Raw genomic sequence first — 144,179 nt, 5'->3', positions numbered from 1 at the left:
GAAAAAGGACTTTATCCAACAGCAGTGGTAATAGAGGCAGCAAACTATGTTATTGATAGAAAAAAAATAATAAATTAGAGCATCAGCAAAAAAGTATGGAATCCATTACTCAACTCTTTTTCGTTACATAAATAAAGTAAAAAAAGCTATTAATATAAGAATGCCGCTACCTATTCCTGGTTTAAAAAGTCACGCCAAGTTTTCAATTTAGAATAAGAAAAAGCTATTGCTTCATATATATCAACAGCTTCTGATATTTATTTTGGATTATCACCTTATGAAGCACGAAAACTTGCATTTGAATGTTTTGTAAAGTATAACCTTAATTTTCCAAAATCTTGGTTAAAACTTTCAAAGGCTGGTCCTGACTGGATGAGAAGGTTTTTAAATCGAAATTCAGGATTGTCTATCAGAACTCCAGAAGCAACAAGTCTTGCACGAGCAACTAGTTTTAATCGTGCTAATGCAGGTGTATTTTTTCAAAAATTATCAGATGTTTTAGATCGAAATTATTTTTTTGCATCTAATATTTACAATGTTGATGAGACTGGTATCACCACTGTGCCAAAACCAAACAAGGTAATTGCTCGAAAAGGTATTAAGCAAGTTGGAGCATTAACATCTCAAGAACGGGGGACACTAGTGACAATGGTGTTAGCTGTAAATGCATGTGGCAATAGTGTGCCTCCAATGTTTCTATTTCCGAGAAAGAAATGTTTTGATCACTTTATTCGTGATGGACCAAATGAATGCATTGGTGCTTCGAATGGGTCAGGGTGGATGAATGAAGAGTGCTTTGTTACTTACTTAAACCACTTTATTCGGCATGTCAAGCCCACAAAAGAAAGTCCTGTGCTATTACTTTTAGACAACTATCAGTCTCATTTAACTGTTCGATTAATAACATTGTGTAAAGATAATGGTATAATTTTGCTTTCCTTCCCTCCTCATTGCTCACATAAGTTTCAACCTCTAGATAAATCTGTATTCGGACCATTCAAAAAATGCGTACCTAATGCACAAGACTCATGGATGAAGCAATGGCCAGGAAAAACAATGAGTATATATAATTTGCCAGGAATTGCAAAAATAGCGTTACAGCATTCTCTTACACAACAAAACATAACATCTGGTTTTAGAGTGGCAGGAATATTCCCATATAATAAGGATATATTTTCAGATGCAGATTTTGCTCCATCATTTGTTACTGATCGTCCAGCAACTCAATCTAAAGCAGGTATTGATATTAGTATATCAACTTCAATCTCAGATGCAATTCCATCTCTGGCATCAATAGAATTTACCCCAGAATGTAAGACCTCTGCCAAAAGCACAACCTAGGAAAGAAATACTCACTAGATCAAAGAGAAAGTATGCGGAAATTTTTACAAATACTCCAGTAAAACAACGACTTATGGCTGAAAAAAAGTTAGTTCTAAAAAGAGAAAGAACTTCCACATCAACAATCAAAAAGAAAAACATTAAAGGTGAACTAAAATGGAATTAATGTAATTTTTTGCATTTAAAAAAAATGTTTTTTAAACAAAATGTTATTGTGTTTTTTATATCCTAAAAACAGAAAAAAACAGAACTTAAATATCCTAAATACTCCTCTTGTCTTTTTCTAAACTTAATTGTTGTTTATTTGACCAAGAGAACTTTTTTTTTCAAAAACAGTTTTTAGTTTACTAAACAAGTCAGGTATATGTGAAGTCTAGCATAATAAATGTATTGCAACTCAAGGTAAATACTACTTTCTTATATTGTAATTATAAAATTTTTGTTGCCAAATAGAAATTACAGATTGACTAGTAATTTTTTTGTGAACTCTACAAGGCTTATTATTTTAAAGTAATGTGTTGCAACTTGCTCTGTTTACTGTTGCAACTTGCCCCGATGCCGGGTAAGTTGCAACATTTTTTTTTTCATTTTTGTTTCACTTATTGCGGAATAACTAAGTTTTATATTATATTTATCAATGTTGGATTAACATGTCACTAAGATCTATTTTATAACCCTGAAAAAAAATTTAAAAAATATTAAAGTTTAATTTAATAAATGCAGTTTTTTTAATTTTGTTGCAACTAGCCCCGGTCTCCCCAACTATTCCGCTGTGATTAGAATTTAAATTTTAAGAATTTTGTCATGTCACACTGTGGCTAACTACCCCCTCTCCCATGTGATATTTGGTGACACTTTCAAACACCTCCACCCTATATAAGAATGTCACGTATTATTTGAATAGCCCCTATATAGTTTTGCTACATTTTTAAATATAGCAACAACAACAAAAAAATAACTGTGAGTAAATTTAAGGCTTTAAAAAAGAAACATTCACTGTTTGGTCACGTTGCCCTGTGCGTCTTAATAAAAAAATAATTAGTAATACTAACTACTTCCTTTATACAAATAGTTATAAAATATTTGTCTTAAATTTTGGGTAAAATTTTGCGTAAGTTTTTGCTAAGTTTTGCGTAACTCGTGCGCAACCTTAACTTTACGCAAATGCACAGTGGGCCAGGTGGTAGACAAAACCTCAAAAAAAAAATTTCGAAATACTTCCAACTACTTAGTACATTATATTTATAAGAGCATAATGTATGGTTTAAAACATTATTTGTAGTTTAATTGTACATCATAAATGTACAGTTATTATTTACAATTGAATATAATGATGAATTAATTTTTTTTTTTTTTTTAATATACCATAACAACATAACTATAACAACAAATAACTTTTAAATTATTTAACATATGCGAAATTAATTGACATATTATTAAAATTTAATTTGATAGCTTTTCAAAAAATACCATAACAAATTCCAAGGTCTTGTATTAAAGTCACAGTTTTATTTTGAAATATAAAGGTAAGATTCTTGTTTATAGTATAAAAATATTATGTTAAAAGTGGCTCATATAGTTTAGAACCTGCTGGAACAGCATATTAATGTTAGAATAAGTTAATACAATATATGTACAGCCTGTTGGTGCTGTTTTATTCTGCTCATAGCTGCCCCTTTAGGTTTGGTAAACATTTAAAAAATATATATTGTTGTAAAATGCTATTCGCGACAAACCTATTTTTTGGTTTGTTGTCATTATTAGGTGTTGTGCTTATTGTACTGGCCTAATTAAATATATCTGAAATAAAAATAATGGCCATATTCATGTTATATTAGTTTATAGTGGTTGCACTAATAATTTTAAATTAATTTTTTTGTAGTTGATATGAAGATAAGTGATGTCCATAACCGTATACGGCATGACCAACTAAATCCGAGTGATAAATCATTTTCTTTGTCTGTAGAAGCTATTTTAGTCTCTATGAATTTGGGTTCTACTGGGTGTGCTGCATTTTTAAAAGTTTATCAAAAGAAATGGAAGGATGCAAACCGAGGAAACATAAAGTTTGAGAGTAAAAATAAAAATTGGTTGACTCAGGACTTTAAATCTACATACAGTAATAATATATCTAAGCCTGATAATTCTAGTCAATTACATAAGATTGGTGGAAGACCAAGTTGTTCCTTTAAAGTTGCTTCTGACAAAACCAAAAGGAGAAGACTTAATGATATTATAAATAATTTTTCTAGTGATGAGTTGCTCCACTCAGCAAGGCTTAAATTAAGAAATGAGTATAATTATGAGGCTGCCAAGCAAGTTGCTGAGATATCAGAACCTTCTAGTCAATTTAAAAAGTATACACCTGATGAAGGTCTGGCATTAATTATAGATGGTGGCATGTCAAAATCAACCTACCAACTTATGAGAAATGGAGCTGAAGAACGTGACTGCCATATATATCCTTCATACAACAACATAAGATTGTCCAAAGCTAAGTGCTATCCAGAGAACATCTTTGTTGATGATTATTCAGCACATGTACCACTACAAGAATTATTAAAACATACAGTAAAAAGACTTTGTGAGGTGCAAGCTCCTGTGATCAGCACAATGCTAGATGGTTTGACCCGGTTGACTTTGCGTTGCAAGGCTGGGTTTGATGGGGCTACTGGGCAAAGCATGTACAAGCAAATTAGTAGTGAGGAAGCTGGAGATCGTAACTTAAAAAAAGAAGAATCTCTGTTCATTACCTGCTTAGCACCACTAGAACTCAGTGGGTTCTGTAATAACAAAAAAGTACTATTATGGCGAAATGAAAAGCCATCATCTACTGCATATTGTCGTCCAATAAGATTTTCTTTTCAAAATGAAAGCAAAGCAGTTGTTATAGAAAAAGCAAAATATTTAGAATCTGAAATCAAAAAATGTGGTGTTTTTAATTTTACTTTTAATGGAAAGGAACTGGTTGTCAAAAGTATTATTGAACTGACCATGATTGATGGCAAAATTCAAACTATTCTGTCTCATGTGACTAACTCAACTCAATGTTGCTCTGTGTGTGGTGTGTCTCCAAAAAACATGAATAACTTAGAAATGGTGCTGAAATTGGACAATTCTAATAATTTAGAATTGAAATATGGTCTTTCTAGCCTGCATGCCTGGATTAGGTTTTTTGAGATGGTATTGCATATTGGATATAAACTAGAAACTCAAAAGTGGCAGTCTAGAGCTATAGAAGATAAAGAAAATGTTATGCAAGTGAAGAAACGTATACAGACAGAATTTATGAACCAAATGCGACTAGTTGTGGATTTCCCAAAAAGTGGAGGATCTGGTAAGTGAAATTACATAAATACTTTTATATAAATCATCAGGTTAACTATCACATATATACAATTTGTAGGTACCGGTAATGATGGTAACACTGCCCGACGAGCCTTTGCAAACTATCAATCAACTGCCAACATTTTGAAAGTAGATGAAACTATTTTATTTTATTTTTACATCATACTAGTCACTTTATCATCTGGATTTGAAATTGACACTGTCAAATTTAAAGAGTTCTGTATTACTGCTCTTAAACTTTACATATCTAAGTATTCCTGGTATTACATGGCACAATCAGTACACAAAATTTTAGTTCATGGCCATGCCATCATTGCTAGACAGTACTTGCCAATTGGACTGATGTCAGAGGAGGCCCAAGAGGCCTGTAACAAGGATTTTAAAAAGTTTAGGGAAGATTTCAGTAGAAAGACTTCCAGAATTGACACAAATCGTGACCTAGTTAACAGGCTACTTGTATCTAGTGATCCTGTCATAACATCATTAAGAAAGTGTCATAAAAAAAAAATGGTAAGAGTTTAAAAAAATACCCCAGTGAAGTTTTGGCTTTGCTGAGGGAATCAGCTCCACCTTCTTCTTTTTCTTTGTAGCTAAACACAATTTGTTGTTTGACTTTTAAAAAAGGTTGATATTGAAAAAAATATTTTTTTACTACCTAAGCCAATTAAATGTCTTTTATTTTATAAAAAATTAAAATATTCTTGTTAAAAATAAATATTATTTCATATATAATGATTATTTATATATCTAAATAGGTTTGTGGACCAATTGGGTAATAATTAGGTTTTGTCCACCACTTCCCTTATACCTGGCCCACTGTGAAATGCTGCGAAAAAGTTGTGAATACCAAATAGTAACGCAAAAAATATTTTGCGTAAGTTTTTCGTAACTTTTGCTCAGCCACGCAAGAGTTACGCAAAAGTTGTGAATCCGCACCCAGGTTGTCTACTTATTTAACGCGATACCGGCAACAACGACGTTTTTAGGTGTTCGAAAAACCACAAATTTGCCACCTTATTTTCCTATTCTATGTTGTAACGCAAGAAATTTTCAAAAAATTTCAAATTCCTAACTTCCCTAGGGGTTTAAATTAGGAATGGCACTTTTACTTATTTTGATGTAAAAACGCGAATTACTTTTAAGCGTAAATTACTTTACATAACTCATATAAAAATATACAATTTATTTACGTTTAAAAGTAATTCGTTTTTTTTAACATAAACTATATATCGTGTAAAACTTAATTACTTAAGTTAAGTTTTTTAAATGAGTAACTTTTACTTGAAAAGTAATTTACTTTTACAAGTAAAAGTTATTTGCATTGTTACTTTTATTTGTAAATGTAACTTACTTTTACGGTAAGTTGTAAAAAGTAAATTACTTTGAAAAGTAATTTTTGTTATAATTATGTAAAAAATTTACATCGAAATGTGATTTACTTTTTAAATGTAAAAAAAGTTGTTTATGAAGTAAACTTACGTAAATATAATATTTAAAAAACATAGAGTAAAACCGGGTCAAACCGCACACCATATCATCCTGCACACTGATCGAAATTCTCGAATAAAAACTAAACGGATTGGCTATGAAAAAAAAAAAAAAAAAGATTCAAATACAGAACTATCTCCTCTATTCGAATTAATAAAATTATATGCCGATTTAACTCCATTTTTTTCTTTTTTATACAACTTTAACAGGGAGTCAAAATTTTTTTAAAAATTTTTTTATCGTTGCAAACAAAATGGCGCTTGAACCGAAACTGATACAAAAATAAATTTAGCACTATCTTGTTGAAAATTTAATTTTAGTTCTGTTAATTTTTATGCAGCTTGAACAACAAGTTAAATAAAAAGTAAAAAAACTCTTTTTTTTGATAAAACCGCACACACGATTAATTACTTAGTTTAGTTTTTCGCAAGTGACTAAGCGCCTATCAATATCTAATTAACTTAGCGTTAATTCCGGTTTAATTAAAAATGAACTATATTATATTATAACTATGATTATATTTACAAATAACAATGTTATCTGTTATTATAATCATATACACCAAGTATTCAATTTCAAAATCAGGTTGGATGAAGCACTGTACGTTTATTGAATGGCTGAAAGAAATATTTATACCCGAAACTGAGCAAATTGGTGGTAATCATATTTTAGTAATAGATGGACATACAACTCACATAACTTTGGAAGCGGTATTGCTGTGCAAAAAACACAATATAATCTTGGTTTGTCTACCAGAGAATTCTTCACATATTCTACAACTATTGGATAGAGGTGTCTATTGTCATGTCAAACAAGCATGAAAAGAAATACTTACAAAGTATTACAAAAACTCAAAATGTAAGAATTTAGATATACAAAATTTTCCACCGTTTCTCAAATTGCTGTACGAGAGTGGTAAATGTTTTACACGCTTGCATGCAAGCGCTGGTTTCCAGTACACTGGCTTATTTCCACTTAATAAAAACAACATAAAGTATAAGGCATTAGCAATCACACAAACGTATAATCCATCTTCATCAACTTTAGGAGCCTCTACACCACCTACACCATCTTGCTCAGACACATCTTCATCATCTTCAACAGCCGCCGCGGCACCTACTCCAGCTACACACCAATTACCATCTTTCTCAACTACATTAGCTTCAAGTTTTGATAGGTATCAAGCATGTGTTGAGCGTTGCAAAAACAGTATCAAGATAGAGTTGAAGTAACCATGAGCGAGATCTCGTCTCGTTCTCGTTTCTCGTAAGAAATGGGATTTCTCGTGAAAAACGAGAAATAGAAAATTCTCGCGAGAAGTAGAACGAGACTTAAATATTATATTGATTTCCAAATTAAAAATTATTGTAATTTACAAAATGCTTAACAATTTGTTTTTTTAATTAATTAATATTTTGACTCCGTGATTTTAGTAAATCTAATTAAAAATTTAATTAAAAAATTTAATTAAAAAATTTTAATTAGATTTTAAAAAATTTTAATTAGATTTTAAATATTTTTAATTAGATTTTAAATACAAAAACTTTTTGTATAAAATGCTGAACTTTCGACTTAATTTCATTAGTTTACCAGTGGAATTCAACTTGACACATATTGTTCATATTAAAAAGAAATATTCTTGCCTCATTTCAACGAAAAAAAATGTCACCAAGAAAAAACAAAATCTGGAGATATTTTCAAAAAACAAGTGACGGTGCTGAATGCAAGGCGTGCAAAAAGTCTTTGAAAACAAAAGATGGAAACACAAGCGGACTTCATCGTCACCTCGAAAAAAAAGCAGCCAAGATTACGTTGAGTATTCTGAAAAAACTGACAACTCTCTTCTTCCTCCTCCTAAGAAGAAACAACGAACCATGGTCGAAAGGCTTGAAACAAAGTCCAAATATGACAAAGACAATTCCATTCAAAAACAGTTTGACTCTGCAATGCTGGATTACTTTTGCACTGATCTGGTATCTTTTTTAGCAGTCGAAGGAAGAGGTTTCAAGAAATTGTTTGACATTTCAAACCCTAAACTGAGCCTTCATCACAGAACAACATATTCAAGAAAGCTTTCAATTCGGTTAAGAGAAGTTCAAGCTGGAATGTAGAGCATAGTAGCGGAGATTACGCCAAATCTAAAAAGTGCTGCATTTACTTCTGACCTTTGGACTTCTAGAGCTCAGGACAGCTACATCTCTTGGACTTTTCATGCTATTGACGAAAATTGGAGACTACATCACTGGACACCCCATGTCCAACAGTTCCCAGGCAGACACACAGGTATCTTAATTGAAGGAAAGCTGGATTCTTTCTTAGAAGAACTAAATTTGCCTGCTGATTTGCCAATGTACTGCGGGAACGACCAGGCAAGAAACATGAAACTTGCAGTCAAATTGTCAAAGCGCCTTGACCAATACTTGTGCAACAATCATATTTTGCAATGTGCAGTTCGAGACTCATTTGGAATGACTGCTGGAATGGATGATGCGTTGCAAACATGCAAAGATTTGGCTTCTTTAACTCACCAGTCAACACTTGCAGCTGAGTTGCTTGAATCAGAATCAGACGCTCAAGGAATCAATTTTAGACAGTTACGCCAATCTGTTGACACAAGATGGAATAGTGAACTGGATTGCATGACTTCTGTCCTACGTCTAAAGAGTGCAATTATCAGCTTATGTGCAAATGAAGATATTTTTTCTTCAAAGACCATCAGTGCATCACAGTGGAAATCAATCGAGGGAGAAGTAAAAATATTGGCACCACTTAAAGAAGCTACAGAAACGTGGTCGGCTGATTCTGTTCCAACAATTAACACTGTCGCCGATTCTCTTTATTTAATCCATAACAAAATTGATCAATTTATTGAGACGGATGGAAAAAATGACTACGGTGTCTTGTATGCAAAAAACTTGAAAAGCTGCATTGAGAAAAGATTTCCTCTTGGTCATAATGGAAACTTATTGAGTGCTGCAGCAAACTACTTAAATCCTGCTTTAAAGGGACTTCACTTGGAGCTCTTCAAAAAATTTCAAACAACAAAAGAATGGTTAGCCTAACAGATTAAGGATAATGTTGAGTGCCAACCTGTTGCCAGAGTCAGAAGCGCAAGTTAAACGTCAGAACTGAAACACAAGAGCCAACATCTGAACTGAATCCTATTTTGAGCGAAATGTGCCAGTATGAATATCTCCCTGATGCCAAAAAAGACTTACCGATTCTTGATTGGTGGAAATTGCATTCAAATACATTGCCAGAACTCTCTTCATTAGCTAGACAAATTTTAGCTATTCCAGCAAGTTAGCAACTAAATCAGAGAGAGTTTTTAACTCAGGTGGAAATATCGTCCAATCATCCAGACACAACTTACACCCAGAAAAATTAGAACAAATCATCTTAATCAACAAATCATCAGAGAAAACATTGTCTTGTTGGAAAAGTTTGGCAAAAAAATTCTGAATTAATATTTGAAAAAGTTGTTTTCATTTGACAAATGTCATTTGTGTCTATTTGTCAAAACCATGTTTACATTTTTTTTTACTTGGATTTTACTAAATTTGTTTTCAAAAATTGTTAAATTTCTCGTCTCGTCTCGTTCTCGGTCTCACGAGAAGTACTAACTTCTCGTCTCGGTCTCGTCTCGGTTTGAAAAAACCTTGTCTCGCTCATGGTTACTGCAGACATTTTCAACATCAAATGGAGAATCTAGCAGTAGTAAATGACAGGACTGAACGCCACATCAAACTTGAGCAAGATTTTTTGGCTGAAATTCATGACGAAGGTCTTCTACAGGATACCATGCAAGTTGTGCAAAAAACCCGAAAAGACGAAAAAAAGTGGTGAAAATTGAAAAGTCATGATAAAAAGTGATTTAGTGTAAATTTTATGTGATTTTTGACTTTATTTAACTTTAAATGACCTATGTGTATTAGTAGTAACTGTTAAATAAAAGATTTTTTTTTTTCAGAACAAAAATAACTGAAAAATGGACAATTTTCTACTGATCAATCTTAGATTAGGGGTACCAAGAAGAAGGGGGGAGGGCAAAAAATTCAATGCAACCATGCATATAAAAATATCTTGTACTGGAAGTCCTTGATTTGGAGACATAAAATTTTTTTTTGGTGTGTTTTGGAACCAAATAAGGATAACTGAGAGGGTGAGAGGGTGCATTCAAAAATTTTTTGGTCAGGTTCAAAGTGGGACACCCTAATAGTTAGGAGCAAATATAGTCAACATGTGGGTATACCAGTAGTGTAGAGACAGGCTCCCTGTCGCATCAGTGCTAATAGGGGCTGCTAAATAAACATTGATTTTTTTTTTTTTTTTTGTTGAGCAGAAATAAGTGAGTGGCCATAATGAATCTTTGTCGGGGGAGGAAAGGAGAGGGGCATAATTTTTAGGCTATGGGTAATTCATGCATGTGTAAACTTTGACTAAGTCACTGTTCGCTAGAGCGCGCTTTTTCTCCAGTTTTTTTTCTTTTTATTTGCCTTTTCAATCAAGTATTTTGTTATGGTAATATGACGCAATATAACATTTTTGGTATCCACAAGAACATCGACTGCTAAAGCAGTTTTCAAAAAATTCATTTAAATTACCTGATATAATTTATATGATTAAAGGAGTGTTTATCAGTATAATCTTTTATTGCGTTTTATCATACATAATCTATTTGAAAAAAGATGGTAAGGAAAGCTGTTCAATCTTCTACTATAGGTTGTAGGCACCCTAGTAACCTCCTTTTTGTGTTTATAACTTTTTAGAAAGTTATTTTGCAAGAAAGCTTTGAAAAGGCATTTTTTTGATTTATTTGTTTTGGTATTAATTTATTTGTCGGGAAGAAATAAGTTAGTGGCTCTGATAAAAATTTAAGGTAAGGAGCCGGGCATATTTGTAGCTATGCTGCTGCTTTTCGCTTCTCTTGATCAGCTTGGTTGTTGTTATGGCTGTTTTGAAGAGGTCTCTCGTTTGGGGGTCGTATGTGTTTTTTACCAACTAGCGACACACACACATAAAAAAAAGGTTCTTGATTTTTGACATTTGCAAACTGTAACGGGTGATGCGGAAGTTATCAGACAAAATAAAAACGTCAATAACTTATTTATAAATAAAAAAACAAACTACTATTATATTTTTTTTAAATAAAGCATTTACCTTTTAATAAAAATATATTATTTTTTATATGAAAAAACACCACCATCTGCAATTGATCTCAATTTTGCTCTGACGCCTTTCATATGCGACTGTAAAAAGTTTAAATCAATTTTTTGTAGTTTTAGTTTAATGCGATCAATCAAAACTTGCTCTGTTGAAGCTTGCCAATCTCCCTCATAAACCTTCTGTGCCAAATGTCCCCAAAAATTTTCAATTGGTCGTGCTTGAGGCACATTTGGGGGAGTGGATTCTTTATCAACGTAATAGACATATTGGTCCATCCAATTTAAAGAATCTTTAGAATAATGAGAACTTGCTAAATCTGGCCAAAATAAATAGTTAAAGTCTCCATGATACTTGTGAATAAATGGAAGAAGTCGTTTTTCTAAACATTCATTAATATAGATTGATGAATTGATCGCTAGAGCCTTGGAAGTGCGAAACAATGGCTCGGACATACCACGGTCAGATATGGCTATCCACATTAATAATTTTTTTTAATTATGATAATACTACAATAAAAATTAATTATATTATCATAGACTAAATAATTATAACTAATATAATGAATACAAAAACTATATTATAAAAAAATAATTAATATAATAAAAAATATTATTTCACATTTCTTATGCCAGTTTTTTTTGAGAATATAAAAAGTTCCGAAAGACGAGATATTTTGGCACGTAACTTTCACGGTACTTTCACGTAAAATAGTAACCTGGACGAAGTCACCTAAAATACACGTGATTGAAACGTGAATAAAACGTTGCGTGCCTACTGGGAAGGTAGTACAAACACGTGGTTGGAGGTGGCTACAAAAAGCACGATCCAAAAACAATCGAAAAAGCAATTTCTGACATACAGAATGGATTAAGCCTTAGAAAGTCTGCTGAAAAACATGGTTTGCATTATAGTGTTCTTTATCGACACTTGAAAAGAGGTCCAAATTTGAAGAAACATGGTGGTCAGACAGCATTATCTCTTGAAGAAGAACAGCTGTTTGTTGATAGGCTTAAGATATGTGGCGAATGGGGTTATCCCATTGACACTACAACTCTACGACTTCTTGTAAAAGACTCTTTAGACCGGAGAGGGAAAGAAGTTAAGAGGTTTAAAGATAACCTCCCCGGCCGTGACTTTGTGGAATCATTTATAAAACGTCATAAGGAACTGGCCGTGAGAATGTGTCAGAATATTAAACGCTCGAGGGCTGGTGTAACACCAGAAACAATTAACAACTATTTTGATGAACTGACAAATAAATTAAAGGATGTGCCTTTATCTAATATCGTAAACTACGATGAGACGAATCTAAGTGATGACCCTGGTAAGCGAAAGGTCATTATACGTAGAGGGAAAAATATCCAGAAAGAGTCATAAACTCATCAAAGTCATCTACGTCTGTAATGTTTGCAGCCGCTGCTGATGGCACTATTTTACCACCTTACGTTGTGTATAAGGCTATGCACTTGTACCAAAGCTGGACAGAAGGTGGGCCAAAAAACGCCAGGTACAATCGAACAAAGTCTGGCTGATTCGATTCCTTTTGCTTTGAAGATTGGGTACTGACAGTTGCTCTTCCGTACCTGAAAAACAAAACGGGTCGAAAAATTCTGATTGGGGACAATTTGTCTTCCCACTTATCAAGGGAATCTGTGAAGTTGTGTAAAGACAATGATATCAGTTTTATCTTTTTCCCCAGCTAACTCCACCCATCTCACACAACCTCTAGACGTAGCCTTTTTTCGCCCATTGAAATCAACATGGCGGCAGATTCTCGAAGAGTGGACAAATGGCCCAGGAAGAGCAGAAGCAACTGTTCCTAAGGACAAATTTCCGCGTTATTGAAAAAGTTGTGTGATTCATCGAAGGAAGAAAATGTGATCAGCGGTTTTAAAAAGTGCGGTATAGCGCCTCTAAACAGGAACAAAGTGCTGTCTATGCTTCCAAAAATCATTGATGATGAGGAAAATCAGAATCCAGAAAACATTCAAAAGAACACTGAAGCTGTTGACAGGAGTTTCCAAGAGCTCCTTCAGAGTCTGCGTCATGATTAGAATACTAAGTTAAGGCAAAAAAGGACCAAAGTAAATGTGAAACCTGGCAAAAGTATCAGTGTTGAGGACTTCGTCGTGGACGATGAGATTCCCCAAACTTTACGTTCTACTGGCCAAAACCCAGGTACCTTGGGTACTAAACAGGTTCAGCCAAAGAAAAGCCGAAAGCGTGTGGAGATATCATCAGAAGATGAAGAGGACTATTCCAATTTGTTTTCTTACCGTAGGGCACATTTTATGTAACTTCTTTTGTTTATGTACTCAATTAAAGCATTATGTTGAGAAATAAATTTATTTGTATTCATTTATTGACCAAAAATCCATATTTGTCTGTTTCAATTCACCCTAAATTTGTTTCAATAGAAAAACACATGAAATTGAAGTACTGTTTCTATTCACCCCCATCTGCGGGGTGAATAGAAACACCATGTTTTTATTTGTTTTCATTAAAATGAAATAAGATAAAAAAAATGGAAATACCATAAAAAAACAGGTTTAACAGAGACCTGTATTTGGGGAAAAAATGGTGTACCTAAAACAACAACTAATATGCAAAATTTTAAACCAAAGTTGAAAATTGTTTCTATTCACCCCGTTTTACGGTAATTGTGTTTCAAATAATAAAGTTTATATTTTATGGAACGTTTATGCCTACGCATAAAACCACAAAAACTAATTATTATGCTCAAATAATGAAAGTAGGATTTGTCCGATAACTTCCGCATCACTTGTTACTTCAAAACTTGCCAACTAAATTGCTAAATGTACAAATCTGCTAACTCAAATGCATATATACAGCTTGGACGTTGGGGGATACCCCTTCACCCGGCCCTGTTCGTTACAACCACTCTAACAGAAATGAAAACTAATTTTTTTTTTTTAATTTTATTTATAAATAGCTATTCACAAAACTGATGTTATTTCATCAGATGAAATAACATCAAGTTCTTTTATTTTTCAGTAAACTTTTGTTACTTTTTTTACTTTAAATTTTCAAAAAATTAAAGTAAAAAAGTTAACAAAAGTGCAAATCACAATATTTAAACAACCAGATTCAAATCACATATTTAAAATCAGGCCCGTAGCAAGCTTTTTATTTTTGATTGAGAACTTTATGTAACCACATGGTTACAACGCCAAACATTTTTATATTCATGTTTGTGTAAAGCTTTTCAAAAGTATTGCGATAATCGGAGTCTCTTAAGGTTACCAACTTAAGAGACTACCGTCAACCTTTAAACCTAAATCCTAGAATTTTGTATAAAAAATCCCAATTTTTGGCTGCAATATAAAAAACCTTACAAAACTAAGGAATTTAAATTTAAATTTTCAAATTCGGTATTGGAAGACTGTTATTTGGTCCGCGGGACCAAAAAAGGGCATTTACGCTGCGATAAATAACTCAAGAACCATTAAAGATAAAGTTCTGGATTTTTTTGTACATCATCTAATAAGGAAGTTGAATTGGCTGAATTAAGGAAAAAAAATATTATTAAAAAGTTTTTGTTTAAATGATAATTCAAAATGGTAGCAAAATTTTGACCCAAAATACAGATTTTGAGCCCAATTAACTAAAGAACCAAAAAAGTTAAAATAATTTTTTTTAATTCAGCTAATAGATTATATATAAAAGAATCAATGTACCAAATTTCAGGTTCATAGCATTTAATTGAGAAAAGTTATTTATCGCACCGTTTCAAAAAACCTTATTTTGAGAAAAACAGAAAAGAAAAAGAAAATCCAACTCTTTTAGTCTAATTTAAGCCAAAAACTCACAAATTGCATTAACAAAGGATTATTTTTGAAAAACAAACTGTTTCAAATCATTATTGGCTTTAGAAATGTTTTTTTAAGACTTCAATGTTTAAAAACCACTTTAAAAGCAAGAAAAGAATAAAAATACATAAAGCAATAAATTAGTAAATTGTAAATTAGTAAAATGCTATATATAATAATGTAGAAAAAATTGTATAATAACGTAGAAAAAAATAATTTAAAAAAGACTAGTCTCATATACTATTCCTTCCATTTCTTCAATGGCATCTGCAAATCCTTCCCGCTGAGCTCCTTTTTTTTTCCGTTTAAGCTTGACTTTCGGAGTAGACTTAAGATTCATATTAGCGACTCTTACAAAATCTTTATTTGTGCAAAACTCTTGCGTAAATTTTCCATTATACATATTTAGCATAGCAAATACATTTAAAACTTCATTTATTCCCTCATTAAAATTTATGATTGCAGATGAGACACCAATTTCTAATGTGTCTCTAGCAACAAAAATATCCTTCGGACATCTTTTCCAAATAATTCCATTTAACGATTCATTGTTGTTTTGTGTTTGCCCATGCAAACACTTACTTAGTAAATCATCATCACTTAAACTAAGAAAAATTGGTTTTATTATGTCTCTTACAACAATGGGTAGTCCTGATTTTTCTTTATACAGGGCTGTACCATTTATTTTATCAGACTGGTATTTACACCAACTTTCAGGGGTTCTTGGACACATTTGGTGGCGACTATCTAATGTAAGTGCATCTGAGCAATGGTGAAGTACTGCACCAATTGCTTTTTTTAACTGGTAAACTGTTCCACCATTACATTGACGTACTGCAATTCCAAAATAATTTTGAAGTTTATTAATTTCTTTTTCGGTAAGACGATTTTTTCCACCAAGTGGTTTCTCATCAGACAATTTTAGTTTATAAGTGGCTTTAAATTTATGAAGTTTGCTACCAACTCTTTTTTGTATATGTCCAACACATTCTAACTTTTGGACAATAAGATTTTTGTATGGATTACATTTAGCAACTTCTAGATAAGATTTTGAGTCACCGTCACCAATATAATAAGCATAATGTAAATTTCTGTCTGACTCCGATGATGTAAAACATTCAACAATTTCAGCTGCCTCCATTGCGCCTGATGAGCCCTTATGGTTAATGCTACATTCATGTGTACTAAGAAACTCATCATATTCATCAGTGCCTTTTTTTTTCCCATTTATCACATTGATGGCATACTTTAGATTTAATGCGGTAGTCAATGCATTTTCCAATACCGCTTGAAATTATAGTTACAACACCATTTAAAGAAGAGAATCCTCGCTTTTGCCAGGTGCCATCACATGAAACTGTAATATCTGTCTTGTTCTCACCAAGACCTTGCTTAATCTCAACAGCTGCTTTATTCATAAAGTTTAGAATAACTTGCTTGTAAGCAACTAATATATTCCTTTGAATATTATGAAACGTTTTTTTATGCATTGGTGGAGGTAAATTCATAAAACCACAAAAGGTTGTTAAAGCAGCATGCCCCTTTCCTATTTCCCTCATAGCAATAATGGATCTCATATTTACATCCGATTGATATTACCCACGAGATTCATCATCAATTTCTTGGCTAGTGTAAACCCTTTTACTCCATGAGCAGACTGAGGCTGTACATGTAAACTCTAATAAAACAGACAGTCCTTTCTTTCTTGATAAATCTGTAGAAAGTTCAATACTCCTCGATTGACATTCAGGGCACATAGCAATTTCATCTACTTTTTAAAACAAACCTATCCAATATGATGTAACAGTGTGGAAAATTCGATTTGTTATTAGGTAATGAAGTTCATTTGTTGATACTGTTGTTGCTTTATGATTTAATAATGTAAGTTTCTTTGATGAAGTTGAAGCATTTAAATTACTTGTTGAAGATATGTTATTAACAAGACTATTTTCCGAGTCAATGTTGGGTTCAGGAGCTTTAAAAAAACTTTTGCCATGAAAACGTCGTTTTTTGAAAATTCTTGATCCTCCTGCCTTTCGTCTTTTTCCAGCATCAAGTTTTTTATTTTCCATACTTATTATTTTTTTCTGAATCTAATATATACATATTATATATATATATATATATATATATATATATATATATATATATATATATATATATATATATATATATATATATATATATATATATATATAAATAAGTAAGTTTAATTTTGCTGTGAGCATACATTCAGCAAGAGTGCTCGATGAATGATATGAGAGCTATATAATTGATTATTTGACGAGATTAAATACAAATAACTATCAGGTAACCAAAAAAGTTCGTGCGGTTTTTCCGTATATAACAAAAACACACAAAACGACAAAAGTAAGTACATTTATTCATCAAAATAGTCACCATTAGCATCTAAAACCTTTTCCCAACGTAAAACAAGCTTATTTATTCCACTTCTAAAAAATTCTCGGTCCTTTGAGTCTATAAAAGCTTTCAACTCCATTTCAACCGCGTCCTGGTCTCGGAACTGCTGTCCTTTTAAATGATTTCCCAGGGAAAGGAAAAAATGGAAATCAGTAGGGGAGAGGTCTGGCGAGTATGGTGGATGAGGCAAACTCTCCCAACCAAGGCTTTGGAGCTTGTCCTGAGTCACGCGAGCGGTGTGCGGTCTCGCGTTGTCGTGGAGAAGCAGAACTCCTCTCCTGTGCACCAGTGCAGGCTGCTTTACAAGCATCAGGTCGTGAACTCGTTGCAGCTGTGCTGAGTAGACCAGTCCAGTAATGGTTTGGCCTGTTGGGAGCAGCTCGTAATGCACCACACCAGTTGTAGTCCACCAAATGCAGAGCAAAACCTTCCGCTCGTGGAGATTGGGCTTGGGTGTCTTTGGGATGGGGTCATCGGGGGACAACCAATGGTAGCAACGCTTGGTATTGTTGTACACAATCCATTTTTCGTCGCATGTCAATAAACGATCAAGAAAAGGCTCAACATTGTGGCGTGATAAGAGTGATGTGCAGATCGTAAGCCGTTGCTTCTTGTTGTCGATCGACAATTTGTGCGGAACCCACCGACTCAGCTTCCACGCTTTCCCAATCGCATGCAGATGCAGGCGGATGGTTTCAACACTCACAGCAAACCTCACTGCAAGTTCTTGGCAAGTTTGGCTGGAGTCAGACTCGACAGCGTCCTTCAGTTCATCCTCATCAACCAACAATGGGCGTCCAGAACGCGGCAGGTCTTCGATGGACTCATCTCCCGAAGAGAATCGCTGAAACCACTTCTGTGCTGTGCGTTCACTTACTGTACCTTCTCCAAATGCTGTGCAGATGTTTTTAGCCGCTTGTGTTGCATTCCTTCCAAGTTTGAACTCGTAAAGTAAGCAAGATCGAATAATCGTTGGTTGGGTTGCCATCCTTTCTTTACACAAAACCTTTCCTGTAAGCTCGTTACAAGCCTACACTATATATGCAGCAACTGCGCGTGACACACGCGTTCTATTACGCAACAAAGCTACTTGCCTTGTGCGATGTGGGTGTTGTAAAAAATGCTAAAAACAATTCAATTACCAAAAACCGCACGAACTTTTTTGGTTACCTAATACATGATTTTTACTAAAAGTTTCATGCGTTTAGCAATCATTAGGTAAAAAATACATTGTTTTTTTCGTTAAAAAATATGCTCAATAAACATCGTGGCGTTCAAAACAATTATAAAACAATAACTATTTGCGAGCGTGGTTTGGTTTTTTAATCTTTGGGCTTGTGGGTGTTAAGCAAGAGAGAGGGACAAATCTAAAATTGAAGTTTCAAGTTTTCCACTTGGATAAGACAATATGTTTCGTATTTTTTCAATCTTGTCAATTTTTTTAAATTCAATAACATGAATACAAAAAATCAAAACAAAACAGTTTAAGCAAAAAAGACTTTAATGAAGTATTTATTAGACAAGATAGACTTTTATGAAGTATTTATTAGAATGGTTTTCTTATATTACACACGATCCTGTATAAAACTTTATATAAGTGGATTTTTTACATTTGCATGTAACATATTTGTTTATTATTTTTATTTAATTTTGCCGTAGAAAGTTACAATTTTTAAAATAACATAAATAATAAAAGAAATGGCCGAAGCAAAAAGAAGTTTATATTATCATTGTTATATTATGTTATATTAGATGCAGTAAAGCAGCCCTTATTTAGAGCCGCTTTAAAAGTGTTGATTAATTGCAATCTGTATAAGAGTTTATAAAATGGTTTGTTTTTCAAATGCAAGCATAAATTCTTTACTTTTCTTTACTTTTTTACTTTACTTTTTAAAATTTTTTCTTTATTAAGTTTCAGATCATAACTTTTTTTAGACTATTTAATTACCTTAGTACATTAATAACATAAGTATCTTTATCGTGACATATGCGCAACAAATTTCTCCTTGTGTTGTGATGTTTTTAAAAAGTTTTATCTCCATTTTGTTTGTTATAGTATATAAAATCTTTATATATTTTATGTATATAGTATCTATAAAACTTCAAATATTTAAAAATTGTTTAAAAAATAAAAGGTGCCAGCGATAGGATTTGAACCACGGCGCTATGCTTCAGAAACTCGATGTGGCCTAAGTGGTTAACTGGCTCGAGGTAAAACTTCAAAACTTCAAAAGTATTTTATTTTGTATTTTAAAAAATCGCCTAACACTGTTTAATAAACAAAAAACTTTTATAACGGCAAATAAAATCTAAAAATCGAAACTGCTTTTCTTTACTTTTAAGGAGATGTTACCGAAATGCAGTTTTCTAGTAAAAGTAAAACTGTAAAATTTGATATATGTTTGCATTGCATAATTTGAAGTTTACATAAGTTAGATATTTGAATACGCATTTGTTCACACTTTCTTATTAAAAAAAGTGCTGCGAATCTTTCTCGCTATTACCGCGGTTGCAATGGCTGCCAAGAGTTCCGAACCAAACACGCTCGATTGGCTCGAATGAAACTAGTAAACAAATATCATTTAAATTTTCTTTTTTTTTTAAATGAAGTAAATATATTTTAAATATAAATATTATTTATGTAAAAGTGTAAAGAGGAAAATAGAATATTTGCAAAATAATAATTTATGTTTTCTAAATTTATTTCCGATTAAAAAGGGATTAAAGTTTTGAATAGAAAAGTGAAACGACACACGCTTTTGAAGCATTTTTATGAATTATAATACCTTTTAATAAACCAAGACTCATAAAAACTTTTATAAATATTTTATTATTATTAAAACGTGTTTTTGAATTATCTTTAATTCATTGGGAACTTTTGATGCTCTTAACTTGCATTTTTAACTTTTTTTCCCACACATCGGCTTCACCTTTTGCCCTTTTTACAAATGGCAGACTATATTTGAAGAGTAGGGGAGATGGGGGCGCATTGATCGCCGTAGCAGTGTTTTGAAAATTGCGCAGAACCTGAAAGAGATGTAAAAACTTATTAACTACGAAACACATGTAGAACTATCTGGCTTTTGGAATATATAAATATTTTGATTTAAAAAAATGATAAACATGAATAATTTTAACTTTTAAACAACCCTCTCAAAAGATCAATGTACCCCAAACTATGGGGTACTATGATCTCCGACTTGGGGCACATTGATCTTATATGCGTAATATTATCTAAACGTTTAACACTTCTATAACTAAATCTTGTAAATATTTTAGTCAAAGGGTAATATTGTATAACATATAATACATCTAAATTTTTTAATTATTTTTTAAATATAGCAGTTAAACCCACTAGTCTAATTTTTAATTAAAAAATGTATAAATCACAGCAGCTATAAGCTACCCGCTTTATATACGTTTAAAACTTTACAACAACTTGAAATTTATAAGAACTGAAATATAAAGACTGAAATAAGAATACAACTTTTAAGTTTACAAAACTTGTTAAAAGTACAATATTTTGATTAAGAATATTTCATCATTTGTGAAAGTCAAGTTGTGAAGCAGCTTTTGGTTTACATTGTTTTTTATTCCTAAGCAAGTAATTCTTAGTTTCTTTCTTATCTTTTGTGGAGACTTTTTGTTGATTTTTGGTTTGCTTCAAAATTTTCTTTTCTTTTGACAAACGAATTTCATTTCTGACAGGAGTATCAGTCAAGATCCTTGTTTTTAACTGCCTACTTTTAACATTTTTTTTTCTGGCAGATGCTTTTGGGTAAGGTTTTAAAACCTCAGGTGAGATTATAGAAGCAACACTTGTTGACACTTTGTTTAAAATACTTGTTTCAATATTTACTATAGTTATTTCAGACTCTATGTGATTAACATGTGCTGGTATCATTTCAGATTCCATGTTGTTGACAGGAGTGATAGTAACTGTATCTGGAGCAGCTCTATCTGTAACTGATGATGGTAAATATTCGTCATCTTTGAAAATTTCAGAATTGAATGGCTCAATGCCAGCTACTCTAAATCCTGTCTGTATATTAGATGGTGAGAAAGCTTTTGTATACGATTCTCGAACTATTGAAACAATATCATAAATGGTAATTGGTCTTGGGTTTGAAACCATCCAATTATCACATGCAGAATTGTAAAACCTTTTCAATGGTCCAAAAACAGTTCTATCTAATGGCTGCAATTTATGGCTGCAATGGGGAGGAAAACTTATCATTGTAATTCCGTGTTGAATTGCAAGCTCCAAGCCTTTAACAGAAATATGACTTTCATGACTGTCGAGAAGTAAGAAAACTGGAGATTCCTGAGAACAGTTTGAATATTTAACAAAATGTTTAATCCATTCTATGAAAATTTCTGAGTTCATCCAACCAGAAGGATTTGCAAATCCCACACATCCAGGAGGTCCTTCCTTAATCATGTAATCATGAAACTTTACCCTAGGAAAAATAAATAATGGAAGAATGGAATTTCCAATAGCATTAGAGGCACAACATGCAGTTACCAATGTTCCTCGTTCTGCAGATGTGATTCTTCCAACTTGTTTGCTTCCTCTACCAGCTAAAACCTTTACCGGCTTTTGAACGGTTGTTAAACCAGTTTCATCAACATTATATATACAGTTAGGATTATATTTATATCGATTTCTTACCGTTTTAAGATTTTGAAAAAACTCTCTTACAGTGTGTTTGTTAAAAGCTGTTGATCGAGCGAAGCTCGTTGCTTCAGGTGTTCGTAGAGACAACTCTGGTTGTCTTTTCATAAAACCTTGCAACCAATCAATGCCTGCAATTTTATTTTTGATCCATGATGATGGGCATATCTTATTGTTTTTTAAAGCAAATTCATATGCCAATAATCGCGTTGACCTAGTTGAAAGGCCATAGTTCATTTTTGATGCAATTAGTAAATAACTTGATAAACTTTTTTCATCTTCTGCTGTAAAAACTTGTCTATTGTTGTAGTTAGGCTTAAAAGCTTCATTTGGATTAAGCCTCTTTTTACGACAATGTCTTTTTAAAGTCATTCTATCTATGTTAAACTGACGTGCTACAACATTCAGTTGTGTTCCTTCTAAAACTTTATTAACAGCTACTTTCATTGTTTCACTTGGTATAGCAACTTTATTTGTTTTTTTAATTCTATTTCTAACCATTTTAAGATCTGTAAAAAAATATATCAATAAAAACATATGTTTTTAATAAATGCTAATATTTAACATAATAATATTATGTTAAATATTTTTTAATTATTATGTTAAATATTATTCTTTTGATATTGTAAAATAATAGTATTATTATTACTAGCTTATAACATAAGTAGATTTAAAAAATGAAATGCTAAAAGCTATTGTTTGTTTATATATAGTTTTTTTTTTAATTATAAATACAATTCCATTCGTTTAACTGTATTGCTTATAAACAAAAACATGGGGCACTTCGTCTTCTATGGGGCACTTTGATCCTCCGATCAATGGGCCCCGCATAGTCAAAGATCAATGTACCCCAATAGGTATAGGTAACATATTGATAGCAATATCTACTGTATAAATTGCAGCCAAATAAAAATTATATATTATATTATACACCTAACACTTACAAACTTAAAATAAAATTGTTGTTAACCCATACAGACATCTAAATAAAAATATATTTGAATTATAGTACGATTTAAAAAAATCACTTTTTATGACGAAAAACAATATTTTCTTTATTTTTTTTGACGCTGATAACCTTATGAAAAAATATTACGAATAATCAATTAGGGAAGCATAATGGTTAATTAAATTGCAACCTCACTTCTAGTAAGGCAAAAATGAACGAGTAAAAGCCAAAAGATCATACTGCCCCGGCGATCAATGCGCCCCCATCTCCCCTACACGGAAAAAAACGGCATAGTCACATTTAAAAAGTTTTGAGAAAGTATTTATGCATCATTTATAAAAGTCTTTGTATAAAGTTAGGAAAAAAAATTTTTTAATAAAAGTTACAAATATTTTATTAAAAATGTAAAATTCAGAAAAATTAATCAAGAAATAATTTTTTCTAATTTAATTCTATGCTTTATATGAAAACTTTTATAAATGAATAATATATACTTTCTCAAAACTTTTTAAATGTGACTATGTCGTTTTTTCCCATGTACTCTTCATTTGTAAACAAAAAAAACGGTTTTAAAAAATCTATTTTATATAATGTATCATTGTTGTAAACACAAAAAAAAAAAAAATCTAAAAATGAAAAAAAAAACTATCGCAAAAAATCCTAATCAAATTAAATCTTCAAATATTTGTTATAAACACAGATAAAATTTATAAATACATAAAAAGCGAAGAAATATAAACATACTGTTAATAACAATTATTTTTATTTGTATGTACATGAACTAAATTTTTAATACAGCAAATCATATAAAAACGTGTTTATGCGTATGCAAATGCCATGTTTATTTAACATTGGCTTCTTGGATTTATTTTTACTGCTTATAAATATGAAATCTTCGTAAAAATTAACTCAAAAACTTCAATACAAAATTTCAATACAAACTTTATATATCAAAAAATATTAGCGATACACCTATAACTGTCAGAATAAATATACCCTTTTGAATTTTCTGAGTATTTCTTTCTTCAAACTTTATGAATCAAATAGCGTACATTACAGGATGAAAATGACTTAACAACATAATATGTGTTAAAAAGACCAAAAACTGTTGTCTCCATCCAATTTAATTGATTGTCGTCAGGATATCGTACAAATTATTATATTTCGTCAAACTTTGAAAAATATATAGAAGACAATATTTAATGTCTTTCACATATTGAAAAAACATTTTCTGCTTTGTTACAAGTAAATAACATAACAATAAAAAAATTTATTATAATAACATTTAGGATTTTTAATACAGTTAAAAACCATACTTCTTGAAACCCTGAACCCTAGGACCTTTCTTGACCCTTTTTTTCAAAGTTATTATGCACACAAATATATATATATATATATATTTATATATATATATATATATATATATATATATATATATATATATATATATATATATATATGTATATATATATATTTATATGACAATGCTCAATACAAAAGTAGAGCAATTATATATTAACATATAAACATCAAAAGTTTTGGGTATCACTGGTATAAACAAACCCTTAAACCACAAACACTAAACCACTTTAACCACTACTTGAATAAATAAATATATGAATATATTCTATAAAATTAAATTATAAAATTAGTCAAAAATGAATACCCCGGCACCAAAAAAATTGCAATGTATATATATCATATGAGGAGCTCATCTGCAAAACGCACTAAGTCACACACACAAAAAAAAAATTCTGAGTTAATACCATTTACACATTCTATATGCTGAAATCTATACCTATAACACCCTACCTATAACATGTTATTATTGAATTTAATGATGCCGTTACTCGTGTTTAGCACGGAACTGATGGCAGCCACTACATCCGAGTTAGAACCACAGCATTTTTTTTTTATATGAAAATACGAACGAAAGTGTATACTAATATCTAACTTATGTAAACTTCAAATTAAGTAATGTTAAAAATTATTAAGACGCTGCTGTACAGATAAAAAAAAAAAAGCTGCGGAAAGCAAACCTCTAAAATTTTATTTTAACAATTGAAAGTCTTTTTTGCCATATTTATTTTTTTGCTATAATTGTATATGGCTAGATCTAAAAAATTAAAATTGTATTGTGTAAAAGGGCAAATTTGAACCCTCCCAAAACAACACCGGTGGCAGGGCACTAAACCACTTAGCTATTGAAATTATGCATGTAAGAGAAAAACAAATTATTTTATAAATCTCTCATAAGTACTACGTATGCGGAAAAGGCGGGTATGTTAATTTTTGTTGCTCATAAAGTAATTTCTTCTACCGTTGACAAAAAATAGAAGTAAATAAGAAATACGTATTGAAATGATCGATTTGGAATAGATAAGTATAGAAATGGTTGGTTTAATGAAGAACCGTATTTTACGGGTTTGAATAGAATATATAAATCAGCTAGAATATATAAATAAGAAAAAAGTTTAGAAAAGGTCGGTGTGAAATAGATTTACAAAGACCCGTATTTTTAAAGGTCCAGTCACCTATCTACATAAATATAAGACCAATTTAAAAATTTTTTATCTTAAAAGAGACAAAGAAAATATCAATTTTTGTTGATGCGCAACTAAGAGTAGTTAAGGTTTTCGTCGTTTTCTCAAAATCAATTTACTCGGACTTAACGCGTTATGTAAATGGGCTCCAAAAATATACAATATCATTCATATACATACATACATTTGTTAGACTAAGCATGTTTGTTTGCAGTTACTTTATTTTACTTTTATTTTCTAGTTACTAAATTTTTACACATTTTTGCTTGTATTGTAACCTAGGTTGGGTAGAAGGGCTGAGCACTAAGTAAGGGCTGGTAGCACCCCCTGAAAATATTTTTCTTAAAAGAGAATTTTTTTAGTACAATGCTGTTTTAATAATATCATTATTTAGTTTATAAATTAAAAATAGTCTTATTTATAATATAATGTATAATACATGAAAAAGATTTACCTAACCTTTTTTTATTATAGAAACATTAAAATATTGTTGTTGTTTTTTATTCAAAAAAAAACCTTCATTAACAAAAAAGTCAATTTAAAATCATATTTTCCCAAACACGCATGCGCATACGCAAGCATCAAACAAGTTTTCAACTTAGTCTAACAAGGATAAAATCCACTTCTTTCGCATTTCCAATCTAATATTTTTAAAAGTGATTCTTTATTATTAGCTACTATACTAGTTGCATAATCGGTTAACATAAAATTTCCCAATGCGATAGCGTAATCACTCCTACAACATTCATCGTTACGATAATTCGAGATAGCAAGAGCTTTCTCGTAAAACTTTACAGATAGCTCGTAATTTCCCTAAAAAATTAAATATATTACTAATTATTTAAACAAGTTAGTACTAGCTAGTTAAAACTTTAGTTATTTATTTGCCCGTGGCACCCAAGAGGGGTAAGTATAAGAAGATAACGAACATTAAAAAATTACTCACTTTCGTTACGCTGCGCTAAAAGTTATACTCACTTTTACTGGAAAGGTCCCCCCCCCCCCCTCATCATCCCCATGCAAAACATGTTCAAAAAAATTTTGTAACTTAGTCGCCAGCTCATTTCCTACCTTATTTGATTTAAAGTGTATTTATTATTTTTAATGGAAAGTACACGAAAGAATCCTCTTTATACTAATAAATGACAAATAAGCTTTAGTTTTAATGTAAAAAAGACCACATTAAAAATTTACCTCTGAATTATAAAGAGCTGCAATTTGTTGGCATGTATTAAAAACACAGCAATCGTCATGAGACCTTTCTGCTTCATCTAGCAACCTTTTGAAAAACTCTAAAGCTTTTTCTATATTAGCAGCACTAAAATAAAAATATTTATGTAACATTTGAAATATTTATACATCTATTACAAAAAAATTTACTTTAAGAAATATTTAAATACAATTATTTATAATATACTAATTCGAAATAAAGTCATTATTTTAGTTTATTTTTGTATTTTAGATATTTTGTAAACCATATAAAAAATAATTTTTTGTATTTCATATATTTAGTAATATTTTGTAAACCATATAAAAATAATTTTTGTATTTTATATGTTTAGTAATATTTTGTAAACCGTATAAAAATAGTTTTTATAATCTTGGATCTCACTTTGAAGCTTTTTTGTTTACATTTTCACCTCTGTATTCACCCTAAACATTTTTTCTGCTCAAACCAAAATATAGTTGTGTAAGAGAAACGACACCTGAATTACAAAAAAAGTGTTCTGTGCACTACTGCACAGTTATTAGTTAGGCTAAAAAGTAATGAGCACTTGAATGAGCATTTGAATGTATATAAAGTGTGTGTATGTATATAACAACCTTTCAGACCAATTAAAACTTTTGCATTGTAACTTCAATATATTAAAATAAGGACAAGGTTAAAGACCATCATTAAGCCCGTTTTATGAGTTTTAATTGAATCATACAGCAGCCAAACCACATGCAATATTTTCAGTTGGATAAGTCAGAGTTTGGTGTCTGAGGCAACAGCAAAGTGCTTATGTAATGTAGTATTGCAAGATCAACCTAGATCCGGCAGTCCAATCAAATTGCATTTAGAGCATATACAGCAGGTAATTCAAAGTCACCTGAGATTAACTACACACTGCAGTGTGTAGTTAATCTCAGATGATTAAGCAGTGCACTGCTTAACAACAACAAGCTTCAAGTGAAACTCTTGCAAACACTGCACAACAAAGTTCCAGTATTTTTAAGAGTTTCACTTTTTTTTTTTAATTTCTATAATTTCTATTTGTATAGAGACAAACAATTCCTTGTCTCAACATATATCTTTAAAAATAACTCTTGCTCAAAAGAGGCCTAACACATTAGAACATTAATACATTAGAACATTAATACATTAGAAAAAAACCTATTACATCGGAATGCAATACATTAAAATAATAACCTATTTCTAAATCTCTCTCTGGCACGACTAAATGATTTTCACATTAAAAAAAAATGATAACCTCATACTAAGCATAATAAAAAAAATTTAACATCAAGTCCTGAAGCGTTTTAACCAAAATGATTTAAAAAAAAGAGAACATGAATACTTATATGTGTTCTGCTTAAAACTTAAATGTATTATTTTCATTGTTTTTTGCTTTAATATTGTTTAAATGATTAACTGATTTGCACATAACGCAAAAAACATACAAGTAAAAATAACATACAAGTAAAAATAACATACAAGTAAAAATAACATACAAGTAAAAATAACATACAAGTAAAAATAACATACAAGTAAAAATAACATACAAGTAAAAATAACATACAAGTAAAAATAACATACAAGTAAAAATAACATACAAGTAAAAATAACATACAAGTAAAAATAACATACAAGTAAAAATAACATACAAGTAAAAATAACATACAAGTAAAAATAACATACAAGTAAAAATAACATACAAGTAAAAATAACATACAAGTAAAAATAACATACAAGTAAAAATAACATACAAGTAAAAATAACATACAAGTAAAAATAACATACAAGTAAAAATAACATACAAGTAAAAATAACATACAAGTAAAAATAACATACAAGTAAAAATAACATACAAGTAAAAATAACATACAAGTAAAAATAACATACAAGTAAAAATAACATACAAGTAAAAATAACATACAAGTAAAAATAACATACAAGTAAAAATAACATACAAGTAAAAATAACATACAAGTAAAAATAACATACAAGTAAAAATAACATACAAGTAAAAATAACATAAAAGTAAAATAACATACAAGTAAAAATAACATACAAGTAAAAATAACATACAAGTAAAAATAACATACAAGTAAAAATAACATACAAGTAAAAATAACATACAAGTAAAAATAACATACAAGTAAAAATAACATATAAGTAAAAATAACATACAAGTAAGGAACAAATAAAAATAAGAAGTAAAATAAATTATAATTAAAATCAATTACATGGCAAAATTATTTTATAAAAAATAGCAACCTTCTAACTAATTTTAAAGTAAGAAAAAAAAAAGTCTTAATTAGCCCATTTAGCGATAGAAAAAAGCTATTTTCTAAAAATCTTTATTGGTTATTAATACTGTTAAATGCAATGAAGAAGTTTACATAAGAGTTTACATATAAGTTTGCATAAAAGTTTACATATAATTTATCCAAATTTATACCCCAACTGGATTTTCATTAGATATTCGGCATTTTATATACCATAAAATGGGGGTGAGAAGGAACACTTTTGAAATGTAGATTTAAAATTTTCCAATGCAAAATAAGTAACAAACTCAAATCATAACCCAAAACTCGGGCCTTCAGGTATCAGGTATATTTTATTATACTTTTGTTACATTTCTTCAAAAAACAAAAGAATGCAACTATTTTTATTTTGGGCATTTACAAGGGTGAATGCCTATATAGTGTTTTTTATTTTTGTCAACCTTAAAACCAAAAGTCTTACATTACAAAAAACAGATCAAAAGTATATATCTATTTTCATGCAACAAATATTGGAAAACACTTGAGTAACATGACTTAGAGTAAATAGACTTGAGCAAGTCTAAAGTAATGTTCCTAGGGTGAATTTCTTACATTATCATTATCAAAAGACATCATTAACATAGGGTGAATTTCTGATATAAAATTTTTTAAATTTTGGCTAATTTTTTAAATCCCTCTCACCTTAAGAAACAATGTGAGAATATACACTTTCTTTTTCTTACTTGAAAAAATATGATTTCTATTATATGTTTTCTAATATATAAAAAATACCTTTGATAAGTTCTTGCAAGTGCTTGATAAGCTTTTTGAATTCCTTTATTGTCTCCATTAATTTTGCTTATTTCAAAGTATTCATTGTAGTATCGAATAGCATCCTTTAATTCTCCGAAGCTACAATGAATTTCACCAGTAACATAAATAACTTCACGAAGAGATTCAGAGCTACCACCTAAATACTTGAAAATTTAATAACTTGTAAATTTATAAATATTCATCTTTTTTATATTTGTTAACCTTAAAGCCAAAAGTCAACATTACAAAAATTAGATCATAAGAAGATAAGATATGATTATATATAAGAGATTATATGTGCTTAAAATAATGGTATTTATATGGTATTATTACTACAAACTAATTTTATCTGCTTACAGTGCTATGTAACTTTTTTTACTAAAACATTTACATTAGGAAAATATAAGCGATATAAATACAAAATGGCTACATCTATATTTTAAATGATACTATTTTAGCACCTTTTTATCACACTCCTCCATTTTTTTATCACACTCCTTCATTTCTTTTATCACGCTCCTTCTCTTTAGAACTGCTCTCATTTTAACACTTTTTCTGAAAAAATTGATCAGACTCTTTACCTTTATCTAATTCCCATTTTTCCATGGAGTTTCTTTACTAGACTTCCGTCATTTCCATGGAGTATCCTTACTAGACTTCTGTCATTTCTCCACTTTTTTTAGAGTGCCTTAGGATTTCACATTTCTATGTTAAAAATATCTTAGAAAATGTTACATCACCAACCAATTGGGGTTTTTTTGTTTGTTTGTTATAAATCAAAGATTCTCTATCTTTAAACATAATTTAAAGCCATTATAAACTGAGCATGAAGCTTGACTATCATGATGCATCACATTTTAGTAGTAATCATAATAACCATAACAACAATAACCATAACAACAATAAAGCAACTAGAAATAAACAACTGCCATACCTTCTTTAGCTGTTAAATAAGCCATGTTCAAAATATCAAGAATTTTCACTTTCTCTGTATCGTGATCCAACTAAATAAAAAAATAGTTCAGTTTTTATAATAATATTTGTAGACAAATGAATTGTTTATTTATGATAACTTAAAAATAATTTATTAACTTAATGTGAATATACAGATTTATAAAGACTTATATTATAGTATTAGCCACTTTCATATGACAGGATTTAACTTAGCGAATATTGCCTGTAGGGACAAAATTCTAGCCAATCAGATATGGTTTTTGGATTATGCGACATTTAACAGTTCTTTCTCAATTAAATTACTAAGGAAATAGTACTGTTTGACATCATCAAGTTAAAAAATATATTAAAATCAAAACAAATGTTTTCCATAGTTTTTAATAAAAATGGCTTCAAACTAAAACAATCCTGAGAGGTTTCTAGATAAGTATTTTTCAATTGATAAAAGTACAAAACTGGCTACATGTAAGATTACAGAAAAAATAAATGATAAAGTGATTTTTAAAGTTTACAATATGAAACGGCATTTGGAAAGATCACATCTATCAAAGTATAAAATTGTTGAACCTGATATAAGCCTTATTTCACACAAAATTTCAACACTAAAAAAAATAAACAGTCTACCTAAGATTCTTTTGCTATCACTAGTAGTAGAACAATAAATCAAGTTAGCGCTAAAACTTTTAAAATGGGAATTATTAAAGTAGTAGTGAAAAACAGAGTTTTATTGAAAACATTTGCAGATGAAAGATTTCAGTTGATTACAGGCCAATTAGGTAAAACTTTTGGGTTCAGTACGGGACACGATTCTGTATGCAATTTGATTAACAAATTTGCTGAAAAAAAGAAAGCTGTAATAAGGGAGATATTGTTACAGAAATTTATTTATGTGAAGATAGCTGCAGCCAATCTATACCAAATAAATAACTCGACACCAAATAAATATTTAATATTATTATGTGGGAAAAAGTCAAGTTAAAACTTTGGCACTGGTAGATACAAAAAGACAGCATAACTCTGCTGCTATCAAAAAATGGTGGAAGATACTCAATAAATATTTGGCATCAGCAAAGATCAAATAATATGTGCAAGTGCAGACAATGCAGCCAGTATGATTAGAGCAATCACACTTTTAAACGAATATTCAGGTGATGAAAATTTTCAAAATAAAGCTTTGCAGGAAGAAAAAGAGGAGTTTTTACAACAGAAAACAAATGAGGAAGAAAGTGCAGCAGCTTGGGAAGAAAATCTTTCCTCCCAGAATGGTGTTAACAATTGTTTATCGGCATTAAGATGATGCGCTGTGTTATTCACACTTTGTAGCTAGCTATTTGTGATGCTTTATTAAAAAAAAAATTACCCATTTTTGGCAAAAGTCTGTTATGTTGTGAAGAAACTAAAAACCTCTCATACAATATGTTTAGCAAGGAAGCAATACAAGGTCATTCCAATTTTGCATAGTGAGACACACCGGGATTCTACATTCCGAATGATTGAACGATTACAACTTTTACGTCCACTGAGTAAGTAATTTGCTGCAGTTGATCAGATATTCTTTCTATGCCCTGAAATATGGAATGAGTTGAGTCATCTTCGCGATTTTTTAAAAAAACCATATGATGTGACAGTTAAACTTCAAGGAATCGACATCACTCCAGGAGAGTTCAAGGAATGGTTGAAATTGAAATCTGACCTAGAGAATAATCAAGGACTAATTGCGGAAAACATTTCTAAATCAATGCAGAAACAAGAAGAAAAACTTTTCAATAATGATACATTTCTAACTGCAGTTTATGTTGATGCTAGATATAGAATTATGTTTGAAGAAAACCAGTTAATATGAGCAAAACAAGGCTTAAAAACAGTAGCAGAAAAAATTTATAAAAGAAATGCCAAAATATAATAGAAAGTCAAGAAATAACAAATACTGCTAAGCCATCTTTCAGTTTTAAGTGAATCTAATTCCGATGACGAAAAGGAGTTTGAAAGAAAGAGAAAAAAAGAGCTTGATAAAAAAGAAAAAAGGAAAAGTGTGACCAAAATTAATTTTAATGATAAAAATTTAATACAAGTTTTATAGACGACTGTAGGGTAATAGAAAAATGTTTAAAAGTGAAATCAGATGGAATTGAAGAATACCCAAAAAGAATACAAGAAGCATGCAGAGTAGTCACTTGTATGTCTGTCTCACAAGCAAGCGTAGAGAGGCTACTTCTGCACTTAAGTTTATATTGATCGATCTGCTTTCTTCACTAAAACCAGATATTTTAGATATTTTATTTTTAAGGATGAATCAAGATTTTGATTAATAAATTATTAATAGTACTTAAGTTACTGTCATAAAACAACAACAATTTTCCAATGCAAAATATGCAATTTTCCAATGCTCCATTAGAATTTTTTTTAAATTCTAATGGAGCCTGATGCCAGAGCCAATTTTTAAACCTCAGCTCCAAAGCCCTGCATGTCATACTTATTATATGGTTCAAAAAAATAGAGTAAAATATGGTTTATAACAACACAATAAAAACTTTTTTAAAACTTATCGTTAAAGACTAAAAAAATTAAGATTAAAAGAGGAAAAAATTTGAAATTTTCAGACATTTTCATATTTAAATTTTTATATTTAAATATTCACTTAAAAATTTAAAAAAGTAAACACAGCATTTTACCTTTTTTTTTTGGTTTGTAAACAGATATTTATTTAAACTTACAATGAAAATTGCTCTTATTTTTAACACATATTTAATTATTATTGTAAAAAGCAGAATAAAACAACATATAAAAAGTTATTATATGTTGTTTTAATATATTGCTATATTATTGTTTTATACAGTTTTTAAAATTAAAAATACAATAGATGGTAAATAAAACGTGTCAGTATGAACTTTTAAAAATCAGAAGAAACCAAGATTAAGTATTCCTAATCCAAAAGTAGCAAATAGTTTTTCTTTTCAATTAAATTATTTTAAAAACATGTAAACTTTATTAATGCCTACAAAACTTTTTATTATAAGCATTATTCTAGTTAATTTATAATAATTGTATATTTAAACATAATCTATTTAAATAAAATCAGTAATAAACATATTTGGTTACTTTGAAACTTCACTTAAAACATGAGCAGTATTTTGGTTACTTTGAAACTTCACTTAAAACATGAACAGTATTTTGGTTATTTTGTAACTTCACTGAAAACATGTAAAACAAATAAGAAATTAAAAAAAAATGCTCACTTTTTATCAACTAATGAAAATAAAACTCACTTTATTTTGCAATAAAACAATATTAACAGTAAATCTTACACAAATTGTAATTAAATGCTAGGATATTATTGAATGCAAATAAGGCTAAATAATTGTTTTTTTGTTGACAGTTTTTGCAAATATTAAAAGCTTGTAGTAAAATATCTTTTCTCAATTTGATAATTCTTTAAGATGTTTGTTGTTCTTTCTAATGAACATTCTTTTGAATGTCTAATTCAAATTTAATGTCTAATGTCTAATTTACCAATATACATATGGCGACAAACATCAACTTGTTTAAAAAAATTTTAATTGGTATTACATATAGAACTTTTTAAGTTCGGTATGTAATATCAATTTTACCAGTATTGAAAAAGTAATTTTGGTGTTACTGCTATACTGAAAAACTTGGTATTTTGTCACACTTACAAGTACGATTACAAGTATTATTCTTTATATATTCTTTGTTATATTATTATTATTACTTGTAAATTTTTTGTCATACATACAAGTATACAAACTTTAATATTTTTAATCTTATACAAAGTAAAATTTATTATAAATGTTTACCTTATGCACGCTTTTAATATAAATTCTTTGGAGACATTCACAAGCAAGTTTAAAAAACAGAACACCTTCTTGATACCAATCACACCCTTTAGTTATGGACTTCAGCTGCTCAAAATGCTTTTGTGCCATAAAATAATCTTGTTCAAGCTCTTTAAACTTACCTAAGTAATAAACTGTTTCTGCTTCCTTCTTTCTGTTGTCACTTTTAATTCTACAACTTGATTGGTATGAATTTTCATAATACAAATTGGCAAGTGAATTATAATCCTTTTCTTGAAAATATTTTGCTAACAATAGCTGTGACTCACACAATGTTTCAAAATCACCTGAAATTAATCTATATATATATATATATATATATATATATATATATATATATATATATATATATATATATATATATATATACATATATATACATATATATATATATATATACATATATATATATATATATATATATGTATATATATATATATTTATATATATATATATATCTCAAAGAAAAAACAAAACAAAAAAAAGATTTAGTAACTCTTCCTGATGATCCAGCAATGGTGAAACTTCAAGTTGAAGAAAAAAGTTAGATAAGTGTTTTTTATTATTGCTCTGTTCTTTAAGAACATTGAGCACTCTATTTGTAAAATACACTAACATAATTTACATATATATATATATATATATATATATATATATATATATATATATATATATATATATATATATATATATAATATATATATATATATATATATATATATATATATGTATATATATATATATATATATATATATGTATATATATATATATATATATATATATATATATATATATATATATATATGTATATATATATCTATACATATATATATACATATATATATATATATATACATATATATATATATGTATATATATATATATATATATATATATATATATATATATATATATATATATATATATTTTAAAGATATATACATGTTAGTGATGTGCCGGGCACCTGGTTCGGACCCGGTAATTTGGCTGTTTTCCTGGGTACCCAAAATCAGCCATTTTGATGCAGTACCCAGCACCGGGTATCTTAAAAGAAATAAACAATAACCTTAAGTGCTATAACCATTTTAATAAAAAATCTTATGTGCAACTATTTGTTTAGACGGTACTTTAAATTGTGTAGAAACATTATTTACAGGATTGCTTTCAGTTCAACCAATAAACTTCTTGATATAAGTTTAAGAGTGTTATGGAGTCAATAACCACAAAGCCCTATTTACTCAATGTAGATGTGTCTCACTTGAAATATTTTTTTAAATATATTTTTGCAAAATGATCAAAATATATTGCAAAAAGGAAATTGATTTATACAGATATTTGAATAGTTTCTTTTTATTGTGTGGCAAGTTATTCTAAATATTAACAACCCTGAAGGAGAAAGAATATTTACTGACATCGAGTTTACACTTAAGTTTACGTAATTTGAATTTGTGACTTCAAGTTGTTTATTAAAAAGAAACTTAATATATTTAGGCAAACTTAATTAGCACAAATTAATCAGCATTATTTTGTAAAAACAATTCAGCGCAAGAGATTTCATAAGCTTTTATTCCAACTTTTTAAAATAGACTTGGTGCCAGGTACCCAGACTCAGACTTTTTTTTTCCAGGTACCTGGAATCAGGGCATGTCATAGTTCCAGCACATCTCTAATATATATATATATAAAATATAAATATATATATACAAGTAAAATATAAATAAAATAAGTAAAATAAATACAAAATAAAATAAATAAAATATAAATATATATATACAAGTCAGGTCAGGTGTATGATCTTCATGATCACCCTGATACTGGTAACATGCAACCCAGTGCAACCTGTTCCATGTCCTGCTGCCTTGTGGGATTCGCTTTCTAAGCAAAGGCTGGAAAGAGTTTGCTTCTTGTCATCAGTACTGTTCAATATTGGTCATGCCTATAGTAATATATACATATATATTTATATATACATATATATATATATATATATTTTTAATTTTTTTTGTGTGTGTCTTTTATCTAGTTAGAGGTGTCTTAGTTACTGTTTTAGCTCACCTTTAATCTACTTTATATGTATGTTTGTGTTCTGTCTAAACCTCTGGCGCAGTTGACTTACCTGTAAGTTGCTATCCGCATATTTATGTTCTGTCTAAACCTCTGGCACGTAACCACTCATCCGTAAGTTACTCTATGTGTAATTGTGTTCTGTTTGAACCTCTAGCGTGGTGTTTACTCACCCATAAGTCACTTTATGTTTGTGTTCTGTTTAAATGTTTAAATCTGTTTTGATGCAGTGTGAGCTCATTACTTCAACTTTAAACCTACGCTTTCCTAAATCTCTAGTATTTGTTTAGATGTAATATTTTTCCTAATGCATTTCCAATATATCATGCTTAATGTTTTAAGGTAGTGGTCTCTTGATAAAAATATCAGCTGGATGCAGTTAACATCAGGCAGATGTTAACTGCATCCAGCTAAAACTCCTCTGCCTTAAGGCTCCTGGTTGAGTAAAGACTAGATGGTGTCTTTATAAAAATACTCATCTTAGGCAGATGTTAACTGCATCCAGCTACTGTCTTGTAGAAGGCCTTCCAGACAAAGATTCTAGGGGTAAGCAAAATAATTTTGCTAACCGGCTTTAAACCCCTTCTTCATTTATTAGGCTAACATAGATGTAAATTTGTGTTACATTGTTTCCTGCCTAGAATGATAAATAGAATGGTTCTCTTTAAATGTAAATCATGAAAAAAGTAACCCAAAATATTAAACATAGAAAACCATCTCCACCACCTATATTTATATATATCTTTTACAAATATTTGAGGTCTGTGAAGCAACTTTCTATCAGTTGAATTGTACCTCTTGCAATCTTCACCAGACTTGCTTGCTCTTGATAAGACTAATTTAAATTCCACTATCTTTATTCTTTATCGTTCTCCTTCTTCCCAAGACTGCACTCTTTAAAATGTAATTTCTGATCAAATTGACCATGCTCTCTCTCTTAACCCCTCTGCCAATATTGTTGTTATTGGTGACTTTAATGCTCATCACACTTGCACTAACGCCATTGACCCTGGTGGCACTAAAGTCTATAACTTCTGCATTTCTCAATCTCTTACTCAAATAATTAACTTTGTGACTCATTTTCCTGACAACCCTAATCATTTACCTTAACTTCTTGATTTATGTCCTATCTCTGATTCTAGCTTGTGTTCAGTTTCTCCTTTTTCTCCCTTAGATGGTTCTGACCATGCAGCGATCTCTTTAAATTTTTTATCTTGTACTTCTTTTTCAGACTCACCCTATCATCGTACTACTTACTACTACCCTAAAGCTAACTGGGATTCTTTTTGTACTTTACTTTGTGAGAGAGTAAAGATATCAGTCCTTGGACTAATATCTTTACTCTCTCAGCTGATAAATGGGCCTCTTACATAATCTCCTGGATTCAGGCAGGAATGGATGCTTTTATTCCTTTTTGTCAGTTCCAAGTCAAGACTTATTCTATTCCATGGTTCTCACATTTTTGTGCAGCTGCTATATCTAATTGTAATCATTTTAAAATCTTTTTTCAATAGAACAACTCTCTAGAGAACAAACAGCTATTTATTGATGCAAGAAATCGATGTAAAAAGATGTTGTTTGATGCTAAGCTCCATTATTCAAAGTTCACTAAATCTTGTATCTTATCTCAGAAGTTAGGCACTAGAGACTTCTGGAAAATCTTCAACAGTGTCATTAACAAAGCTAGGTCTAACATTTTATCTCTGATTACTGGGACTGATCATATAATATCTCTCAAGGATTAGGCAGAACTATTTGCAAAAAACTTTTCTTCTAATTGGACTTTTGAATCTTACGGCCATTCTTTTCCTTCAATTCCAATTAAATAGGTTAATCCATTGTTAGACATTCAAATCACTCTAGCTGCCGTTGCTAAAGTCATATCTCATTCTATTATTAGTAAGGTCTTTGAGTCTTTGATCAACAAATTTCTCATGTTCCATCTTAAGTCAAACAACTTACTATCAGACAATCAATAAGACTTTCGATCCTCTCGCTCTATGGCTGACTTGCTAACTGCTGTGACTGAAAGATTTTATTGTGCATTAGATGGAGGCAGAGAGGCTAGAGCTATTGCTTTTGACATATCTAAAAGTTGTGAGATTATCAAACCGTTTCTTTCCAATCGCTTTATTAAAGTCATCCTCGAAGGCCAACACTCTTCTTCATTTCCAGTAACTTCTGGGGTACCTAAAGGTTCTATCCTTGGACCTGTTTTGTTCTTACCTACATTAATGATCTTCCTGACAACCTTACATCTAAAGTAGCTACTTTTGACACAACACAATAAACTTTTGTTTTGACAAAAAATCTTCTCTTTTTGATTGCTTAGAACAGGCAGCCAATCTTGAATCCGATCTCACTTTTGGAACAGATTGGGGCTCGAAGTGACTTGAGTAAATTTTAACTCCAAAAAAACTCAGTTATTTAATGCAAACCACTATCGCAATACTATCGACATTCCTATATTAATGAATGGCTATCCTCTTACAAAGTCCTCTTCTTTACACCTTCTTGGATTATTGTTTACTACTGACCTTTCATGGAAACCATATATACAATTGACTGCTAAATTAGCACCCCCAAGGTTGCTTTTTTTTAACGTGCTCGGCATTTTCTTACTCCTGATTCCGTTTTCTACCTCTATGAATCTCTTATTCGTCCCTTTATGGAATACTTTTGTCATATTTGGGCTGGTTCTTCTAATGATGCTCTTTCTCTTCTAGACAAGGTTTAAAAATGCATTGTAAACATAGTTGGAACCACTCTATCTGCTAAGCTTTCCCATCGTCGCAAAGTTGCATCTCTTTCTCTTTTCTACAAATACTATTATAGACACTGCTCAAAGGAGCCACCATCTCTAGTTCCATCAACTAAAACTCATTCTTCATTGACTCGTCATTCAGCAAAGTCTCATTCGTTTACTATATCTGTCCCTGCATGCTCTAAAAACTTTTATTTGTCTAGTTTTTTTTTCCCTGCACTTCAACTCTTTGGAACTCTTTACCGTATTCATGTTTTCAAGTCTTCTGTCAACTGTTTCCCTGCTCTATAATTCTTTTCTTTTTTTCTAATGACTTAATAGTGGTTGCTTACAGACTTGTTGCGAGTAAATCAGAATAAAATTTATATATATATATATATATATATATATATATATATATATATATATATATATATATATATATATATATATATATATATATATATATATATATATATGTATATATATAAATGCATATATATATATATGTATATTTATATGTATATATATGCATATGTGATTTGGCTTGCATATATCTTCAGGAGAGTGCTTGATGAATTAAAGTAAATTAAAATAAATTAAATCAAAATAGAGCTGTATTTATATATTTCTTTTTTATAAATAAAACTACATATGTTTTACAACTATAAGTTTCATGTTAAATGCAATCATCAGGTTAAAAATCTGACTTTTTCATGTGGGAAAATAATTCTGTACAAGAAAAAATGCATTAGAAAAATCTAATCTTTCGGTTTGTGGTTGTCCAGCAAATATTTGCTCTCATGGTGACACTTGGATATTAGTTTGCTTTTTTTGTTTAATAGTTCTTTGGGGTTTTTATACAATAAAATTATCAGTTTCTTGTATAAACATAATTGAAATTTTTTTGTTTTACGGGGTTTGGGGGGGGGGGGGGGTTGCGCTTTTATGATATATATATATATATATATATATATATATATATATATATATATATATATATATATATATATACTATATATATATATATATATATATATATATATATATATATATATATATATATATATATATATATATATATATAACTGATATTTTTTACTAGCATTTTTAGTGTCATTTTTTAATACTGCTAGCATAATTATAAATCTATATATAAATTAAAAAAATTCAAAATATGAACTTTTTATTGTTAAGTTAGAGCTTTGACCAAAAGTCAGCAGTAGAAAAAAAGAATCAATAATTATTGTCAGAGAGTGAGCTGTTTTACTTAAAATGAGATATTAGACATTTAGTAATTAAAGATTTCAAAAAAAACTATTTGGGTAAAAGTTAGAGGGGTCAGAGCAATAATTTTGAGCCAGTCAGTATGATGAGCATTTAAGTCACCAATAGCAACAATTTTTTATTTATTTAGATGACCCAAAAAGTCCTTACAATCTTATCACAGAGCACCATGGAAGAGCATTTAATAGGAAGTTTACTCTTTCCCAACTTGCCTAAAGGTAGGATTCAAACCACGGATCCTTTGTTTCTGAGGCAATATTGGCTGAAGGATAAAGTAAAAGAGTTTGAATTAATCAGAAACAACAAGGGTCAGCACTCTTTTTGATGTTGTTGCTTTTTTTTGTTTTTGTTTTAACATCTCTCAACAAGGCTGCAAACAACCACTAATTAGAGTTGGAAGTTACTGGAAGTAAAAAGATGAAGTTTGTCTTTTAAGTTGTCTGTCAATCTTTTAAGTTGACAGACAACTTAAAAGATTGCAAATTATATAAATCATTAAAGCAAGATGAAGGAAACGAATTCCAAGGAACTGATGTTTGAGGAAAAAAACTAGACAAATAAGAGTTTTTGGAGCACTTAGAAACAGTTACAAAAAAAGGATGAGAATTAAATAAATAATGAGGAACACGAGAATGAACTTTAGTAGATGACACAAGAGACACTAGCTCTTCAGAGCAGTGTCCATTATAGTACTTGTAGAAAAGAGAAAGAGAAGCAACATTATGACGATGTGATAATGGTTGGAGGTTGGCTGCAAGAGTAGGCCCAACTATGTTTACATTGCATTTTTGCACCTTGTCTAAAAAAGAAAGGGTATCATTAGAAGATCTGCCCCAAATATGGCAACAGTACTCCATACAAGAACGAGTTTGAGATTTATAGAGATAGAGAATAGAATCCGAAGTAAGAAAGTTTCGAGCTCAATAAAGAGATGCAACCTTAGCAGATGCTAATTTTGCAACTGATTTGATATATGGTTTCCAAGAAAGATTAGAAGTAAGAGTTAATCCTAGAAGATGAAGGGTAGATGACTTATCGAGTATATTACCATTCATAAATATAGGAAGATCTAAATTATTGTAATAAGGATTGGCTGAAAAAAATTGATACTTATCTGAATTTGAGTTCACCAGCCACTGTGAGCCCCATGCTGTAGCAGAAATGAGATCCATTACAAACTCAAATGCCTCCTCCAAGCAATCAGAGAGTGTTGGCTTCTTATCAAGACAAGAATAAATGGTAGTATCATCAGCAAACAATGCCACCTTAGATGTGAATATCTAGAAGATCATTAATGTAAATTAAAAAGAGTATAAGGCCAAGGATAAAACCTTGAAGAACCCCTGAAGTTACAGAATAATATTTATACTACGAATGGAAAGGAAAGATTTAATAATCTTAAAGATGTTACCAGTTACACAGTAAGAAGAAAGCTTATTGAGAAGACTAGCATGCTAAACTTTATCAAAAGCTTTAGAATTGTCAAGAGCGATAGCCTTAACCTCTCCACCTCTGAGTAATGCACGATAAAACCTACCGGTTATTACTGTTAGCAAACAAGCAGTAGAACGAGAAGATTGAAATCCATATTTATAATCAGAAAGTAAGTTATTAGATTCAAGATAAGAGATTAAGTGTTTGTTAACTAAAGATTCAAAAACCTTGCTTATGATAGGAAGAAGACTAATAGGACGGTAGTTAGACAAATCAGATCACTCTCCAAAATTTTTGAAGATAGGGATAACAGATACCGCTTTCCAGCAGGCTGGAAAACAAGACTCTGATAACCACTTGGTAAATAGTTTTGAAAGTATAGACAACAGCTCCGGAGAACACTTCTGCAAGACTACAACAGGTATGTTGTCTGGACCACAAGGTGCAGAAGAGTCTAACAGCTGAACTTAAATTAGTCTCACAAAGAACAAGTAGGTCTGGTGAACTTTGCAAGAGATAAGACTCAACAGAAGAAAACAAAGGGCTTCAAATGTGGCCTTGACAATGCATACCAAAAGTACAAACAGGGGCACCATCCATGCGCAACTTAGCACTGTTAATACTTTGAGATTTTTTAGCTGTTGATGGAATCAGCCTCTCTGCTACCACAGAGTTCGGGAAACCTGACTACCAGCCGGCCTCAGAACCATAAAACTGGGTTTTAATGCTGTACCCTCATTAGGAGATAATAGAATGAGTTGCCTCATCATAAAAACGGAGACACAAGCAAAACCCATGCATTGAGTCAAGTAGATTCAGCATTCAACATCCTAAACCGGAAACAATGTATTAAAAATACATCTGCGCGAGCCTAATAGATGAAGATGGGGTGCGAGGCTGGTCAACAGATAGAATCTGTTTACCCCTTAAGTCATTGCCTAGGAAGCCTTCTACAAGACAGTAATGCTGGATGCATTTAACATCTGCCCAAGATGAGTATTTTTATCGAGACACCATCTCTAGCCTTTAATCAAACAAGAGTCCCAAGGCAGGGGGTGTTTTAAGTCAGAGTTGGTTTCTCCTAGCCTTTGCCTAAAAAAGCGTATCCTACAAGGCAGCAAAACAGTTTTTCTTGGGAAGAAGGAGAAAAATAAAAAATAAAAGAAAAATGATTGAGTGGTACAAAAGCATTTGCAAGAATATTAGGAGGATTCAAACTTTTACAACAAACAGGTGAACTGATATTTAAGTATATGTTTATGCTAAGCATATGACTATTAGAGTCTTTATTAGTCAAAGGATAGTAGTTATCAACACTACAACTCAAAGATAAAACAACAGAACTTAAATTAGTTTCATAAAAAGAATACTTAAGAGCTAGCAATGAATTATCTGAGAGCAACATAGTTTGGGAAACTACCAGAACTAGGTAAATTAGCTACACCGTTGGTGACATTTTTTTATACAACTTTTTTGTCCTTATATAAATTTAGCATTATTATCTTATTTTCCATTTCCTGATCATTAATTTTTTTGCTTTCTGTTTCCTTTCTAAATTTTACTATCAAAACACTTTTACCAGTGGTTTCAAAATATTTTGTATTTAAAGTCATACAAAAATACTAAAAACAATTTTAATATAATAATAAAACCTTATAATGTGGTTTTTATCAGATACTTATATATACACACATCTTTTGAAATTTGAAATTAAAAAAGTCTGCATTCAAATGACTAAAAAATTTCAAAACTAAAAATATTTTATACCTTTCCTGCTTCCATGCTCTGCCATAACTAATTTTTCTTTGATATAAAGAAGATTTTCAGATTGTTCTCCAAGTTCTTTATGATTTTGTAACAGATTAAATAATTCCCTAAAAGCCACATGATATCCTTCTTGCAAAATTTCAACCAGTAGTGATTGAGTTACAGTTTCATGGAATCTTGAATAAAATTGTAAAATTCTAATCAAACACTATAAATTATAATATAATATAATAGAAAGGTGTAGTAGTTCGAAAACTTCTATATTTTTTACTAATTTTATTCTGATTCACTCCCAACAAGGCTGTAAGCAAAAACTGACACCATATACATTGTTTTGTTTTTCTAAGTAAATAAATTAAATTATAAATTACAAATCATATAGCACTAGATATTTATCAATGCAAGTTTTGATTAAGTTCAAACTTTCCTTTTTGATGATAAAATCTGCTACTTTGTTTCATATTAATGAAACTCTATCGACTAAGAATTTATGACAAAGATTACAGTTTTTAACAATTTCTCCTCTGATTTTGAAGTTATGGCCTGTGTTGGGCTGATATGAGGTAAAAATATTACTATCTAGTTCTATATTATTTATTTTTTAAATAATTTGTACATTTGAATTAAGTTGCCTCTTTTAAATCTTTTTTCCTGTGTGTTTAAGCCAACTATTTTAATTCTTGTTTCATAACTTTGTTTTCAAATCTGGGGTATCTATTTAGTGGCATAATGTTGAACTTTTTCAAGTGCAATAATATCACTTTAAGGTATGGGCACCATGCTTGTATCGCCAATTCAAGATGGGGTCTTATAAATGTTATGCATAGTATTTTAAACATTTTTTCGTTGATGTGATAAAATATTTTTTGACGTTCCAAGTATTGAATAAGCTTTTGATGTACAATTGGTTATGCAACATTTACATTTGAGATTTAATGACATTTTAATTCCAAGATCTTTTTCGATATCAGAGACTGCTTTTATTTTGTCACCTAGTTGACTTATTCCAAATATTTTTTTTCTTAAGTGCATGATACAACACTTTCACTATTAAATTGTAATTGCCAGATCTCTGACCATTCATTCTGGATTGTTTTCTGCTAGCCATTTCCTCAAAAGGTCCATTGTTTCAATTAGATTTGTTAAACAAGATTTCAACTTTACAAGTCCATGTTGATATTTACTTAATAGACCATTATTTGACATATGTTTATATATTGTGTCAGATATAATACTTTTGAGTACTTTAGAGGCTATTGAAGTTAATGAAATTGATTTGTAGTTGATAACAATTAGCCTGTTTCCTTTTTGAATATTATGTTGTCTGCCAATTTCCATTTAACTGGTACCGGTTTTGAGCAATTTTTTTAAAATTATAGCGAGCAGTAAAGATGCATGTTGTTTTAATACTATTGATTTTACCATGTCTGGTTCTGAAGATTTATATTTATTTAGAAGATTTATATTTATGAAGAAGTTTTTCTTTAATCAAATTAAACAGTTATTATATTATCTATCTCACAAGGGTAAGACAAAAAGTAATTTTTGAGAATCGGTAAACTATTTTTTAATAGTTACTGGTATTCTCCCTGGTAAAGACAGATCTAAAGTGATCATTCATAATGTTAACTATTTGGTTAGGTTCTTTAACTAGTTTACTATTGGATGTTAAAGCTTGGATGGTATCTTTTAAATTATTTTTGCTATTAATATATTTGAATAGTAGTTTTGGATTGTGGGTTGATTTATTTACAAGATTCTTTTGAAATAAGTGTTTTGCTTGTATTACTTTACTCTTTAAGTCTTTGTAAACTGCTTTGTATTTTATTTTGTATTTAGCATGTTTATTGTTCTTTGAATATAAATTTAACCATAGTGACCTTTTGATGTAAATCTTTAATTTCTCATGTGATCCAGGGGGATCTATTAGCATTATGAGATCTAGTTCTAACTCATATTAATACAGAATGTCCTTGTTTGGTGTTGCCAAGAGGAGGTAAATGCATTAATTCAAATACATTGTTAGGTTTATCTGTGAATATTTAGTCTAAAGTACTTTTAGGCATAATCAGTGCTCAAAGTGAGGCGGGATGCCATCCCGAAAGGGAGAATCGTTTCTCAAAAAAATAGTACTCAAAATGTTTACAAATTAATTACATATCACAAAGATTTTAACTTTATGTCTCGATTTTTCATTATACTTATTAAAAACTACAATACCAATATTGAACTAAAATACTAGTATTTTATTTCTGTATTGGTATATAAGTTTTACATTGGCATAAAAAGAAATTAAAATTTAGTTTTAAAAAATGTTCAAAATATAACTAATTGACAATTAAAAATTATTGTAAATTAAATAATTTATGAAACTTTTATAAACTATATTTAAAAGGTTAAATTCTGTATACTTGTATGGCTATGGCTTTCAGTATTGCAATAAGAAACAATCCTAACACCTGTATACATAAGCAGAAGTATAATATATATATAAGTATAATATATATATAAGTATAATATATATATATAAGTATAATATATATATATATATATATAAGTATAATATATATATATAAGTATAATATATATATATATAAGTATAATATATATATAGATATTGAATGTTCTCTGGAAGCTTTACAAGTTGTTGACAAGGGGGAGGAAGGTGAGGTATAAATCGCCAAAAAATTGTTGACATAATCAATGGACAGCCCCTTAGTCATAGCCCTTTGTATTTTTGATAGAATTTTTATTAAACTATAATGAAAATCAAACACCAAAGCAGTAATCTTAACACTTTTTGTTCTCCAAAAGTCTCCAAAATTATAAAAACAATTTAATTGATTTGTGTTAATACCAAATTACTTAATAATTTTCCTTCTTAATACTAACAAAAAAAAACAGGTTCTAATTTTATTAAATGATAATTACAAACAATATCATTTATATTGATGTGTTTATAGTGATCAGTGCTGGATTTACCTATAAGCCAACTAGGTCGCAGCCTAGGGCTAACAATTTTGGGGGCCCAAAAAAATATTTTAATTCTCTTAGGTTTTCAGAGAATTATTTTTTTAAATATTATTTTCGTGTTCTTTGTTCTTATTTATTTACTCTTATTTTATTAAATTTAAGAAAAAATTATATAAGAAAAATTTTATTCTTAATTTAAACTCATTGAACCAGAATAACTAGATCGAATAACTAAATCCTGAAAATGTTATTCAAGATTCTATGTAAAGCTCTAAAGGTTTCTAATTCTTATTTTGCTACAACTGGATTAAAAGGCTGGAAAAATGCAGTTTTTATTTTTTTGAGTCTGTTGAATACTAAAAGAATTGAAGACTTATTTAATCCAAAGAAGTCATAACACATTGGACAGAAATCTTGAAGAAGAAACTAAAAAAGAATAAGTATATTGGAGACTTTTTTTAAAAATGTGTGATTGCTGTGATTTGTAAAAAAATTAGGTTCTAACAAGTTATTTAATACAGAGCAATGGGAACTTTCTTGAATTTCTTGAATTGGTTGCAAAATTTGATCCATTCCTCTCAGTACACATTAAAAATTATGGTCACATTGATATAGGCAAAACTTTTTATTTATCTAAAACAGTTTGCGATAATCTAGTTTTTCTAATGGCAAATAAAAACTCATGAAAGCTGTAGTAAGAGATGTAGAGTTTATAGAAGTAGATAGAATTTATATAGTAGTTAGTAGATTTAATGCATGACATATCTCATCATGATCAACTTTGTGTGGTTCTTAGAAATGTGCATCAAAAATCACATGAACTAACAGAGCATCAAAAATCACATGAACTAACAGAGCATCAAAAATCACATGAACTAACAGAGCATCAAAAATCACATGAACTAACAGAGCATCAAAAATCACATGAATAGAACAAATCTTGCAATTTATAAAAAATAAAAGTCACACTGGTGCAAACTTAGTCAAAGTAACTGTGAAATTTTGAATGAAATTTAAGAAAACTTTTCAGATTGCCAATTTCTATCTTACAATAATCCATCTAGTATGTCCAAAAAAAAAAATAGAAAGTAAGAAAAAATTTTAAGAAAAAACAGACTTGTAAAATATTTTCGTTGTGTCTAAAATGACTCGCTTCGTTGTTTCTAAAAAGAAATTCATCATATATGGTCAAAGCACTATTCAAAACTAGATGGAGTGCAAGATCAGATTCAGTAAATGTTATAAAGCTGTGTTGTAAAAATATTTTAAGATCACTCACAGATATTATTGAAGACGAAGTTTTAAAGTAACTGTCAGAGCTAAGGCACAAAATATTTTTTTATCAAAAATGAAAGAGCTTGAATTTGCTATTCAAACAGTTTTTCAGAATACAATTCTAGAAAGAACGACTTAGTTTCAAAAAATTTGCAAGATTCACAAATAACATTAGACACATGTTATTTGCTTTTGCTTCACTGCAGATTATGTTCAGATTCTGAAAAACTATTAAATGTAATAAATTGAAAAATAAGTCTTAAAAGAATTAATGAAATAAAATAAATTGTAGTTTTATGTTTAAATTTATTTCAAAGAAAAATTCCAGACAAAAAAAAATGCTATAAAAAAAAATTACAAAAATTTAGTTCCTAAGGGGCTTAAAAAATTCTTTAAAAATATTTAAATTTGATAAGATCTTTGATTATGACAACAACAACAAAATCAGAAAAAAATTTGGCAAACTATTTTTGAGCCCTAAAACTGATTCGGTCCAGGAGGGTGTAAACTCGGCCCTAATAGTGATATGTTTATATTAATGTACTTACAGTGAAATATTTATAGTGATGTATTGATAGTGATAGCAAAAATTATAAAACATAATAGGTTAGTGGAAAAATCTAGTAAATCACACTATTTTTGTACCAACCTATTAGCTTTAGTCTAGTGGATCTGTAGTAGCAAAATATCTTTCAAAAATTAATATTTCCACTGAGAGAGTTTTTAACTTAATAGCATTTACAATTATAACAAGAGTTCTAAATAATTAAATTGGCATTTCTGAACCACTGTTCCACTTCAAATTAATTGAGGAAAATATTTGCTAAATAAATATAATATTGCACTTACTTCTTTGGATCTTTCTCATAGTCAAGCTTTTTAGAAAGGTTTGAATTTTGATTTACTGACATTTTCAATATTGCTCATTTCATAACTAAGATCTTTTTAATAACAAACAATATGAATTATCACCATTATTGTTAACTTTTAATCATGACATTCAATAACATATGTAGATGTCAAAATTAATATACGTATAGCACAAAAGTGTGAATAAATACAGACATGTATGTATGTATGTATGTATGTATGTATGTATGTATGTATGTATGTATGTATGTATGTATGTATGTATTTATGTGTGTGTGTGTGTGTATTTGCAAATACTTAATTTGATGGTGGTATTTTAAGTGTATTAGTAAAACACTTCAAAAAATGCTTTGGGCTTAAAATTTACCAAAAAATAAGCACCTTGTTTATAATAAAAAAAAAAAAAGTTTAAAAACCATTTTTGTTTTAAACCCAAAGTTGATTCAATATTTTATACAAGCCTAATTTTAAACCAACTTAAACCAAGCTTAATTTTAAAATCAGTGGTCAAAAACTAAATATTGTTAACAAAATAAAGTATTTAGGCATATTACTGGATGAAAATCTTCTGTCCATTCAACAAATGAAATCCATAGCAATCAAACTAGGTCAAGCAATTGGAATGCTTACCAAAATAAGGCATTTTGTTTTGATTGCAAAACCCTTGGTTAATATTGCCATGCTGCTTTTAATTCCCATCTGTGCTATAGTTGTGAAATATGAGGACAAAGTTCATCTATTCATTAAAAAAAAAACATAAATCTTCAAAATAAATCATTAAGAATAGTTTATTTTCAACCTAACAGTTTTAATTCTAATATATTATATAGTTTTTCTAAAATTTTAAAACTTCACAAACTCATCTACTTGTCAAAATAAGTACTTGTGTGGGACATTATCTAGAATAACATGCCAAGTTGCATCAATAGCTACTTTAAATTCACAAATGATATTCATAGCCATAATCTTAGATCTGTATCTTGCTATAACTTCACTTTGCCTCTAAAACAAACACACAAGTATGACATTAAACCAATCACATATCAGCCAATTCATTGTTGGAACTCTCTTTCTGTTGAAACTAAAAAAACTCCAAAATGACAAATAGAAATGCCTTTATAACCCATGTAAATAAGTTCTCAAAAAAAAATAATCAATGAACTATTTACAGTTCAATGTTTTCTTTATTCATCCTTGAAATTCTTTGATTAAGTTTTTATACATATACCTAGTTCTCTATTTCTTTTTAAATATTTGTTATAAATAAAAAGACTTATGAATTCGTTAATTATAATGCTGAATTTTTCTTTTTCAAGTTATGATTAACATTTTTCTGATCCTTTTCTCTCTTTTTTTTTCTGTTATTTTATTTTTTCTATTGATGTTATTACTAGTATTGTCATTTTCATTATTATTGTTGTTACTATTATTGTTATTTTTGTTATTGCTGTTATTGTTGTTGCTATTATTAATAATAATAATATATACTATTATTATTATTATTACTATTATTGTTATTATTGTTACTATTATTATTATAAATGCTTTATATATTATTATTAAAAACAGTAATAACAATAATATTATTATTGTTATTATTGTTTTACAATAATGGTTTACACCATCGTAGGTCTTTATATATCATCATATCATAACTGTTTGTAAACGCTCCTCAGTATTGTATGTATATGCAGTTATCATCAAAGTGAAAATATATAAATTGATTGATTAAATGATGATTTTGGTAAAAACATTAATCAACATCAATCAATTCATAAGACATTCAATAATTGTTTTTTATTTTCTTCTTTTTAAATAGTAAATCAAGATAAAAATTTAAATTTTTTTTCTTGTTTTGATGAAAACTTCATTTCTTGCCTCTAACTCCATAACACCCTTTTTAAATTGAAATTTAGTTTTTACTGAATTTTTTAGGAATAAAAACTTACTTTTTTTTTATTTTTAAGTACACAAAAATTACCACGCACCAATAACATCTAATTAATAAACATTACTGATTTAAAATATTTTATCGAAACGATTAAATTATTTTAGCAAAAAAGTTCTTGTGAGTTAATTATATAAAACTATTTCTTAAATTAAATTATATACATTAATGCATCATTTATTAAAATTAACGCTTGCTGAGATTTATTTCGTTTAAGGGTAATTCCGTGTCAAAACAACAACAAAAATTCAAAAAAATAACCCACTATCTCTAAATGACTTAATTTTTGCAACAAAGATACTTAGCTACGCTAAAAGGAATTCCCCAAAGTTGTTTTAAACAAATCGGAATATTTTAGAAGTTATGCTAGTTTGAAATTCAAAACTTAGTTATATTTTTACTTATCATGCTCCCCTAGCAACATCCTTAGTAACAAGTAAATGTTGATACATATGTTGTTACCTTAACTATATTATTTCATAATTTAAAATTTTCCACATATTATTAGATGCTAAACCATAAAATTATACTAAGAAATAATAATTTTTTATATTTATTAATAAATCAATAAGAGTAAATCGGCGTTTTTAATAAAATTTAAAAGTAAACATGCTTACTTTAAGAAGAATTACAGAAAAGGTTATGATCTATATATTTCCAAACTTCATATTCTTTAAGTATATATAAATATCTATAAAAAAAACACAAAACTGAGCTGTTTTTTTGACTTACTAATCTAAAAAATTTAATTTTTATTTTTGATTGAAAGTATATCGAGATTGAGACAGAAGATTGATTGGTATTTATGTTTAGGCACAACCAGAAAGTAAGAGTTCTCACTTATGTGTAAAACTAAAATATGCATATTTAATGAATTCAATTAAAAATATTTAAATATTAAAAACAGGTATATTCACTCAGAGCTAGTCGAAAAAATAAAAGGTATTTTCACTAAGGTGTAAAACTGCAATATCCATGACATGGATGTACATAAATAAACTCAATTTTAAATATCAAAACGCATTAACTCTTTGAATTCCGTGTTTTTATAAATTGAAAAATTTCTATACAAATTAGTGAACTATAAATATTTTTTTGTTTTTCTTTGAACTGTAAAACAAAACAAAATTACGTAATTTTTTTTTAACAAATAAAATATATTGTCATATACATATCATAGACATACACAAACTGTCGATTCTGAGTAATAATTGATAAAAAGAAGCAAGCAAATGTCTTTCAAGATTCAAGGGCCATGTTGGTACATAAATTTAAATTCCACATCAACTTTGCACATCACCTTGCATCTCACAATTTTTAAACATGTAAGTCAAACTAGGCATAGTGTCATTACTGCAGTATCTCATCTTAACTTCATTTTGACATACAGGAATAAATTCATGAAAGTCTCTCGTTCCTGGTATTGTTTTGACATTTTAAAATCGTTCAGATTGTAATAATCTTGTTTCAACCAAACTTTCACTTGAAATAAAAATAATGATTATACCTTTAATGTTGTTAATGCAATATGTAAACATATCACGTGAGTTCAATATTTGATTTGTAGAAATTCTCTGCGAACTATCATAAGCTACAAGCCGTTTAACTGCTCCTCCTATACCATCACAAGGTTGCTTTCCATGGCTGGTTGCAAAAAAAAACCCATTTTGCATCTATTCTAAAGTCTGATTTATGCTGATATATGTTAAAAATATTTTTGCAGTTTTTATATTGAGATGAACAGCCATCAAAAAAGTAGATCACGTTTACAATGCTGGGTCTCTTTTGCTTCAGATTATTGATAATTGATTTTTGTACCTCGTAAACCATTGGTACATCATGATTGTTATCATCTGATATAATGCAATGTGAAGTGGAATGCAACACTTGATTTTCTTTATAGTACACAACTACTCGATGAAGTGTGCACTGAAGATTATTCCAATGAAAACCTTGTACTTCATCCTGCACAACAAAACTATGGTTTTCTGCAAAATCTCCTAGAATTTATACACTACTTGATGGCAGTTCTTCTTTAAGATTTTTTAAATATTTAGATTGGCATTTAGAAATATATGAATGGACTGTTAGCTTAACTAGTTTTTTCATCACAATATTTACATAATCTGGTATGCTTACAAGCTGTGTAACTAAATCTGATCTATCAGTAGTAACCCATTGGTTAAATTCAATAGTATCTTCTTCCTCAAACTGCCCTATTAGTTTGAATAGCTTTTCTTCTAATTTAGATGTATTTTTTTGATTTAACATGCATTCTTTTCTCAAAACACACCATTTAGGTCTTAAAACACAAAACTTAAAAAAAAAACAAATTTTACATGTGGATATAGAATTTTAAATGAGACAAATAACTCTTTTAAGCTTGATAAAAGTAGTCACTTTTGCATATGGACTTTCCAACTAACACTTACAAAATCCTTTTGACCAGGCATCTGGCGAGAGTTTTCACCATCTTCATAAAAATTTTTCACTAAAGTATTTATTTGATCAGGCAGCATTTTACTTCGCTTAGTTTGTGGAACTGCAAGAACTCCTTCCTTCTTTGCTAAAGATCTAGATTTTATTATTAGATACTTTGAAACACTAAAATACTCGATAGCTGCTTCAATTGACCATTCCAGTGGGCACAAAGTTAATACTTGAATTTTGTCCCTAAATGAACAGCATTTTTCAAGTTTATCTTTTATCAAAACTAACAATTTTTTGAACTGAACAACTTTTTTTTTTAAATCAAGAATATATTCATTATTGAAAACTTCAACTTCTGTCAATGGAATTTTTAAAGAACTTGATAATTTTTTTTTGAAAACTGTTGTAATAGTTTTAATTTTTTTTTATCCCAATACTCAATACAATTCGCAAATGGCTTTCCGTGAAGCTTGATTGGTGAAATGCCAATTATACTGAGACAATCAGAAAGTTCTTTTCTGTTTTTAATTATATCAGCTTCTTGTTGAACGTTAATTACATTTTCTTTATTTATACTTTCATTTGTGTAATCATCAGCAATATCAATGTTATCAGTATCAATTTCAGTTGGCGACTTTTAATTTGACTAAGCAATTTGTACAAATTTTTTGACCAGGTACAACATTGAACCTGTTGATTAAAGCTATGGTTTTTAACGTGACTTCTCTGAGAGATGCTAAATTAAAAAATATAACTTAATCAAATAAAATGGGCCTTGTATTAATAAACATAAAGAACATAAAATTATGACAAAGTAACATTTATAAAAAAATTTATGACAAGCTTTACTAACCTTTGCACGGTCTTTTGTGAACTAACAGCGGATCACAGCATTTATTCTGAAACACAGGGAACTTCTCAAGATAGAACTTTTGATAATGAAAACATAAGTCAATAATCAAAACAGGAGAAACACCAGACCTCAGCGCAACTAAATTTTGCTCATCTGGAGCTAAATCTTGAAAAATTTTTATTCCAATGTGGTTTGTAAACATGAACTTGTGACAATATGATTTTAAAATCAATCCAACTGAGCATTGTGATGTTCAGGCCATTTTAAAAATATTTAATTTCAATATTTTATTTTTCTAAAACCAACATTATATAAATAATAAATTCTCACATGAGTGTTATAATCAAAACTCAAATGTTTGAACCAATTGCTCCATTTAATTAATCAAAGAAGAAACCAGAAATTCATTTTTATTTTAAACTAAATACTTAGTTTAAAATAAAAATGAATTTCTGGTTTCTTGTTTAATTAATTAAATGGAGTAATTGGTTTTAACATTTGAGTATTAATAATAATACTTATATGAGAAATTATTTTTTTTTTGTGAGAAAATATTTTAGTTATAATCTCTATATGGAGATTATAACCAAAACGGTAAAAAAAAAAAAAAGCAAAAATAAAACAATAATAAAATAGATATGTGCATAAAAAAACAGTGAAATAATTTTTGCCTCTTACAGGTATTTATATATAAACTATTATTGTAAAGATTTAAAATGAATAGATCAATACCTTTTCTGCAATTAATCTTAAACTAGACATGTTTACTGAAAAATTATTGTTAAAAACCTGGTTTGCATTTCAAAGTTTTTCATCAAATATAAGATCTAATAACTTTAAGTAATGATTTTTGATTTCTTTCTTCAAAAGTTTCTATACCTATTAAATTTTGTAGGCGTATGGTTAATGTAACTGTGTATACTTTAAGATTTTAGTGTTGCTATAGACGTTGCTAAGAATAAAAAAAATGTAAAAAATCTCAAACTTCAATGACCCATAACTCTTAAAATAATGAAATCGGCTCCAAATTATTTTTGATTATTCCTAACGACACTATTAACTGCATTTGTGTCAAAAATCAAGTATTTCTGAGATTATGGGCTATTTCGACTTGTTGTTTTGACATGGAATTACCCTTAAGTAGCTTTCTTATCGGTTCGCCAAAACACCGGTGATGCTAAGGACCACAACCCTAATGATCACGTTCTGGAAAATATTAGTGTTGTTACGACTTGGAAATTATTTGACTGTCGACTAAAACGATTTTTGTATTTTTTAAAGTCGACCAAAATCGACTAATGCATTTTTAAAATCGACTAAGTCGACTAAAAGTCGATTTAATCGAAAAATTTGAATAAAATGTTTTATTATAATCATATACTTTAATGTTGCTTGACAATTAACTTTATAGATGGTATGAAACAAATAGAACTTTTAGAGAGTAAACAAAAAAACTAGGTGATATGTAATACTGTTATAATACATGGTGTTATAACAAGAGGATTTTTTTGTTCGACTTTAATTCTTCTTATCTACTAGATGAATTAAAATCGAGTTAACAAACAAAATAAAACGGAAATTACAATTACAAAGTAAAGAAGAAAAAACAAGGATTGGCATTTTATATGTCTTGGCTCAACAAGACACATTTTTCAGCTAAACCTGGTTTAAGTCTATTTCGCCGTTCTGTGATGATTTCGGCAGCACTTGAAAATAACTCTTCTGAAGGCGTTGATGAAGCAGTTATGCAAAAAAGCATCTTCGCTATCTTTGACAAAACGGGAAATTGGCATAAATTATTTTTATAAAATGCAAGGGGACATGAATTTTCTGATAATCTTTTACATTCATATTTAGATAATTGATGATTTCGTCGTCCACTGATAACAAATCTTTTGACGACACTGTTTCATCGCATAACAGTATTTTTCTTTTTTTTGATGGAATTCCTTGACTGCAGTGTCACTACTTGTTGAAAGTGTTCTATCATTTATTTTCCATTCATTTAGAATTAATTCAATTTGCTCCTTTAAATATAGACAAGTATGAGCTTTTGGGCTGTGCTTTAATGCAATGCGAATCACTTTCAAACAAAAATTTTGATCAACAAAATGTATAGTGGCACCGGTATATGAATGCGAGGCTTGTGATGTCCACCCATCTGTTGTTAGATGGCAAAACTCAGCTTCGTTCAAAAGATGCATAACCTTTATTTTAAATGATTCAAATTTAAACGGCACTGTTTCAAACGAAAACCTTTGTCTAGTCGACAATTTGTACTTGCTATCAAACTAGCATTTTGAAAAAATGCTTGTTGTCAACAATCGACAGCGGTTGGCCTGTTTGAAGAATAAAGTTACACATAGATTCTTCTAAATCTCTATACTTCTGCGAGCTTGAACAATATGAGTAAGAGTTTGCAAATGCAGCTTTGGTAGATGACCAGTTGTTGTACTTGGAAATTTAGACTCTTTCATATTAATACGATGATTACTATACAAATGATTTGCCATTGAGCTGTTATTTTTATTGTAATTTAGCTCTTTGTTGCACTTTTTTTTGTTAATGCATCTTTATATTTACACGCGGTTATTGTATATTTACTTGAGTCATTGTTTTTTACAAAATAGTTCCAGACTTTACTTTTATGAAAATTATTATTCAACATTTTGATTCTACCATAAAAAGCGAATAAAAGTAAATAAAATTTATATTCAAATTAAGTCACAGGAATAGCATAAAATCTCTTCATCGTTCTCTGTCGTTTCGTCTTTCTTTATTCGCACGGCTTTTAAGTGCGTTCGAAGGAGAACTCCTTCGTGCGGAAATATTCTATGAAGGGATTTATTTGTATACCAATCATTATTATTAATAGTCCAAACGAAGCTATACCAATTTTTAATAATGTCTGAAGGGAGTTAAACCAATCGTTGTCAACGATTGGTTTAACTCCATTATTAAAGATTGGTATAGACATTATCAACGATTCGTTGATAATGTCCATTCTGAAATATTCGTACTAATCATTACATAATGTATTGAATTTAATTAAATATAAGAATACTACTTGTAATTTCATTTGAATTTAAACAAAGAGAATTTTAAAAATTATAATTCTCTCTGTTTAAATTCAAATGAAATTATATAAGCAGTATTCTTACACTATTTTATCTTCTTATCTTATGTAAAAATGATACAGAGATAAGATATGTTAATTTTTTAAGTTTTCTCTGTATCATCTTTCACAACAATTAAAAAAAATTATTAAACAGTTTAATTTAAAAAAAAACAGTGGTGTAGCGAGGTGGAGACAGATTTATTAAACTTCTTATCTTTTTCGCATCCCTAACTGAGTACCATAACACATTACTTAACATTTTGTTTTAAAAAGCATCAACTGATTACTATAATGAGAAAAAGGAAACATATTAATGAAGTTGTGCTACATACAGTAAGCATAGAGTTAAGTTTATGTGATACAGCAAATTAGGTTTAATGTTCAGATATTTTGGCTGACTTAAAAAAAAACGTTATTAATAATATTCTTACACATGGCTCTATCTTTATAAATAATTTATCTTTTTAAGTTAAACTACTAATAAAGATATCTCTTTACTAATTGGTCAGCATTATAACAAAATTAAAGGTTAATAAAGTTATATCAAGTGAAAAAATAGAAATAAGGATGTTAGGATGATTACCCGACTAAATCGACTTTTAGTCGATTAGTAGGAAACCCATTGTCAATTAAATCGACTGTTCAATTTTTCAAAGGCAACTAATTTCGACTTTCGACTAGTCAATTTTTGGTCGATTTAGTCGAAATCGATAACAACACTTGAAAATATACATATTGTGATTTTTGTTAAAAACTTGCGATTAAGGAGACCTTTAAATACACTGAGACCATTTTCTATAGGCGCATGTGGATTATGTCTTAAAAGCGTAGGCCTACTTAACTTCTTTTTTATAGTGTATTTCAATAAATTATAAATAAAGTATAAAAAAATAATGAAAATTATCAAAAAATAATATCAAATTTGAAAAGAGGTTAATCATAAATGAATTAAATTCAAAAGATAGCTGACTATTTTCTATAGACGCAGTTCACATTTTTTTAACAAAACTATCCAAAAAAATGTTTTCATCAAGTTTTTAGTACTCGATTGGACCTCCTTTGCGCTAAATTACTTGATAAATTTGTTTTGGCATACTTCCCACCAAGTTTTCCAGTACTTTTGGCTCCATATCCTCCCAGCACGTCTTACAATGATTCCCCAGATGTTTTCAACAGGATTCAAATCTGGACTGCAAGCAGACCACCACATTTGCTCGAATTTTTAGCTTCAAACCAAGCTTTAGTCTTGTTACTAGTGTGAATGCTGGCGTTGTCTTGTTAAAAAACAAACTTTTTGCGTCGGCATTTATTTTTAAATGGAATCAAACATAATTTTAGCACATCAATGTATTCAGAACTTTTCATTTTGCAAGATGTAAATGCTAAATTTAACTTTCCTGTTGCACAAAACCCAAGCCAAACCATCAAAGATCCACCTCCGAAATTCCTTGTCGAAAAATATTGGGGTTCTCTCCTCAAATCACGCCAGTAGCTACTAAAACTATCAGGCCCATCAAGATTAAACTTTTTCTCGTCCGAAAAAATCACCTGGTATTGAAAACAAAAATATTCAGCTGTTTAGACATCTTACGTATTAATGAGAATTTAATCTAAAATTTCTTACTTGTTCCCAGTCGCGTGCCATGTTATCGTGGGTGAATTCCATCCGTTTCTGTTTGTGAACGGGCTTCAAATTTGGGGCTTCATTCATTTTTGATCGTACAATGTGTGGGCTGTCTTTAAGACCTTTCCTAATCGTCTCCTTGCAAACATTTAAACCCAAATCTGACTTAATTGTTTTCAAACCTTTTGATGAATTTGATGCGAGTCGAACAATTCTGCGTTTTTCACGGCCTAAAACTTTAGATTTCTTTGGTTTCCTCTTGATTGTAGCATAATCTGTTGAATTTTTCACGAAATTACGGATAATGTGATCTGATCTCTTCAATCTTCTAGCAATTTCTCGATTTGGAACTTTGTCTCGATAATAAGCTAATATTTGACCTATTTCAATAACGGTAAGGACCTTTCCTTTTGGCATTTGGTTAAGTTCAACTTAATTTCGACTCACAAAATAAGAAATACTACAGAATATTAAAAATTTGCAACAAAACTCGTAAAAACTTTAGTGCGTACATAGAAAATTGCTCGTCAAAACTCGTAAGAACTTTAGTGCATCTATAGAAAATTGCCACGTGAATATTTAAAATTTAATTATTTTAATACAATCAAGACAATTAATAATCAGGTGCATAATGGATCATTGTTTTCCTACATATACTTATTCAAAAGTACCGTTAGAACAATTTTATTACCACTGTAACACTGTAAATCTGATAAATTCTACATGCGTCTATAGAAAATGGTCGCAGAGTATATGTCCTGATTTAACAATAACACGTGCCAAATAATGGCATGTAAATTAAAAAAGTATTTGTTAGACTTGCACCGACAAATCACTTTTTTAATTTACGGAAGCCTAATCAACATCAATTATATTATCATCAGTTGCATTTTCTCTCATTTCATTTGTTGCATCAGTGTTTGTGTTATCTGCCACACTTTTCACAATGTTTTTGTTGTTGTTACTTTTGCGTTTTTAGAAGTCATGGGTTTTGGCATACTCATAAGCTGACTTAATTTTTTAATGCTAGTGCGACCATGGCCTAATACTTTCATTGCATATATTGTCTTATTTTGGTATCAATCACTTTATAACAATTCTCTGATGTATAAAATTCACATATATAGTCACAAGATAATGTTAAACACTTTAAATACAACAACAATTTTAGACCTTTCTCATATCTATGGTGATCACCAAGGTACAATCTACAACTCAATCTCAGAAAAATATATACAAATATTATGAAATATTTTGGTACCTGATAATTATGCAATTAATGGTTGTTTTTTTTGATATTTATGATTTATTATTTAGAAATGGTTTTCAAAAGTTTTTGGGAACATAATTTTTTAGTGTAAACTTGAATAAAACGATATTATAAATATTAAATTCATCTATCTTTTAGCACTCTAAGCAGTGGAATAGCACTGGTGTACTTAATAGAATTTAATATTAAGCGGGTTGCTTGTTTTTGATAGATTTTTAGTTTTAGTTTTGACCGGAGATTTTCTTACCCAAACGAAATAAGAATAACTGATATAGCTGTGAATAAATAAAAAATAAATAGATTTTAAATAGTTCTGACACATATCTTATTTTGTACATAGTTTTAACATTTAATTATATAAAATAATTAATAATCTGACATATATCTTATTTTGTACATAGTTTTAACATTTTTGAAATTTTGTTCTCTATTTGGTTATAATGCGTTCTTTCCAACGTTTTGTTTGTCTAATATTACGCCTACGAACTTAATGTTCGTTGCAATTTCGTTTGTTTAATTATCCGGAAGCTTTAAGAGTTGGGTTGTCACTGTCGTTTTTTTTCCGTAGAAGGGCGCGCCGCTCAATTAACTAAAATTTTCAGTGCGTTTTCCTACGGAAAAAGGAGGACAATAGTAACCCTATTTATAAACAAAGTGTTAGATTTAGAAGATTTTGGAAAAAATACCTGTATTCAGAGTGAGTTTGTCAGCTTTAAATCATCAATTGTAATTGGCAAGTTTCTTATTTATAACGGTAAAGATTATCGTTTTATTTTATAACCACTTTACTTTATAGAGTGGATAAAAAATATTCAAACATCGTCAGCAAAAAGATTGAAATTTAGAATACTAGGTAATAAGTAAATGCCATTTATATAAATTATAAAATATAGATTTCTGAAGCACCGCAAGTAATGTTTTCTAATTGGACACAGGCTTTGTCATAAGACACAGGTTTTGTTATAATTGAACAGGTTTTGTCATGCAACATACTCATAGACTCACACTAGTATGCTATTTTGAAAAGAACAAAAACTTTACTTAACTATTAACGAATACAAGTTCACATTTTAAAAAATAAATCTTTTAAAAATTATATATATCCAATTTAAAAATATTCAAAAAGTGTACAAAAATTATTCAAAAAGTGTACAAAAAAAATTTGCTACATTTGTAACATTAAAAAAATTATAAAATACGATCATATATTCAGCTAAGAGATACATCTATACCACCAAACTTTTTACAATATTCTTCAATACCAATTCTATATTGCTCTAAACGCTCTTCCGCAGCAACTCTGAAAAATGTTTATAATAATAAAAATAAAAAATAAATAAAAAAAACAAGAAAATAAAAAGAAAAAAAACGAGTAACCTAATAACTATTTATTTCACAAACCTTGCTTTATGCTCATCGCAAAGTCGCATTTTTAACATTTCTCTAATTTTCAGTTCTGATTCAAGTTTATTTTCGAGCTCATTTAATTGAGTCTGGAATTGACTTTTTATTTCTTCAACATCAAATCTTTCATTCATTTCGTTTAACCTTTCATTTGAGTAACGCTCTTCGTAAACTAAACATGTAATTTTTTTATTTAGCAAGAAAAATTTAAACAAATAACACATTACATCTTTAAAATCATTTATTTACAAGGGAACAGAAGAACAAGAACATAGCTATTTGAGTATTCGGATTTATCCATATGAACTTTATTTAATTTGTAGAGGTTTCTTTTAAATTCATTTTAACTTACATTATATAAAGTTTATCTAAGTTATATAAACTTTAACAAAAATTTGTATGAAATTAATATTAAACTTAAATAGAATTTAAAAAATGCTTATATGGAATTTAATGAAAAATTTGTATTAAAAACGTTATAAACTCACGTATGCTTTGAAGACTCTTTTGCTAACGCGGTAGTTAACTAGTGGTGACGCAACTAGTAGTAGAATGTTAAAATTAAAAGATTCGAGGTTCCATTTCTACACCTCTGGAAGTACCGCGCTCAACATGTCTCTGATCTTTTTTTTTTTTTTAAGTTTAACTTTTTTAAATAACAAATAATTTTTTTTTAGTTTTTATGAAAGTTTATTCACTTGAAAAAAAACTTCATTCTACTTTTACATTTGGAGATAACGAAATATGCAAGCCCGATGGGTAATTAAAACAACACTATTTTAATTATAACAACACTACCATTCACTATTTTGGCTTGCTGAAGTCCGAAGCTGTGTGACACTTTTTACACTTGCTATTGCGCTGTTATTGCTTTGTTTATGTGCTGTTTATCATCAAAATTAAACTTTGACAACAAAACAACCAACAACAGCTCTGTGAATCAACTTTAGTTGATTCAAGTTGTAGTGGCAATTTCTAGGTACGCTTGTCAAATTATCCAATATACAACTCTAAGATCAATCTCATCTATTTTCCAACGGTAGACCAAGAAGTGATTGGTACAAGCTTTTCATCAACAAATAGATTTATAAGTTTAGCAACAGAGCTGTTGTTGGTGGCAAGTTGTAGTGGCAATTTCGTGTTTGAACAGCTGCCAGTTCTTTCAATTATGTCTTGTCTGTAAAGAGTTGCTACTGGTATGCTAAATAATTGAGCAGGTTTATTTTTGTTTTGTACTTAGGCCACTACAAGTGTGACTAGCACATTGATGTATGGTTTTTCTTTTTTCATTTTCGCTCATTTTTTAAAGAAAAAGTAAAAATTATTACGCTTCCGAAAATTTTAAAAATTTTATCAACAACAAAAAAAAAATATTTATTTTTTATTAAAGTTTTATATCATCGTTTTATATTTAGAAAAAGATATTCTATAACATCATTGAAAAGTATTTGTATAAGGTTCAATTAGAATCAAAAGAATAAAGATTTATAATAGGGTGTGTCGACTTTCACTTTTTTTTGAAATTTGATGATGGCTAATTTTTTTTTGTGTGTAAATTAGTATGCAAAATATGAAAATAATAGAAAAAATATATATATATATATCTTTTAAGCTACATTTTTTCACCCTTAAACTATTATTTTTTTGGACTTTATTCTTGAAACTGAAGTTTGCCGTTATCTCCGAAGAAGATCGCATTTATTTACCAAAACATGTAGTAAATTAAATTTAACTTTGTCCGCAAAAAAGTGCATCTCAAAATTTAGTTTAACAAACAACTTGTAAACAACAATTATGCTTTAAATACACTCCTTTTCGCAATGTTTATGCTTTTTTTTAAACAAAAATTATGCTTTAAATACTCTCCTTTTCGCAATGTTTATATTTTTTTTGGATTATGTAGGAATAATGAACTGTATGTCTTACATTTTATTTATAAAGCATTATAAATCTACAATTTATAATGCTTTGTTATTAAATTTTAATACCTTTCAAAAACTTGTGTGCATATATATATATATATATATATATATATATATATATATATATATATATATATATATATATGCGTATATATATATATATACATATATATATATATATATGCGTATATATATATATATATATATATATATATATTTATATATATATATGTGTATATATATATATATATATATATATATATATATATATATATATATATATATATATATATATATATATATATATATATATATATATATATATATATATGTATATACAGTATTGGACAAAACATTTGCAACCAACATCGAACAATGCTAAAAAGTGTTCCTTATTTTACATGTCCTAAAAACGAAACGAACTATACTACCACAGCAAACAGTTCAGGAGTCTGGAGTCATAGCATGCCATGACATGAGCAATCAGCTGACAGGTGACAGCACACAGGCAGAATTTCGTTGACAAGTGCCATTTTGCAGCGGACAACACAAGTGCAACCTTTTTGGTTTGTTTCATTTTCTTAAGTCTGGTCTGTGTCAACGTCACGGAAGTTTTTTAATAATTAAAGGAAGTATCCAGAAGTTTCCAGAAGCACGCAGAAGCTTCCAGAAGTTTCCAGAAGTCAGTATTATCAAGACAGTTTATCAAAGTGAGTTTTATCAAAGTGTTTTATCGAAGAACATCAATACAAGAAGTGAAATACAACAAGTGTTTCATTAATACAAGAAGTGAAATACAACAAGTGTTTCATTACATCAATACAGTCCACATCGAACCAAGACGTTGTGTTCCACAGAGCATTATTGTATCATCACAAAATAAATGTAACACGGTAAGCCTTGAGAAGCGTGATTATTTATTTTTATGACTTCAAGTGCAAAAATGGCTCCCGACAGTCTTGGATTGGAACTAAGAAAGAAAATTATTGGCGATTACGTAAGTCGAATGTCACAAAAAAGTATTTGTGATAAATATCGCATGATAAAATGGACCGTATCAAGACTATGTTCCAAATATCGTTCTACAGGGAAGTTGGCAGCAGATAACAAAGGTGGAAGACCACGTTCTACCACTTCTAGAGAGGATTCTATGATCGTCAGATCCGTCAAGAAGGATCCCTGGATACCATCAGACGAGATACAAAAGCAATTAGAGCTGCCTGTATTGGACCGAACAATCAGACAACGTACAGTTGAAGTCGGATTGTTTTCTCGACGCCCTGCAAAGAAACTGCTGATTTCACTAAAAAACCAGAAGAAAAGACTCCTGTTTGCTACATCTCATTTTGACTGGAATGTGCAGAAATGGCGAACTGTCCTGTTCAGTGATGAATCAAAATTCAACATCATTGGGAGCAATGGCATTTGCTGTGTACGTCGACAGGCCGGAATACGCCTCAATTTACGTTACTGCCATAAGACCGTGAAGCATGGTGGAAGCAATGTAATGGTCTGGGGGTGTTTTTCTGCTAACGGTCTAGGTCCAATACATCGAAACGATAGAATAATGGACCGTTTCATTTATAAAAATATCCTGAAAGATGTTATGTTACCTCATGCTGAATGGAATATGACAATAAAATGGGTTTTTCAGCAAGACAACGATCCGAAACACACTGCAAAAGTAGTCAAGCAGTGATTTCAAGACAACCACCTATCGGTGATTGGCCGCCTCAATCTCTGGATCTCAACCCTATCGAGAACCTGTGGGAGATTGTCAACCGCAGAATTAATCGTGAAGGTGTTCGTAATACGGATCAACTGTTTGAACAAATCCAAAAGGCCTGGGCAGCGATTCTACAAAGTTTCATTGATCATCTGATCGAATCTATGCCTCGAAGATGCAAGGCTGTGATCAACAACAAAGGATTCGCCATGAAATATTGATAGCGAAATACAGCTTGGTCAACATTTTGTCGAGTTGCACTTGTTTTGTCCAGAAGGAAATCAACTTTTTTTAATACTATTGATTAATTTATTAATTTTCGTGTACAAATAATGAACTTAGTGATGAATAAAACTTGAAGAACGTTGTCTCTAAACAGTTACATGGTTATTTCTCTAAATTGAAAAAATGCAGCACTTTTATATAAAGAAACTAAATTAGCATTACTTGGTTGCACTCGTTTTGTCCGATACTGTATATATATGTATATATATATATATATATATATATATATACATTTTTTATTTCAAAAAATTGTTTATGTGTATATTTATTTATATAATAAAAGTTTATATAAATAAAGTTAAGAAAAATGGCTCAATGTCTTTAAAAGTATTACTGTATTAGTAAAATGCCGCCGACTTATTTTTTTATTTGTAGATAAAGTAAAATATTTTTAGAGCATAAACAATTTTTTGAATATTTAAAAAAAAAAAATTTATATATAAATGTCATAGAGTAAAAGCGGGTAAACCGATCATACTATTTTTTCGATCAATGATCGAAAAATTTAAATAAAACCGGAACTGATAGGAATATTTAAAAAATAAAAACACCAGAAGAAAGAGAATCATCTCCTCTATTCAGATGTGTCAAAATAAAATACTAGTCATTTTTAAGTCATTTTATTTTTATAAAAGTTTAAAAGAGAGTCGTAAAAATTGGCTTTTTTCTTTTATTTGCTATCGTAATAATTCGGGAACCATAATTCGTTTAAAAATAATTTTACCTCTATCTTGTAGAAAATTTAATTTTAAAACCGATTACATAATTTTTTTTCATTTTATAGTTAAAAATTAGACAAAAAAATAAGTAAAATCATTATTAAATTTTTCTGGTAAAACCGATCATTCACATATTTACTTTAAATTCCTTTATTGAATTTTTAAATTAGGTACCTAGGTGAATTAAATTATTGGATTTTTTCATGTGTTAGTTTCGAGTTCTTCCGAGTTCTTCTTTATGAAGTTATTTTACAAAAATGACTCAATGATATTTATTCATTATTCACTTTCAAGATGACAACAAGTAAAAAGTCATACAATGAAGAAGATATAGAAGCTGAGTTAAATGATATAAAAGAAAAAATGGCATTCTATTCTCAACTTTAATAGGTCACAAGAACAACAACAACTAGCTTCAAGGGATCAGGATCAACAAACGTACTCTCACAGCAAACAGAGTCAATTATGGTGCATGCGTTTAAGTTCCTATATGATTGGGGTTATGGTTTAACACGAAATGATGTCATGGACTTCGTATGCGGTTACCTTCTTTGTACAAATCAATCAGGCCTATTTAAAAACGGCAGGCCTGGCAAAGACTAGTTTTATGCATTTATAAACCGATGGTCTAAAGAAATTTCCACAAGAAAAACTCACACATCTGCCAGAGCCGCTTCTTGTACGCAAGAAAAAATTGATAATTATTTTGAATTTGTCACTAAACAATATCAATTGTCTGGGATAACTTCTGATTGTCACATTTAGAATTGCGATGAAACGGGTTCCTGTGGTGATCAAGGCAAAGCAACTGTAGTATGTGAAAAGGTGCAAAGCGTATTTTGAAACTCACTGGTAACAATGAAAAAATCCTTTATACAGTGAACAATTGCTGTAATGCTGATGGATACTTTACACCACCATTCGTGGTATACAAAGCAAAACGAAACTTAAGAGCTGAGTGGGTTTTAAGTGGTCCGACTGGCACCAAATATTCAATTTTTAAATCTGGTTGAATGGAGCATGACACATTTATTGAATGGTTGAAGGAAGTGTATATACCAGAATGTCAAGCTATTAGTGGTACTCATATTTTACATCTTGATGGACATACATCTCACATCAGTTTAGCAGCTGTATTGCTGTGTCAGGAAAACAATATAACTTTGATTTGTCTACCAGCCCACTCATCTCACATTCTTCAGCCACTGGACAGAGGTGTCTATTGCCATGTTAAGCAAGTGTGGAAGGCAGTTCTTACCAAATATTACAAAGACACAAAATGCAAAAACTTAGATAAAGAAAATTTTCCTACGTTGCTCAAACAGGTGTATGAGAGCGGTAAGTGTTTTACACGTTTACACGCTCTTGCTGGTTTTGAATATACTGGGTTATTTCCACTTAACAAAAACAAAATCAATCAACAGGCATTAGCTATCTCCAAAACGTTTAATCAACCAACGTCTTCAACGCCATTGCGAACAATAAAGTCCTCAGCATTATCTTCTGAACCAGCAACAGCAGCTTCGAGGTTCGACAAGTACAGAGCACTACATGAGAGAATGAAAATCGAAATGGAAAATGAGCTAAAGAGCTTTTTTCAAAAAAAAAAATCAGTCATGTAAAAAAATCGAGGCAACCTAATATTCCAAAAATTGCTAGCCAATGTATTACAGAACACGGTGTTGCAGATCATCTCAAAAGAAAAGAAGAAGTTAAGCAACTCAAATTAGCTGCAAAACAAGCTAAAAAAAGTAAAACCTCTGCAAACTCATAATGCCATTGCCAAACCCTGCAGAAAAAGAAGTAGCTCAAAATATAGAAACAATTACAACACTTTCAGCCAAAAGAAGAAAAGTTATTAAATGCAGAAAGTGTAAAAAAGAATTACATTCGGACATGATGTCATGCGAGAATCCAAATTGCAATACTTGGCTCTGCAACAAAACATGTTTGCCAAAAATTTTTGTAATGGGTTCAGACTTTTTAGTTGTAAAAAATGTAAACCTTAAATCTTATATTATTTCTGTATGATATATAAAAAAATATATAGCATATTTCTGTATGCTATATAAAAAATATATAAAAATATATACATTTACATATATAAAATGTTAAATTTATTAAATGTATTTTGTATTGATCGGTTTTAACAGACTTTCTGTCAAAAATGATAATTTTTTTTTTCTTCTAGTTTTCATACTTTCAAATACAATTAAAAAAAAAAAAAAAAATTAATAAATAATGTGCTTGTTGGTATTTTTTTTCTTATTTAAAAAAATAATAAAGTTACTTGATTTTTATTGTTCGGTGATCGGTTTGACCCGCTTTTACTCTATACCACCAAATACCAGAAGTAAATCAGCTTGTCAACTTAGTAACTTGATTGGAAAAAGTTCAGTTTTTTCCATCAGAACTCCTAACTTCCAGAGATATACTCAAGTATGGCCTATATTTAAGGGAGATTAGTGGAAAAGAATACAGAAAATATACTGTAGATCGGCTTGTAAAGGATATTAATCCAGGAATTTTGTTACAGTGGGAAAAAGCTAATTCTCAATTTGTAAATCCAGTTATTAATTCTGAATGAAGAATCAAATGTAAAGTAAAAGATTTGTGGTTATTGGCTGTTAAAGTTAGTAATGGTAATGTAGCCTCACCAATTAGAAATAGGTTTATAGAAAAACTTGATAAAATTTTTGATTTGTTTACATGCAATTGTAATATACTTGTTTGCTTAGAGAAGAAAACTGTGACAGAAAAGCTCACATTGTATGTACTTGTAAAAAAGAAAAAATTCCTCTTCTTGAGTTGAACTTTGTTAGATATCAAAGAGAAAAAGTTGAAACCAAAGCTATCCTTCAAACAGCTGGCATTGATCATATTGAAACTCGTAAACAAAGTAAAAAAACTAAACAACTTTCAATAGAGGTTTTACAAATAAAAAAATAAAAAACAGACCAGAAGATTCTTAATCAGGAAAATGATTTTTTTTCCTTCCCACGAGTGACTCATACGAAGTCTGTCATAATACAAATGATAAAATAAAAATTAATGTTTCAAAAACGAAAAAAGTAAAAGAAAAAAGTATATTATATAACACCATGAATATAAAAAATATAGCATTAGCAAGCCTAAGGCATCATACAGGTTTAAGAGAAACTGCAGAAATAGCAACTGCTGCCCTTATTGATGCTAAAATTATCACTAAAGGAAACACTTGCTTAATTATTGACCACAACAAAGTTAAGCGAGCTCAAGAAAAAATTGGAAAAGAGTTGACATTAAAACTTCAAAATAAACTAAACAATAATGGTTTAAGTTTTATTTTTTGATGGTAGAAAAGATAACACTAAAATTTTCTTTGATGTTAAAGGCAGAAAATTCCCAGGTTTAATAAAAGAACATACTGTGTGCAGTGAACCTGGTGGAAATTATCTATTCCATTTTGTTCCTGAAGAATTAGATTTAAAAAAACCTGCAGAGATAATTGCTGATCATTTAATTGAATGGCTTAAAAGAAGGTGTGTACATTTGATATTGGAAGCCATAGGTTGTGATAGTACTAATTTAAATACTGGATGGGCAGGAGGAGTAATACAATGGGTTGAAAAAAAACTTAATAAAGAACTTGTATGGTTTGTATGTGATCTGCACATTGGGGAATAGGGTTAAAAAGTCTTATTAGGTTTCTTGATGGTCCTACTAAGGCCAGCAATCATTGGTAAGGACCGCTGGGTAAGATGTTGAATGATGCTACCAACTTTGAAATTAACCCAGAATTTTTAGAAGTGTGTAAAAACTCTCTACTTATCTTACCTTAGTCCTGACATTATCAAAGATCTAAGCGCTGATCAGAGCTATGCATACCAAATTGTGACAGCTATTAAAACTGGAGTTCTGCCTAAGAGGCTTGCATTACTAGAAATCGGTCCTGTTTGTCATAGTAGATGGCTAACTACTGCTTTGAGGTTTTGCAGAATCTGGGTATTTAAACATGGGTTAACAGGTGACCTTTTAAATAAATTGAAAAAGATTGTTGAGTACATAGTAGGTGTCTATATTCCCAACTTGTTTAACATTAAAATAAATTCGTGCTGGGTGGAAGGACCAATTAACTTACTTAAACATATGCAATTACTAAAAAATCAAACTCAGGAGGTAATTGAGATTGTTTTACCCACTTTCAAATGATCAGCATGGTATGCTCGCCCTTAATCAGTTTTGCAAAGTATGCTGTGTAGTCAAATTGAAGATGAGCGAAAAGAAGCAGTTGATAAAATAGTTGAAATAAGAGGAGCAGGGAATAATGCACTTAAATTTGGAGATCTTTTAGGATTCAAAAGACTCCTGCAACCATTATGGAAGCAACCTGTTTGTCTAAACTTATAGACTGGAGTGATATTACTGAACCACCTCTAAAATGTCATTTATCAACTGAAGCAGTTAAAGAATTTATTAACACTCCAATGAAAGTAACAAAGTGGCCTTCCCATACACAATATGTTGAAAGATGTGTAAAAATGACATCTGAAAGTGCTTGCAATGTCTTTGGTCAGGCAAAAAGAAATACTTACATTCAAGGTCAAATTGCTAGCAGAGAATTAATGTCCAATAATTCTAGTAAGAAAGACATGATAAACCTCATTAAAAAAAAATAGTTGCAAACTATTATTTAATTATCTTTAGTTAGATAACTATTTCCTAGACTTGTTTTTTTATGAAGTAAATATGAACATTTGAGTGTATAAAAAGCTTAATGTTCTACTTTTTACTTTAAAATCTAAACTCTTTCTAATTAAAATAATGAGCTGGTATACATTTAATTTTTGGTATTACAAATGTGTGTGTGTGTATATATCGTCGCATGAGAATTATAGGGTTCTATATGCATTTTTTTATGTTGTGAGAACTTAACTTTCGATATTTAATTTTAAAATGTTTTAATGCTATTATTCTTTATAGTTATAAATTACAAGTCGTTTATGTTATTATGGTTTCATTATTAAAAATATATTATTATTCATAATATTTTTAAAGTTGTTTGTTTTTATTATTAATTATTAATTAAAACTTTAATTGTTAGATTCTTTTAACATAAAAAAATGCAGGTAGAACCCTATAATTCTCATGCGATGATATATATATATATATATATATATATATATATATATATATATATATATATATATATATATGTATTTAAAAAAGTATTAAAACTTAATAGCAAAGCATTATCAATTAAAGCTTTTTCAACTTGTAAAACACATAGTTAAAATAAACAACTTTATATCATCATAACTACATAATCCAAAAATAATATAAACATTGCGAAAAAGAGAGTGTGTATTTAAAACAAATTGTTGTTTACACGTTGTTTGTTAAACTAAATTTTGAAATGCAACTTTTTGCGAACTAAGTTAAATTTTAGTTTACTACATGGTTTAGTAAATAAATGCGATCTTCTTCAGAGATAACTGCAAACTTCAGTTTCAAGTCCAAAAAAATAATAGTTTAAGGATGAAAAAAAGTAGCTTAAAAGATTTAAAAAAAAAAAAAATTATTTTCATATTTTGCATACTGATTTACAAAAAAAAAATACTAGCCATCATCAAATTTCAAAAAATAAAGAAAAGAAAATCGACACACCCTATTGTTATAACGCATTATACACTAAATTTTATTTCTACCCCCTGTTTTATTTTATTGTCAAATTATTTCTAACAAAAAGAGAATTATTCATCATTAAAAACATTTTAATAAACAAATATCAGTTATAATAAATTTAATTTTCAAAAAACTCATTAATAAAAAGTAAAACTTCTATTGTTTTTAGATTGCTTTTTTTCTTGCTAATTGTTACTTGCCTTTCTCAATCCCTAACTCAAATAGTCAACTTTCCAACTCGCTTTCCTGACAACCCGAATCATTTACCTTCTCTACTAGACTTATGTCTTTTTTCTGATCCTAGTCAGTGCTCAGTTTCTCCACATTTCCCCATTAGGTGCTTCTGATCACAGAATTTTTTGATCTCTCTAAAACTAATATCTCATGCTTCTTTATCACCCGAATCCCCCTATTATCGAACCTCTTACAACTACAGTAAAGCTGACTGGGATTCTTTCCGTGATTTCATTTGTGATGGCCTTTGGGTAGAAATCTTTTTTCTTCCTGTCAACAAATGTGCTTCTTACATAACTTCATGGATTCAGGCTGGCATGGAATCTTTTGTTCCATCTCGACAATTCCAGGTCAAGCCTCACTCTTCTCCATGGTTTTCCTCACACTGTGCTGCTGTGATTGCCAATCAGAACCGTTACTTCCATATTTATCAGCAAAACAATTTTCCAGAAAACAGACGTCTGTTTATTACTACTAGAAACAATTGTAAAAAGTTTTGTCTAACGCCAAAACCCGCTATTCTCCGGTCATAAAATCACGCATCTCCTCTCAAAAATTAGGCTCTCGTGACTTCTGGAGAATCTTTAATAATATCAATAATAAGGGCAATTCTTTAATTCTACCTCTCTTGTATGGTTCAGACTTTGTCACCTCACCTAAATACAAAACTGAATTGTTTGCTAAAATTTTTCATCAATATCATCTCTTGATTCCACTAGTTGCGTTCTACCTGATATTGCCAACAAGCAGGTTGATCCATTGCTTGACATTCATATCACTCCAGCTTCTGTATCTAAAGTGATTTCCTGCCTAGACTCTTCTACAGCTTGTGGCCCGGACAACATAGCTGTTATTGCCTTGCAGAAATGTTCCCCATAGCTGTCGTCTATACTCTCAAAACTATTCAACAAGTGCTTATAAGAGTCTTGTTTTTCAGCCTGCTGGAAAGCAGCATCTGTTATCCCTATCTTCAAAAATTCTGGAGAGCGATCTGATTCGTCTAACTACCGTCCCATAAGTCTTCTTCCTATCATAAGCAAGGTTTTTGAATCTTTAATTAACAAACACTTAATTTCTCCTCTTGAATCTAATAACTTACTTTCTGACCATCAATATGGATTTCGATCTTCTCCTTCTACAGCTGATTTTCTAACAGTAATAACTGATAGGTTTTATCGTGCATTAGATTAAGGTGGAGAGGTTAAGGTCATCGCTCTTGACATTTCAAAAGCTTTTGATAAAGTTTGGCATGCTGGTCTTCTCCATAAGCTTTCTTCTTATGGTGTATCCGGCAACATCTTTAAGATTATTGAATCCTTCCTTTCCAATCTTAGTATAAAAGTTGTCCTCAATGGACAGCACTCTTCTTCTTATTCTGTAACTTCAGGGGTTCCTCAAGGTTCTATCCTTGGCCCAATACTCTTTTTAATTTACATTAACGATCTTCCAGATATTCTCACATCTAAGGTGGCATTGTTTGCTGATGATACTACCATTTATTCTTGTCGTGATAAGAAACCAACACCATCTGATTGCTTGGAGGGGGCATTTGAGCTTGAAAAGGATCTCACTTCTGCTACAGCATAAAACTCAATTTTTTTCAGCCAATCGTTATTGCAATAATTTAGATCTTTCTAGATTTATGAACGGTGATGTACTCGATGATTCATCTACTCTTCATCTTCTAGGATTAACTCTTACTTCCAATCTTTCTTGGAAACCATATATCAAATCAGTTGCAAAATTAGCATCTGGTAAGGTTGCATCTCTTTATCGAGCTAGTCACTTTCTTACTTCGGGTTCTATTCTCTATCTCTATAAATCTCAAATCCGGCCTTGTATGGAATACTGTTGCTATATCTGGGGCGGTTCTTCTAATGATGCCCTTTCTCTTTTAGACAAGGTGCAAAAACGCATTGTAAATTTAGTTGGACCTGCTCTTGCAGCCAACCTCCAACCATTATCACATCGTCGTAATGTTGCTTCTCTTTCTCTTTTCTATAAATACTATAATGGGCACTGCTCTAAAGAGCTAGCGTCTCTTGTGTCATCTACTAAAATTCATTCTCGGGTTACTCGTCATTCAATTAAGTCTCATCCTTTTTCTGTGACTGTTCCTGAAGTGTTTGTGAAGTGTTCCAAAAACGCTTATTCGTCTAGTTTTTTTCCTCGAACATCAGCTCTTTGGAATTCGCTCCCTTCATCTTGCTTTCCTGATTCATATAATTTGCAATCCTTTAAGTCGTCCATCAATCGTTATCTTGCTCTACAATCTTCATCTTTTCTCTTTCAGTAACTTCCAACTTTAATTAGTGGCTGCTTGCAGCCTTGTTGGAAACAAAGATGTTAAAAGAAAAGAAAGAAAAAGAAATGAGGGTAAATAAAGGTTATAATAATGTGAAGTTTGATCATTTTAATCAATACTAATGTTAAATTTGATTAATTCAATACTTTGTTTATTTTAAACTTCAATAGTATGCATGATTTCAAAACTGTTGTTTTGGTAACGAATTATTTTAGGAGATTGAAAATAGACATCATTTTTAATAGATTCATATACACAAAATCAAAACAAATATTACTTGAGAAGAGAGTTTTCAAAATTTAAATTATGCATCCATTTTTGCAATTTATTCTTAAATGACTTATGTTACTTGGCGATAGTAGCATAGCAACAAAACTTTAATTCAGGTACCTATATTTCTTCTCTACCCTCCCCCACCTCCTTGACAAAAAAATGTTTATTTTAGTAGTCTATTCACTACTTTTTTTTAAAAAAATTTTAAATATACTTAAAAGTTATATTTAAAAATGTAGTGCAAGTTCTAATAAAAATGTGATGCAAGCTCACTTTTTTATTAAATAAAAAAGAGCCTATTTAATTAAACTAAATTAATTAATAAATGAGGAATACCGTGATTTTCAAAATTATGGGCATATCTTGTTTCATCTAAAAAAAAATCAAAAGTTGGCCTATAAAAATATTAAAAACTAAAACTATGCAACAAAACATTGACATTTATTTTGTTACCAAAATTTTATAAAAACATCCGCATGTACTCAAAAACAACAGCAGTATATATATAAAAAAATCATCATGTACTCAAAAACAATAGCAATTCATATACAAAAACATCCTCATGTACTCAAAAACAACAGTAGTGCATATAAATGTAGTACAAGTATTAACTGTGAAAGACTTTATACAGTTTTGTATAGAAAATAAAAAAAACATAGCAAGGATACAATTATCCTCAACAATAATTGTTTGTGCACAATTTTCAATTCATATAACCTTTTTTTTATTTATAACATCTGTGTTAATTAAAAAATAAAATTTCAATAATGTGGTGAAAATGTTACTACAAATATGTACATGTCATATTAGTTTATGTAACATAAGTAGTTCTACCAGTTAACCAAATATAAGTAGATGTATATACCTGTTTACCAACATAAGTTGGTGCCTGTACCAGTTTACATATGGAGGCTTCTATAAAGTACATATGTAAGTATGGGGGAGAGGGAATTACCCAAAAACGTATGAACGCGTATGAAGGAAAAGGGGATGTTAAAGGCAGCAAGTATGTATGCGGTTTGACTATCGCTTGTTCTCTCTCTCCTAAAACGTGATTTCTTTTTTTTAACAAAAGTATTGAATTTTACCAGTTTAAAAAATCAATATTACGTTATAAAACAGAGAAATGTCGAATTAAATAAAAAAAAAATTTTGTTTTTAATATTTTGAAAAATGTATGCGTTTAAGTGGGAGGCAGAAGGGATTTAGTAATAAATAGTAGGGATGTACTGAAACCAAGAATTCGCAAAAGCCAAAGTCACTTTGGTGAAACTGAAACTTTTATATTTGTACAGCTAAAGTTTGCTAACTTGCGTATCTAACTATATCACTAATTATTAAAAAACTTGGTCCTTTATGAAATTTTGGAATATATACTATATTATAATTTATTTTTATATTTTTTATACAACCTTAATTTCTATATTATCACATAATATGATATTGTCACAAAATTGAAGAAATAATTTTATTCACCCAAATATTTAATCATCTCTCTGTAAATGATATACATTAAAAAAAAACTCTATTGTACACGCAGTAGTTCAACTCACTCTATGCATTACAGATTCATTTAAAAAATCCCAATTCATTTTAGGTATTTTTATAGACTTCTATAACTTATCTATAATGTATCAAAAGATTTATAACCTAAAGCTTTTGATACAATCAATCACAGCGTTCTCATAAAAAATTGAAACATTATGGTATCACTATGGTAACATTATGTTATTACTGGCAAAGTTTTAACATTATTATAAAACTACTTAAAAAAACAATTTGCTAACATTTATGCATTGTCGTCTCTCAAAGTTTTAGAAATATCCACATGGTTCCATACTCAGACAACTAATATTTCTTATTTATATTAATGATGTCCATAGAGCCTCTAACTTAATTACAACAATGTTTGCGGATGATACTAATCTTTTTTTAACTCATAATAACAACAAAAAACTATTTTATGGTATGATTATAGACTTAAAGAAAATTTCCGACTGATTTAAACCAAATAAAATTTCACACACAAAAAAAATGGATTCTCTTTCATACAGCTTCATAAAAACATATACTACCATGTGAAATGCCTGTGTTTATCATTGATAACATTCATCTAAAAAAAGTCATGCATACAAATTTTTTAGGTGTCATTATAGATTAAAATTATAGAATAACTTATGCAATAAAATTTCTAAAAGTAATGGAATTCTCTATAAATAGAAAAGAATTTTAATGAGACATACTTTAATTCAACTAAATTAATCTTCGCTTTGCTGTTATATTAGTTATGGTAATGTTGCCTTGGGGAGTACCCACAAAAGTAAGTTAAAGCATCTACATTGCCAGCATAAGCATGTAGTATGTAGTATGTAGTAGTACTTATTAATAGTATGTAGTATGTAGTATGTAGTAGTACTTATTAATTTAAAAGACCATTTTATTCATGCCAAGCCTCTCTTATCTCACATAAACATTCCTAATATTTATGAGGGTAATATTTCAACGTACTTTGTTTTATATTTAAATGCAAAGTTAACTCTTGTCCAGTTTCTTTTGGTGATATATATTCATGTAAAGAAAAAAATAAATATACTTTGGAAAATAATAATTTTATACAACAACCAAAATTTAAATCAAATATTGTCAAATCTTGTATTCCATTCCACAGAGTATTTTATGGAACAAAATTAAAAAATTTGATTTTACCCGTGATTGGAGTTATAATTCCTTTAAAAGGAAACTAAATGAAATCATTTTTTTGATTGATGACATTTTTCAATATTTTTGAATATATGCTTTTAATTGTTTCTTATAGTATTTAAACACTTTACTTTAAAAGAAAATTTTATTTTAACATTATAATAGTATTAAAACATATAAATAAAGAAAATAATATAGCAGTTGCTTAAACTTGGTCTTTCTAATAGTTGTAGGAATGTCATACAACAGTTGCACAACAAATTTGTTTTACAATGGAAACTTGCGTAAGTTATGCAACTTAACATCCGTTGTATAATGAGTTTTATGTTGTAAAATAATTGTTGTGGAAATAGAAACAAATTGGTTTCTGCAAAAATTGCTATACAATAAAATTGCACAACTATTTTACATTATTTCTTAAATTATTGGAAACCAAGCTTTAGTAATTTTAATTACCAAAAAATAATTTGCCAAAGCCAATGATGCAGCAAATAATACCCCTGGCTTCAGCCAAAACCGAAGCTTTAATGAAAATGCTGAAGCTTTGGTTTCAGATGTACGATATTTTCAGTTAGGGATGTTACGAATTTTTGGTACATCCCTAATAAATAGTGCTTATGTATGCAGAGTGAGGGGTTATTAAAAGCATTACATTGCGTACAAAAGGGAAGGGGGTTCTCAATCAGTATTTTTACTGCGTATGTACTTTATGGATGCCCTCTAACATAAAATAAAACCTATTATACGCAATGGCATTACATTTACAAAACTTTAATATAAATAAATATACAACTGTAAAATAAATATTTCTTAAATAAATGTTACCTAATCCTGCAAATATACTAGATTCTGATAAAGATCTTTTCAAAGGTTGAAATCCTTTAGAAGCATGAAAAGAATTAACTTTATCTTCATAAATAGCATTTATTGTTTCTCTGTAAAAAATAATTTAAAACCATTCTAACTTTTGTTATTTTGATTTTGGAAACTGTATTAAAAAAAAAAGGAAAAAAAAAAGAAAAAAACTATTTCTCTGACAAAAGTAAAATGTATAAACAGATTTTTTTAAATTTTATTTTATATTTTGTATTTTGTATTTTATATAATATTTTGTTCAATAAGCTATAATTTGACATTTTTACATCAAGTTTTTTTCTGTGTTGTATCATTTTTGCATTGTTTATTTAATATAGTGTTCTTAGTTTGTTAGTCTAGCATAAATTTTATATATCTTATGCAACCCTCGGAATTAGGAAAATTGAGGTCGGCAATATTTTGCCGACCTCCATCTTTTAGAGGTCGGCATCAGGTCGGCAAAAATTATTTGATACAAAGGTCTAACCGTAAAACATAGAAACGAGGTCGGCAATTTTTTGCCGACCTCAAACACTTTCAGGTCGGCAGTTAGGTCGGCATTGCCGAATGCCGACCCTAATTCCGAGGGTTGCTTATGTGATGAAAAAATATTTATTATTTTATTAGTTTTTTCAATTCAACGAAATCACTTAATCTCAACTTTATTGCTCTTCCAACACTGACTTCCAGCACTGACTTTTATTGCCCAATGCTTGCATCTGTTTCCACACCCAGTCTGCATACCAGCGCAAAACTTCCTATCACTAAAACTTTAGTTTCCTGAACTCAATAATCTACTTAATAAAAGACCACCACTAATTAATTTTATCACCATCGCCAGAAACACAACTGCTCTTATCCATGTTACTCGTCCATCAAAAATACATAAACTCAGTTTTAATAATTTAAGGTGTTAAACATCTTGAATTATTAAAACTCCTTGTAAAAAGTTTGTATGTTATAGATATAGAGAAAATTTATTTATTTCTTAATACTATTATAAATTTAAAAAATAATTTAAGGTAAAAATAAAATATATAGATATATATTTGCGTGTGTGCATATATAACCTGTAGAGGTTGGAAAAAAACTAAAAAACAAAACCAGAAAATTTTTATTTTTTTTAATAAAAAGATTGCCTGCGCTAACCATCAAGTCAAGCTACCGGCATTCTTAAGTCAAGCTAGTGGCATTCCTTGCATTTTCTACCTATTTCAGTCAATGTATGTACACTCCTTGCATGTTCTACCTATATCAGTCTAAGTATGTACACTAAAAAAAAAAAGTCAAAGTGGTAGTTTTACTGCTTTTTGAAGCATCTAAAAGCAATTAAATGGGGGATGAGCTTTAAGTCAGATTTGCTACTACCAGTGTCATTATCATACAATCGGTTGTTTTTTATAGATAGATATCAAACAAGTTGTTTTGTTTGAATTGTGTGATCTTTTATCCAAATGATGCAGTAGAGGCACCTCAAACCAATACATCAGTTGAGACACAATTGATTAAACAATGTATAGTCATTTGCAAATAGATAATTATAAAATAGCTAGCAATTTATATAATAACCAATGACAATAGCAATTCTTAGTCTCTTCATGTAAAATTATTATATTAGAAACTATGGGCTATTTAGACAATTATCATGTAAAATCTTCATCTGGTATAGATGCAAACCTCTGTTTTTCAAGCTTTAATCTCTCCCTTTTATCCTATTTCTCTAATATAAAAAATCTAGAGCAATTTTATTCCTTAGCAAAGCTCATTTATACATGTGTAATGCACTCTCCCCAAGTTTTCTTACTTTTACCTCTACCATTTTCTCCTAAAGCTGCTACCTCTCTACATGCTGATACACAAAACAATTTAATCATTTCTGACAAACATTGTTAGATACAACACTTTTTCTGAACTCTGTCTAAGATTAATGCTCTTTTACTTGTCTTGTTAGAATCATTGTCTTGTTAGAATCATTCATCATCTGTTTTGGCAATTACTACACCATATAAATTTTTTATTTTTTATTTTTATTCTGATTGACTCCCAACAAGGCTGAAAGCAACCACCATTAAGTTTGGAGTTACTACAAAACAAAGAATAGAGTTAAAGAGCAAGGAAATGGTTGACAGAAGACTTGAAAAGTTGTAGGTTATGATTCAGGAAATTAAGAAGATGGGCATAGATAAGCTCTTGACTTTATGAAAATCCTGAAAAACTTTTTTCTATGAAAATCCCGGAAAAATATTTTTACAAAAAATCTGGAACATTGGTAAAGGGATAAATAAAGTAACTAAAAACTGCTGAATAAATGTGTTTCTCTGAAATTCTTTAAAATCAAAAGTTTTGCATGATCATTAATAAGATTCTTTAACTATTTTGCATTTATGTGAGGCGATTTTTTTTTTGTGCGTTGAATTTATATTAAAAAAGCATTCTTAAATTTTTCTATTTTTTATGGAATTTGATTTTTTTAATATAGTATATGCTTGCAGTTTGCAAATGACCACAGATGTTTATGTTAACTGGATCATGCAATATATCTCATCTTTTAAAGTACCCTAGCAATGTGGTCTTGTTTGCTAATAACTGATACTTAACTGAAGCAGAACATTGAAGAATCAAGACGGTTTATCTTTTTGTTAACTATGGTATTCATCATGCTGAATGACTGCTCAACGTGAGGACTAATGAATATACTTAGGCCTTGATAATTTTACTTAACTCTAAATATTTTTTATATATTTTATTTTATAAACTTCTGCACAATAATATTCTAGACATACTGGCTTTCCATCAACAAACATGGGTGGAAGCGCTACATCTATCTAAAGCTGCATAACTTCTTGATTAAATACTATTTTATTTATATCTACAGTGGAAAAGAAATTTGGAAGTTATTTTACCATATTCTCTGTAATTTTGTAACCTTGAGACATCGGGTCGATCACAGAAAGGCATTTTAATAAAGGGTTGTTAAAAGAAAATTTATTAAGTAAACTGACGATTCAAAGTAAGCTTTTAGCAAGTTCTTAAAAAATGATGAATTAAAATCAGGATTTTGAATAAATATTCTTGACAAATATTTTTCTGCTTTATTTCCAAGGTATATGTAATTCGAATGGACATTTTTTTATCTTTTAGATTTAAAAATCTTAATTCCTGTTTTTATGTTCCTGTTATATTTTTTATCATCTTTGGCTTAATAAAATAAGTTAAAATTGTTTTCACCAATTCAATTTGCTCATCATAAATGCAATGGACTAATGGTTCTTTTTGTTTAAAAGTTAAACTAAATGATTTAAAAACAGGAAGAATTTTAACGTACAAATTAATACATCGTTATGTTGTACATCATTATGTTGGAAAAATAAACTTATAACAATTCTAGATTTTCTTTCTTGTTTTTTTAGCTTTTTCTTCTGCATTTTACATTTTATTTTTTTCTATTGGTTTTTATTTTCATTTGATAGCCTATTTAAAATTTCGTCACTTTCATCTTTATACAGAGAGATGTCCTGTTTTGATAACCAAGAAGAATAAATTAAGGTGAAAGCTGACATCTCAAGCATAGGAAGAGTGAAATCTAAAACAGAAGTCCACTGATGAGAAACCCTTTGCTTTGGAGTGTTGCATGTGACACCTGTGATTTGACAAATATTTTTCAGAAATGTACGAAGATCTGGGCTAAACTCAAAATCAATGTAGATATCATCCAGTAAATTTTCAACTACCTTGCCAAAAAAAGAAGTAAACTTTTTGACAACATTGTGCACCTGATGACAAATATTACCATCAATACCAAACAAGTGAGAAACTGCTTTTCTTAATCTTGTTTCAAACCCACTGATTTTTACCCTCATATAATTAGTAGAATCTGATAAATTTAAAACTAGATTACTTAACAGAATTGCGTCTTTGTTAAATAAATAAATTTAAACAGCATTAAAAAGATTTTCAGCGTTTAACGTAACAAGCAATAATGATCCATAGTATTTTAATACAATTTTATTAACTTCTGTCGCAAAAATATGCTACATATATACTAAGAACTTTCTTATTTTTTGCCGAGAAGTACTTATTTATGTTAAGGGAAAACATTTTTATTCTCATATCAAAAACAAGCTCAGCATCAAAAGCTTCATGCAGCTTATTGAAAGCACCGTTCATGTTGCATAATTGCCATACATGCTTCTTTTTGTAAATTGAAAGCTTTAAACATTTTCAATGATCATTTGGGATGTTAAAGATATTGGAAGATTGTATTCACAAATAAATGTGAGTGTTATAGCTTCTGTCTAGCTTCAATATGCACAATATCTGGAGTGCCATATGGCAATATATAGACGGTATAGCTTCGTTTGACTTAATTGCTGCACAGTTTTGATGATGTATTTTAGACTTTGATTGGCTGAGTAAAGACTATTTACACTTCCATAATAAAAGTCTTTACTACATATTGTACATTGTACCTAAAATATCAAATCTAACTATATAATTATGATGAAATTATACATTTAAATGTTCAGTTAAAGAATAGACCTACAGTCCCAGCTTTTTCTATTTTTCTTATATAGGCTGAATAATACTCTTCATTGTTATCTTTTTCTTAAAGCCAATTCCAGCGAAACTCTCAGAAATGTAAGATAAACTCTTAACTTCCATTTTATAATTTTTTCTTCTTGATTGTATAATTGACAACAAAAACTTTTGTAAACTTTTAAAACAGAATTTACATCAATTAACTTTTAACAAAAAGGAATTTCTAATATTCGAAAAAGTTAATTTGAATGAATTAAAAAGAAAAAAAAAAGAAAAAAAAGTTATTGGGAAAATCGATCTCATGAAACTTTCAGTTATAGAAAACATATGTGTTTAAATGCAAACATTGTCGTATTTAAAATTTTATACAATGTTTTTATAAATTAATAGCAAAAACCATCCGGAAATTTCCAGAAACTTAAAAGAGTTTTAAGCGAATTTCCAGAATTTTAGGAATTCCCAGAAAATCTCATCTATGGATGGGAGAGAGTTCCAAAGAGTTAAAATGCGGTGAAAAAAACTAGACAAATATAAGTTTTTAGAACATGCTGGGACAGAAACAGTAAAAGAATGAGACTGTTGAATGACAAGTCAAGCAAGAATGAGTTTTAGTTGATCAAACTAGAGATAATAGCTCAATTGAGCAAAGATAAAGAGGTGCAACTTTACAACGATGTGAGAGAAGTTCAAGCTTGGCAGATAGAGCAGGTCCAACTATGTTTACAATGCATTTTTGGACCTTGTCAAAAAGAGAAAGAGCATTATTAGAAGAACCACCCCAAATATGACAACAGTATTCCATACAGGGGCCAATAACAAATTTGTTGAGGTGGAAAATGGAATCAGGAGTAAGAAAATGGCAAGCACAATAAAAAGAAGCAAACTTAGCAGATGCTAACTTTGCAATTGTTTGTATATATGGTTTCCATAAGAGGTTGGTAGTGAACAATAATCCAAGAAGACTTATTGTCAAGACAAGAGTATAAAATTGAGTCATCAGCGAATAGAGCCACAGATGTAAGGCAATTGGGAAAATCATTAAGATAGATAAGAAACGAAAAAGAACCAAGGATAGAACCTTGAGGTATCCCAGAAGTTACTAGAAATGACTGTTGGCCTTCAAAGATGACTTTAATAATTTTCACCTCCTTGTGCAGTTGCTATAGTAAACTAGAACCATTTTTTTTTTTCTTTATTGTCAAAAATCTCAGAATCTAATATCTGAGATAAGATGCAATATTTAGTAAACTGAGAATAACGAATCTTAGCATCAGACTGGACCTTTTTACATTGATTTTTTCCAATAGGAACATTGGGCATTTGTTCTCTAGAGAGATATTCTTGTGAAATTAGAAATTCCTTTTTCACAAGAATAGTTTCAATAATCTGAGATTTTTGAAAAATCTTTAACAGTGTCATAACTAAAGTAAGTCTAACATTGCATCTCTAATTCATTTCCTCTAATTTGACTCTTGAATCTAATGGCCATACTTTTCTAGCCATTCCATACTTTATTCTATACATGTCCATACTTTTCTAGCCATTCCAGTTAAATAGATTAATCAATTCTTAGACATCCAAATCATTCTGGCTTTCAGTGCTAAAGTCAATTCTCAATTTTACTCTTCTACGGCTTTTCCTTCAGACAACATATTCAACATTTCTATCATAACACAAAAGTGTTCTCCAGAACTTTCTTCAATCCTTGCTAAACTATTATTGATTGCTAAATAAGTGGTTCCAATATTTAAAAACTCTAGAAAACATTGAGCTCTCCAACCATCCTACAATTTACATTTATTTGTCTAAATTGATGGAACTAGAGATAGAATCATCAATTAAAACCATTTTTTGATTTAATATGGAAAACTTATCTTGTCTTTTTGCATACAGCTTACGCTTGGCCAGTGTTTTGCAATATCTCTAATCTCATGTAACAACCATGTCACTATCATGAGTGCAAAAGATAGTTATATAGATTATTTATATAGATATATATTATTTGTCTTCTCTCCAATATTATCTAGTTTCTTCATATAAAAATTTTAAAATTATTGAATCATTTCTTTCCAACTGCAGAATCAAGTCTTGAAGGTCTATACTCTTCTTCATTTCCAGTAACTTTAGGAGTACCACGAGGTTCTATCTTTGCTCCTGTTCTGTTTCTTATCTACAATAACTCTTCATGAACTGGGACCAGGGCCAGGTTTGTAAAGTGTTTAGTAAGTGACTTTGGTCCCTTACTAAACAGCTATCCAATAACTGTTAAAAACTATTTTCACAGAATTAATAATATTGATTAGTATGAGGAGTCAAAAATTGCAAAAATAGCTAAAAATCTGGCTGGCTAAAGTATTTTGGTCACTGCTGTATTTAACTCATTAAAACTAATATTTAGATTATAGAAATGATATAAAATATAATAGTAAAGTTTTTATCTAAAAATAATCAAAAATGTTCATTTGTAAATAATATTTATAAATAAACATTTGCAAAGAAGACAATGGTATATAAAGTATATATATATAGTATATATAGAGCGCGTGTATATATATATATATATATATATATATATATATATATATATATATATATATATATTATATATATATATATATATATATATATATATTTATTTATTGGTATAGTATAAACACTCATATAAAGATATATTTATCTAATCAAAAATTATTTTCAGATAATATATATGTTTATATGATGTAAAACAAAAAAATTTAATTTCTTTTTATTTTTATAAATGGTCTATTCCTTTACTCTTAAAAACTCCATTATGTACCACTGAGATTTTGCATGTTTTGCATTTGGTTTTAGAGTTATTCACAACAGGTTTTACATTAAAACAAGTATAGAAATATCATTTTGAAATTGTAAAATATATACTTTTTATATTCCTTTATTATTGAAAAGCAAGAAAAGAAAAGAAAATCTCACTTTTCATCACTAATTGCTATTGGTTGATAATACTTTTCATCTGGTGTCACTGGAAACAAAATGTTTTGGTTAACTATTAAAGCCATGGTAGTAGCATTAGCTGAAGCTAAAGATTTCAACAGGTTTTCTGGGTCTTCATTGTTCTAAAAAACAACAACAAATGTCTAAAAATGTCTCACCATAAAATAACATTACATGCTAAAATTTTAGAATCTCTGTGTAGTACATAGAGATTATGATAGGTCTTGTTAACTTGGACTCAGTCAAGAGTCCAAAAGTCAGACTTTAGTCATGGATTAGTCATATAAACAGATTTTTAATTTTAAATTTAATAATACTTTAATTTTAAAATTAATAATTAATTTAACTTTAAATTTAATAATAAAAGTCAGACTCTCGATTAGTCAGATGAAAAGATTTTAAACTCCCTTTCAATTTCTTCTGGCAACTTAGTATAAAATGACAGCCATACCCACTAAAGTCATAGCCTGCTTAAGCCACAGCATGCTTAAGTCATAGCCTGCTTAAGCCATACCCACTTAAGTCATAGCCTGCTTAAGTTATGCTAATTCATAATGGTAAAAGAGAACCATCTCTATCCATATCAAAGAAATATGACGGTCCAAAGCAAACATTGTCTGGACTGTTAATAGAAAAAATATATATAATCAGGAACCAAAAAAATTTTTCATGAGGAATTAGTTAAAGCATGTTATATGTGGCTCTTAAATGCTAACACTGAAAGGTTTATGTTATGAATCATTTTTCAAAATCAATGATTTGCTTTTTGCAAAATAACTTGGATGTGATAATTTTTAAGCACCCAAATGGTGATTAGAATAGAGGTTACATAGAAAAGAAATAGTGTTTCATTTAAGAAAATATCAGATATTTTACCATTTCATGGAACATTGATATTTACATACTTTTGGAAAGTTCTTAACTTAAAATATAAAATCATTTGTCTAAAAAATTATTGCTTTACTCTCATTCCAACTCCATCACTTAAAATCTAATCTATTTATTTTTTGAAAAGTCTAATTAAAAAGTGGAGTCAATTATATCATATTGTAACAAATATTAACTAATACAAACTATAAAAAAATAATAATACTTTATAATATAATAATCAATATTGTAAAGATATATAAAGATATAATTGGTGCTGCAACCTCCTTTTTCTAAGCAAAAGAAAGCTTTAAAATCTTCATTCTATTTAACTTTGCTAATAAATACATAAAATATGAAAAAAAAAATTCAAAAGATAAAAACATTTAACAATATAATTACATATTATATTTATTTTAATTTTAGTTATGTGGCTATAAAAACTAAAATATATCTAAAAAAAACATAATTGACTGGATTATTTTATTTATATAGATATTCTATTCCATTTTTATGTTTAAAAAAAGTATAGAATTAACATACTTTGTATGTTTAGGTTTTCTATACTCATTCTGCAGCAAAGGAGGAAACTAAAACAATCTGTTCCAGAAGAAGTCTTTGAAATCATATGGATATGCAGTGTTAGATACTATTTTTTAGCTGATACACAGTGCACATAAACTTTAAATTAAAAACAGCGAAACTCATAATTTATAAGTAATCTTTTGTAAAAGAAAAACCTCAATTCCAGATGAAAAAGAAATGTTTTTTGCAGTTGAGTTTAAAAAATTAAGGCAGCTGGATTATTGAGTTTGTAAAATTCTTAGCCAACTTTTTTATTCACTCAACTATTCATCTAGTTTTACCTCTACAAAAGGTTTATTACTCTTGATCCAAAACCCTCATCTCATCATCAACATGACTCTAATACCAACCAGTGTAACTAAGTTGCTTATCTTTTACATGAATACTATGAAATAGCTTGTTAGGTTTATACAAGTATTTTTTTACAAAGGGAATATAGATTATGAAGAATTATTCAAATTTAGCTATTTGTCAGTGGCTTTTCGTATTTATACTATTTATATATTTATACTATGAGTATTTTGTGACACCAACAAACTATTCTTTAATTTTACAAATTAATTTGTTATATTTGAGTAACAGATTGAATCCGTCAAATTAATTTGTTATATTTGAGTAACAGATTGAATCCGTCAAATTAATTTGTTATATTTGAGAAACAGATTGAATCCGTCAAATTAATTTGTTATATTTGAGTAACAGATTAAATCTGTCAAATTAGTACTCTGAAAAAGAAGAAGAACAGAACTTACCAACTGGGTAAGTTCTGTTTTTCTCATAATTAACATTATGAAAAGAACAGAACTTATCCAGTCCGCACAATTACATACAAAATTTTGGAACTAGGAGAGAATATTCATTAACAAACAATTTACAGTGGGTAAACTTTTTTGTAAAAATGTGTAACCTCGGGTACATTATAATTAGATTTAAAAATAATTTCAAAAGCTTTTTATTTTAAGCAACTATTTAGTTAGTTTAGTTATTTACTATAAAGTTTTTTAAAATTTTTTACGGTTTTAGAAAAAATTCATTTCAGTGGCTTCTATATGATGTCAACCTACAAGAAAAAATGGTTTAAAACAACTGAATTAAAAATAATTTTAACTAAAATTCTATTTAAAAGTGCAGTTTATCACCAGAAATATATTTCTATTTAAGGAAAATATCACACTGACTTTTAATAATCTAATTTATAAATAAATAATGTAACAATTTGATTTGTGGAAATTTTTTTTTTTTTTTGTCCTCCTAATAAATTTTTTTTTTTTTTTTACCTGAGGTCTCAAAATGTTCGGAGCAAATACTAATGCCAGGTTTGTAACAGACATTTTAGTTGATTCACAGTGAAGTTGAAGTTCAAAGAGAAATCTACTATAAATAAATACATAGTGCATACTTTTGTCACACAATAAATTTCAAAACAATCATTTAGAATAAAAAGTTTAGACTTACCACAAATATTTTAGCATATTATAATGAACCCTAGGAATTCTTTGAAGTAAATATTCTATTTTTGCAAGTGCAGCTGAAGGGTTTATATTATGTACTAAAACAAAAAAAGATAAATCTTTAATACTTTTAAATATTAAATATTAAAAGTTGATAAAACAATGCTAATATATTGTTAAACTAACAGAAAATCATGCTCACATGCACCCACAGCTATGAACTGATCCCAGTTTTCTGACGGGATAACAGGCTCTGGAAGATCACCAATATACTGCTTTAATACCGAAGCAACTACATCAATTTTATGCTTTTCAATATGAAGATCTGGATTTTCACCTAATTTTTACAAATAGATTTAATTTACAAATTATATTAAATGGAATTTTATTTTCCCAACAAAAAGTCAATTTTTTTTTTGTTCTTCTACTCAATTATATTTAACACTCTTAAAATATAAATTATGCAATAACTTATAAAAAATAATAATTAGTATTTAATTAATAAGTTAAGATTTGATTAATATGTTAAGATTTGATTAATTAGTTAATATTTAATTAACCCCAAAACATCTTCACGTTAAACAAGTGTTGCTCTCTCCAAGGTTTTTAATATTTGTAAAGGCAAAAATTTAAAAACAAGATGGTTTGCAGAGAAACAAGTTGAGTGTGGTACTACTACACAGATCGGGGTTGGGATAAAACTTTTTGTCTACAAAGCAAGCTACCATTACACCACTACTACATTGATAAAAAAAAACACAAAATACCTTTATTAAATGCAGATTTGAGACTTTCCACATCTTCTTGCTGACCCGGGACTCGAAAAATACCTTCAACGTCTAAACCTAAATATATTGTTTATTTTTTAATATAAATCTAAACAGATGTTTTCTCACAGTTCAAAGCAAAACAACACAAGTAAAATCTACTTTTGGAGAAAATTTTTTCATTACTTTCTATTTCTAACTAACTGCATTTAATATTTAATAAACTTAGCATTAATATTTCATAAATTTAGTATTTATTATTAAATGAATGCTCTTTATTATATATTACTTATTACTATATTTAATTTTATAAAGATTGTTTATGAAAAAACAATTTTCAAAGTTTTATTTATTAAACGCTGCATTTTTAAACAAAAACTTGAAATAACGTATGCTTAATACACAACTTTTATAGCATTAACCTTTATTACATAAGATTTGTAATAAAATAATACATTTTTTCTGTTTTAATTTTTATCGCTATTTTGTCATTTAATCATTTTAAAGAACACTGACACAAGTGAAAAAAAAAAAACTTTTACTTTGAAGCACTCAGACATTTTAAAAATCTATTATCAGTGATTTAACTTTTTGAAAAAGAATAAATCTGAATAGAAATGGTCAATCAAAACTGTAATGCATTCATATGAAAATCCACAAGTGACCGTGGTGAACTCATGATCATGAAGTAGCGGATCCATGGTAGCATGCAACAGGAAACTTATGGTATCATGGTAAATCTAATAACCTTGTTCTATTAATCTATTCATGTTACAAAGTAAAAAAAATCTCTTTATTATGTACAATAATTGAACTTACATTTTTTTTTTTTTTATATTTATTTACATAATTTAAAATAAACTTAAAAATATTTTTATAAATCCCATAGATATTTTTATAAATAAATATATATTAATATTTTAAAAAATACCATATTTTCGAATAAATTCAACACATTTTTCAACAATAATAGGAACCATTCCTCCACCTTTGAGTGAGTCTATTTTAACTGTCTCAGCAATTGAGCGACCAAACATTCCACCACCAAAAGGCTAAAAATTTAATTTTAATTCAATAATATTCTAATAATAATACTAAATGGGTGCAACAAAAAAGAAATGGTATAAAGTGATATATAAAATAAAGTTATAACAATTAATAAACATAATAAAAATCATTCTCACATTTAGATTCAACATTATTTAAATTATATAACAGAACTAAGTTTTCAAAACCAAAATGATTTGAAAATTTTATTTTTAGTCCTTAGTCCTACAACAAAATGGATAACTTCAGACCTACAACAAAAAGAATAACTTCAAACCTACAACAAAATGGATAGTTTCAGACCTACAACAAAATGGATAACTTTAGACCTACAACAAAATGGATAACTTCAGACCTACAACAAAATGGATAACTCGAGACCTAAAACTTCAGACCTAGAAAATTTGTCATTTTATTTGTCATATATATACATATATATATATATATATATATATATATATATATTATATATAAATATATATATGTATATACATAAATATATATACGTATATATATATATATATATATATATATATATATATATATATATATATATATATATATATATATATATATATATATATATATATATAAACAGTGTCTCAAAAAATTATCGGACCAAATATTTTTTAAAATATTTTTCCAAAAAAAAGTGCTGTATTTTTATAAATTTAGATTTTTTTGGTAAACTCAAGATTAATAAAAATAAAACAACATGTTTTTAAATAGATTTTATTTATTTTAATGTAAAATATAAATCACAAAATTTTTAGTATTAAAATAAAGGAACTTAGGTTGTTTTTTTATTGTCAAAAAAATATTCGACCAAACACATTATTTGATTCAAAATTAATTATTTTATAACAAAACAACTATTTTAATACTTTGTTGGGCCTCCCTTTGCTTGGATTACAGCTTCTAGACATCTAGACATTGATTAGACTAAAAACTTTGTTTGTACCAGTTGAATCTTTTTGCAGGCTTCTACAATTGCCATTTTGAGGTTATCTTTTTTGGAGAATGACCAATCACCAATATTTCGATCTAAAATTTCCCACAAATGTTCAATGGGATTAAGGTCCAGTATTGTGCGGACCATTCCAAGACCTCAACATTATTTTCAGCAAGCCACTCCTTGGTTTTAGTGGCACTATGCATGGGATCATTATCTTGCTGAAATATAAATCCCAGATCCTAGCCGAAGTTTTCGAGCAGATGACTTCAAATTTTACTTTAATATATTTCTGTATTGCACCTTATCCAATACAGTATCAATAAATTAGAGTGTTCCGATACTCTTCAAAACCAATGAACCCCATACCATCACGTTACCGCCACCATAATTGAGAGTATCTCTCACACAGCCTAATTTGTAGGCTTCTCCGGCTTTACTGTAATAAAAATTTTCAAAAAAATATTTCGACTTGTGTGTAACAAACCATATTTGAGTAAGAAACACATGAAAAGAAGATTGGAGTTTGCTAACAAGTTCAAAAACATGCCGTTAATCTTCAGGAAAAAAATCCTGTGAGGCGACGAATCGAAATTTAAGTTAAAGTCATCTGATGGAGCCCAAAAAATTTGGAGAAAAGCCGGAGAGGACAACAAAATAGGCTGTGCGAACTCATATTAAAAACTAGGTTACAATTTTAATATATACTTTTTTTTTCTTTCTTTATATTCTTTTTCTATAGAAGTTGATGAGAAAACTTATTTAATTATTTCTTTGCATATTTAGAAATCACACTGTTTATAGTTATGTAATCAACAAAAAGTTTTTTAAATTAAGTTTACTAAATAGCAAACTTTTGAAGTATTTTTTTCAACTTATTGTTAAACTTTTCTTCTACTTTTCGTTTTGAAACGCAATAGAACATGTTCATTTTAAAGCATAAAAAATTATGTATTCTTTTTAAAACAAAGAACTTTTTTATTTTAATTTCTATAAATTAAGAAATAAATTTTTTAAAAGCTGAAAGAAAACTTTTATTTTGAAACGGACACATTTAATAATTATTTAGAATTTTTTTTTGTTAATATTTTTTATTATTTTAAATTAAAAATGTATAAATTAACATGAATTTTAGAATGATTAGACCACACACAAGTCAAGCCTGCTAAGAAAAATAAAGATGGTGCTATTGTTGAATGCAATATATTAAAGAGCAACCTTTTCTAGATGTTGATGAAGTAATTGATTCAACTTGGCAGTATACTAGTTCGTACTTAGTTGCTCACCAGATTTAAGCAAAATGGGAAAAACCCTACAAATATGCATTTTCTTCAGCATCTGGAAACGAATGGCTTTGTTGAGTATGACCAGAATATAGCACTGTCAGCAAGTTACAATGGCATAACGAATCTGTGAAACTATTGTATATTGTATTGCACACAAAGGATGGGCATGAAAACTTTGAAGATTTTGTTAACTACATAAAAGATCTTGGCAATACAGACATCAAAGCGCATTTATCAACCTCTTCAAAAAATGCATCTTTTACATTGGTAAGATCTGTTGAAAGCTTTATCAAATGTTTAAGCAACCATTTAGAGGATGGCCTATTAATGTGCCTTATAATAGACCTTAACTAGACAGTGTAGTAATATAGAAGAGGACTAAAGTTCTTTCAGTTCAGTAGCTCTTTAAAATCATATCAAATAACTTTTTTTGTTTCAAAAATTAGAACTTTATTTCCTAATTCTTAATAATTTGAATTTACTTTGGTTTCTTTATTAAAAAACATTTCATTTGCAAAACTTTTTATTTATTACTTACATAAAAAACTGTCATAAATGCAAAAATCAACATTAAAAGTATGTTGTCATTAGCCCCCCACATTATTTTTAAAGGACCTTTTTTATTTTATTTTATGTTGTCATATTGTTGTTAACTGGAAAAAACATGTTCTAAATCAAAATTGTATCTTTTAAGGAACAAATAATAAAATTTGTTTTTTAGTACTCAATACATAACACACCATAAAATAAAAACAATCATCATATAATTGAAACATTCTTTGTCTAATATACAGTTTTTTATAGTTTCTGAAAAAAATGCTTTTTATGACATGTCCTCTTTTTCAAGTTAGCGATTCATATGACAGTCGTAAACAAGCACTAAAAAAGATCTGGAAGTGTTAAAGAATTGGAGTGCTTTAAAAGCACTCAAATCTTGTCTCAGATTCAAAAATGGCACTTGCAAGGCCTTATATCTAATCTTTTTGCAGTCATCAGATTTTTTAAATAAAACTGTATCAGTAGCTAGTTGATAAAGGAGCTTCTCAAAACTGATTTGCTGAAATTGAAAAAAACTAATATGGCCACTTCATCTATTGAACATAAAAAGTCTTTTTACAACTTCAATCAGATATTCAACTGTCTTGCAATTACATTAGATTTTTATGACCAAGACCAACTATATTTCATGTTACATTCCAAAACTACCATCTAAGCATCTTTTAAATATTGAATTGGTTGGGTTTGTAAGTTAAAACTGAAATTAATTTATTATGCTTTCGCTAGATCAAATAAAAAAAATTTAAATGAGTAACAATGGATAACAGCCCTATCATGTATATATACACAAAAAGGCAATAAAACAAATTTGACATCTTATAAGAATCTGAATTTGGAAATGTGAAAAAATAAAAAAAAGTTTAACTGCTTACTGAATAAATCACTCTATTCAAAGCTTTTATCCAGCCTTCTAATTCCATAGGAGATGAAGCACCAAGTAATAAACTTTCAGAACACATAGTCACAGGTCGACCAAGTCTTTCTTTACCAGCTGTTAAAAAAATGTTGTTAAGATGTAAAATTAATTTTTTTTTTTCATAATTTCTTTTTGTTATGTATTTCTAATGTTGCTGTTTTTTGAATTTTCTCAGAATTTATTTCTTTATTAGCTGTTAAAAAATGTTGTAAAATAATATATTGATAATAATTAAAAGTTATTGTCTTTTTTATTTTTTTAATAAAAATAATGAAAATAATGATTTATAAACTTGCCAGTTATTTCAAACACATACTTTCCATTCAAATCAGCTGTTGTATTTAACTTCACTATTTCATTACCTGGGAGAAATATTTCACCAAGAACATTATTGTCCTAAAAAGATGAGTTTATATGAAATAAATTTCCTTTTTATAATAATTTAAAATAAAAATTTCAATTTGTGCATTTCCACATATATTTCTGTGAAATTCAATATATACTTCTGATTTTTCTTATTCTTTTGAAATAAATGAAATAAAAAAATTTTATTAAAAAAAAAATCAATTTTGATTTATAAATTGTTTATTTCAATTAAATGTTGTTGGATATTATAAAACTTACAAAATATTTAGGTAACTGACTAGGTACACCAGTTTGTGTGCCTAAGTACAATTAGTTAAAAGTAAATTGTACCTAGGGCAAACAGGGGTATGGGGTTTCACATCCCTGACTGACCCTAAGTATAATTTAGGATTTTTCTTAATTTTAAATTTATATTGTCCAAGAGCTTAGAATCTGTGAGCTATTTAATAAAAAGGACTACCACATACACACAGTATTATATGAGTCTCTCAATATTTTAAGAGTTCCTGAACGCCAACAATTAGAAATATAGAGAAATATTGTGACTTTTAAGACCAGAATACCTTTTGGGACTTCACATTGCTTCATATTGGAACGACAAACTAAAAACCTTTTTACTTTTTTACAAACAATCTAAAATCCTTTTTACTAAAAATTTTAAAATTCCAAAAAGGTTAAAAAAATTACCCCTTTATTTTTAAAATAGTACAATTGATCTCCTTTTATTTCAAACCATCTTCTACTGGTTAAACTGCCTTTATTTAAAACACCCTTTTTCCATAGCCATCCAGAGTATTGCTATATTATATATTTTTAAAATGTTACAAAATTAGCCATGACATAAATAACCTATAATACATAAATTATAAACGCAAAATTAATTACAAAAAAATAATAACCCTACAGTTTTTTGTCTCGGTATGGATCCTTTTTTGAATGATGGAGAATTTTTTATAATTGGTAGTTGCATGGCTTTCATTTTTTTCTAATACTTCTTTATTTTATTTTTCATGATAATACTTTTTAATTACTTGTTAATTTTAATTTGATACTTAACTAATCAAATTTCGTGAATTACAACAATAAATATATACATACATATATATACATATATATATATATATATATATATATATATATATATATATATATATATATATATATATATATATATATATATATATATATATATATATTGTCTTGCATGGTAGTCAAAAAGTTTCATCCATAAACTGTAGTTTTAAAGAGACTGCTAATAAACCAGACCAGAAAAAGTTTAAAAGCTTGAATAAAGCTTTTTTTTTTTAGATGATAGATTGCTTGCCGCTTGCCCAAACTAAACCCTCAGTCGATGTAGCAGCACTCGTTTGTAGCAGCAGGCTATAAAATAGTTTATGTAGCAACACAATATGTTTTAAAAAAATAACGACAAAAGCACTATTAATTTAAAAAACTTTCAAGTCATTATTATAACAGTTTTTTAAAAACAATTAAACTTAATGTATTTTCGCATTATTTTAATTGTTTTAACTTTTAGACAACTTAAAAATGTTGTTGAAAGAGACTTTTTTAACCATAAGTCTCTTTCAACTACGAGATAAGGATATGTGCATATATATATATAGATATATATAGATATATATATATATATATATATATATATATATATATATATATATATATATATATATATATATATATATAACTTTAACTATCCATCTGTCTATTCATTTCTCTTTCTCTTGTTTTAACCTAATAATAACCCCGAACTTGAGAAAATATATGAGAAACATTTGAAATCTTTTCAAGTAGATCTAATAAATGTAAATAAGCTTTTAATGCTGATACTGCCTAACAACTTTTGAGCAAATTAAAATTTAAGAAAGTTTTATTTGTTTTTAATGACAAAAATTGGTGTTTTTTTTATTTTATTTAACTTTTTTTTGTAGCCAAATTCATTCCTAATAGTAATTTCTAATTTATAAATGTTACAAATAGCAGAGGTCTTGAGGCACTTCATTACACTATTTACCTTGTCGTCTTTTGCATTTTGCTACTCTATAGAGGTTGTTCTAATTTTCAGTTATTTATGCGATAATTTTTATCACAAAACCAAATTAGTTTAAAACATTTAAATCAATTAATTAGTAATAATCTATAAACTATTTCAGTCATTTTTTTATTATTATTATTATTTTATTTCACTGATTACATTATTATTTCTCCATTTGAAATTGCTAAGAAGATTTCTGAGTAATCTCTCCAACTCGTATTTATAATCAGCTGCAATACTAATTTGTATATTATGTTACTTTTGAAACTATTTCGAAATTATATAGAGGAAAAATGATTTGATTCAACTCGTTGCACAAAACTTGTTTTTGTTTACATTAATGATCGTTTTTTAATTGTGCTCGAGTAAATTTTACCTTTGAAATTACCGTTTAGAATAACGTCATTTTTCAAAACCGATTTAATCTGTCAAAAAAAAAAGTTAAGGTGTAGTTCAGAAAAAGCAATAATAACACAAAGTTAAAATATAACAGATGAAAGCGCCGAAAATTGTCTCATGAACACTAATAGCTAGAGAAAAAGCTGTTGTTTGAGTTAAAGGCACGAATAAATTACATATATAATTACGATATCGGCGTGATAAAACGTCTATAGAGGATAGCGGGTGAACCGGCTATTGTGCTTTTTACGAGAACTGTGAATTCTCTTTTATGTTTTATAATTAACGTACCTTTGTTGTTATCATTTTTCTTGTTACCGATATACAAAAACATCTCTTTTATTAGGCTTGTATGCTGTTCTTTCTGATATATGGATTAATAATCAAGTACCTCGTAAATACTTAGCATACTCGGACGCACAAAGTACGGATTGGCGTGAACAGTAAATTATTCTGAACAAATTTTCTTACTTTATTGGTTTCGTTACTTCCAAGATGACGCATTTAAAAAATACAATTTTAAATAAAGGGATTAAATGAATTGTAATAAGAACATCTTTTTATGGTTTTTACATGTTTTAACTGTTTTATATAAAATCCTACGCACCCACATATTGGTTTCAGTAATTATCTTGTCGCTTCCTGGATAATGCAGTAAAATTCTATAATACAAACATCCTGAAGTAAAGAAATATCAATTTATTACTTAAAGATCCTTTTACTGATTCATTCTTAAATGTAGATTATTGGTCGAGACAAGTGTTAGGTATCTGGGTGAGAAATATATAATGCCCACCTTTTACGAATTAACAACTAAAATTTAGGTTATGGTAAAACCAGGATTGTTGTTCAAAAAAGTCATTTCAATTTATTTTATTTGAATCTGATGCTGATGGATAAAAAAATTAGGTCATTGTTTGTGATTTTAGCATTAAAATTGTCACAATTCTGCTTAAATAAGTGATTTAGACTTAAATAAGTGATTCTCCGTAAAACAGTTTTATATACTACTAGTTCATTATAAAAAATATCTTATGTGGAGCTTTTCATGATCGCAACGATTTAAAAGAGCTAATGGTCATGGAAGCCATTAGATAAATAATATTTCGTAAAAATAATATCTACGAAACTTTTTATTTTATTTTTTATCGCTCCAAAGAAAACGCGTCCCGTTTTTGCGCCAACTTACCCCGTGGTGGGGTAAGTTGGCGCAATTTTAGTTTTTTTATTTTGAGGGCCCGGAAAGGCCCTCAAAATGAATAAAAATAAATGAATGCAAATTTCATAAGTTACCCAAATTTATACTCTTTAAGACTACACTTTAATATTTTTTTAAAAAATGTACTATTAGGGCTACAGAGCTCATAGAGTAAAAACCGAGCCAACTTGCCCCGGTCTCCCCTTATCTTTTGAATTTCAACTACCGCTCCTTTTTGCAATGACGGCATATCAATACAACCGTCTGTTCCCACACTGACGGAGTTTTTTTTACCGCGGACGATGAAAATGTCGATACACATCCCAATCCCTTTACTTATTTATTTTTTTTTTTTTTAATTTTAGGTGCCCCAAGAAGTCCTAACGGTCTTGTCACAGAGCACCGCGGAAGTGCATTTACCCAGGAAGTTCACGCCTCCTTCCTTACCGTGACGCTAAAATTTGTCCAGAGTTCGTTTCGAACCTGGATCTCCTGCTTATAAAGCAAGCGCTCTAACCACTGCGCCACGGCCGCAAACTTATAATAACTAATTATTTTCAAAATTAATTCTTTAAGGTAATTTTTTTTTACTAGATTTATTTTATAAAGATAAAATACGATAAAGAAGTTTGATTAAGGGGGCACAAACCCATTAAAAATTGTAAATTATTTAAAAAAACTATTTTTTCAAAAATACACTTAATTTAATTCAATTTTGTTAAGAAACTGTTGATGATATTTATTTCTTTTAAATAGATACTGTTAGTTGGTTGGTTCTTTTAAATAGATACTGTTGGTTGGTTGACACTGTTGTAGAAGTTGGTCAAAATTTCATTTAGATGTTTGTTTTTTTAATTCCTTTAGCAACGCACATAGCAACCGTTTTTAAGTACTTTTTTACACTTTTTTTAGCACTTTTTTAAAGTTGATTTTCTTCCTATTGATTTACTGATTTTGCGTACTGATTTACATTCTTGCTAAAAATTGGTTTAAATGTATGTTTAATTTTTAGTTTTATAACAATTTTTTATACTTTATAAGATAATCTTGTTGCTGTTGAGCTATATTTATTTATTAATATAGTATACCTAACAAGTTTAAATATATATATATATACAAATTGAAGTGGAAAAACCATCTCCTAAATTTTGATCTAAGCGACGAAAAAGTATGATGTTTCATAGTAACTAACACCCTTATACTCGACTTGAAAGTTTTACTGAAAGCTTAGGAGTTACAATTAAAGATAACAGCTCAAAACAGCTTCTGATAAGAAGTTAAATGGTTTAAAGGCTGAAGTAATTGATGACTGTTGTAAAAAAAAGATTACAGGGAACCGAATAGTTAAGATGACAATCTTAGCTGAGATTTTTATCATTCTTTTGCGCCGAGAGTGTACACATGTGCTCATTCAATAAAGCTAAATCAAAAAGAAGTTAAGAATTGCTTTTGAACTTAAGTTCTAATGTACAATTTGTGGTTTAAATGGCTCTGAACTTTAAAGAAAGATTAGAAAAAAAAAGTTTTGACACAAGTAGTTGGATGTTTTGCGTATGACGGGTTTGTATTATGTGTAGAACAGGGATGGATTGCATCTAACATTTGAATATAGTCTATAGTGCTATATTTAATAGATAAAAAAAGTTCATATCAAATATAATTATTGTTATAAATAGAATTTCCATAACTTTTTTTTTAAAACATTTTTTTATAAGATATCAAAAATTTACTAACTTTATTGACTGTGGCAAAGATATTTCAGAAACGATTTGACCAAAACTTATCATATTTAGACAGTTTGTTGACTATGTAGCAAGTTGTGCAATAAACCTAAAAATTATATGAATGTATGTGTTAAAAACAAAATACAGCCATTTTTTAGTCACTATGAGGGGTAAAATTAGCATCGCTTTTAAATCATTTAAAGAAATGAAGCACGGTCTTAAGGAATAAGTTAGTTATAAAGTTTTTGAGGTTCATTGCATACCTCAAGTCTAGCATCAAGCTAGTTATATACAAAATTTCATTCCACGTTAGCTCTTACATTTAAGAAAATTTTTGTCACAAAATTGGCAATTTTTAAGTTTCCACCACTTAAAAATTGGTCCCAATGGCAACCCCAATATTTATTTTTTTTCAATTTTTCTTAGTTTTATTGTATATTTATTGTATATGTAGTAAAAATTGTTTAACTATCAATATTGAAGATTTTTTTGTCTATCGGGTTATGCCCCATTAAACAACTTCAACAAAATATTTGACTCTATTACCATCTAATTACTCGTACAAAAAATAACTAAACTAACTTTCTAGTCGTTGAATTGTGGAAATATTGCACTTTCACTGCTCTTCCTCTTCCCCCCCCCCTCCTCCTCCTCGGCACAGTTTTTCGGGATCTATTTTCATCACATCTTTCAACCGCAATTGCTTCATAAAAATTTAAAGGGAGGAAATATAAATTGAATTTATGAAGAAAGAAAAATTCAATTTGCAGCCGTGGCACAGTGGTTAGAGTTCTGGCTCCAACCCAATAAGCTACATTGGTAAGAAAAAAAACAACAGAAAAACTTATATTAGTTAAATCTCAGATTATCAATAGCAGTGTTTAAAAAATGTTAAAAAATTTCGCTTTCTGTGATAGCAAGGGGGGAAAGACAACTGGGTATTACTGTAAGTAAGTGACCGGGGCCGGGGTCGGGTTTGATAAAATATAGCCGGGACCAGGTTTGTGACCTGGGCTGCATAAACATTTATACATCCTTAAGTATATTTTTTCAATTCAAAATTCATATTATATTTTGTATATATATGCATATATAAATATCATTATGATCAAAATGATCATCATAATCATTATAATCATCATCATGATAATAATGATCATCATTATGGTTATAGTGATCATCATCATTATCATGGTCATGATGATGATCATCATCATTAGGCTTAAGCCTTCCTCTTTTATGCTGTTTCTCTAATATAAATAATCTAGAGCATTTTTTTCTTTTTACCTCTCTACATGCTGATACCTAAATTACTTTAATCTTTTCTAACAAACGTTGTTCGATACAACGTTTTTTCTAAACTGTCTAAGAATATGCCTTCTTTCCTTGTCTTGGCAAGTACTACACCATATAAATACTAAAGTTTATATAACAATGAAAAGATATTGTATGCCAGCATCTAAATAAATAGCAAACATATATGTTTATATCCATAATATGTATGCATAAAGTGCATCTTGGAAGCTTTTATTAACTCTCTTCAATTTTAAGTCAACCCTTATTCAACTCCATATTTTTCGCTATCTTGAGCAGTTGCTTTATTAAACAATTATTTTTTTCATCTTTTTTACAGGAACATCTCACTTAAGAGCAAACGTTCTTTTATTATTGCAAGAAGCCAATATAAGTCTTGTCCGATGTTAAGCTCTGTTATTCTCAGTTTACTAAATCTTGTATCTTATCAGTGTATTCTTATTTGTATGTTAGGTTCTAGCAACTTTTGGTTAGTCTTCAACAGTGTCATTAATTAAAGTAAGTCTCACATTTAATCTCTAACTCATGGGTCTGATCTTTTTACTTCTCCCCGGAATAAAGCAGAGTTATAACCAAAATAATCTTACTCTAATTTAGTAGTAGTAGTAGTAGTAGTAGTAGTAGTAGTAGTAGTAGTAGTAGTAGTAGTAGTAGTAGTAGTAGTAGTAGTAGTAGTAGTAGTAGTAGTAGTAGTAGTAGTAGTAGTAGTAGTAGTAGTAGTAGTTTAAAACTGTCTCTGGAAAATCTGGTGGGGTATTAATGGCTTATTTTACTAAAATATTGATTAAATATTGTTGGAGATTTTTTGATTTATACATGAATTGTAAGACTAAACACGGCGATTTTTTTTGCCTTAAAAATTCCCAAAGCAATTTTTAAAGAAATACGAAATTTGGTCCAAAACGTCCGCAATCTTTTGCTTTTTATGAAAAGTTGAAAAAAATTACCATCTTTAGCATTGTATTAGGGCTATAAATATATATTTATGTATTTTTTTTTTTTTGCTTTTATTAAAGTGTAAATACATATCATACGTTTTTTTATAAAATCTGCTCTTTAAAAGTTATATAGATATAGAAATTCAATTTATTTAAAAAAATAGGACAAAAACTAGAAATAATCAGCTGGATAGACTAAGTGACGGTTTCCTTAACTATCAATGTTATTAATTATAAAGATAAATTTCATTTTGATCTCAAATTCCAGTTTACAACTATATGTCTAAATTACAGTTAAATAGTATTTTTAAGCAAAATAGACACAAAAATCACTGTTTTATAATGAAATACATATATATTTACGACATTAGTCATCAAAAGGTATAGGTTACAAACTGGAATTCTAGACATACACATTATGAACCAATGCATGAATTTTTAGATCATAAGATGCATCATGGATCGAGTCTATCCACGAGTTTGAAAGTAAGTTACTTGAACGGTAAAAAGATGGCTAAGAAACCATTTTGAATTTTTATTTAGAGAAAATTTGTTTACTTGGCGCGTAAAAAATAAAATAAATTGTTTACGTTACGTCCGTTTCCGAAAATCTACTAAACCATAGCAAGTGGGAGAAAATCAATCAAAAAAAATCGCCGTGAAATATATATTAATTTTGTACACGTTTAATGATCCAAGCTTACTTAGAAGTGGCTCGCAAGGCACATTTCTTGTTGCTCCAAATTCGGCAAGCATGTTTTTGTTTTGAATAAATTTTTTTCAACTTTGTGTAATTTGTGCTTGCCCATACAATATTTCCGTAAGTTAAATAACTGTGTATAAAAGAAAAATATAAATTTTTTAAAGACCTAATGTTTAAGAATGGTTTTGCTTTATACATTATTGCAATATTTCTTGAAAGTTTTCTTTCCAGAGAGCTTATACGAGTCTTCCAAGATAAATTTTCATCTAAAATAACACCTAAGAAATTTACAAATATTTGTCTAGTAATAGTTATTTTATTTATTTTCAGATCAGGTAATTTTAGGGGAAGATTATCCGTTTTATTTTTTTTATGAAATAGTATATACTCAGTTTTTGTTACGTTAAGCGATAGTTTATTACATGTAAACCATTCATTTACTTTGTTTAACTCTTCATTAACCACTGTAAAAAGCGTTTTAATATCCCTATGCAAATAAAACAGGTTGGAGTCAAATAAAATAAAATTTAATAAGTTTGATGTAATCAAACTTATTAAATTTTATAAATCATTTATATAAAGTGAAAACAACATAAATCATTTATATAAAGTGAAAACAACAGCGATCCTAAAATCGAGCCTTGAGGAACTCCGCATGTCAATATATTTTTGGACGTTTTACCTGCTTCATATTGTATAAACTGTTTTCTGCTTGATAGATATTCTTTGAACCAATGTAAGTTATTGTTTTTTATTCCATAATGTTCAAGTTTTTTAAGAAGAATGACATGATTGACGGTGTCAAATGCTTTAGACAGATCAATAAAAACTCCTAATGTCAAACAATCATCATCGAAGGCATTTGTTACATGGGTTACTAGCTCGGTCAAAGCGTGATCGGTTGAGTTATTTTTTTAAAAAACCAAATTGCTTGTTGAACAACATGTTGTTTATCTTCAAGTAGCAGTTAAGCCTATTATACATAATGCTTTCGAGTAACTTAGAAAAGCATGGCAGTACCGATATTGGTCTACAATTTGAAGTATTTGTGTCATCACCAGATTTAAAAATAGGTAGACGCGTGCAATTTTTAGTTTTTCTGGAACAGTACCCGATTTAATAGAAAGATCAAAAATGTGATATAGAGAGGATTCTATAATTTTAAAAACTGATTTTACAACATGCACGCTAATTTGATCAAAACCTGCACTAGTGTTGTTTTTAAAACTATCTAGAGTAGATCGCAACTCATAAATATCTAGTTTAGATTCATCCATTACTTTGTCATAGGTTTTTAAATATAAATCATTTGAAGAAGAACTTGACGGAGTTTTTTCAGCTAAGTTAGGCCCAAAATTACGAAAGAAGCTGTTCAAATTTTGAGCAATTATTGCTTTATCGTATATAAATTTACCATCTACTAAAATTTTTTTGGGCAGATTATTTTTTTCATAATTTTTTGAATTGCCAATAATTTTTTTAATTATCTTCCACATCTTCTTAGTGTTTCCGTTAGTTTTTTCTAACAACTTTGAGTAATAAAGTTTTTTAGAGTTTTTTCAAATATATTTTTATAATGTTTTTAGTTTGTTTTATTTTTATATGTTTTATTTTTTAAGAACTTTTCATACAACTTTTTTTTTTTCTTCGAGGATTTTAGTAGGCCCTTAGACATCCAAGGGCATAGGAGCGACTTTGCATTTATAACAATTTTTTTCTCAGGAAACGCATTTTTATACTGATTACAAAAATGATGAAGAAATAGTTCGTAGGCATTGTTTGCCTCACTTGATTTCAGTATAAGGTCCCAATCAATTTTATATTTTAAAAGGTCATGGAATTGTTGTGAGGAGTTTTCATTGATCTGCCTCTTGTATTTAATAGTTTTGAAGACTTATTGTTAATTGTAATAATAAGTAGTAATTAGTAATTAGAAAAGTAACAAAATGATTTGATAAGTCTGTCTTAATTATACCAGTATAAATAGGGTTTTTATAAAAATTGTTGGTGATTATATTGTCTAGTAGTGTAGAAGAGTTTTTAGTAATTCTGGTTGGCTTATTTATTGTTGGAATTATGTTGAAGAAGAGTATCTATAAAATATTTAATGTTATTTGAAGCATGTCTCATCAAGTCCAAATTGTTGTCTCCGACTATGTATACATGGTTTCGTTCTTTATTGACTTTAGTTAAAAATGTATTTAAAAGAGTTTTAAATACTTTTAAATTGCCAGCTGGTTTCCTATAAGTAGTATTAATTATAATATTTTTTGTGGTTTTATTAACAATTTCAATGCATAATGACTCACAACCTGTTTCATTAACGCATAGGTCATAACGTTGGACAAAGTTAATTGAATTGCGAACAAAAATACTTATGCCTCCGCTACAATATATTTTCCGCGGTTGATGAATTGACGTGTAATTAATTAATTCAAAATGTAAATTTTGATTATCGTATTTGCACCACGTTTCTGTTATGCAAATAATGCTAAACTTGTATTTTATTTCATCCAAGAAAAGTTTCAAGTTTTCAAAATTTTTATTTAGACTTCTGATGTTAATGTTTAATATTGAAAATGCTTCTTTATTTTTTTTTAAATATTGTGCAGATTCCCGTGTAGTATTTACTTTCAAGACTAAATTTGTCGAAACAATTTGTATCAGTATCATTATCACTAAGATTATCAAAAGAAAATTTAAACTCATGGCGTTCCTCCATTTAAGATATAAATAAAGATAAATTATTAATTGAAAAAAATTAAAAAAAAAATTTTTTTTTAGCCTTCAGATTAAACTCTTTTACTATTAGCTTGTCGTACTTTATAACGGCATATTTTCCAGCATTACGCGAAATCTTCATTTTTTCTCTTAATTCACGTCTTATTTTGCTTGTTTCGTATGAAAAATCTTCATTGATAAAAATGCCTGTTCTTTTAAGCATCTTTGCGTGTTTCAAAATGTTCTCTTTGTCTTTATAATTCAGCAATTTAACTATGATAGTTCTTGGTTTATCCTTTACATTCTCTGTGATAGTACTCTGGCTTCCAATGTTTGAGTTAATTCTCAGTTGAACACTTCTACAGTTTGTGCTGCAGAAAAGATTTCCATCATATTCTTAAAAGTGTTTTCAGAACTCTCTTTAATTTTTGCTAAATTTTCAAAAAGTGCTAAATGAGTTGTTCCAACTTTTCAAAACTCTAGAAAATACTTGGACTTTTTCAACTATCCTATGATTAGTCTTCACTCTGTTATTAGTTGCTTTATATAAAGGTTTTGAGGTTATTAAATCTTTCTGACTGCAGTAGTAAAGTTAATCTTGAAGGCCTACACTCTTCTTTATTTTAAATAGCTTTAAGGGTACCACAGGGTTCTATCTTTGCTCTTGTATTGTTTCTTATCAACAACAACGTTCTTCATGAAATCTAAAGGGGCTCTATTTACTGATGACTCAACTGTCTTGACAAAAAAATCTTCACCTTTTAATTGCTTAGAACAAGCAGCCGATTTTAAATCTCTTTTCTGTAACAGCATAAGGCTTGCAGTGGCTTATGGATTTAAAATCCACAACTTTTGTTAGACAATAAAACTCATTTACTTACTGGAAAAAAATATTGCAATATTGTTCGCATTCCTATATTGACGAATAACAACCCTCTAACTCTCAGACAGTATAAAAGCACATTACAAATGTGATTAGACCAGCTTTATCTGCCAAGCTTGAGCCACTCTCCCATTGTTGTAAGATTGCATTTTTTTCTTTTTTCTACAAATACAATCATGGTCAATGCTCAAACAAGCTATCATCTCTATAACGATAAACCAAAACTCATCATTGCTCGGCTTTTTATTCAACAAGTTGCATCCTTTTACTAAATCTGACCCTTCATGCTATAAAAACTTTTATTAATTCAGTTTTTTTCCTTGAACATCAAAAAAACCTTATAACTCTTACCCATCTTCATTTTTTTCTTTTTTTATACAACCTACAACTTTTTAAGTCTTCAGTTATACGTTTCCTAGTATTTCAACTTGTTCTCTATTTTAAAGTAACTCATAACTTAATTGTGGTTGCTTACAATCTTGTTGAAAGCAAATTAGATTTTTAAAATATATAAATGTATGCCAGTATTTAATAAATAGTATATGTAAGCATAAAATAATAATATATTAAGCATTATAATTTTTTTTCTAGCCCCGGTTATCAACCCCTGCTAAATCTTTTAATTTTGCCGGGATCGGGTTTGCAAAAAGTCTCATTTTTAAATTATTATTATTTTGAAATTAACTGTTATTATAAATTTATGTTCACATTTAATGACAACCAACTACAATAAAACATTTATTCAAAATAAAAAAGTAAAACAACGTAAATGTTAAAGCGAAAGCGAACTAAAATCTGCCGTCAACAACAACTTGGTAATCCTCTTCAGACACATCTATAAAAAAATATATGGAAAACTTATACTTATTACCAAGACAAATATAAATATATATTTATATATATATATATATATATATATATATATATATCAAGAGCCACCACCGTGTAATGTATGATAGAATCTTACAGTTATAATAGTTAATGGGCCACCTGTAGAACGAAAAGATCGAAATCCATATTAACTGTTAGAAAGTAAGTTATTCAAGATGAGACATTAGAAATTTGTTAACCTAACACACAAAGACTTTGCTAATAACAGAAAGAAGACTGATTGGACTATAGTTAAAGAAGCCAAAGTGTTTAGAGTTTAAAAAAATTGGAACCACAGATTCCTTTTTCCAACAGGCAGGAACAAAAGATCCAGTTAAGTACTTATTAAATAGTTTAGAGTATTAAACTGAGTTCTTAAAAACACTTTTGTAAGTCAATGACAGGAATGTCATTGAGTTACAAGAGCTGGACCACAAGTAACAGATGAGTTAAAGAGAGAAATAACTTAAGCAACAGAAGCTGAGTTATTCGGATGTCTAACAATGGATTATCCTGTTTCTCTGGGATGACGGGAAGAGTGTTCATTAGATTTAAAAGATGAGTTAAAAGAAAAGTTCTTTGTAAATTCTTCTGCCTTATCCTTATGAGAGGTTATAAGATCAGACTCATTTATCAGAGATTGAATGTAAAGTGAGAATATAATTTCATATCTCATACTGCTACTTTTTTTTAACTTTTTAATTAATAAAAAATTTATAGAAAATTAGTAAAATATAAACGATTCTAAAACAAAAATAAAAAAATTAATTTTTTACCTTTTGACAATTAAAAAAAAAAAAATTACCATTGAATATATCTTCAGGACCTAAAATATCATTTATACCCATTAAGGTCCTTAATGCTAAATTAGAACTTGGTAAACCTGCTATTCTTTGAATCTAAAGTAAATAATAACAACTATTTTTATTAATGAAATGCCTTGGCCAAAATTTTATTAATGAAATGCCTTGGCAAAACATTAGTAAAAAAAATATTTTTATTTCTAACCTTGATTGCAATAAAGCAACCAATCAAAATTTATAAATAACTTTTCAACACTTTACTTTTATATATCCACTTTTTGACAAATGGATAAGATACAAGAACACAATGTATTAGTTTAGGGCTCAGTTACAAGAAAAAATCAACCTAAATTGTGCAAAAAACTGACTCTTGCAGCCTAACTAATCATTAAAGTACAAACAGTTTACTGCTTTTGTGGTATATCAGTCTATTATTTATTTACTCAATTATTTTATAATATATTGAATCTAATGTTTACATTAAAAAAACAAGTTAAACAGTCAATAAAAGCAGAAAGGTGGATTTTTTTCATGTGTGTAACATTCTCTTATGACTCACAAAAACTTCAATAGTCACATGATTGACCTGGACAATTACTTGTTTATCAAATTACCTATTTGTCATGAAAACAGGTTTAAATTTTCTGACCATTCTTTTATGGGCTTCGTTTAGAACCTCTTCACTCAATCAGCTTTATCTGTTCTTTATCTATTAATTTATTTATTACTCTTTTCAATGTTATGTCTGATCAAATTAACAGAGCCCTATTACCAACCAGCCAAATTTGTTGTTATTTGAGACTGCTTATCTCACTGAATGGGTTGACTCTTGTACCACTAGCCCTGCTGGAATTAAAGTTCAAAACTTTACTCATTTTCAATACCTTACTCTGGGGCCGTATTCTCATCTCTCCGTTAAGCTTAACGGAGCTTTTGTCTGAAATTTCATTACAATATTTTTTATTAATGCAATTTAAAAGAAATTTTTGGCTAACGCTCCGTTAAGCTTAACGGAGAGATGAGAATACGGCCCCAGATAGTTAACTTTATGACTCGTTTTGCTGGCAAACCTAATCACCTTCATTACTTGATTTTTGCCTTATTTATGACCCATGCTTTTGCTCAGTTTTTTCTTATTCTCCTTTAGGATGATGCTATGATTGCACTAAAACTTTCATTTCCTGCATCTGCTTCAGGCTCAACCTATCATTACACTTACTACTACTTTAGAAATATCTATAATATTCGCTATTAATGGTGTCTCCCTTTTCAACATAACCCAAATGAACAACACCTGTTGTTTTGAAGAAGATGTAGAACATATTTTTTGGCTGAAACCTGTCGCATCTTACTATAGTTCTTGGAGTTAACCAATGCAACTAGTATTAGCTGACTTGTGTCTAACTTGTCTCAAATAAAACCACGACTCATCCCCTGTAACAATATCACATAGTCTCCATGGGCCGTTTCTGAAAAGGGCTAAATTTTCCTTACATGCCTCAACTCTATTCTTGCGATTTTGATTAGTTAACTTGAGAGAGGGTTATAACCACTATTAAGTAGCCTCCTCATCTGTAGTGGCCTTCTCGGCCTTGAGGAGGTGAATAACAAAAAAACAAAAAAAAAAACTTGTGGGGTATCCAACAAGATATTAATTTTCTTTTTTTAAAGGCGTTGTGAATGATTTCGTTGATTGTAAAACAGTTAATCGATGTCAGGGCTTCAATTATATCATGTGTTGCATGCGGATTTTCTTCAATAATGGCTCGCACACGTTCAATATTCTCAGCTGTTTAAAATGATATATATATATTTCATTATTTCTTGTCTCATTGTATCTTTATAGATGAAAAAGTCTAAAGAACCAAAAGAGAATTTACTTCGTCAAGGTAAGACAATAAGAAACATTAGTACTTCTAGCTCACATAAAGGTACTCCAAGTAGACCTGTGACAAGAAGTTAACTGATTTCTGGTTAATTGGTCATCTTTCAACATCAATTAATGGGGCCAAACTGTCTGATTGTAGGCAAATTATGAAATATGTCTTATTTCTAAGGAATGATCCAGAAAATGTTAAAAATAAAGTAAAGAATGAGGATATTGCTTATGTTGCAGTTGATGCAGTCTTTGTTTTTTGGAATATGACATGCATAAAAATTAAATATAGACAGTGGTGCACCTGACTTCATAGATGAAATAAAGAAATCAAAATTTTTGTCAGAAAGAAAAAAACAAGATGATATCGGTTTTTAGCTGTACAAAAAACCGGAAAGAAGAGCATGTAAGTATGGACATGATAAAATTTTTGAAACCAAAGCCAAAATAAAACTTGTAAGACAAGCACATGAAATAAGAATTACAGAAAGAGAACAGAGCAGGTTGGAAATTTTAAGAGAAGAACAGGTTGAAGGAGTTTAATAATAGAGAAAATAGAAAAAAGCTACTTTGCTAGAATATAATTCTGAGACAAATTAAATGAAAAAGATGATCAAACTGAAATTGATCCTGATTTTGAAATAAATCGACAATAAGAAGCAACAGAAATAGATCAAGACAAATAAGTAACTCTTAAGCTACCTAAGAAAATAATACCAGTGACCAGATAACCAATGTTGCTAATTGTCTCAAGTTGTCAGATAAACAAAGATGTCAGGTCAGGTTATCCAGATATCAGGTCAGGTTATCCTGCTACTGGTAACATGTAACCCAATACAACCTGCTTCTTGTCCTGCTGCCTTGTAGTATACGTTATTTTAGACAAAGGTTAGGAGAAGCCAACTCCTACTTAAAACACTCCCTGCCTTGAGGCTCTTGATTGAGTAAAGGCTAGAGATAGTGTCTCGATAAAAATACTCATCTTGGGCAGATGTTAAATGCATCCGACTACTGTCTTGTAAAAGGCCTCCTAGGCAAAGACTTAAGGGGTAAACAGATTCTATCTGTTGACCAGCCTTGCACCTCATCTTCATCTATTAGGCTAGCGCAGATGTACTTTTAATGCATTGTTTCCAATTTAGGATGTTGAATGCTGAATCTTCTTGACTCAATGCATGGGTTTTGCTTGTGTCTCATGGGCTTTCTTTGTGTTTTATGACTAGGCAACTCATTCTATTATCTCCTGAGGGTACAGCTCTAAAGCTCATTTTTATGTTTCTGAAGCTGGTTGGTAGTCAGGTTTCCCAAACTCTGTAGTAGCTCTCAGAGAGGCTGATTCCACCAACAGCTGAAAAACATCAATGTATTAACAGTGCCATGTTGCGCATGGATGTTGACCCTGTTTGTACTTTTGGTGTGCTTTGTCAAGGGCACATTTGGAGACTTTTGTTACAGATTAGGGTTTATTAATAATAATGAAGCAATTGCTTGGGCTATTAAACAGTGTACTGAGTACAGTCAATGCTTTTAGTCAAGTTCTTTAACCAAAAACTAAAAAATACAAAAAACCATTGTCATCATCAAGTTCTCTAAATCTATCATTCACTAATACTTATGGTCTTTGAAGTAACTTTTCTTTTGTAAAGTCTTATCTCTTGCAAAGTTTACCAGACCTACTTGCTCTTTGTCTCTTTTTGAGACTAATTTGAGTTCAGCTGTCTCCTCTTGTGATCTTAGTGTTGATGGTTATCTTGCTTTAATTCGTAAAGACTCCAATAGTCACATGCTTGGCCTGGGCATTTACATTTGTAAGGATTCACCCATTTGTCGGGAAACAAGGTTTGAATCTACAGACTATTCTTTTAAGTGCTTTCGTTTAGCACCACTTCACTCTATCGCCTTTCTCTTTGTTCTATATCACTCTCCTTCATCTCAAGACTGCACTCATTTTGATGTTATTTCTGATCATATTGACCAAGCCTTCTCTCTTTATCCATCAGCCAATATCTTTGTTGTTGTGATTTTAATGCTCATCACACTGAATGGCTTGGCTCTAGTGTCAGTGACTCTGCAAGTGTTAAGGCCCACAACTTTTGTCTTTCTAAATCTTTAACTCAAATAGTCAACTTTCCAACTCGCTTTCCAGACAACCCAAATCATTTACCTTCTCTACTAGACTTATGTCTTGTTTCTGATCCTAGTCAGTGCTCAGTTTATCCACATTCACCCTTAGGTGCTTTTGATCACAGTTTGATCTCTCTAAAACTAATATCTAATGCTTCTTCATCACCCAAATCCCCCTATTATCGAACCTCTTACAACTACAGTAAAGCTGACTGGGATTCTTTCCGTGATTTCATTCGTGATGGCCTTTGGGTAGAAATCTTTTTTCTTCCTGTCAACAAATGTGCTTCTTACATAACTTCATGGATTCAGGCTGGCATGGAATCTTTTGTTCCCTCTCGACAATTCCAGGTCAAGTCTCACTCTTCTCCATGGTTTTCCTCACATTGTGCTGCTGCGATTGCCAATCGAAACCGTTACTTCCATATTTATCAGCAAAACAATTCTCCAGAAAACAGACATCTGTTTATTACTGTTACAAACAATTGTAAAAAGGTTTTGTCTAACGCCAAAACTCGCTATTCTCAGGTCATGAAATCTCGTATCTCCTCTCAAAAATTAGGCTCTCGTGACTTCTGGAGAATCTTTAATAATATTAATAATAAGGGCAAATCTTTAATTTCACCTCTCTTGTATAGTTCAGACTTTGTCACCTCACCTAAAGACAAAGCCGAATTGTTTGCTAAAAACTTTTCATCAATATCATCTCTTGGTTCCACTAGTTGCATTCTACCTGATATAGCCGTCAAACAGGTTGATTCATTGCTTGACATTCTTATCACTCCAGCTTCTGTATCTCAAGTGATTTCCTGTTTAGACTCTTCTACAGCTTGTGGTCAAGACAACATACCTGTTGTAGTCTTGCAGAAGTGTTTTCCAGAGCTGTCATCCATACTTTCAAAACTATTTAATTAGTGCTTATCAGAGTTTTGTTTTCTGGCATGCTGTTATGGTGATATTTCATTTCAGAAATTCTGGAGAGCAATCTAACTCGTCTAACTACTGTCCCATTAGTATTCTTACTATCATTAGCAGGTTTTTGAATCTTTAATTAACAAAAACTTAATCTCTCATCTTAAATCTAATAACTTTCTGATCATAAATATGGGTTTTGGTCTTCTTATTCTATTGCTGATTTGTTAATGGTAATAACCAATAGGTTTTATCGTGCATTAGATAGATGAAGAGAGGTTAGGGTTCTCGCTTTTAACGTGTTTAAAGCCTTTGATAACGTTTGGCATGCTGGTCTTCTCCATAAACTCTCTTCTTACGGTGTATCAGGTAAATCTTTAAGATTATTGAATCTTTCCTTACCAATCATAGTATAAAAGTTGTCCTTGATTGACAGCGCTCTTCTTCATTTCCTGTAACTTCAGAGGTGCCTCTATTCTTGGACCTACATTAATGATATCCCAGAAATTATCATCTAAAGTGACATTGTTCAATTTTTTCAAACTAATCATTATCGCAATAACCTTGATCTTGTGAACGGTAATGTACTCGATGAGTCAACTACCTTTTAGGATTAACTCTTACTTTCAATCTTTCTTGGAAACCCATTGCAAAATTAGCATCTACTAAGGTTGCATCTCTTTATTGAACTTGCCACTTTCTTATTAAGAATTCTATAAAGCGGATATGGCAACAGTATTATCACATCGTCGTAATGTTGCTTCTTTTTCTCTTTTCTATAAATACTATAATGGGCAGTGTTCTAAAATGCTAGCGTTTCTTGTGTCATCTACTAAAACTCATTCTCTTGTTACTCGCCATTCAATTAAGTCTCATCCTTTTACTGTGACTGTTCTTAAGTGCTATAAAGATTCTTATTTGTCTAGTTTTTTACTTGAACATCAGTTCATTGGAATTAACTCCCTTCATCTTGTTTTTCTGATTCATACAATTTGCAATCTTTTAAGTTGTCTATTAATCACTATCTTGCTTGATAAACTTCATCTTTTTTCTTTCAGTAACTTCCAACTCTTGCTTTCAGTCTTGTTGGAAGTGAAGATTAATTTGGTATGACTTGTCATTCAGCAAAACTGCATTATTTTATAGTATATGCACCTTTATGGTCTAAAAACTTTTAACTAATTTTTTTTTCTCACACATCAATTCTTTTGTGATTCACACACATTTTCATGTTTTCCCTAATTAATTTTCATTTTTATAAGTCTTTTGTCAACAGTTTTTTGCTCTTAAGCAATATTATTTATTTTCTGGCAACTCCTAAATTAAATAGTGGTTGCTTGCAGCATTGTTGGGAATTGGTTAAAAAAACAAACAATTAGTTAAAATTATTAAAAAAAAATAACAAGAAAACATACTCGTGAAGCAACAGCTCGTTCCATTTGAAGTTTCATAGGCATATGAAGACCATGTGCACTTCTTGTAGCAGAAAATTCTCGTCTTTCTGAATTCTTAAAATACTAAAATTTTGAAATAAAAATAAAGTTTTAAAGTATGCATTAGAGTAGTGAGAAAATGTCTTCAAATTTTATTTTGCAAATTTGTTTTAGCAGTAACCACCAACTAACCAATATTTAACATGCAACATCGTAATATAAAATATATCATTTTATGTGTAATCAATTACATTTCAATTTGATTTATTTATAGTCAATATTATTTAAGAATAATTTTTAATGATAAAGATGCGATGTTTCAAAAATATGCATCAAAGCACCAAGCTGTCAAGTCATAGTCAAAGGACCAAGCTGTCAAGTCATAGTCAAATAAGGAAAAAATTAGGAAGAGAGAAAGGATAAAAAAAATTATAATAAAACAAGTTAAATAATTATAATTAAACATTTTTTAAATATAAAAATATTCCTGCTACGAATATAAGACAGCAAATAAAAAATAATTTCAATGAGATTTTGTTTTAAAAAAATGTCTAATTTGTCTATTTATGTGTCTAACATTAAATCTCTAAATCATTACTTCTCCCTAGAATAAGGCAGAGTCATTTGCAAAAAACTTTTCCTTTAACTTGACTCGTGAATCTTATGGCCATACTCTTCCTGCCATTTCAGTTAAATAGATTAACCCATTGTTAGACATCCAAATCACTCTGGCTTCCAATGCAAAAGTTAATTCTCAATTAAACACTTCTACAGTTTGTGCTTCAGACAAGATTTCCATCATAGTCTTACAAAAACGTTCCTTAGAACTCTCTTTAATATTTGCTAAACTATCAATAAGTGCTAATTAAGTGGTTTTAATTTTTGAAAACTCTAGAAAACACTCTGACCTCTCCAACTATCCTACAAATTAGTCTTCACTCTACTATTAATTTCTTTATATAAAGGTCTTGAGATTATTAAATCATTTCTTTCTAACAGCAGTATTAAAGTTATTCTTGAAGGCCTACACTCTTCATTTAAGTAACTTTAAGGGTACCACAAGGTTCTATCTTTGCTCCTGTATCGTTTCTTATCTACAATAACAATCTTCATGAAAATCTTATATATAAAGTTCTATTTGCTGACAACTCACCTTTATACTCTTTGCTGACAACTCACCTTTATACTCTTTGCTGACAACTCACCTTTATACTCTTTGCTGATGATTCAACTTTATACTCTTGACAAAAAGTCTTCACTTTTTGATCATTTAGAACGAGCAGCTGATTTTTATTCTGATCTCTCTTCTGTAACAGCTTGGAGCTTGCAGTGGCTTGCGGATTTTAAGTCTAATAAAACTCAGTTATTTATATTACTGTAAACAACTTTTGCAATATTGTTTACATTCTTATATTAACAAATAACAACCCTCTAACTCACAAACAAAGTCCAAAAGCACATGTAGTTAGACCTGCTCCCTATTGTTGTAAGGCTGCGTTTCTTTTTTTTCTCTACAAATACCATCATGGTCAATGCTCAGATTAGCTATCATCTCTAGCTTGATCAATCAAATCTCATTCTAGCTTGGCTTCTTATTCAACAACTCGCATCCTATTACTGTATCAGTCCCTTCATGCTATTAAAACTTTTATTAATCCAATTTTTTTCTTTGCACATCAACAAAACTCACCCATCTTCATATTTATCTGACTTATACAACCTACAACTTTTTAAGTCTTCAATTAGCCATTTCTTTACTCTTTAACCCTATCTTCTATTTTCTAGCAACTCATAACTTAATAGTGGTCGCTTGCAACCTTGTTGGAAGTGAATTAGTTAAAAAAAAAAAAAATGTATATATATATATATGACAGTATTTAATAAATAGTATGCATTAATCTATAATATATAAAATATTATAAATTTTATATATTATAGATTAATGTATACTATTTGCATAATGCCCCCCAACCCCAGCACAGTGGGACAGAGTGTGCCAAAATAACAAAAAATCAATATCAGCATTGCACGGTGAAAATTTGTCATAATGGTGAAGACATGTTCATTAGAGGAAATATCTAGTTAAAAAAACATTAAATATTAATTTAAGCATAATTTTATGCGGTTATTTACACGTTATTTTGACATGTGTTCCAAAACGCTATTTTGCATTTTTTATTTATCAACTTTCTTACGCTACTAGTGTTTTAAATTAAATTTATTGACTTTCATTTTAAACTATATTATTTAAATTAAGAATGTTTTTTTTTGCTCAGGCTTTTAAAAAAATAATTTAACGTAAATGTAATCATTAGTTTTTATGCATCAAAAACAGACAGTTTTAGATATTTTTTTTTGCAACTAACCTTTACTATTAGGTATCAGATAAACTATCCTCCAATATTCTCCAAACATGTAAATCTCATGCTAAATGTATGTAAATAGCCATGCAACATAAATATTTTGCAACTTTTTGCAATAAAAAAAGTTATAACAAAAGATTGGTCTTCGGTTAATGGTCAGTTGATGAGAAATACTGAACATGTAAAAAAGATGCTTTGTACACAAAGAATACCTACAAAAGCTTTCATTACTGTTATAATATATAGGTTTTGTAAATATAAATCTAAAAAACTTATTTTATGACAAATACATGCATCCAAAAGTAATATTTTTAATGTTTACACTGATAAAAGTTGTCTTGTCCATTACAAATATTTCGTATTTTTCACCAAAATAATAAATTATTTTAATATTTTAAAAAAATTATGTCTCATAAATCTAATGAATGACCTGAAAGATCACAAAATAAATGCTGAACGTCACATTCCTTGCAATGTCCCATGGTAAAAGTCCATGTGATGAAATAAAAGGAGCTATATAAATAGAAGCAGTAAAAGTTAGTATACAAGTATCAATTACAAATCAGATTCTCACACCACATGAACTATTTACGTAAACAGAAAAAAATTTTTTTATAATTTTAGGTGTTAACATATATTATCTTTCAAGTCATGTTACCAATAACCACAAAACACTTTCTAACATTTAGAAACAATACAAAAGGGTGTGTACAGTCTCGAGCACAAGTAGCTATAACTGTTTTTACCCAGATGGAAAAAAAAGTTTTTCTGGCGATTCTCTAGTGATACTGATTATAATATTCATAAGCTAAATAAAGTTAACTTGGTAAAAAAAGGTTTATAAAACTTACAACCCAGTAAATATGCATGCTTTTAAGATAATAAATAGGACTTACGCTTAAGATTTGTAAAGAAAATCATAAACTTATCATAATCTTGCTAATAATGATCATGACACTATTGAAAGTTATGTAAATCACCCCTTCTTTTTTCTGATTTTTTTATTTTACATTTTCACATTCTTTTTAATGTAATCTTACTTCAGCACTATTTTTTAGTTCTTCTTTTAAACTGCGCTATTTTTCATGCTCGCAAAGTGAATGATGCAAAGTAACAAAGATTTGGCACTCCCTGTCAATAGGTATGGATCTGTAGGATGTCAAAATTTGAAAAAACTTTAATCATTTAACAACTTTGAGGTAAAATTACTAAAAAAATGTTTGAAATTAATCAAAAACAACTGTAAAAATAGATTATTTAAATATTTTTATTTATTAATTTATTATTTATTTATTAAACCATTTTTATTTATTAATTTATGAACTGTCAAGAATCACAAAAATCTATTGTAAGTTCAGATACCAAAACTATTAGTATTAATAAATATATCAGTATTAATAAAGAGATCAGAAGTAAACACAGTGATTAAGGCAATTTTATGGGGTCTGGTGTGTCCAATATAAACAAATGTCCAATATTAGATATTCTCCAGCTAGAAACACAGAGATTTCAAACTGAATAAGATTTAAAGTTGGCTAAAAAAAATATGACTTTATCTAGTCATGGTGGCATCCATGAATGTTTATAGTTCTAAAGTGAAAACACTGTAAATACAGAAACTCTAAAAATATTTTAAAGTCTTGAACTTAAAAAGTTTTCAAAGAAAAAACCTTACAGATAAAAAAGAAAGAGCAAAAAAGAACATAGCAATTATTTTGAACCTGCTTTCCCTAAACCCACTCAATTCTTCCTAAACTTCAAGCATAGCATTTTAGAAACATCAACAAAAAAAATTGTTGATTAGGTTTTCATATTTGTTCAGCTTGCAATTTGATTTATTATTGCCTGAATAAATGCACCATGAGTTGTTTTTTTTAAACAGTAAAAATGATATTTTGACAAACTTTTTACAAACAAGATTTTTTCTATTGTGTCTAAAAAGGAACATTCAATTACTTTTTTAATGGTTTATTGGAAGTGTAATTTAAATAAAAAGAACCTAAATAAGTTAGTTTTATAGTTGTTTTTTTTGTTTCTAAATATGTTCGAAATTTTTATTGAAGCATTTTAAGGATTTGAGCATTTTTTTTAAACCTAATGTTGTGGTACATAAAATTAATACTTGCAAATACTAATTGATTTTATAAGGTAAAAATTATTATTTTATGTCACATATAAGCAGTGCTCGAAGTGAAGAAAAAAAAGTAATGGGATGGTATTCACTAAATTAAAAATACCATCCCACCTAATCATTGTTATATATATAGATTTATAAAAAGGTGGCAGGATAGTTTATGCTTTATAAAAAAGTGACGGAATGGCATACCGCCATATCCTACCTCACTTCAAGCACTGCATATAAGTGTTAATAGGGTCGTCAATATAGGGTAGACAGGGTAGGCAAAGTCAAGAGGACCATAAAGTATATAATAGGATTGAAGGTCACTCAGTTTATTATAAGGTTGGAAAAATTACAGAAAAATCTTTCAAAATATGAGCTTTGTCTACTGGCCACCAAGTGCTTCGCAACACCACTGAGTGTTAATATATTATAAACTTACATTTTTCTCAGATATTTCCAATGGATGTTTAGATACAACATCTTTAAGAGCTGATTGAAACCTATCCAAAAAAAAAAGCAATAAACCTTTATTACGAGTTAAAAACATTTTAACTGCAAAAATATCAGTAAAAATTTTAGAAATAACATCAAAAAATCATATTTAAAATTAGAACAATACAAAATAAAAAATTATGTCAACATCTAAAATGTGTGGGACCCAGGATTGTATGATGCTTGAGGTTTGTTTACTTTTATAAGAGAAGCAAAGATTTGAGCCACACTATAGTATGAGAAATATGGTTATTAGAGATAATACTTCCCTAAACATTTTTATCACATTCATTATATATTTTAATGCAACAATATGTATACAAAACATTTATAATATATCATAACTATTTTTTTGGCAGCTATTACTCTTATGACTTGCAAATGAATTTTAGCGCTACCATGACATTGAACTTATAATATCTAAATTGAAGTGTTTATCTCATAAATCTACAACTTCCAAAAGTATGTTTAATAGTACCCAAAGAAAAGTATTTTTATAGTACTACTAAAATGGTTGTTTAAATTCTTATAAAAGTGTAAATTTTAATAAAACATTTATATTACTTGTTTTTTTTAGAAAAATTAAATAACTATTTGTTTTAACGTATTTAAAATCCAAAAAATAACTTACCCATTCCTAAATTGGTCATTTGCTCCAAGTAATCCCACATCAAACTTTATTTCAGTCATTTTATGAAATATTTCTTTTATTAATGTCAAATTTCAAATTAAAAATAAATTTTAGGGTAACTTTAAAATTAAAAAAACAGAAAAGATAATTTTAGCAAAAATGCAAAGTCTCTACTATATAACCCAAATAAAGTTATCTATGTATAAGTTATCCAAAACACTTATCTGTGTATTTTTATAATACGCATCTCTATACTAAGTATTTTAGAATAAGTAAAAAATATATAAAACAAATACATTTTAAGTTTTAGTATTTATGATCATTTAAACGATCTTTACAATTTTATTTCTTTATTATTTCTAAAATTTTTTAGTGGTGGAAAGAGTTAGTGGAGTTGTACCAACATAGTTAAAACTGTGGTTATTAAAACATGTAATCAGTATCAATTATTATTTTTCATCTATCAAATTAATTAAAAAATTATTAATCTAAAAAATTTATTAAATTATGTGATTAATCAGTATAAATTATTATTATTAATCATGTGATTAATCATAGTTAAAACATGTGATTAATCAGTTAAAAAACGAACATAATGGTATATTCGTTTTTTAATTGATTTAGAAACACAATTTTAACTATGTTGCTACAACTCCACTAATTATTTTCACCACTTAAAAACTGTAGAAATAGCATTTTATTTTTGATTTCAAAATAACTAGACTCGTTACAGTGAAAAGGTACTCTTTACTCAGATTTTTCTTCTAAAAAAAACTATGTTCTTACAAAAATAATTCTTTAAAAATCTAATATAACTATATGTTCCAGTAACTTTACATGCGAATAAAATATTTTGATGAACGCATTTTCGAGACATTCATTCATAAAACAAAATAAAGGACAAAATATATTTTATAAAAAGCTCAGTCAGTCAACGACGCACGATAATAAGACTTTCCGACAAAAAATAAAACTTGTCCGTCATGTTTCACGACTTGACAATAATAATCTTTTTTGTCTTTCCCTTTTTCTATTTTTTTTTAATATAATTTTTAAATAATTATTTTTTCAAATAAACAATCGCAACTTTGTTCTCTTTTTTCGTGATTTTATGATAAAAAATGTTATTCTGGATTTTACAAATAAAAGCAAGTTTGAAAATCAACAAAAAGTTATCTAATTAAATGTTGAAAACTAAAAATTTACATTACAAAAGAAAATATCAGACAAATGTGTACTTAAACGACGTGAAATATATTATATGTCAGATATATATATATATATATATATATATATATATATATATATATATATATATATATATATATATATATACATATATATATATATATATATATATATATATATATATATATATATATATATATATATATATATATATATATATATATATATATATATATATATATATATATATATATATACAGTATTGGACAAAACATTTGCAACTAACATCGAATAATGCTAAAATATGTTCCTAATTTTACATGTCTTAAAAACGAAACGAACTATACTACCACAGCAAACAGTTCAGGAGTCTGGAGTCATAGAACATAAGCAATCAGCTGACAGGTGACAACACACAGGCAAAATTTCGTTGACAAGTGCCATTTTGCAGCGGACAAAACAAGTGCAACTTATTTGGTTTGTTTTATTTTCTTAAGTCTGGTCCGTGTCAACGTCACGAAAGTTTTTAATAATTAAAGGAAGTATCCAGAAGTTTCTAGAAGCATGCAGAAGCTTCCAAAAGTTTCCAGAAGAAGCATCTGGAAGCATCCAGTAGCATCCAGAAATATCCAGAAACATTCAGAAGCATCCAAACGCATCCAGAAGCTACCAGAAGCATCGAAAAGAAGCATCTAGAATCTTCCAGAACATGTTCACACAGGTTCATTTTACTATATAAGAGACATGTAAATCGACATGTAATTCAGTCAGTATATGGAAGTCAATCAGTCAGTATTATCAAGACAGTTTATCGAAGCGAGTTTTATCAAAGTGTTTTATCGAAGTGAAATACAACAAGTGTTTCATTACATCAATAAAGTCCACATCGAACCAAGACGTTGTGTTCCACAGAGCATTATTGTATCATCACAAAGTAAATGTAACACGGTAAGCCTTGAGAAGCGTGATTATTTATTTTTATTATTTTTATGACTTCAAGTGCAAAAATGGCTCCCGACAATCTTGGATTGGAACTAAGAAAGAAAATTATTGGCGATTACGTAAGTGGAATGTCCAGGGGCGGATCTAGGGGGTATCCTGTGTTGCCCAGGATTCACCCATAATATTCTAAGAAGTTATAATTATTTATAGTATACTTATAATTTATTATAATTATTTATAGTATACTAATATGTATATATGAGTTCTTTAAAAAAATAAATATTGCCTTTATAGAAAAACATACACGGCTTTAACAATGTTTCAAAGACTCTCTCTCTCCTCCGTGATGTTTCAAAATGCCGCTATTAATCAGGATTCTTTTTTTAAAGTAAACGGAACCGAAAGAACCCTTTTAATCAATCGTTATTGCAATGTATTTATTTTGGTTGCCGTAATTAAGGCCAAAAAAATCCCTATTGTTTCAGGATTCATTTGACCCGAATTTCCGGTAGACAACAAAAAAAAGTTGCAGGAACGTTTGATCAAAAGGGTTCTCTCGATTCCGTTTATATATAGAAATGAATCCTTAATTATTCCAATAACGCCTTAATTATTCGTATAAACTTTATTCGAATAATTAAAGCTTTAAAATAAAGCTATAAGTATTCGAATAAATTGAAGTTTTATCAAAAATTAGTTTAAAGTAATTTTTAATACAAATTTTATTTTTGTTTGCAATTATGGATTTGTTGCTATCCAATGCCATTAAAGCTAAGCATTTGCCTAATATTACGACTTACAAAGTAAAGCTTCGTAATAATCTCAAAGATTTAAATTCAAAGTTTCCTGTTGTAAACAAAGATCTTCTTTCTTTAAGAAATTCTGAACTGAAAGCTTTTATTCCCATGCAAAAAGAAAATGAAGACTATATTGTTTTAAAGTATGAGTTTTAACGCGTTTTTTTATGTTTTATTATGTTTATAAAACAATAATTCTTAACAAATAACCTTTAGTTAAATATGTTTTTTTTAGTTATATTTAGTTTATATATGATATGACTTTACAGGTCAATGGAAAATGGTAACTGTCTTTACAACTTTGCTGCTTTATTAATAAATTCATCAGATAAAACACATGAAATTCTTCGACTATTAACTTCTGTTGAGTTGTTTGAGATGCAACCTTTTATTCAAGATACCCAATAATCTTAAACCAAGTGGAATCTAAAAGATTTTCTTCACTCTCTAGTGTTTTCATGGCATGTGTTTCATTTGAGTCTTCTGATTCTTTTACAGAATTAAATGATATAAATATTTCTGAACTTATAAAAAAAGAAGCCTATAACAATTGCCGAAACAATAAATTTGGACTTGAAAAATATAAAAAGTTATTTAATGTGAGTATATACCCACGTGGTGATCATAAAACAAATAAAGAAATTCTGAGTATTTTATGGTGTAACACTGATTGTCGCTCTATTTCCAAGGATAAAGATATGTGGTCACCAAATCATTTTGTCCCTATTGTGAAAAGAGAAGTTTTATGCTTAAAGAAATTTGTCAAAAGTGATTTAAAAAGAGGATCGTGTTCAGTTTTGCCAAGTGTTCTATTGCATTCTTCTGTTACCACTAAGGTTCTTAATTTATCTTGTCAACCTCCTAAAAATCCATTTTCTAATAAAAAATCATTAGTTCAATCTCACATAAAGTTTTGCATAGATAATGAAACTAAAATTGTAGATGTAAATATTGATATTACTCCTAATCCAATCTTAGTTAATTGTATTCCTTGTACATCAGATCAGCCTTTAAGCCTTCCTTTTTATGATATTTCTACTTACTATGAGCGCGGTAGACATCTATCTGCTGGCAAAGATGATTCAATGTTATTAGATCTAGTTAATAAAATATTTATTCCTAACTTGTCTTTTGTTTTTCCTGTTTCTGGTGAAAAAAAAAAACGATCATTTTTACATAAATGGCTACTTGAATATTCCTGGTTAGCTTACTCACAGGTTGAATATGGAGCATACTGCCTTCCATGTACACTGTTGGGTAGCAGAATTCCAAACAATACCACAATAATCAACTTTATTCAAAAACCTTTTAAAATATGGGGTAATGCAACTCGTGCTTATATGGATCACAATAATAATTGTCGACTTCATCAAATATCAATGCATTGTCTGAACATGCTGCAATCTAGATCTAATTCAAAAAAAAATCTGATTGAAGTTGATATTGATAATCTAAGAAAAAAACTTATTATAAGTAATCGAAATAAATTAGTTCCGATTATAAAGACAATTATTTTTCTTGGCCGCAACGATATTGCTTTTCGAGGTCATCGTGATTACAGTAAGTATCATCCACAGATTGGAGAAACATGTAAAGACAACATTAGTATAGGTAACTTTGCAGAGCTTTTAAATTTTTGTATTGAAGCAGGTGATAAAGTTCTTGAGCACCATATTCGTTCTGCTCCTAAAAATGCAACTTATATATCTAAAACCGCACAAAACGAACTTATTGAATGCTGTGGAAAAACAATCGAAGAAGTTCTAATTAAGAAAATTAAAAAGTCAGATTATTTTTCTATCTTGTGTGATGGAGCCTCTGATTGTTCTAATGTTGAACAGCTATCTCTAGTTATAAGATACATTGACTGTGATAATGTTATTTGTGAAGATTTTCTACGGTTTATTGAATGTAAATCTGGTACAACTGGTCTTAGTCTTGCGCAAAACATAATTTCTGCAATTGATGATCTTGGTCTTGATATCCAAAAATGTAGAGGTCAAGGATATGATGGTGCTGGGGCAATGTCTGGTAAATTAAAAGGTATTTCATCTAGAATTAAACTTATCAATTCAAAGGCTATTTTTGTTCACTGTGCATGCCATAAACTTAATTTAGTTATTAGTAAATCATGCAATGTTCAGAGTGTTAGAAATGCTCTTGATCAAATCAAAGATATATCATATTTTTTTAACTTATCACCTAAACGTGCTAGCTGTCTCAATAAATTCATTTTTCCTGGTCAAGCAAAATTAATTGATACATGTCGAACTAGATGGGTTCAGAAACTTAAAGGTCTGGATGTTTTTTTTGATAACTACATATCCGTTTTTCATTCAATGGAAGAAATGGCATACAATGAAGGTAAGAGTTATAATATTGATACTTCTTCAAAAGCTTCATGTTTTTTAAATCTTATGACAAATTTTTCTTTTATTGTGAGCTTAGTTTTAACAAAACAAATAATGGACTATTTCTACGCCATCACTGTTGTTCTCCAAACTAAAGCATTTGATATATCACAACAGTGTAATGAAATAAATTGTTTAAAAACTCAAATTTTAGATTTAAAAAAAAATATTGATGTCTATCATAACGAATGGTACTTAATTGCTCTTAACCTAGCTAAGACTCTTGATGTTTCAGAAGTTAAACCAAGGCTCTGTGGCAGACAAGTTTATAGAGATAATTATCCCTCTGACACAGTTTCAGATTATTTCAAATATTCCATCACATCTCCTCTTCTAGATCATTTAATTAATGAATTAGAAGATAGATTTGATGAAGGTGAGATGATTGTTTACAAAGGTTTATCTGGTATTCCTGCAACTGTTGTAAAAAAAAATAAAGAAAATGTTTTTGGAAATCAGGTTTTATGGAATTTTTGCATTTTTATATATCGGATATGCCTCATCCTACATCAATTCATGCTGAATTAGATTTGTGGGAAACATTTTGGAACAATCAATCTGTGATCCCATCCACTATTTCAGAGACTTTAAAGTCTATTGATATGAGGGGTTTCCCAAACATTAGGGAAGGTTTTTTAATAATGGGAACAATTCCAATTACTACATGTGAATGCGAGAGGAGCATTTCTGTTATACGCAGACTGAAAACTTATATGCGAAGCCGCATGACAGAGTCAAGATTTAATTCTTTAGCTCTGATGTCTATTCATCAAGAAATAATTCCTGATGTAGAAAGAGTTTTAAATATTTTTTCTGTTTTAGTGGAACGACGCTTAGAGTTGGTTTTTACCTAATATTAATTTCTTTTTTGTTTATTGACTATATTCGTGTATTTTATTTTATGTTTAAGTTTACCTTATATTTAGTGAAAATTAGAAAAGCAACATAAAAAATTAAAAATAAAACCCTATAAAAAAATTTGGCCTAATTGCCTATCAAGAAAAGGAAAGAATCCAGAAATGGAGGACTAACCTAAGGCAACAATATTTATACTTTACATAAACTGCCTATCAAGAAAAGGAAAGAATCCAGAAATGGATGGCTAACCCAAGGCAACTATATTAATACTTTACATTAACTGCCTATCAAGAAAAGGTAAGAATCCAGAAATGGAGGGCTAACCTAAGGCAACAATACAAATACTTTACACTAACTGCCTATCAAGAAAAGGAAAGAATCCAGAAATGGAGGGCTAACCTTAGTCCACATGACAGTTTACAGATGGAGTGCAAAGTCCTATGGCTTACCTTCTTGTTGGTGCACTTCGTTAAATAGGTTAGACAAGTAAAAAATGTCTAATTTATGAACAGAATAGCCAAGGCAATATTTTTATTAGTTTTGTTTTATATGTGTAATTGAGAACAATGCCAAGTAAGTAATAATAAAGTACTGATGCCGCTTTGATGACGAATTATAGTCGGCGATATTTTTTTGCAACCTTACCCCCCCCCTCGCAAGCCCGGGGGAGGGGTTTACAAAAAAATATCGCCGACTATATTTTGGCAATTCGGAAAAAAACAGGCAACACCCACAAAAAATCCTGCATCCGCCCCTGATGTCACAAAAAAGTATTTGTGATAAATATCGCGTGAAAAAATGGACCGTATCAAGACTATGTTCCAAATATAGGTGGAAGGTGGAAGACTGCGTTCCACCACTTCTAAAGAGGATTCTATGATCGTCAGATCCGTCAAGAAGGATCCCTAGATATCATCAGTCGAGATGCAAAAGCAATTAGAGCTGCCTGTATCGGACGGAACAGTCAGACGACGTACTGTTGAAGTCGGATTGTTTTCTCGACGCCTTGCAAAGAAACTGCTGATTTCACTAAAAAACCAGAAGAAAAGACTCCTGTTTGCTACATCTCATATTGACTGGAATGTGCAGAAATGGCGAACTGTCCTGTTCAGTGATGAATCGAAGTTCAACATCATTGGGAGCGATGGCATTTACCGTGTACGTCGACCGGCCGGAAAACGCATCAATTTACGTTACTGCCATAAGACCGTGAAGCATGGTGGAGGCAATGTAATGGTCTGGGGGTGTTTTTCTGCTAACGGTCTAGGTCCAATACATCGAAACGACGGAATAATGGACCGTTTCATGTATAAAAATATCCTGAACGATGTTATGTTACCTCATGTTGAATGGAATATGCCAATAAAATGGGTTTTTCAGCAAGACAACGATCAGAAACACACTGCAAAAGTAGTCAAGCAGTGGTTTCAAGACAACCACCTATCGGTGATGGATTGGCCGCCTCAATCTCCGGATCTCAACCCTATTGTAAACCTGTGGGAGATTGTCAACCGCAGAATTAATTGTGAAGGTATTCGTAATAAGGATCAACTGTTTGAACAAATCCAAAAGGCCTGGGCAGCAATTTCACAAAGTTTCATTGATCACCTGATCGAATCTATGCCTCGAAGATGCAAGGCTGTGATCGACAACAAAGGATTTGCCACGAAATATTGATAGCGAAATACAGCTTGGTCAACATTTTGTCGAGTTGCATTTGTTTTGTCCAGAAGGAAATCAACTTTTTTTAATACTTTTGATTAATTTATTAATTTTCGTGTACAAATAATGAACTTTGTGATGAATAAAACTTGAAGAACTTATTTATAAAGTCAAATATGTACGACATATTTGATTTTATAAATATAAGAAAGGAAGTGTGAACTTCCCGGTTAAATGCTACTCCGCGGTACTCTGAGACACGAAAAAAAAAAGGTTCTCAATATTTGCAATTTGCCAACTATAGTTCAAAACTTGCTCAACGTGCCAACTCAAATGCTTATGTGAGAACATTGAGGAGGGGGCGTGGAAAACCCTACACCCTTCGTTTGGGACGGCCCTGGCTCCGAGCTTAAATGAATTTTGGTTAAAGAGATGTTAGAAATAATGCGTTGCTAAAGTAGTTGTTAAGACAGCGTTGTTCAAAAAACGGGCAAATTTGATAGGAATTGTGAAGTTTTTTACATTTTTGAAAAGCACAAGTCAGATAGTTTTAAAAATTCAAGTAAAACCAATTTATGATTTTTAAATTTTTGACAAAAACAACTATTATATATTCATATTCATATATACACATATACATATATATATACATATATATGTATATATATGTATATATATATATGTATATTTACGAAACAATGCTCGTTGTAAGAGCTTCTTTTTGAGAGTTTTTTAAGATAAGTTTTTAAAGAGAGTTTTTTGTGTAAGTTTATTTTTAGAACTTTGGAGATTTACTAGTTTTTCCAGACTTTTCCTCTTATAGCCGTTTTCTACAAATACATCAATAAGAAACGACAACTCATCATTAATGTTATTTATAGTGCATAAACGTTGTGCTCTTCTAAAACCAATAAATCGGAAAAAGAGGCTTTAATGGGCTCTAGCACATTCAAACTGGACAGATATAGACTGGCGATGTATTGTGGACTGACGAATCCAAATTTCTTGTTTTTAAAACAAAACGACGGATCTATGTGCGAAGAACAGTTGCTGAAAAATTTCATCCACAGCGTATACAGCCTACTGTCAAACATGGCGGAGGTTCAGTAATGGTGTGGGGCTGTTTTGCTTTTAATCAGGTTGGTAATCTCGTGAAAATAAATGGAATTCTTAATAAGAACGATTATCATAAGATATTATGTGGACATGCCGTGCCTTGTGGAAAGCGTCTAATTGGCCACGGGTTCAACATGCAACAGGATAATAACCCAAAACACACAGCTAATACTCTACAAACTATTTGCAAAAAAAAGAAGCTCGCGGAGAACTCAAAATTATGACATGGCCCCGACAATCCCTTGATCTCAACCCAATGGAGTTACTATGGAAACAACAGGATCATGAGGTAAGAAAAGAATGTCCTACGTCAACAACTCATTTGTGGTCAATTTTGCAACGAGTGGAAAAATATTTCTCCAATTTATTTGGATAATTTAATCAAACTTATGCCAAAACTTGTTTGTGCAGTAAGGAAAGCAAAGGGTGGATTTTTCGATGAAAAAAAATGTAAACTTTAGTTCGTGTTATATAGCCAAAACTTGTTTATTTTCATCATTGCTTTAAGCACGTTGATTAGTTTGTAATTATTTGTAATGACATTTGGGCAATTGTAATTAGTTAACTTGTTTTTTTATACATTTTTTTACAAAAAACAGAGTGACCGAAAACTCTTGCCGGGCAGTGTATATATGTGTATATTTTAATTGTTTACATCTTCAATAGATTTTATTTGAATAAATATTTTTAACAATTTTTGAATATATCTAGTAGAACGATCCTCTTTTGCCGGAGCAACAATTTAAGAACACGTTTCTAAAAATAATCAAAACGCACTTTTATAAATTAGAAATTAAAAAGTAATATCAAATTTTATACAGCTATAAAAAATATTTACTAAATTAATTTATTAATCCAATATATTATATTAACTTCAACGAAGTTATGCTTTGATGACAAAAGAACAGTTGAATTTTATTTACAAATTTTTTACTATGTACGTTCAAGCATATTTATAACCCAAAAACGAAGAAAACATAGATTTTGCATTTCAATATTAAAAACGCATTAGCACATCTTAATTGAGTTATTTTATGGCTTATGTACAATTCTAAAATTTAATATCAATTATTTTAAGTTTTATTTAAAATATTAGCACATCTTAATTGAATTAATTTATGACTTAAAAAGAATTCTAAAATTTAATATCAATTATTACAGGTAAAAAACTATTAATACATTAAGTGACCGAAAACTTTTTCCGGGCAGTATATATATATATATATATATATATATATATATATATATATATATATATATATATATATATATATATATATATATATATATATATATATATATATATATATATATATTTATTGATAAATGTTGTATATTGCTGGAAATACAACTCTTGTCTGTTTAAGAGTGATCAATATCTTTTTGAAAAAAATAGATCAAATAATAATATTAAAATATTTTAAATGAGAAAATACAACTTTATAATGGAACTTGAAGTTTCATGCCATTCGGCAATCATCAGCCATATTATTACCCAGCTAACACATGCTTAATTGGCCCAACGTTGGGTTAACGTTGGATTGGATGACTAACGTTGGCTCAACGTAGTGCCAACGCAATGTAACTTGACGTAGATTTTCATCACATTGGCTCTACGTTGGGCCAACTTACTTTGAAAAACCTACGCTTGCGGCTTATCGAGCTATTCATGCAAAGCATTTATATATAGCATTACAATCTCCATTTTAAAATAGTTTGCTTTTTATAATGGCATCGTTGTAAATTAATAGAAAAAGCAAAGTAATTTTTGAGTGTTCTGCAAAGATATTAGAGCGTTGCGTGCAAGGAATTGTGCAGCTACACTTACAAAGGATTCAATACAATATCTATAATATTAATAGTTTCGTCATAAATCTTAAATCTTAAACCAAGATTTCTGTTGTTTTTATCAAAAAAATTTTGTTAATTTTAGATAATATTATGATCTATTTAGATTAAGTTTTAGTATATTATATTTATATATATATATATATATATTATATATATATATATATATATATATATATATATATATATATATATATATATATATATATATACAGCGTGGAAAATAACGGGCGGTCAACGGTCACTGACCGCCCGATATGACTAAAATTGCTATTTTGACCTCTCAAAACGAATTCTTCCCGGTCAAGGTTGACCGGTTGAAAAAAAAAAAGAGTTATATAACGTTTGACAAATTATCAGGATGCCTTTGAAAATGCATATACCAAAATTACATAAAATGTAAATCTTTAAAAAAAGCTTCAAAAATAATTTTATCGTTTGTACGCTACTTTAAATCGCTTCGTTAGTGAGTATTATAAATGACGTAAACTATTCTTTTTTTTTTGCTTCACTTATCAAGACTAATTTCATTTTACTGGTGGTGAAATCCATAACTGCTTTTTTCATAAATGATTGAAGTTCTTATTTTATTATTGTTTTAAGGTGGAAAACCCCTCAGAAATATGAAATTTTTGAAAAAAAATTTTATTTTCTTGTTTTGTGCAAAATTTATTAGAGTTTCACAATCTGAAAACCATTTTTGAAAATTCGCTATAGATCTTCATTAAAATAGATTTTATTGAACCCTAGTATTTTAAGCTTCCTTAACAACCGCCATAGCAACGGCACTATTTTTTACCTTAACTAAAAAATAGTCCAAAATCCAATTTTTTCATATGAAGAATATATCTTATCAAGTGAATTGTATTTTCCATTGTTCAAAACAACTTTAGTATAAAAACAGTTACTGGAAAGCTCATAAATATATCATAAATCTTCTACAATGACGAAGGCATGCAGAGTTAAACAAAGAACTAAAAATAATAAAAGGAAAAAAATTTTCAATGTAAAAAAAAAGTTAGTTGTAAATAATGTTGATATGGATGTAAATATGGAATCAAATAATGTAGATATGAACATAAATGTTACTACAAGTGTTGCTGATGTGAATATAAATATAGAGAAACCAGTTGATTTTAACTTTATTAATTCTAATGAACTATGTGCTTCTGCTAAAAAAATAAAAAAAATTTCGTCATCAAGACCAAAGTTATTTAGTAATATAGTTACTGGATACCGTTTTATAGATTTAGAAATACTAAATTCTGTAATTTCTACCCTTATATGTCCAGTATGTATGTCATCTAAGTTGTTTCTCTCTGAAAATGAAAACAAGAGAAAAGGTCTAGCGTCTTGTCTTTATGTTAACTGCTGCGTATGTGATTATTCAAGAGAATTTTACACCTCAACATTGAATATACAAAAAAGTTTTGATATTAATACCAGGGCTGTATATGCTATGAGATCATGTGGTCAAGGCTATTCTGGATTCTCAAGATTTGTCTCATTAATGGACATGCCTAAACCAATGACTGCTAATAATTATAATAAAATTGTTATAAAACTAACTAATGCAGTAAAATCTGTAGCTGAAGACACTATGATGGATGCTGCTCAAGAATTAAAAGACTTGAAGAGTAATCTTGTTTTAAATTCTATTCCCGACCATGTGCCCAATATTGTTGATGTTGCAGTATCATGTGATGGCACTTGGCAGCGACGAGGCTATTCTTCAAACAATGGTGTTGTTTCTGTTATTTCGATGGAAACAGGCAAAGTAATAGATGTTGAAGCTATGAACAAGTTAAGTACACAATTTATTTGTTTTTTTAGGTTTGCATATATGCATATATATTATATGCTTATATGCATATATATGTTTGTCTGTGTGTATATAAACGCCCACCTGATTTGATATATATGTATACACAATACATATATATATATATATATATATAAATATATATATAAATATATATATATATATATATATATATATATATATATATATATACATACATACTATATATATATATATATATATATATATATATATATATATATATATATATATATATATATACATATATATATATATATTATTACATACTATATTATATATATATATTACATATTATAAAAGATTGGTATTTTTTAAAATATTAAAATCTATTTGATGTTACATACTTCAGATTTTAATATGTTTTTCTCAAAATATAGGTATGTAAAGCATGTTTTCATAAAGAACATCTAAAGAAAGAAAACCCATTAGCTTATGAAGAATGGCATGATAAACATAAATGTGCTTTTAATTACCAAGGACTACCTGGTGGAATGGAGCCAGAGGGAGCCCGCAGAATATGGAGTAGATCTATTGAAAAACATAATCTAAGATATACTGATTTCTATGGTGATGGAGATAGCAAAGGTTATGATGCTGTAAAAAATGTTTATCAAGGTGTTCTTATAAATAAACTTGAATGTGTTGGCCATGTGCAAAAAAGAGTTGGAACACGTTTACGTAATTTAAAAAAAAAAGAAAAAGGTCTTGGTGGTCGTGGAAAATTGACCGATACAACTATCGATCGTCTCCAAAATTATTATGGCATTGCAATTCCCCAAAACAAAAATAATTTAAATGCTATGAAATCTGCTGTAAGAGCTACACTTTATCATGTTGCTTCATCAAAAAATGAAAATTTACATTTTCCTCACTGTCCAGAAGGTTCAGATAGTTGGTGTCGGTATAATCGTGACAAAGCAAACCATACCTCAACATATAGACCTGGTCCTGGCTTACCAATATCTATTGTTTGGAAACTTAAGCCAATTTATGATGAATTAAGTAGTGATATTCTTTTAAAAAAATGTCTGCATGGCCTTACTCAAAATAACAATGAGTCTTTTAACATGACAATATGGGAGCGTATACCAAAAGGCCATTATGTCTCACTTACACATCTTCAATTTGGCACTTTTGATGCAGTTGCCCATTTTAACATTGGTAGACAAGCTAGTGTTTTAGTTTTAGAAAAAATGAATTTAAGACCTGGAAAGTATTTGTTAGAAGGATGTAGAAAAATTAATCAAAAGCGATTATACTTAGCCATATATAAAAACACAGAACGAGCAAAGAAACGCAGACAAGTAATTCGTGGTAAAAAGAAGAGTCGATATGAGAAATTTATTGAAAAAGAGCAAAACCCATATCAAACTGGTGCATTTTAAGATTTAACTTTTTTTATTATATATAGATTTGCATATTTATTTACACTATTTTGAAATTTTTTATGTTAGCATTTTTAAAAGCTGTTTTTCTCAGATGAAGAGTTTTTAAGACGCCGGCCAGCATATCTAAATAACTAAAAGTGGTGTTAAGTTAAAATTTTAAGTATGAGTTTGTTTGATTGTCTTCTGTGATTTAAACGTAACAGATTTTTTTAAAAATTGAATCCAGTCTTTAAATAGGTCAACAAATTCATAAAATTTGGTCAAATTTTTTACTTGTACTTCGGTCCAATATATAAGCCTATTAAAAATTATTATGAAAAATCTGCTTCGCTCATATCACAAAACTACCTTGTTAGAACAAGTATGGAAAAAAGATTTTGTTAAAATTGTGTACATCTTTAGATACGTTGGCCGGGGTCTTTCAATATTTTGGTGTTTTTGGCACCTGCTACAGCTACCATTTTACCCAAAAAAAATTTTTTTTGTTTTTTTCAGTTAATTTTGTTATTTACTTTATGTATATGAAGTTAAATTTATAAAATGTCGATATTTACTCAAAAAAAATTTTTCAGGGGTTTTCCACCTTAATAATAATATAATATTAACTAAGAACATTTTTTTATTCCTACATTTTATTTATATATTCTTTATATCATTTTATTTTTTTTTTTTTTTTTTCTACCTTTTGCTTTTACATTTTACCTTTTGCTGCCAATTGCAATGAAAAAATACCTTTATTTTTTATTTTTAGTTTAATTTATCCGTAGTCTACAAAACTTACAAAGTATCGACTAAGAGCCGCACACCAAGCCCTTCTGTGATGAAAATAAATTTTTTTAGATTTCAATTAATTAAGACTCCGGAAAATAGAAAGTTCGTATTTGAAATTGTCGAGGTTCTTATGTTCTCTATTGTAAAGACTCTTTGTTCGGTTGACGCTGAATTACCAAATGCGCGTTTGCTTTTTTTTTTCTACTATTAAAATCTTAAAAATATATATATTGTAGTATAAAGTTTCGTTTTAAGTAACATAAATAATTTTGATAGTATTTCATAAAACGATTGTCACGATTTTATTAAATATTAGTTCAGCGTCTGCCGGCGAGAGGCATTAACATTATTATCAACTAAATAACATTAATAGTTTATAAAATGATTTTAAATAAAAATGAATGAAAGATATAAAATGATACAAATGAGATATAAAATGTGCAATAATAACGACTGATGTTCTTATTTAACCATTATTTAAAATTAATGTATGTAACTAAGAACATTTTCTCCTTTTTTTTTCATTCATTTTTCTCGTAACCTTTTCCCGCAATTTCTGAAGTCATAGCAATGAATGAGTTATTTTTAAATAAATTTCAAATTAACAATTCCGAATTTGAACATTTTTTATATTACTAAATTATAAGAGAATCGTCAAACATCAGCACTTCAAAATGGAGGCGACTAAAAAGAGACAAACAACACTTTCATTTTTAACACAAGCAGGATCGGAATTAAAACCGCCTGTTGAAAAGAAGAAAGAACTCAATAGTAGAAAATTACAGCTAACAACAGCTCAAAAATGGGTAAACACTACTCTTGCAAAATATAATGCAAATGAATGGCTAGAGATATTATATAATGGAAACTATGTTACAGCATTAAAATGCATGTCGTCAGTATACTAAACAAATTGATATTTATAAAGGATATACGCCAGAATGGGGAAGCGATGAAGGTAGTTGTCGGATACAGCACAGTGCCGCAGTTGATCATGCAAATGGTTTACCACATCAAAGAGCCTACGAATTAGCAGTGAAAAGTAAAGGAATGGATGTAAGCGAGCGAAATGATAAATTAGGCAATCTGCAGGAAGAAATGCAGCAAACTGATATTTTATCGGGCCTGAAAGCCATGACCACGAAAGATCTAAATTTTACAAGTAGAAAATTTGAGGTAGCATACTTTATTGCCAAAGAAGAGCTTCCGCTTAGCGTATACCCTAAAATACTACGTTTGGAAGAAAATCATGGTGTAGAGTTTGGCAAAGCATATAGAAATAAAATAACTTGTGGAACTTTTATTGATTACATTGGATTGAGTTTGTCAAATATTCTCAGAGATAAATTAAAAACACGAAATTACTTCAGCATTTTAATTGATGCATCAACAGATGTATCTGTAATTGAAAATGAAGCTGTATTTATTATCAGTTTCGATCCTACTCCAAAAGGAAAGACCGAGATATGCGTTGAGTGTTCTTTTCTTTCTATTACTGATCTTGAATACGGAACATCTGAAGGAGTTTTCAATAAAATTAGTTAATAAGTTTAAAGGGTATCATCAGCAGTGGAATCATGAACGAATACCGCTTTATATAGCATCATTCATAGAAGTTTAATCGCCAGCAAAGTTGTTATCTTTATCTTTTCAAAGTAACGAAATTAATTCCGTAGCATCATCTGGATTTATTGAACAAACTAAAAAACAGTTAAGTCGCTTGAAGAAAAAAAGAATTTAATGATTTACCAACAGTCAAACGTTTCCTGGAAAACACTGGAAAGTATTCATTCCATCATGTTGAGCTTCATGACTTTACAAACGCACTAACTTTAGTTAAGAATTCTTAATTAATGATTGTAGCGTTAATTGCCGAATCCATAGAAGAGCGTTTGGAAACATAAAATACAGTTCCTGATATGTATGGAATGGTAATCCTAAACACTGGTGGCTGGTTTCAAAATAACACCAATAATTCATTTGCTGATGATAACATCAAAAAATTGTATGACTTTTATAATATGCCGTTACGTTATGCTGGCTTCACTGGGAGTGTAAATAATATGTTTGATGCTTGGCATAACTTAGTTGATTACACTGTCAAATATTTGGCACCAGATAAAACTGAGTACCGTAAAGTATGGTATCAAATTTTTTCGAGTTCTATGAAAAAAGATTGGAGTCCAGTTCTACTTCTTGTTGAATTGCTGTTCGTATTGCCTGTTTCGAATGGAAAGGTTGAGCGCCTTTTTTCTCTTATGAATAGAATTAAAACTGTAACAAGAAATCGCTTAACTGAAAAACGGCTCAATAATTTAATTCGGGTGTGCACTGATGAAACAATTAGTGAAGAACTTGATGTGAATCCTGCCATTGAATTATGGGCCGAAGATACGTTGCGAAGGCCTACAAAAGAAAGTCGAAAAATTTATTCAAAAAAAGAAAAAAAAACAACAACTACAAAAACATAATTGATTTAGAATCGCCATCAGACAATTCTTTAGATTTAAATTTGTCTTTCGATGAAACTTTGGATAATAAATCAGATGAAACGTATCTTTAAAAAAACATTTTTAAGTTATATAAAACTTTGTTTTTTGTAACTTAGGCATTTATTATAGTAGTATTACATAAAACGATACTTGATTCAGTTTAAATTTTTTTGATATAACATAAAAATGTGTATTTTTTATTATTTTAAAAAATAGAATACAAATAAAAAAGGAATACGAGTTCGTTCATTTTAAAGTATCAAGTTATTGTTTTATTTACAAAGTTTCGTCATGCAGAATAATTGCTACGATAAAAACTTAAAACAAAAAAAAATTTAAATTTTGACCGCCCAAAAAAAACAACTGACCGTCAATTTTATGTATTAGCCGGTCAGTTTGACCGCTCGCCTTTCATTTCTTATTTTCCACGCTGTATATATATATATACACATCTATATAGGTATATATGTAATATATATATATATTTTAACGAATACATTTATAATTGTTGTAATAAATATATATATATATATATATATATATACACATAGGTATATATGTATATTATATAGTATATATTATTATGTAGGTATAATATATACTATAATATATATGTATATATATATATATATATATATATATATATATATATATATATATATATATATAGATACAGATATATATATATATATATATATATATATATATATATATATATATATATATATATATATGTATATATACATATATATATATATATATATATATATATATATATATATATATATATATATATATATATATATATATATATATATATATATATATATATATAAATATATATATATATATATTTATATAGTATATATTACTGTTACCCGCAGTATCAGGAATTTGCTAAATGCTAATATTTATATTTATTATTTGCTATTTATATTTTTTATATAATATTATTTGCCAAATAATATTATATATATATAGCAAATAATATTATAACTATTAGCATTTAGCTAATTCCTGATACTGCGGGTAAAAGTAATATATACTATATAGCTCTAGTTTATGTATTGAGCACTCTTTAAAATATACATAATTATACATGATAATATAAAGATACTATCTTTAATATTTACATATATAGACTTATATATATATATATATATATATATATATATATATATATATATATATATATATATATATATTTATATATATATATGCGTATATATATATATGTATATATATATATATATATATATATATATATATATATATATATATATATATATATATATATGTATATATATATATATATATATATATATATATATATATATATATATATATATATATATATATATATATATGTATGTATATATATATATATATATCGTCGCTGCAAAACAAGACTCAATCAAAGTTTTTAACGTTTGTTATATTTACTTTTAGTTAGTAATGTGAGTGAACAACAGAATAGCAATTTGCCTATGCGAAGAATGTCACCTGGTTTATCAACATTATATATGTCTCGAATAATATAATATGTCTCGACGTAATTAATAATAATTAATATGTCTCGACGTAAATAATTTATTTTTTGCTTTTAAATTTTAAATGTTACATATTTTTTAGTAGTCATTATTACACTGTAGAGTATAAAAAAAGCCTCCAAAAAATACTAGATCCAGGGCTATAAAAGCATTAATCCACCGCTGCGCTCCTCAGATGTTGCTGTGGTAATAACTGACAATATATTTTTGCCATTGCATACCATTTTTATAACATCTTTAGCAGGTTTTACTTGAAAGAGCTTCAGTGTACTTTTAATAAAATATTTTATCTGATCTTATGGGTTTATTTTTAAACTTTTCAGATTATTTATCTTGTTTTGATTGATGGACGAGTTGTTGAAGAAACAGTGAGCAACATTTTCTATTAATTGATGGCTACAGAAGTGGATCAACAAAGTAAACAGTGAAGGTCGAGGAGGACAAAGCAAGGGATGAAAAACATGAATCTATTGTTTATGGTTAGTGATCAATAAATATTAAACATGATAATAGTTATGTTGTATAGGGCCATTCAGTTATAACATAAAACAATTTACTTATACACATGTAAGTTTTAACTTATACTTAAGTTATAACTGAATGTAACCCTATTTAAGGTTTTAACTTTTAGGAAACCCAAGTTGGCTTTACGAAAAATAGATAAAGTTTGGTTTAAATGTAAATAGAATGTAATTGGTTTCATTTGTTGTCTTTTTAATGATTGCCCAACAAATTTCTTTTAAACTGTAGTTAATCTATTTTTTAGGGCTACTAAAGTTTTTGAAATGTTTTAACACAAAGTTATTTAATAATATTTAAATGTATTTTTTTTACGACAAGGTGCAAAAGATGTTTCAAAAGCGGAAGTAAACGATCAAATGAAGTCGTGGGTTCGTAAATTGTACGACCGAAAAAAGTCAGATGGTGCGAGGATTGATTATGCATGCCACTCGGAACTTTGGGACAAAGGCAGTGATGCAAATGGCGAAGATAATGTCTAGATTATTGTATAACAGTTTTAATATTATCTGATATACATTTCATTTTATTGAATATGTTTTGTTTTTTACCTTGAAAATAAATTTAGCTTGAATGAAATAACAAACACAATTCAGTTTGCATTTGATTAAAACAATTTAAATAGCTTTAATCATACGTCGATTGCAATTGCAATCTTTTTAATACATTAAAAATAAACAAATTTAAGAAATTTTATGTTAACAATGACCTAACTAACTGCGTGCTAGTTACAAGTAGCGTTTATAATTCACTGAACCTAATAAAAATATATCGTCGGATAAATGCTGGCTAAACTGCATTGGGCCAATGTAATCGGGCCAATGTATGCCCGGCGGCCATCAAGGAATCGGCCCAACGCTGGATGCCAACGTTGGGCCAACGTTACAAGAAGCATTGGGCCAACGTTGGCCCAACGCTGGTGTGTTAGCTGGGTATGCTGAGTATATATATATATATATATATATATATATATATATATACATTTATATAAATATATACAGTATGCGACAAAATTATTCATACTCCATCATAAAATATGTTGTAGCAATAAAACAAAAACCAAATTGATTAAAATAATTTTAATTGAAATTTAAAAAATGTTTGTTGTAGCAAATATTAACAATATCAACTATAATATTTGAAAAATTAAATCTTGTTTTTAAAATAAGTGAAAATTATTTAAAAACTGAGATGTTAGGAAGCGTCGAAAGTATTCATATCTCTCAAAGTTTTATTTAGGATATTCGAATTTTTTGTTTTATTTGTTAATTAATATTTAGCATGAAGTCCTTGGGCATCGATAACTGCTTGCAAGCGACGAGGAATACTATCAACTAAATTTTGTAAATAGTTTAAAGGAATATTATGCCAAGCTGCCTCCAACGCTAAAAAGAAGTTTTGTTTGTTGATATTGTGCTCATCCCTATTAACTTTGCCATCCAAATAATGCCACAAATTTTTAATTGGATTGATATTTGGACTTTGCGCAGGCCAATCCAACAATTCTATTTCATTTTCTTCGAAATCTATTTTGGCAATTTTACTGGTATGTTTTGGATCATTGTCTTGTTGGAAGGCAAATTGATCCGAAAATCCTAATTTATTGACGGAGGGCATAAGGTTGTTTCGCAAAATATTTACATATTCAGCTCCTGTTAATTTTTCTTCATTTTAAACTAAGTTACCAACTCCGTTATAACTAAAACAGCCCCAAACAAGCACATCACCACCTCTGTCCAGTGGGGCGGGGGGAGGCAGTCCGCCCCAGGCCCCGTCTGGAAGTAGGCCCTTAAATGTTAATAAAATTTTTTTTTTTTTACTTCAGCCGGATTTTTTAATAGTCAACATTTTTGTTCTGTAATCATAATTGTTTACAACAAAAATGAACCTGAAACATGATCGTATCTGCTTGCCAAGATAATAAACATCCACAGCAAACAAACCAAGATGTTAGAAATTAAAATGACATCTTGGCCAATAACAACCACCGTGACTGTTTTGGAGGTCCTCCGCGAAGCTTCCTCCCCCACACCCGAATGTACTAATAAATAGATTCGCCCGCCCTACCTACGAATCTATGGTTCATGATGGTTCAGGCAGACTGACGGATGTTTATGTTGTTTCGTTAATGTGATTAATATACTCTATCATTCAGTACCTCAATAATTCGAGAGCAAATCACGTCTTCAGTTCGTCATCACCAAGTTACATGGTAAGTTATAATTTTATTCCTGCATATAGACCTAACAAGGCTGCGTGATAAGATTTTAGTTATCAGGTTATAATTTTATATCACACGTCGTTTTATGTTGAAGCCACATAAGGGGCCTGTCCTTAAATATAATAATTAAAGCAAATATAATAATTATAATAAATATAATAAATATAATAGATATAATAAATATAATTGATATAATAAAAATAATAATTATAATAAATATAATAATTATAATAAAATATAATAATTATAATAAATATAATTATCATAATAAATATAATTAATATAACAAATATAATGAGTATAATGAATATAATAAATATAATAAATATAATAAGTATAATTAATATAAATAATAAATTAATATAATTAATATAGTTTATATAATAAATACAATAAACATATAGTTTACATAATAAATACAATAAACTATTATTATAGTTGTAAATATAATAAATATAATATATATAATAAACAATATATTAAATATAATATACGTCAAAACAGAAAACACACAACTAACTAAATTAGAGGCACATTAATATACAATGAGAACATCTAAACTCCCCTTGGAACAGCTGCTCTGAAAATACTCGTTAAAGCATTAGCAATAATAGGCAATCAAACAATTCCCTTAAGAAAATTCTAGAATAAACAACTCCCGTGGAGACAGCCAATCTCTGCCAACCTGTCTCTAAAGTAAAACCACGAATGATAACAAAAAATAATTCCAATGAAAAACGTTTTTAAACACACCTTAAGAGTTACCTAACTTTATTTGTGGAGACATGCGAAGCTCTGATGCGTAAATAGAACAATAGGCCATTGAAAACCTTCAACGATAGAACAATGGAATTTTAAAACCAGAAATTTTACATTTTCATGCGTGCACATTTCACTTTAAATAGATATCTACTAACAAGCGAAGTGAATCATTAGTTATACTGTTACTTATACTGAAATTTTTCTAAGAAAATAGTCGAAAAATGTAATTCAAAACTTGACAGTTTTATCTTACAGTGTTTATTTATTAGGTTTGGTTCGTTTTCAAACCCATAACGCGAAGGTTTGTTTTATTTTCTAAATACTTTATTGTCTAAAATAGAACAATTATTTTCAAGAGTCAAGAGACCTGTTGATAACATGAAACGAAACTATCCCAGTGGTTGGGAAAAGAAGAAAAAACAAAAAGCCAAAGAACAAGAACTACAACGGTTGTCAAAAAGCTGGTTTTACAAGAAGCTTCCAAGTGGAGAACAGATTTTGAGGAAATGGATGGTCTATTTTCATGAAAAAAAATCATTGTTTTGCTTTTGTTGCAAGTTGTTTGATAAGAACGATAATCCAACGACTAAATCAAGTTTCATCACAGGATTCAATAGTTGGTGGAAATTGAATCCTAAAGTATCAGATCACGAAAACTCTGAATTGCATATTAACAATTTAGAAAAATGGAAAACACTTGAAGCAAGGCTTCTCCAAAACAAAACCATCGACGCTGCTCACCAAGACGTAATGGAAAGAGAGAAGAAGAAATGGAGAGATATTTTGCATCGTCTCTTAGATAAAACACTTTTTTTGGCAAAGCAGATTTTCCTTTTCGAGGCCACAAGGAAAACTTTGCTTCTGAAAACCGTGGTAATTTCTTGGAACTTGTCTGCCTCCTTTCAAACTATGACCCTGTTTTAAAGGAGCACAGCATACGGCTTCAGCAATCTTTGGAATCAGGATTGATTCCAGTTTCTTATTTATCGCCTGCAGTGAAAAAATGAGCTTATATGTCTTTTAGGCGATGCTGTAAAACAAGAATTAATCTGTGAAAGCTAAATTCTATGGCATATTGTTTGACAGCACGCCAGATATATCCCACACTGAACAAATGAGTCAGGTCATAAGGTATGTGAAAATTGACAACAGGAACGTGGAAGTGAAAGAATCATTTCTAGATTTTTTTCCTCTAAGTGGGAAAAAGGCAGACTCCATAACACAGGAAATTGTTTCTTGAAAAATCTCTTAAAAAGGACGGCTTGGATTTAAAGCTTTGTTGAAGCCAAGGATACGATAATGCCACGACAATGCCTGGCATTCATACAGGAGAACAAACCAGAATTAA

General features: G+C 29.1%; 10 protein-coding genes and 1 long non-coding RNA gene across 15 annotated transcripts; 4 read left to right on the top strand and 7 right to left on the bottom strand.

The window, feature by feature from the left end:
* Positions 1 to 160: 160 nt before the first annotated feature.
* Positions 161 to 1,341, top strand: LOC136088123 (uncharacterized). The gene is made up of 2 exons (XM_065811786.1): positions 161 to 179; positions 248 to 1,341. The coding sequence occupies exons 1-2, from the start codon at positions 161 to 163 to the stop codon at positions 1,339 to 1,341; spliced, it is 1,113 nt and encodes a 370-aa protein (XP_065667858.1).
* A 1,450-nt stretch (positions 1,342 to 2,791) lies between these two features.
* LOC136088743 (uncharacterized) lies at positions 2,792 to 5,351 on the top strand. The gene is made up of 2 exons (XM_065813300.1): positions 2,792 to 2,867; positions 3,224 to 5,351. Exon 2 carries the CDS (start codon positions 3,229 to 3,231, stop codon positions 4,684 to 4,686), a length of 1,458 nt encoding a protein of 485 aa, XP_065669372.1. The 5' UTR covers positions 2,792 to 2,867; positions 3,224 to 3,228; the 3' UTR covers positions 4,687 to 5,351.
* A 6,003-nt stretch (positions 5,352 to 11,354) lies between these two features.
* LOC136088122 (uncharacterized) lies at positions 11,355 to 11,822 on the bottom strand. Its single transcript, XM_065811785.1, has one exon. It carries the CDS (start codon positions 11,820 to 11,822, stop codon positions 11,355 to 11,357), a length of 468 nt encoding a protein of 155 aa, XP_065667857.1.
* A 3,568-nt stretch (positions 11,823 to 15,390) lies between these two features.
* LOC136088121 (uncharacterized) lies at positions 15,391 to 16,750 on the bottom strand. The gene is made up of 2 exons (XM_065811784.1): positions 16,555 to 16,750; positions 15,391 to 16,460 (listed from the first exon to the last, which is right to left on the bottom strand). The coding sequence occupies exons 1-2, from the start codon at positions 16,748 to 16,750 to the stop codon at positions 15,391 to 15,393; spliced, it is 1,266 nt and encodes a 421-aa protein (XP_065667856.1).
* An 803-nt stretch (positions 16,751 to 17,553) lies between these two features.
* Positions 17,554 to 18,582, bottom strand: LOC136088120 (histone-lysine N-methyltransferase SETMAR-like). The gene has a single exon (XM_065811783.1). The coding sequence runs from the start codon at positions 18,580 to 18,582 to the stop codon at positions 17,554 to 17,556; it is 1,029 nt and encodes a 342-aa protein (XP_065667855.1).
* A 2,553-nt stretch (positions 18,583 to 21,135) lies between these two features.
* On the bottom strand, positions 21,136 to 22,770 carry LOC136088119 (tigger transposable element-derived protein 4-like). Its single transcript, XM_065811782.1, has one exon. The coding sequence runs from the start codon at positions 22,768 to 22,770 to the stop codon at positions 21,136 to 21,138; it is 1,635 nt and encodes a 544-aa protein (XP_065667854.1).
* Positions 22,771 to 26,178: 3,408 nt separating this feature from the next.
* LOC136088742 (tetratricopeptide repeat protein 29-like) lies at positions 26,179 to 51,908 on the bottom strand. Of its 3 annotated transcripts, none has more exons than XM_065813297.1 (8): positions 51,833 to 51,908; positions 49,247 to 50,269; positions 44,150 to 44,325; positions 34,815 to 35,140; positions 30,980 to 31,049; positions 30,025 to 30,202; positions 26,956 to 27,079; positions 26,179 to 26,574 (listed from the first exon to the last, which is right to left on the bottom strand). In XM_065813297.1, the coding sequence occupies exons 2-8, from the start codon at positions 49,306 to 49,308 to the stop codon at positions 26,365 to 26,367; spliced, it is 1,146 nt and encodes a 381-aa protein (XP_065669369.1). In that variant the 5' UTR covers positions 49,309 to 50,269; positions 51,833 to 51,908; the 3' UTR covers positions 26,179 to 26,364. The 3 variants fall into 3 exon arrangements, with proteins under 3 accessions (XP_065669369.1, XP_065669370.1, XP_065669371.1); XM_065813298.1 differs by having other exon boundaries at positions 49,247 to 49,338; XM_065813299.1 differs by lacking the exon at positions 49,247 to 50,269.
* A 9,670-nt stretch (positions 51,909 to 61,578) lies between these two features.
* LOC100199962 (rho GTPase-activating protein 24) lies at positions 61,579 to 97,744 on the bottom strand. Of its 2 annotated transcripts, XM_065813295.1 has the most exons (14): positions 95,809 to 95,963; positions 95,592 to 95,702; positions 94,835 to 94,934; positions 94,495 to 94,613; positions 90,711 to 90,831; positions 89,780 to 89,857; positions 89,215 to 89,349; positions 89,017 to 89,110; positions 88,839 to 88,935; positions 86,089 to 86,231; positions 78,568 to 78,677; positions 75,379 to 75,414; positions 61,912 to 62,086; positions 61,579 to 61,810 (listed from the first exon to the last, which is right to left on the bottom strand). In XM_065813295.1, the coding sequence occupies exons 1-14, from the start codon at positions 95,881 to 95,883 to the stop codon at positions 61,720 to 61,722; spliced, it is 1,485 nt and encodes a 494-aa protein (XP_065669367.1). In that variant the 5' UTR covers positions 95,884 to 95,963; the 3' UTR covers positions 61,579 to 61,719. The 2 variants fall into 2 exon arrangements, with proteins under 2 accessions (XP_065669367.1, XP_065669368.1); XM_065813296.1 differs by lacking the exons at positions 95,592 to 95,702; positions 95,809 to 95,963 and adding an exon at positions 97,648 to 97,744.
* A 9,778-nt stretch (positions 97,745 to 107,522) lies between these two features.
* LOC136088741 (proteasome maturation protein-like) lies at positions 107,523 to 120,612 on the bottom strand. Its single transcript, XM_065813294.1, has 5 exons — positions 120,464 to 120,612; positions 119,780 to 119,840; positions 114,838 to 114,939; positions 108,513 to 108,606; positions 107,523 to 107,672 (listed from the first exon to the last, which is right to left on the bottom strand). Exons 1-5 carry the CDS (start codon positions 120,520 to 120,522, stop codon positions 107,626 to 107,628), a joined length of 363 nt encoding a protein of 120 aa, XP_065669366.1. The 5' UTR covers positions 120,523 to 120,612; the 3' UTR covers positions 107,523 to 107,625.
* Positions 120,613 to 123,209: 2,597 nt separating this feature from the next.
* On the top strand, positions 123,210 to 126,765 carry LOC136088740 (zinc finger MYM-type protein 1-like). Its single transcript, XM_065813293.1, has 2 exons — positions 123,210 to 123,533; positions 123,660 to 126,765. The coding sequence occupies exon 2, from the start codon at positions 123,849 to 123,851 to the stop codon at positions 126,327 to 126,329; it is 2,481 nt and encodes an 826-aa protein (XP_065669365.1). The 5' UTR covers positions 123,210 to 123,533; positions 123,660 to 123,848; the 3' UTR covers positions 126,330 to 126,765.
* A 12,438-nt stretch (positions 126,766 to 139,203) lies between these two features.
* LOC136087769 (uncharacterized) lies at positions 139,204 to 140,366 on the top strand. Of its 2 annotated transcripts, none has more exons than XR_010642053.1 (3): positions 139,204 to 139,360; positions 139,653 to 139,808; positions 140,170 to 140,366. It is a non-coding gene; the product is annotated as an uncharacterized LOC136087769 (long non-coding RNA). The 2 variants fall into 2 exon arrangements; XR_010642052.1 differs by having other exon boundaries at positions 139,204 to 139,515.
* Positions 140,367 to 144,179: the final 3,813 nt, after the last annotated feature.

This window comes from Hydra vulgaris, chromosome 12, assembly GCF_038396675.1.
Source record: "Hydra vulgaris chromosome 12, alternate assembly HydraT2T_AEP".
NCBI classification, from domain to species: domain Eukaryota; kingdom Metazoa; phylum Cnidaria; class Hydrozoa; order Anthoathecata; family Hydridae; genus Hydra; species Hydra vulgaris.
The sequence above is the reverse complement of the archived record's forward strand: the minus strand, read 5'-3'. Positions and strand labels throughout refer to the sequence as shown.

Excerpts from the sequence above, each read along its gene's own strand:
- LOC136088742 (XM_065813297.1), bottom strand. The coding sequence starts at position 49,308 with ATGTCAGTAAATCAAAATTCAAACCTTTCTAAAAAGCTTGACTATGAG. Across the intron at positions 30,203-30,979 it reads TTATTTAACAGCTAAAGAAG|GTGGTAGCTCTGAATCTCTT; the intron begins GTATGGCAGTTG and ends TCAAGTATTTAG. Across the intron at positions 26,575-26,955 it reads CAGCTCTTTATAATTCAGAG|GGAAATTACGAGCTATCTGT; the intron begins GTAAATTTTTAA and ends TTAATTTTTTAG.
- LOC136088122 (XM_065811785.1), bottom strand. The coding sequence starts at position 11,822 with ATGTGGATAGCCATATCTGACCGTGGTATGTCCGAGCCATTGTTTCGC.
- LOC136088121 (XM_065811784.1), bottom strand. The coding sequence starts at position 16,750 with ATGAGATCCATTATTGCTATGAGGGAAATAGGAAAGGGGCATGCTGCT. Across the intron at positions 16,461-16,554 it reads TGAGATTAAGCAAGGTCTTG|CGGTATTGGAAAATGCATTG; the intron begins GTGAGAACAAGA and ends TATAATTTCAAG.
- LOC136088119 (XM_065811782.1), bottom strand. The coding sequence starts at position 22,770 with ATGGTTAGAAATAGAATTAAAAAAACAAATAAAGTTGCTATACCAAGT.
- LOC136088741 (XM_065813294.1), bottom strand. The coding sequence starts at position 120,522 with ATGACTGAAATAAAGTTTGATGTGGGATTACTTGGAGCAAATGACCAA. Across the intron at positions 114,940-119,779 it reads TGGAAATATCTGAGAAAAAT|TATTTTAAGAATTCAGAAAG; the intron begins GTAAGTTTATAA and ends TCAAAATTTTAG. Across the intron at positions 107,673-108,512 it reads TCCTGAAGATATATTCAATG|ATGTGTCTGAAGAGGATTAC; the intron begins GTAATTTTTTTT and ends ATTTTTTTATAG.
- LOC136088743 (XM_065813300.1), top strand. The coding sequence starts at position 3,229 with ATGAAGATAAGTGATGTCCATAACCGTATACGGCATGACCAACTAAAT.
- LOC100199962 (XM_065813295.1), bottom strand. The coding sequence starts at position 95,883 with ATGAAAGCCATGCAACTACCAATTATAAAAAATTCTCCATCATTCAAA. Across the intron at positions 89,350-89,779 it reads CAAATCTGCATTTAATAAAG|GTGAAAATCCAGATCTTCAT; the intron begins GTATTTTGTGTT and ends TGTAAAAATTAG. Across the intron at positions 75,415-78,567 it reads TAGTATATTTGCAGGATTAG|ATGAAACAAGATATGCCCAT; the intron begins GTAACATTTATT and ends ATTTTTTTTTAG.
- LOC136088740 (XM_065813293.1), top strand. The coding sequence starts at position 123,849 with ATGGCATGTGTTTCATTTGAGTCTTCTGATTCTTTTACAGAATTAAAT.
- LOC136088120 (XM_065811783.1), bottom strand. The coding sequence starts at position 18,582 with ATGGCAACCCAACCAACGATTATTCGATCTTGCTTACTTTACGAGTTC.